This window comes from Amphiura filiformis, chromosome 19 (assembly GCF_039555335.1).
Source record: "Amphiura filiformis chromosome 19, Afil_fr2py, whole genome shotgun sequence".
Classification (NCBI taxonomy): Eukaryota; Metazoa; Echinodermata; class Ophiuroidea; order Amphilepidida; family Amphiuridae; genus Amphiura; species Amphiura filiformis.
Window position 1 is genome coordinate 185,555 of NC_092646.1, and position 107,063 is coordinate 292,617.

The 107,063-nt window shown below is 37.2% G+C and overlaps 3 protein-coding genes and 1 long non-coding RNA gene across 6 annotated transcripts; 3 read left to right on the forward strand and 1 right to left on the reverse strand.

Annotated features, from left to right (window-relative positions):
• The first annotated feature begins 2,667 nt into the window (after window positions 1–2,667).
• On the forward strand, window positions 2,668–8,271 carry LOC140140755 (uncharacterized). Its single transcript, XR_011857280.1, has 2 exons — window positions 2,668–3,519; window positions 7,631–8,271. It is a non-coding gene; the product is annotated as an uncharacterized lncRNA (long non-coding RNA).
• Window positions 8,272–21,577: 13,306 nt separating this feature from the next.
• Window positions 21,578–38,908, forward strand: LOC140140757 (uncharacterized). Its single transcript, XM_072162498.1, has 8 exons — window positions 21,578–21,745; window positions 24,088–24,179; window positions 27,184–27,225; window positions 28,609–28,710; window positions 32,475–32,525; window positions 33,316–33,418; window positions 34,511–34,617; window positions 37,575–38,908. Exons 1-8 carry the CDS (start codon window positions 21,721–21,723, stop codon window positions 37,686–37,688), a joined length of 636 nt encoding a protein of 211 aa, XP_072018599.1. The 5' UTR covers window positions 21,578–21,720; the 3' UTR covers window positions 37,689–38,908.
• A 10,226-nt stretch (window positions 38,909–49,134) lies between these two features.
• Window positions 49,135–79,579, forward strand: LOC140141658 (uncharacterized). The gene is made up of 10 exons (XM_072163570.1): window positions 49,135–49,238; window positions 51,170–51,262; window positions 57,613–57,723; window positions 60,511–60,804; window positions 61,102–61,211; window positions 63,682–63,740; window positions 73,283–73,458; window positions 76,064–76,095; window positions 77,144–77,263; window positions 78,154–79,579. Exons 1-10 carry the CDS (start codon window positions 49,187–49,189, stop codon window positions 78,415–78,417), a joined length of 1,311 nt encoding a protein of 436 aa, XP_072019671.1. The 5' UTR covers window positions 49,135–49,186; the 3' UTR covers window positions 78,418–79,579.
• A 7,617-nt stretch (window positions 79,580–87,196) lies between these two features.
• On the reverse strand, window positions 87,197–104,574 carry LOC140140761 (kelch-like protein 25). Of its 3 annotated transcripts, XR_011857281.1 has the most exons (6): window positions 104,359–104,574; window positions 103,070–103,461; window positions 102,172–102,408; window positions 93,934–94,919; window positions 91,129–92,109; window positions 89,065–89,161 (listed from the first exon to the last, which is right to left on the reverse strand). XR_011857281.1 is itself a non-coding variant. In XM_072162502.1 (5 exons), exons 1-4 carry the CDS (start codon window positions 104,546–104,548, stop codon window positions 93,936–93,938), a joined length of 1,803 nt encoding a protein of 600 aa, XP_072018603.1. In that variant the 5' UTR covers window positions 104,549–104,574; the 3' UTR covers window positions 89,027–89,161; window positions 93,934–93,935. The 3 variants fall into 3 exon arrangements, 2 of the variants coding, with proteins under 2 accessions (XP_072018602.1, XP_072018603.1); XM_072162502.1 differs by lacking the exon at window positions 91,129–92,109 and having other exon boundaries at window positions 89,027–89,161; XM_072162501.1 differs by lacking the exons at window positions 91,129–92,109; window positions 93,934–94,919 and having other exon boundaries at window positions 87,197–89,161.
• Between the last annotated feature and the right edge of the window lie 2,489 nt (window positions 104,575–107,063).

The following is a 107,063-nucleotide window of genomic DNA, read 5'->3' on the forward strand; positions in this document are numbered from 1 at the left end:
AGCGTTTATGCCCGGTGTCCCGGATGTGCGATCGACAGGTAGGAAAAATGAAGGAAAATCATGATTTTTGATATACGGTAATGTTGCTTGTACGTTTTGTTATTATTTTATGAAATTTGTATGAAATAAGAATCACAAAATGTACTGGTAGGCCTATGTAGTACGCATGAATTAGGGGTTCATTCATATATTTTCATGACTTAAAACCATTTAGTCATGAAAATATATGAATGAACCCCTAATTCATGCACGGCTACTTCAGTGTGATGATTTCGGTATAGAAAAGAATGCAAGAAAATCGTGTTAAGAATCTTACATCTTATTTTTGTTATTATTTGATGAAAAACAATCACTGAATGTTTGGGAATGTATGAAAGGGCTTATTCATATGCCTCAGGCATAAACAATCAATCATGCGGGGCATTGCGGGCCCTCAATTTCATGAATGAACCCTAATTCTTCTCTGACAAAAACTTTACGAGACCATTGCATTTGAAATCTAAGCATGAATGCCATGCACATGTACATTGTACTAAGCGACAGTTCAAAATAGCCAATTCTCTCGGTCAGGGTTGTTCCATTCATTGCACTTATTGCGATTCTGTCGGTCAACATGATGTCACTTTTGCCATGATTGGGCTATTCCATCTCGCCCCTAGTGTGACACAAAGGAAACACTTACCGTTGTACTCAATGGGGGAAATCACAAAACATGCAACAAATAAATACTCTTGATGAAATAATTTTATGCTCGATTTCTTATCAGGGAAATCAATTTTTAAATAAATTACCATACTAAATTAATTGGTATTTTCTGTGCTGAGAAAATTTTCTTGAACTGAAAGGCCCTGTACAAACCAATAGGGATTTCATGAGGGTGTCCGCTTTGACAGACGTGGGAAGAAGTACATACTTTTACTAAATTCCAAAAGTACGGTATGTGTTTTTGTATACAATTTACAAAATTTATGTACATACAAAAGTACATACTTTTGCAACATACTTCCATGTGTGTACGTAGTCGTTCTCCTGCATGCAATTTTTACATACCGTAACCACCGGGTATAAGCCCACCCCATTTTTGAAGTGAAATCTGCCATCTAGGGGGTGGGCTTATACCTGAGTGGTTACGGTGATATATCTAAAAATGCATACTTTGCATAATTCAAGTATACATTTGTATATTATGTCATTATTGACTGAAAACTACCTCATGTGCTGTGTGCAAAACTACAATGTACATAGTATTTAATACATACCCGGAACTTTGGCAAAAGTATGTGGTTTTGCATATGTATGCAAAAGTATACAGTACTTTTGCAAAATACGCAATATACATAGGCCTATACGCCATATAATGCAATTTCTACATACATGTACCGTATAAGCACCCAGGGCACTTAACAAAGTCATTTTGGGTGGACAGTTATTTTTAACCTGGTTTACCTAATCTTTCGCAAGGGGCGTTTATTAGAGACGAATTACGTATGTTATAGGTCCTGAGACGTTCTAGTAGCTTTTATGGTGCAGAAAATGCATTGCAAGTTTACACTAGACTTGTAGTCCTCCAACTATTTCACTGTATTGACGACTTGACGTCTAACTGTCACTTCAACATTACATGTAATGTTACCCTTAATTGAAAATACCCTAGGTGGGTGCTTATTGGGCATGGGAGCTTATTGGAACAAATTTATACGGTTTATGCAAAAATACATGCTAGTGTTTTTTGTTTAGCCAGGCTGAGTATCCACATTTTGAAGGACATTTTTTTTTGCACCAATTTTCGCTCAAATTTTGGGACTTCAGGCAGAAATATGCCTGTACAGTGTTATGGGGAAAATTTTCAAGTTGATAAAAAATGTTTATGTCAGATTCAGTTTCTACACAAAATTTCACCCTAGAAAATGTTCCTTTTAATTAGGATATCTTTCACTTTAAGTTTCCACCATTCTGGCTGCCAAACGTATAGTCAAAGCTTGAATGCTGTTTTATGAATATTAATTACGGTACAAATCAATGCATCAACCAAAAAACATGATGGCAATGGACTCTAGCATCGAATGCGTAACTATGTGCCAATTTGAAGATTCCACAGTTCACAAGTAACTCAGTTCAGGTCACGAAGGCGAAGCCCCGGGGGCGAAGGTAGTCGTTCTTCTATATAGCCACACCACATGCAATCTATTCAAAAATGCATACTGTGCAAAGTATTCAAAACTGCCTTATATCTGCATACAAAACCATGTACAGTTTGATGTACAATGTACTCACTACTAGCCTGTATTTATTTCATATTTTTTGCTCAGGTACACCTGAGCGAATATATACATTCAGTTTAGACCTTGACCTTTGAACCTAAGTAGCTCCAAGTCAGGCTTCTTCTGCAAATGCTTTTGCTTTGTCTTCACTAGAAATATTTTATAGTATAATATTTGATAGGATAATGCCTGGTAATGGAAATGCAGACTATAAATGCTAGCTACTAAATTAACCTCACTCCCTATGACATAGTTCATAATATATATGCAGCAGTGAGATATCTAACTTGAGGTGGACATAGAATATTAGCCTCATTTCCCATGAAATTATTTATAAAACTGTGTTGTAGCCCATAGTGGAGGGTTTTTTTAATTTGGGGATGATATTAATCATAGGTGTTGACAGATTGATAGTGGTCTGGAAGTTCAAGTTAGTAAATTACATACTGCTCATGATAGCCAAAAACCATATTTAGCATTAGGGTTTATATTCATAAATATGCCAATAGTATATGATGCAAAACTATACAGCACATCGGGCCACCATGCATGTATACTATCGCAATATACCAAGAATGAAGTTGATTGGTTGTTGCGATGTTGTGTTAAATCTGCAGAGTGGATTATTAATGAAAATGTGGGTAAAATATGCAATAAAAGCTGCTGAGTAGATTTATGAAAATGTAGGCAAAATATGCAAATTAGCTTATTAATATTCATAAATATGCAAATAAAACATGACATAGAACTATAATACAGCACATTAGACCACTATGTCCTATCACCATACCAAGTTTGAAGTTTAAGCTGCAGAGTAGATTAATGGTTTTGCTTCCGCCCGGACAAGCAAAAACAAACATCCATTTGGATGATAACACAAGCTCCACATATGTGTGGAGGCCAAAAATTCTAATATGGAGTCAACAGGTTTACAGAGAGAAACTCCTATCTTATAGCTAGGCAAATCAAACAGTCCGCTGCTGCTCAGAGATAAAATCAAACATGTATGAATATAGTTAAAGGCAAAAAAAAAAAATGAATGGAAGACTACAAACTGTGGATGGTAACATAAATATATGAGAAGTTCTTCTTCAACCTATTTTTTTTTTTTTTTTCAGATTTTGCTTGCTAAATATGTGAAAGGAGATTACAACAAGAGTGCTGTAACAGTTGCAAAAATACTTTTCTGTTCTCTCTGCCGAACCCCACAAGAGCTGCAATCAGACAATGTTGTACATTTTACAGGTGTTTGGCTCAGGTAAGGTGTTCATCTAGCTCTATGAGCAGGGCTGCAAGCGGTCCTATATTTCCTATATTTTTAAGATTTTCCTATATTTCCGTAGAAAGTTTCAAAAAGCCCTATAATCCCTATATTTTCATATTTGGAATATTTTTTGCTGAAGGTCTTTGTATTAAATATAAATGCCTCCTGGACCCCACCAATCAGGTTTATTTGTATCCATTTCTATAATTCCAGGTTGCATTTTTGCCCTGCAATTTCAGTTAATTCTCTAACTTCTTGGGGCTTTGCCATATGAACCTACACTAGACCTTTTCATAGTTCATGTTGAGATTTTGCATATAAAATAGAGATAATCAGTGTGGTGTTGAATGCTGACATCTTGTGGGTACACGCTGCGATAGCCGTTCGTCGTTCGATCTCCATGAGTGAACAGCAAAATCACCGTGTTGATGTGTGGTCGTGCGTCTTGAACTCGCCACTCAAAAAGGTGGCAATGTTACATTTTCCCAAATTCGACTCAAATTAAATGATGATATCTCTGCCAAGCAAGAAGTTATTGTCACGCTTGTGGTCTCATTTTATTGCTAAATAAAATGCACTTTCAACCCAGTAAAAAGAATTCCGTTAGCCTTTTTAATACTGACACTGCTTCATAGAATTCAGAGTGGCGGAGGTGGGGGATGTGGAGGTGGGGGATGTGGCACACACAAACTCTATGGGATTGATATTTTTAGTGCATAATCTGCTTCTGTAAAGACTGTAAATTGGATTTTTACTCTATTTAGCATCTAAAAGACTCATGAACTTACAGCTAAACAATTCTACTTATTGGTTTAGTCTAGAAAATACAAACTTTTCCATACAAAACTACCCGTTTTCATATCAAACACTGTAGGGTGTCTTCAAAATCTAAAAGTTACTGTAAAATTTTAATTACCCGTACTGACTTGAGTATAGTCCCACCCCGTTTTTGGGTGAACATTTTTCAAAATTGGGGGGTGGGACTATACTCGAATTTCAAAAAAAAAATTTTTTTTTTAGGTCAACCATGAATGATCCTACCATGTAGGTCTAGGTCCTGGGACACTCCAAAGCCGAAAAAATAAATAACTTAAAAAAAAAAAAAAAAAAATTCTGAAATTTTTCGAAAATTTGGGGATGGGACTTTACTCGAAGGTGGGACTATACTCGCGTCAGTACGGTACTTATCCTACCACAGTCAAAGTATAGATTTTCTGAAAGGGAATTTGATGAGGAATCTAAATATGGACTTACTTTTTCTGTATGGGGTAAGGGCAAAATGTTTCAGTTTAAAATATGTTGAATTGTAAAAAAAATCTAACATACTTTGGGACACCCTGTATTCTGAGATTGCCAAACAGCTGTGATTTTGGTTTCTTCTAAAAGTCAATGGGCTCCCCATTTTGCATTTGTTTTAAATTTCTCGTGAGCTTTGAGACAAACCTTTTTTTTTGGCCTAATAAGCAATGCATTAAGTAACCCATTTTTATCTGAATCTTTTTTATTCCACCCTGTATAACTTGAAGGTCACCCTGTATAGTGAATTGAAGTGTGTGTATTTGAATTGCTTATGCCTTCAGCTTTCCAAAAAAAATGTATACTTTTGCTAGTTTAGGGTTGATAATTATGGAGATAATTAGAAACACGATTGGTGTAAAAAGTCATAATATTTGTGATGTAACGTTAAGGGTGGCGAGTCCAGGACACATGGCCGTGTGGCAAGCTGTGACCTGCGCGTAGTGTCTGATGCATGAACACGCAGATCAGTTGTACCCACAAGATGGCGAAATTGGCTGACAGCCTCTATTAATCCCTAGATAGTTAAAACTATTTCTTGCAACAAGACAAAATAATTTGAGACTATAGTTTCATCAAAATCAGAGCAAGTTCCATTTTAGCCCATATAGCGGGGAAAAATTGGACCTATGACGTCCCAATTTTACTCTTTTGCCCATAACTCCATAACAGTACATCATAGATTGGTCAAAGTATACCTTTTTTTAATCAGAATTACCAGTGAGTCACGATAGTGTGAGTTTTGAACTGAGTAATTTTGAACTTGACCCTTTGTGCAAAGTTCAATGACCCTTTTCTACTACATGTACATGTAGAATGAGAGTAGGCCCTCCCTATTGTTAAATTGCCTCCATAGCCAGATTAATTAGCCCTATAAGGCCATGTGTTTTGAACTCACCACCCTTGGCGTTACATCACAAATATTATGAATTTTTAAACCAATCAAGTTTCAAATTAGAATATCTATCAACCCTAAACTAGCAAAAGTATACATTTTTGGAAAGCTGGAGGCAAAAGCAATTTAAATATACACATTTCAACTCATTGTACAGGGTGACCTTGAAGTTATACAGGGTGGAATTAAAAAAAATCCAAATAAAAAATGGGTCACTTAATGCATTGCTTATTACTAACTTGCAGTTATAAACTGAAAGTAAACAACATTGATTTGGTTAGAGGTTAGGGGGAGCCTACTGACTTTGGAAGAAAAAAAAATCACAGCTGTTTGGTAATCTTGGAATACAGGGTGTCCCAAAATATGTTCAAATGTTTTTACAATTCAACATATTTTGAACTGAAACATTTTACCCCTAACCCATACAAAAAAAGTAAGTCCATAATTAGATTCCTCATCAAATTTCCTCTCAGAAAATGTAAACTATGACTATGATAGGATAAGTAATTAAAAATTTAGGGCAACTTTTAGATTTTGAAGACATACGCATTGCTTACTACAGTGTTTAGTATGAAAACAGGTAGTTTTGCACATAAAAGTTTGCATTTCATAGACTAAACCAATCATAAAGAGTTCAAAATGATTAAAACAATTAGCAGAATAAATAATTTTTCAAAAGAGCTCTTAACCATGTCTGTAGCCCATATGGATGCAAAGATATGATCAGTTGATTCTACACGCACACACAAAATCTTTATTTCCCATAGACTTTGCACATACCGCCACCGCCTCATCCGCCACCGCCTCATCCCCCACCTCGGTCATTCTGAACTCAAACAACTCTAACTCCACTATCTTAGCTGATAAACAATTCTCCTTTGGAGGTCTGTTAGGGCACACATTTAGCTACAACATGACACCAAACACACTTCAATACCTGTTTAAGCAGAGATATAACAATTTGAAGGAGTCTCAAAAACCACCATTTTTGGGTTGGTGAGTTCAAAACGCGTGGCCATAAATACTATTCATCTGCCAAATATGACAACTGTAACATGATTTGCACGATTGTAGTGCATGTAAACTGAAATCTCATTGCACTATTTCATGTCCTAAACCATAATCCCCGAAGCTGTAAATAAAGTTTTAGCTCATTTTGGACTTAGCGTACATTATTCTCTTCCAATTTATTTAATATGGATTCCCGGAAGTAAATGACTGCCCAATTTACCCTTTACTAAACGTTTGTTTTATAGTTATTGTTATATGCAGTATTTTTAACTTTTATGGCCCCACTGAGCCCACCATATGCATATGGGTGACCCTGCCCCTTCACAAATTTGTTTGTCTCCTTTACTATTGTAAGGCTTGCAGTCCTGAGATTAGGTTTGTATGTAGCCAAGACACATGGCTTTCATATGGCTCAGTCAGGTCCCTTCTAACCTTAAAATTGACATCCCTAGACTAATCAAAAAAAAGGGCAAACACTGCTCGGTCACCCCTATTGCACTATTTGAAGTTGCTTTGTCCAATAAAGCCTTGAAATTATTGTATTATTCTTATTCCAGTTATATTAGCAATTCTGTAAACAATATTATCCAGATACGCAACACAAATATTCTTATGCATGTCATTTTAAGTGTCCATGTGCCATTTTCGAAAAACTAGGTGAATGTAATACAAAAGCAACCCGGTTCCAAATGCTTTTGAACTATGTTTATTCAAACAAAAGAAAGGAATTCCACTATTGCTGGAGTGTGGCTAACATGCAGTACAAGCAGATCAGGAAATAAAGTTACATTAATTATAACTGTTCCAAAATGCTAATAACACATTCATGAGTATCCACAGTCAATTGTACAAATGTATGTATTTCTTACTATCTTCTCTTTCTGTGACTCTTTTTATCCATAGAATCATTTGATGCCCTCGTTGATGCTACAAGGTGAACAAGTGACAACATCCGCAGCGACACAGTCAGTCATGTTAGCAGAGGTGAAACTTTCTCAATCGTCAACATCCACAGATGCGTATAAAAATGAATGATACAAGCTGCATAAATATGATGAACAAATACATTCACTTTATCTATTTAGAAATGAAAGGCTTTTAAGACCAGCACATTTACATGGATTTGTTTCAGTGAGTGGTCATTTCATATTACCAGTGTTAGCAGAACTCATTGTAAAGCTGACAATGTGGCTATAAATTCAAGTCAAATCCCTACCTTATTAGAATGAGAAGCATGTTCTTAAAACATATGGAAACTATATTTGGCAAATAATGTGAACTATAATATAACCTTTCTTAAGATTTTGTGAATGATTAGCAGTGTTCGAAATATGCCTCAAAAAGTTACAGGCCAGCCGGGCTTGACCTTAAAAAGTTACCGGCCAGCCGGGCCGGCAACTAGATGCCAGTCAGAAAAGTTACCGGCCAGGCCAAAAAGTTACAGGCCAATGGCCTGCTGACTGGCCCTATTTCGAATGCTGATGATTAGCCAAGTCAAGTCCAGACAAGTCAAGTAATACTTTATTATACTATTCAGCAAATTACTTCAGCGGTGTCGATGTCCTTCTGCTTTGTCTGATTATCACATAAAAAAACTACAATCTTAGAAATAATTATTCGAACACTTTTAAGGGCTTATTGGAAATGGTTGACCTCTCTACCCCTGTATAATGTTTGCATGCCCAATATGCTCATCTTCACCATATCTTCTCCCAACATTGTTTGGTGGGGAAAGGGGAAGGGTACGTATGTTGAAGATGAACATTGAGATAACACTACTATAATCCTTAGTTTCCAGTGACTCATATAGCGTGTGCACTGTACTAAGAAGAACAGGGGAATTGGGTGTTCGAACACATTTGTGACCGTACACCACGAATGAGCCGTAAATGTCCTCAAGTGTGTTCTGAGTTACAGTGTAAAATGGGCATGAAGGTCGTATTCATAGGTACCTCAATTTGGTGCTACGTGTACCTCATTTAATGAGATACACGTAGCACCAAATAGAAATACCTATGAATATGACCTTCATGCCCATTTTACACTGTAACTCAGAATACAATTGAGGACATTTACGGCTCATTCGTGGTGTACGGTCACATTTGTCCGGGATTGTAGGTCACACATTGCTACGCAGTTTGACTAGCGAATGAGGTGCCAATGTGATTCTAGAGTTCAGTCTTTGATCAAGTAATCTCAGGGGCGTAGCAAGAGCATCAGGGGCCTATGGACAAGGAGCAGTACGGGCCCTTTTAACCAGGGCGGGATTTAGCCTAGCTTATTGGGGCCCTGGACCAGGCCAAAATTTGGAGGCCCCGAACTCACATGCCGAGGAAGGTATATGCACTGAAGTCAGTGGCCAAGTTTTGGTTTAACTAATGGGGACTCAAGAAGGACTAACATATTTTGTTGAATTCAATTTCAGACTATCTTGGCCCCAGATCAACATAAATTTTTGAATTTGAATGAGCGCGAAGCGCGGAAAATTTTTACAATTTTGCCCTATTTTGACCAAAAAAGATGCTGTTATTGGGGTTACAAGAAAGATGCATAGGGCAATTTTGGGGCCCCAATTCTTTTTTTTTTGGGGGGCAAAATTGCCCTGGACCGGGCCCATCTGACCCAATGCTATAAAAATCCGGCCCTGCTCTCCATTATCAGCCCTTATTTAATTTTCGCTTTTGTGCTCAGGGCCCCTGAACCCTCGGGGCCCATGGACTTCGTCCATCCTGTCCCGCCACTTGCTACACGCCTGAGTAATCTTCATGTGTATGCCAATTGAGTTTGTCATCAAAATAAATAAATAAATTTCAGAATTTATATAGCGCTTTTTCCAGAGGATGCAAAGCGCTGTAATTTCGCTGCGTGGTGAATCATCACAATCAGATCGCATCAACTAGGCTAGTTGCAGCCGAACCTGGCGCAAACCTATCCGCACCTAGATTGTAACATCCACCCATTTTCTGCAGCTCCCAAATTCCATTGGGTGAAGGAAGTTTTTTGATAACGAAACAACTAATCACCGATTTTGAAAGCAGGAGGAAACCGGAGATCCCGGAGAAAACCTGCGAGAGCAAACATGGATCGGGATAAACCAAGTGCACATGAGTCCTTGGGCCGCGCGGGGATTGAACCAGGGACCTCAGTGGTGCAAAGCGAGGGAACTACCGCTGCGCTAACTCGCCCTCCCTCAATCATACAAGCTGTATCAAAATGATTGGTACCCGACTGTTTCAATGGTTATTGAAAAGCCTGCTTCTTCCAAATGCAACATTAGATCCTCTTGAAATAACCATAATTAATTGTTACATAACTGTTCTTGAAAAACAAAGACATTAATCAACAAATTATGTGAAAATCGGATCCTATATTGCATTTTGATGCATATGCCTTATAAAAGTCTTGAAAATGTCCATATTCACTGGAAATTGATGGGTACCAATCATTTTGATACACCCTGTAGTGCCAATTAAGAAAGATATTTATATGAGGACACATGCAATTTTGCCACATTACTACCCTTCACCACTAGGGTTTGGAGTTGTACTTGACGTCCTAAAATCAATTATCATTTCCTTAGTTTTGGAAACGTCTCAAGCTATGCAATGTTATTTTGCGTATGTATACAACATGTCACATTATCCAATTCATTCCAAGGCATATGTTTTTAAACCTTTAGACACATCTGCTTCTGCTTGAGAACATATTACTGTAGCACTGAGTAATTCAATTTGATCATTTATCTTACAATTTAAAGCTACTTCATGAAAGTTAGAATTCCCTTTACCGTGTAATCACAGTAAACAAAGTCAGGACTATTTATGTACTCGGAATCCCCTAGAATGTAAAGTGGATATTACATCATTTTGGAAATTCCCCAGGAAGTGGTGTAATATGAAAGGTTAATGTTTAAAATTAGTCTTGGAAATTTCCAGATTACATCTTATTTTGTAAAAGAGTGCTATAGAACAGGACATTTATTTATGTTTATGTATCAGAAGATTATCATGTTTTACTTTCATTTATTCAGATACTGTTAACTTTTCAAACAGTGTGTTTTCTTGTGCACTCTGAAGTGAATTTGGGTGAAAGGTGTGTTTGGCCTTGACGACTCGGTAACAATATTTGACTCACGTTGCTGTTGAATCGCACCTGCTGTCCCAAATCTACAGAGTGTATACACATTATACACACATACAGATAATACAACTTCTTTTGTATAAATTAATGTAGTTTTAGCCGACAGAAAAAGCATAATATAAAAAACATGTTGTGCATCTTCAGTGTTTTAAGGAAATCCATTCAAGCTATTTTAAGTTAAGAGCAGTCCTGATTTCATGCCATTGCAACTCAAGTTTTCAAATTTTTGTTAACTGCTCTGAAACATGGGAAGCATCATTACATAAAGGGTTCACAAAAATAACTCCCCCCCTTAAAATTACAAAACATTTCTTTGCTTAACTTGACATACATTTCGTTGATTTGAAAAATTTAAAACATGTGAATAAAGGAATTATTTTCCTACCCTCCCAAAGTTCTTTTTAATAAAAATCTGTTTGTTTTGGCCAAAAATAATCACATTTTCCAAAATGATGCTTTCAGAAAAAGTTGCACTTTTCCACATCCTATACATGTAACTTACAAAAACATTCTCGATATCAATGTTTTGATTGATTTAATGGTGTTTTTGTGTTCTTTCATTTTATGTATACGATAACCCAGTCACCCATACAATCATCTTGCAATTTAAAACAATGATTTATTGACATGTACGAAGCTTTTTTCTAGAAGCTTTTGAGCCGGTGTGTCAAAAATGGTAAAATCAATTACAAAACATTTCTTTGCATAACTTGACATTCATTTTGTTGATTTGAAAAATGTATAAATCTGTGAATAAAGCAATCTTTTTGCTACCCTACTAAAGTTATCCTTCTCAAATTCCTTTTTTTTTTGGTAAAAATAATCACATTTTTCAAAAATAATGCTTTAAAAAAAATTGCACTTTTCTACATCCCATACATGTAATGTACAAAACTTTCTCGATTTCAATGTTTAATTGTTTTGATTTCCTTTACCTTTCTGTCTCTGATCCCTTAATCACCCATGTAACCATCGTTTAGTGCAAAGTAATGATTCGTTGAAGCTAATTTTGACATAAATGAGGATGTTGAAAAGTGCAACTTTTTCTAAAAGCATCATTTTTGGAAAATGTGATTATTTTTGGCCAAAACAAAAATATTTTTAAAAGAAAAAACATCGGGAGGGTAGAAAAACGATTCCTTTATTCACAGGTTTTTACATTTTCCAAATCTACGAAATACATGCCAAGTTATGCAAAGAAGTGTTTTGTAATTTTAGGGGAGTTATTTTTGTGAACCCTTTATTTAACACTGAAGATGCCCAACATGCCACAATTACCATGATTACATAATAGGTTGAAAAAACATTTATCAGGGGAAACTGTTAAAAGTTGTGTTACCTGTATGTACAAGGGCACTTCGTGAATACACATAATCTTGGGCCATGTAAAATCACGGACGTCACTTCATTACCAAATACAAGGGGAAACAAAGTATTACCTGCAATTTTTTGTCACATTGTGTCGATCAACAGTGATTTGAGAAATAAAAGTTATTAAAACATAATGTTATTTGTGAAGTGTTTACTTGTGTGATTCAATGAGTAACATTAGTAGTTCCTGGTTATTTGAATACTGTTCTACTTGTCAGTGCTTTGAAAGAAATTAATAATATAGCTGGCTTAAATCTTTCAAGTGGAAAAATGCACAAGGAACATAATTTGTGAGAAGTGCAACTATGGATTAGCTCACAGATTTATTTGGTGTTTGTTTAGGCTAAAAAACGGCAAATTCATTTTTTAAACTTTTGCTTACACAAACGAATATATAAGACCCCATTTTTGCCAAAACCATGCAAAATTACATACTTTTCCAAAAGTGTGTGCTTTTGCTTATACAACTTAGTATATACTATATTAATAAACGTATATAAGACCCAATGTCTTACAGTACATTATGCTTTCGGTGGTGGTTTATGCACCGCTTTTTACCCCCATTTTTGCCAAAACCACATACTTTTGCAGAATATGTCATTTTGCATGATTATGCAAAATTACATACTTTTCCAAAATTGTGTGCTTTTGCTTATGCAACTAAGTATATACTATATTAATAAACGTACAAGACCTAATGTCTTAGTACATTGTATTTCTGGCGGTTGTTTATGCCACCTCCCCCCCCCCCCAAAAAAAAACCCTACATACTTTTTCAAAATATGTCATTTTGCAGGGTCATAATGGTTATACAAAATTACATACTTTTCCAAAAGTGTGTGCATTTGCTTATGCAAAGTATATTCTATATTATTGAATGTATATAAGACCTAATGTCAAATAGAACATTATACTTCTGGTGGTGGTTTATGCCCCCCCCCGTTTTTGCCAAAACCACATACCTTTGCAAAATATGTCATTTTGCGTGGTTATACTAAAATTACATACTTTTCCAAAAGTGAAAATAAGTGTGTGCTTTTGCTTATGCAACTTCATATATACCCCCCCCGTTTTTGCCAAAAACACATGGGCTACTTTTGCAAAATATGTCATTTTGCATGGTTATACTAAAATTACATACTTTTCCAAAAGTGTGTGCTTTTGCTAATGCAACTTAGGGGTGGTGCAATAATTATGTGTACCCCGGTGGGTGAATTCTCAAAATGGTTTGCCAAAAATCGCTTGCCCCCCTTTGGCCGTGCCAAAAACCTTTGCCCCCCCCCTTTCGACGTGCCAAAACCTTTGCCCCCCCTTTTGACGTGCCAAAAAATCTTTTCCCCCCCCCTTACACATGCAAGATTTTGGGGAACCCGAATTTAAAACCTTAAATTGTCTTAACATATAATGCGAGCGCAGCGAACAGGAAATTTTGCATATTTGAACGTGTTCGTAACGTTTTCCTACGCCTTTTTAGGGCGTAATATAGAAACGGTGCCCAAAATATCTGGGCCAAAAATTGCTTGCCCCCCCCTTTCGACCTGCCAAAAATCGCTTGAGCCCCCCCCTTTCGACCTGCCAAAAATGCTTGCCCCCCCTTTTGGCCTGCCAAAAATCTTTGCCCCCCTATAATTCACCCCGAAAGTACACATAATTATTGCACCACCCCTTAGTATATACTATATTATTAATAATAATAAACGTATTATAAGACCTTTCTTACACATTATATTTCTGTTGGGGTTTATACACCGCTTTTACCCCCCGTTTTTGCCCAAACCATGTACTTTTGTAAAAATATGTCATTTTGCATGAATATGCAAAATTACATACTTTAAAGTGTGCTATCTGCATATATTATATATATGCAACTTAGAATATAATATATTAATAAATGTATAATAAGACCTTATGTCTTATAGTACATTACATTTCCGGTGGCTGTTTATGCAGCACTTTTACCCCTAATTATGCCAAAACTTAATATACCGTACTAAATTGCAAGATATGTCATTTTGCATGATTAGGTCTATGTAAATTTAACATATTTTTCCAAAAGTGTGCTTTGCATATGCAACTTGGTATAAAGGCCTACTTTATTAATAAACGTATCTTTGGCCTATAATAGTACATCATCGTGGTTTATGCACCCCCACCGTTTTTGCCCCGATAGTTTTTACCCGTAGTCTTTCACACAGCGTGCCAAATCTAATTAGTAAAATTGGAATGAGAAAAGTATTACATGTGTAGCCAAATGTCAGTTTGGAAGGGATATAAGCGAGAGATGAGACTGTTTTGAATCGTTTCAAACACCAAATTGCCTGGAATACCTCCAGCTACCTGCAAAAAGCTCCGTGAAATGAATGGTAACGGCGCATTATTAAGTGGTGTGCTGAACAGATATGTAATGTTGAGCTCCTATTCCCCTTTGGTAGTATGCGCCCTGATTCCCTATAGCCAGCCCGTGTGCTTTCTATACAAAACATCTATTTTTTGTATACGTACTGTAAAGTACGGTAAAGTATGATGTTTTGCATATGCAAAACTACATGTTTTTCGTAAGTATGTGTTTTTTGCATATGCAAAAGTACATAGGCATACTTTTATAAAGTATGTAGTTTTGCATATGCAAAACATCATATTTTGCGTAAGTATCTGCTTTTGCACGCAGCACCGGCACAACAATGACGTAGAAAAATCCCTGGAGAGGAGAGGTTACCAGCACATCACTCTCAACAAGTGCAACAACAACTTGCTCCGTAAGATGACAAATCGGCAGGGTAAGCAAATTAAATAAACATACCAAGTGGTGGCCGCATTGTGCAACAGCAACTTGCTCCGTAAGATGACAAATCGGCAGGGTAAGCAAATTAACAACATATCAAGTGGTGGCCGCATTGCATTCTTAAATTTCATCGTCAACCGTGTAATTGAATGGGATTATTTTGAAATTTTAAAACGCTTGAAATATCACAAACAAATGGGCCTATGTTAATAAATAATATAAATACAAGCTAAAACCGTTGGGGTTCGATAATGAACCCCACAAAACTAACCAAGTAGGCCTATATTGAAAATGCCATCCGGGCCGGGCGGTTTCACAAGTTGCCGGCTCGTTCTGTACCCGGGGGGTCTTCGAAAAATAATTTACGGGGATGTGCCACGCAGACTTTCGGATGCCGACTTTCTCTATACCTACTTTTTGCTGTTTTTGCCACCCATCAGTATACCAATTCCACAAAAAACACCCAAAAGCACCCAAATTTGTCCTAATTGGGTGCTTTTAGGGACACTTTTGCCCAATTGGGCGCATTGGTCTCCACTGAAAACCCACCCATCGATATACCAAAATTGCTGAAAAGGTAGGCCTACCCCAAAACCGTGGCACATCCCCGTATACCTTCAACCAGGGAGAACCCCCGCCGGGGTTGTATCCACCACCTGAAACATACATGAAAAATGGTTGTAGCCTATAACAGCTAGGTACATCAACATATAAAACCCCAAACTGTGAAATCAGATTAATCTGGCAGCGGAGAAACGGAACTAGTTACGTTTAAAGGACGTCATCGATCTTTTGGTTCAGTCCCTAAAGGGGGGACCCGATAATAGGCCTATCAAGTCAACACACGTACAATTTTATTTTGGTTACAGAACAATGCACGATCCACAGAATTAGATAATTCTGTGGAATTCTAATTTTGTGGCGATCCCATAGGTAAAGCCATGATTTCTCCGTGATACGGATCAGAAAAACGGAAAAATTCACGGAATTCGGGGTTTGCTCATGCACGGAAATTTGAAAATGCCACAAAATAGTGAAAAACTGTGTAAATGTCTAACGTTTGTGTTGATTTGCAAAAGAAAACAAAGAAAAGTGATAATTTAGCAGTAAGCAACCATTAAACAACCAATTCGAACATTTATTCTAGGCCTACGGTGCAAGATTCTGGCCGATAAAGCTTCGGAAGTTACACACAAGACAATTGATGATGCTTAAAAACGGTTCTCTAGTCCGACTATGAAAATAGGCTCTATAGTCCGAATTTAAAAAAAGGTTCTCTAGTCCGAATATAGAAATAGGTTCTCTAATCCGAATTTGAAAAAAGTTTCTCTAGTCCGAAATTGCAAAACGGTTCTATAGTCCGAAACGGATACCGTGATCTTTAGTCCGACTCCGAATTGGTAAACGGGTTCTATATAGTCCGAATTTATTTTTATCGTTTGTTTCAGTGCATCAATTGTTAAATACAAATCCGCTCAGTGCTGTTCAATATGGTTGGTTTCTCTGGATATTTTCCGTAGCGTACATTGACGTTCACCTTTATTCTGGTGATATTTTCTTCATTTTTATCCGTTTTTCATTCCAATATAATGTTATATACTAATATTATATATACTCTACGATGTATTTGGGCATTGTCGAGTTCAAATTTTCATAGCGCCATCCCGCCACGGTAAATGCTGCGGCTTTTTCACAAATTTTAATCATTTAAGGGATCTAAAATGAGCATTTATTGTGTTTCGACAGTATTTTTGTGGGACATGAGAGCACCTCAGACCTATCGAATTGCATTCTGAATACGAAGCATGTCTTTCTGATATCAAATAATTTTCATTTTTGAAAATCACAATATAATACAAATTTTATGACAAATTATAAAAATTTGATATTTTTCAAATTTTGATATAGGCCTATAACAGTCCTCGAAGTAAATTATATAAATCTAATGACATATTCTTAAAGTGTATGTAGCAGGGAGGAAAAAGCCGACAGTCAATTGAAAATTTTGACCTTTCATATTGAAGATATGGATTTTTTCCCAAAAACACCTAATTTTTGTTGGTGTTTTGGGAAAAAATCTATATCTTCAATACGAAAGGTCAAAATTTTCAATTGATCGTCGGCTTTTCATCCCACCTACATACACTTTAAGTATAAATCATCAGATATATAAAGTTTACTTCAAGTACTGTTAAATATCAAAAATGTCAATTTTTAATGATTTGCCATAAAATGTGTATTAAATTGCGAATTTCAAAAAATCAAAATTAGGCCTATTTGATATCAGAATGACATTCTTCGTATTCAGAATGCAATTCGATATGTCTGATGTGCTCTAATGTCCCACAATAAATACTGTCCAAACGTTCATACCCCAGCCCTTAAACAAATTAGTTTACAGAATAGTTAAAGTATACTTTTATCTTGCGATTTGGGGGGGGGTGTAAAATGTTTCAATGTACGGGTAGTCTTGTGATTAAATCATCATCATTTTCGACTCGTTCTCTATACCCTGAAAACCCGTTTCTGGTCATTTTTCAACTAGCGCCTACTTTATTCAAAAATTGTGTTATGCAACTTTTTGGGCGATCCAAGTTCATGTGTAGGTCTCAAATATTTATTTAAGCTATATATAACATGCCTCTCTTTTTTTTTCCACAGAAAGGCCAAAATATCTCTAAAAAGATTTTTGTTTTTTACTGGAATCTATCTACATTACATCGTGATTTGGTGGTGTACGCCCTTTTAGCAGTAGAGTCATCGCGTTTTACCATAAACTCTGCTTTAGTCTTATCTAGCTAGAGGTTATGTTAATGTTTTAAAAATTCGGACTATAGAACCTTTTTTTTTTTTTTTACTAAAGAACACGGAATCGCGGAATCCGTTTCGGACTAAAGAACCGTTTTGCAATTTCGTACTACAGAACCCTTTTTTGAATTCGGATTAGAGCCTATTTCTATATTCGGACTATAGAACCCTTTTTAAAATTCGGACTATAGGCCTATAGACACTATTTTCATATTCGGACTAGAGAACCGTTTTTATAATTCGGACTGTACAACCTTCGAAATAAAGAACCGTCGGAATAAAGAACCTCTTTTCAATTTTATTTCGGACTAGAGAACCTCTTTTAAAATTCGGACTAGCGAATGCTATGAACACGTGTTCGGACTAGCGAACCTTCGGACTAAAGGACTTTCGGATAGAACCTTCGGATTATAGAGCAGTCCCCCGCCACTGGCCTAAATCTCTTTTACGTATTTGGGCTGGTGGCATATCATATCATATAGCCCCCTGCCCCCCCCCCCATCATAAATTAGGCCCACTGTGAGCCGGATATTCATAAAAATCCAGGGAAGTGCCACGCTTAAAAAAATGATTACATTTTGCTTGTCAATAATTATTGGGTTGAACATGACTAAAAGAAGTTTATTATGGCAAGCCACATCATTCATAAATGCGAGTTTTGCCCGCTATACTGGTCGAGGAGCCCGCTATACTGGTCGAGGAGCACGCTATACTGGTCGAGGAGCACGCTATACTGGTCGAGCAGCACGCTATACTGGTCGAGCAGCACGCTATACTGGTCGAGCAGCACGCTATACTGGTCGAGCAGCACGCTATACTGGTCGAGCAGCACGCTATACTGGTCGAGTTTCACCACGCCGAACGGCGAGTTTCACAACGCCGAACGGCGAGTTTTCACCACGCCGAACGGCGAGTTTTTTTGACGTCGATCTAAAATATTATAGTATAATAATAATAGGCCTACACGTATGATAATAATGTTTAAAAACAATTTTGCAATATGAAGGCGATATCGTGTTTTACAACCCACTGTTTTTGGCTCCAAAGTTGGACTCACTAGCTTACTGAAAATTGGTCGCTCTATGAAAAATGACAGGCCCTACATGTATATATCAGGTGTTGCCCTTTGAAAATGTGACTGAAGTTCTGTTTAATGTGTAAAAATGGAAAATAAATTTGAAATATCATAAAGGAAATTAAAGGAAAATTGTGCTGTGTTTTATTTTAAAGGTTCTGATCTCTTTTCGTTTTCGTATTAGGCCTATAAATTAACGTAAAAATGTTCCCGCTCTTTTCTAGTTTTACCGGTATTCCTCTTATCATTCTTGACCAGATAGCTCGTGATTTTTATTTATGTGGCCCTTTAAGTATTTCTTTATTTTGGTTTTAAGTGTAGGCCTATATAACATCATATAATATCATCATATACATTTCACTTTTTTATGATTTTTCATTATTTTATTTTTAATTCTTAATTGTGGGCATCCTCTCTGATTATGGTCTAAATGTTTATTACACAATAAAAAGTGCTTGTCAGGAATGTGCTTTGAATTATTGAAGGAAAACAAATTTTTGGGAAAACTGGATTTTTCTTTTTTGAAAAGAAAAATAGACTCTTTAATTTTTGGATTAAAAAAATAGGCGTAATAGGCCTACATATAGGCCTATTATTGGTCGGCCCTGTACATTAGGATCGGTCGGCGGAGTAGGCCCTACAAGTAGCCTACAACCAAACATTTTTGGTGGTCTTTGAATGCGGCTTTCCTTGTAATGATGCAGTACTATCCGGGAAAATAAAGTAGGAAAATATATGAGACTAAAACCCATTGAGACTAAAACCATGGGCGGCACATCCCCGTATACATGTGAGTACCGGGGGGGGTATTTAAAGGGCAAAAGAGTGCGCACGAAAAATGAACAAATTTCAGAGAATACCGGTTGACACTTAACCCAATCTTCAATAAATAACATTAATAAATAACCTGACTGATTGAATTTGCAACTAACATTGAATTAGGGGTTCATTCATAGGATTTCGGGCATGATCGCTTAAACACTCGTATAAATCAACGATCATGCCCGAAATCCTATGAATGAACCCGTTCATACAACATTCTGAACATTGTTCAAGTAGCAATACAAATAATACATGCGCGTGTATAGGCTACGCAAAACTAGCAAATCGTGGATCGCGTTAATTGGGTTAAAACTTGTTTAAATGCCCTGTGTAGGCTTAACGGACGAGAGCAAGAGAACCCCGCTTTTAAAACTTCCGGGCACATTGATTCGTTTTATAAGAGATATACCGAAAAAACTAGATAAAAGACCCACCCCCGAAAAAAGTTTACCAAAATTGTTTTTAAACATTATTATAATCCTAAGCCTACATGTAGTATTTTTTCGTAAACTAGGCCTATAAGTATTTTAGATCGACGTCAGAAAAACTCGCCGTTCGGCGTTGTGAAACTCGCCGTTCGGCGTGGTGAAAACTCGCCGTTCGGCGTGGTGAAAACTCGCCGTTCGGCGTGGTGAAACTCGACCAGTATAGCGTGCTGCAGCCTCGACCAGTATATAGCGTGCTGCTCGACCAGTATAGCGTGCTCCTCGACCAGTATAGCGGGCTCCTCGACCAATATAGCGGGCTCCTCGACCAGTATAGCGGGCAAAACTCGCATTTATGAATGATGTGGCTTGCCATAGTTTATGAACGTTGCTTGCCCCTGGGCCTGGGCTGCTTGCCCTGGGGTTTTACAATTTAAAAAAATTAAAAAATGAGCAACTCACCCACATGGCAAGGCTCTTATATGGTCGCGCCTATAGACATCTTGAAAGACCGGACAGACGGGTTGCTACTGCCTAAGCTGAACCACCCAGGACCAGGCCAGGAGGACGTACGCCTATCCACGCTCTCTATACACCTAGACACCTCAAACACACAGCCACATACAGCACCTGCGGGAGATCACATCAGGGACTGGAACAGCGGCTCTCGGCCGAGCGCTGAGACATCGGGAGACCCTGCTTTCTTGAACCTGGAACTACGGGGCCACCAGATACACGACACCACGAGTAGAGACTGCCTACTTCTAGCGGTTTTTCTTGCTCTGTTCACCCCCTGCGCGACCGATTACATGTAGCCCTATGACAGCCTTTTATATCGTGGATTTTTCATGTTTATGTATTCTATGGTGTTACGCACTCGGTCTCAAAAGTTAATTTTGGATGCAGTTAAATTTACAGCTTTCAAATTGAGTTCATATTTGTCTTATCGATCAATTATATCATTGGCATTCATACTAAATGTTAGTATACTTTATAAATGACAAAAATTGTAACATTTTTGCTTGTCAATGACACTTAAAGATGAATGGTCGTGTGGGTTCTCAATGGGGTCATTCATGGGTCAAATTTATGATAGGTAGAATTTTGCATACGTTTCTGAACATAACATTTGTGATTGTGGCTACATACAGCAAAAAGTTCGATCATAAATCAAATAGAAATAAAATTAAGTATATCCAGAATATAAACCTAGTGTTAATGATCATTTTAATTGATTTAAAATTATATTTTAACTATCTTTTTAGGCGAACTTATTCCATTTGACACCACGGAATTTATCTATTTAGTAGTTCGTCTCGATCACAGGCTGTCAACTAACACACTAATAAAACATTAAAATTCAAAGACGGCAATAAAGACTATCCAGATTGACCTCAATATTGAACCCGATGATGTCATTACCATGACGTCATTTATAAATAAAAATAGTCACAATCATCTGATTCAGCCTCTTATGATCAGAGGAAAGCAATAATTTGACATTATCTTTGTGCCTTCCATGTAAATTAGTCATTTTTCTGCAGTCTTTCAATTGAGACACGATTCCATCATGTTTAGGAAGCCAAACCAAAAAGGTAGGTTCGCAGAAAACGTCTAAATTGTAGGATGTTTATATATTTTAAAAAGCGGAAGGCTGTTGAATTCAACAGCTTTGTCAGTCGTACTAATACGTGAACCAGGAAAGTTGAACTTTTCTGCATGAACTGAACTCTGCCATTGTATCTGATTTTAGGTGCGAACGGCACCACATGCATTTAACCCTGTCCTTCGTTCATACATACGCGCTTTATGTCGATAGGCGGGCATAAACAACGTTTATGAAAATTATGCCTTGCTTGCGGTCGTAAACAAGCGCGATAGAACCAACAATTGAACAAGCGCTTGTGAGAATGACATACACACGAATGCTCGCGAGCTATTAACACAAAGCGCGAATGATGTACGCGATGTTCGCGCGCGCATGTCCAAAACACGGCGGACTGAACAAGTAAATGTTTTCTTACAATTATTGATGGAAAAACTTTTAAAAACGATAAGGAATCGGTAGTTTTTAGTCTAAAATGATTTTTTAGTTGTGGAGGAAAATAACAGCACACAGAATGTTACGTACCGGTACGTGTGAAGGGGGTTCATTCATGATATACTTTATATACTTTCATCATCAACCAACATTAAAAAGCGCCGTAGTTGACGCACATAATATAACGCATGCATGCGCATTTATGCATTAAATGGATACAAATTTATACTAATCAACATGATGATGATCAAGGCTTTTTGCTTGCTGTTGCGTGTTGTGATGTGTACAGTGTCCGATTTACAAATTTTTTCCTACCTGCACTGGTGCATGTAGCCCAAAATTTCTACATGCACAGCAAAAAGTGTGCATGCACCAAGTAAAGCAAACATAAAATCACATTGAATCACGATCATTGTCAGTTAAGCTTGTAATAATATTCCGGCTCCACTGTCAGTGTCATTTTTATGCCGATCACTCGCCAATTTCTTAGCCAAAACACTGGATGCTGTGGCTTCATCTGTTCTAGAACTAGTCGCCGACGAGGTGCACAATTTCCAGAATGATGCAAGTGTTTTTGAGCTATTTCCTTTTTGCTGGACATTATTATGATTATTTTCCGACGTAAACAAATATTTCCCACGGTTTAAATTCCGGTTCTTTTTTTTCCAATGAAATGAAAATGACAGCTTCTACATGTGCGAGGGTATCGGGAATTAGTGGATGACGTCACATTACGCTAGCCCCTCTAAGGGAAGTCATAGTCTTGGACCAGACTGTATGTGGCTATCGCGAATGTTCGTTAGGATCGACAAGTATCAGACCAACGCAAACTGGCTGTGTAGAAGACTAGGGAAGTCAATGAAAAAAAGTGACAGTTCTCACGTGATAGGGGTATCGGGAATTGTCAATTGCGCCAGCCCTTCTAATGAAGTCAGGATGTTGCGCTAAAAATAGATTGGGTTTTTCCAAATCGGACTGACTGCTTGTTTACTTTTGTATAGGGCTTTGTCATATCGCTAGCGCTAAAATCGTATATGCATGCGCGTGCAGGCAGGTAGTGAAAAGCTGCATGCACAGAGGGAATGTTACATGCACTGGTGCAGGTATGCAGGTGGTAAATCGAACACTGGATGTGTACATGTGACACGATACTAACAACATGCACTGTCGGGAGTCGATAAGGCCAAGGGCACACACTATTACAGGGAACTCATACCTCAGCTCTGAATAGGGCAGCATCAATAACGGAAATGTCATACCGATTTAAAAATGACACGCCTGTTTTGCCCATTTGTTTTAAGTTTGCCTTGCGAACTAGACACACACCACTAATAATGGTGGCTGGGGAGCATTTGCCCCCCATGAAGGAAAAGAGGGATGAAAAGCGGGGATCCATCAAAGATGGGCGTACATGAAAGAGTTAAGGGTACCAGTACATGGTTATGGTTTAAGTACACGATGGGATATATTATGGTAATGGATTACAAAAACAAATAAAATCACAGTGGTACAGGATGGAATCCGGGGTGGGGGGGGGGGGGGCACTCGAATATGAAAGTGACGTATCTGGGCCTACCGGAGTACAAAACTAGGGGTCTATCGGTGGTGATTTTTATCATAAAAAGGGGGTCATTCAGTGGGAATTCTGAGAAAATGGGGGTCATTCAGTGGTGAAATGCTAAAAATTGGACATCATTGACCGAGAAAAAGTAACTTTCTGGGCAAAATGTTCAAAAAATTAGCAATTTTGCAGCTAAATGGGTACACAAATGTAAAATCTGTTAAAAGTGCGCGTGAAGCATAGTAAAATGTGACCAAAATACTTGAATCGTAAAAAAGCTTCTAGATTACAATAGCAGTTGATAATCAAATAATTGAATTTTTTTATCCGTACAGAAGTTATGAAGAAAACAGAGAGAGATCTAAAGAAAACACAGAGAGGAGTGGATAGAGATAGAGCAAAACTTGAAAGAGAAGAAAAAAAATTGGTAAGTGTCTAGTGGTGGGAACTATTGCATGACTTGTGTTACAGTCCCATATCTTAACCCTAACGCTACAAAATACTACTTGATATATGCGCTGTTCGTGCATGCATCCCACGTGGTGTGATGACGCAATCGCCCTAAGTGATATGTAGGCACGGTTTCGCTGGCCAGCGAAGCCCAAGACCCGTGGCAAAGTGTCGCCAACCGAGTGCTTGGCATGCGAGGGGTCTCGGGTTGAATCCCACCCAGAGCAAACAACTTCTTTCCTTCTTTTCTCTCTTTATTCTTTCCTTCTTTCCCTTCCCGTCGTAAAAAAGCCCTTAGGCGGTTAGGGTTAGAGTTACCACTATCGAAACTCAGTATAGGCTTCCTTAACCCTAACGCTCCTGAATGCTACAAAATACTACTTGATGCGCTGTTCGTGCATGCATCCCACGTGGTGTGATGACGCAATCGCCCTAATTGATATGTAGGCACGGTTTCGCTGGCCAGCGAAGCCCAAGACCCGTGGCAAAGTGTCGCCGACCGAGTGCTTGGCATGCGAGGGGTCTCGGGTTCGAATCCCACCCAGAGCAAACAACTTCTTTCCTTCTTTTCTCTCTTTATTCTTTCCTTCTTTCCTTCCGTCGCAAAAAAGCCCTTAGGCGGTTAGGGTTAGGTTACCACTATCGAAACTCAGTATAGGCTTCCTTAACCCTAACGCTCCTGAATGCTACAAAATACTACTTGATGCGCTGTTCGTGCATGCATCCCACGTGGTGTGATGACGCAATCGCCCTAATGATATGTAGGCACGGTTTCGCTGGCCAGCGAAGCCCAAGACCCGTGGCAAAGTGCCGCCGACCGAGTGCTTGGCATGCGAGGGGTCTCGGGTTCGAATCCCACCCAGAGCAAACAACTTCTTTCCTTTTTTCTCTCTTTATTCTTTCCTTCTTTCCCTTCCCGTCGCCAAAAAGCCCTTAGGCGCTTCGGGTTGGGTTACCACTATCGAAACTCAGTATAGGCTTCCTTAACCCTAACGCTCCTGAATGCTACAAAATACTACTTGATGCGCTGTTAGTGCATGCATCCCACGTGGTGTGATGACTTAATCGCCCTAATTGATATGTAGGCACGGTTTGGCTGGCCAGCGAAGCCCAAGACCCGTGGCAAAGTGTCGCCGACCGAGTGCTTGGCATGCGAGGGGTCTCGGTTCGAATCCCACCCAGAGCAAACAACTTCTTTCCTTCTTTTCTCTCTTTATTCTTTCCTTCTTTCCCTTCCCATCGTAAAAAGCCCTTAGGCGGTTAGGGTTAGGTTACCACTATCGAAACTCAGTATAGGCTTCCTTAACCCTAACGCTCCTGAATGCTACAAAATACTACTTGATGCGCTGTTCGTGCATGCATCCCACGTGGTGTGATGACGCAATCGCCCTAAGTGATATGTAGGCACGGTTTCGCTGGCCATGAAGCCCAAGACCGTGGGCAAAGTGTCGCCGACCGAGTGCTTGGCATGCGAGGGTCTCGGGTTCGCATACCACCAAGAGCAAACAACTTCTTTCCTTCTTTTCTCTCTTTATTCTTTCCTTCTTTCCCTTCCCGTCGCCAAAAGGCCCTTAGGCGGTTAGGGTTAGGTTACCACTATCGAAACTCAGTATAGGCTTCCTTAACCCTAACGCTCCTGAATGCTACAAAATACTACTTGATATATGCGCTGTTCGTGCATGCATCCCACGTGGTGTGATGACGCAATCGCCCTAATTGATATGTAGGCACGGTTTCAGCTGCCAGTGAAGCCCAAGACCCGTGGCAAAGTGTCGCCGACCGAGTGCTTGGCATGCGAGGGGTCTCGGTTCGAATCCCACCCAGAGCAAACAACTTCTTTCCTTCTTTTCTCTCTTTATTCTTTCCTTCTTTCCCTTCCGTCGCCAAAAAGCCCTTAGGCGGTTAGGGTTAGGTTACCACTATCGAAACTCAGTATAGGCTTCCTTAACCCTAACGCTCCTGAATGCTACAAAATACTACTTGATATATGCGCTGTTCGTGCATGCATCCCACGTGGTGTGATGACGCAATCGCCCTAATTGATATGTAGGCATGGTTTCGCTGGCCAGCGAAGCCCAAGACCCGTGGCAAAGAAGTCGCCGACCGAGTGCTTGGCATGCGAGGGTCTCTGGTTGAATCCCACCCAGAGCAAACAACTTCTTTCCTTCTTTTCTCTCTTTATTCTTTCCTTCTTTCCCTTCCCGTCGCCAAAAAGCCCTTAGGCGGTTAGGGTTAGGTTTATCTAGATGAGCTGCCAACATACATTGTATCCCCTTAAGTGTGTTAAGGAAAGCTGTTCAAACCGCTACCATACCCTGAAATTTTTGAGGAGAGTGGTCGAGCTGTTAAGGAGAAATCGCAAAATTAAAATATCTAGCAATGTAGTTCAAAATCAGTAAACATTTTCGATAATTACCAATTTTTACAGTGGCATTAATGCCTGATAGGACACGCTAGATTCTCATGGGGTTTTCCCAGTTATATTAGAGGCAATTTCCATATGTACGCATCGTAAGCCCGTACATCTATTCAAAATCACTCTCATGTGATCAGATTTTAAATACCGTATATTTACTGGCATACAATGTATGTTTGGAAATCTCAGCCTTTCTTCTGAAAACTTTAACTTTCTACGGCAATTTTGAGCAAAATTTGTTGATTTTTCTTCCCCCTGAAATTCACTTTGGCACCAATGCCCCCTTCCCAAATTCCTGGTGCTGCCACTGCAGAACAATGATAACAATTGGTGGCTATGCTACCAGTTAGTATTAGAAGGATTAGTTCGACAAAGATCAATTGAGAGTTTGGGCCATCTTGAAATAATTTTTTTTCTTTATTACATAATGATCATGACAGTAACAAAGAATGACAATAACAAAAAATGTTTATCAGGGGTGTAGTACCACCTTAAGGTCTGATGGGGAATAAATATGATAATAGTTATTTCTGTTAACATTCTCTTTTTGTCTTTTTATTAACAGGAAATGGAAATCAAGAAAGCAGCAAAACAAAATAATAAACAGGTTGGTAAAATTGGATATCCAGTTGAAATCCATTCCACACATCCCCTATGGAAGACATGACCTTAATCATACAGAGAGTGTGAATTTCAAATTGGCCCCCAACTCAACCAAAAAAGTTGGTAACCATTTGTGTTACCAAATATTGCAGGAAAGGGGTAATTTTTTTGCCAGTAGCGAGGGCAAATTGGCAAAATAGGGGGTATTTAATTTGCACCATCTGCAACATTTGACAGTGAAATCAGCAAAATTGGGGGTATTTAATTTGCACTGTCCACAAAATTTGGATAAAAGGGGTCCTTGGGAATCGATTTTGCATGAAAAAGGAGGGTAAATTTGATGAAAAATCATTGCAAAGGGGTCTTTGAAAGATTTGGTAACACACATGGTTACCAACCAGGGCTGTCAACTCTCACGCATTGGCCGTGAGTCTCACGCATTGGGTCACTTTCTCACGGTCTCACGCCAAGGTAGTAAAGCTCACGCAAAAAGCTGAAAAATGAGTAAAATATCACGCATCGTCATGAATAATTTGTTGCTTTTCACATTCTCGAGCGTCGTGGCTCAAATAATCATGGTACAAAATGAACGTTGGAGCAGGCAAATCCCGGTACATCTCTGTCTCACGCCAAGCAATTCCAAAAAGTTGACAGCCCTGTTACCAACTTTTGTGTTGAGTTAGGGGGCCGCGGTTAACTGAATGACTACATTTGAAATCTGCACCCCCTGTGAGAGATCAAGGTCATGTCTTTGATAAGGGGTGTATGGATTTAAACTGGAAGAGCCCAATTGACTTCATTGATTGGCAGAAATGCATCAAGTTATCACTCTATATTTAGGTAAAGAAAGTGAAAGCCAAGCTTACCGTTGTAAATAAGGCGTTGTTGGCCTGTATAATTTCAAAGTATATAGTTTAAGGAGTACTACACCCCTGGCCAATTTTGTGCCTATTTTTGCATTTTTCTCAAAAATTATAGCGCATTGGTGACAAGTACGATATGTATATTATAGGGGCAAGGACTACAACTACTGCACTGGAAATTTTATTTCAGCACAGACAACAGTTAATTGTGGAGTTACAGTCAAAAATGAGGGAAAACCAGTATTTGATCAATAAATCAATAACTACTTGCCTTGAGTTGCTGAATTTTCAGTGCAGTAGTTGCAGTGCTTGCCCCTATAATATACATATCTTACTTGTCACCATTGTGCTACAATTTTTGAGAAAAATGCAAAAATAGGCACAAAATTGGCCAGGGGTGTAGTACCCCCTTAAGAGATGTCATATTGCATATTGCATACACTCTATTGGTTCTTTTACATCATGAATATGTTATTGTTAATGATTTAATGAATATTCAATTATCCATTATCTTTTTTCCATAGGCTTGCACAGTATTAGCTAAACAACTCGTAAACCTTAGGAAACAGAAGACAAGAATGTATGGAGCTAGCGCACAGATTTCAAGCATTAATGCACAAGCCAAGGTAAGCATAGCCTATAAAAAAAAAGATTTTGTTTTTCTTTCTAGAAAATTCCCTGTGGAAGGCACCACCAGCATGTCATTTTTGCCAGTGCCCATAGGTGCTCTGTTCACTAGCATATAGCAGGACACTTTCATGTTCTCTTGGTCAATGTTTCTGGTTGAGAAACTTGTGTGTAAATTTTGTGTTTGACTTAACCCACAGACTCTGTCTAACTGTGCAGCATGTCTTCCAATGCACCCTTAGTCCACTGTTGTGTTATAATCACAGGCAGAATGTTCCAATTTTAATACATTTCAATTTCAAACACATTCCAACAGATTCTAGCCTTTTTTTAGGGTACCGTACTAATTTTGACACAAAATTATTTATTTATTTATTTCTTATTTAACCTAGGTGACCAATCAATGCACTGGCACTGTTCTCCCTTGGTTCCCAATTAAAATATAATGCAGTCATCTGTGAGAAGTTTAAACTGAGGGCGTCAGTTTAGGCATTTTTAATCGCCTTCTTGCATACAGGGTATCCCAAAGGTCTCATTGCCATTTTGAACCGTCATATCTTTCAATAGGATTTGTAGATGGGAAATCAAAATATTTTTACAGTAGATAAATGAGCTTCTGTGGAAGATTCAGCAGTATTAGTTTCGAATATAATAGGCAGTTGAGTAGCTTTCATTTGAAATACTCACTCCAGTTGTGGAAGATATAGGTAAAGCCATAATACAGAGGGAGTATGGGTTTCAGAATGATTAACCTTGACCAATTACATTTGAAAAACATACTCCCCTGGAGAGGATATTTCAAAAATCTTCCACAGGGGTAGTGTGGATTTTAAATGGAATAGCCCATTTTGGTATACGAAGAAAGCTCATTATTTCTATGTGAGAACCAAGTTGAACTTTCCCAATGTTGAAAGTTTGTATATAAATGCTACACTCAATATTCACCTTTCGTGAAAAAATGAAGTGAATCGCAACAACTACTGTTTAATTTTTACGAGTCTTTTTACTGCGATACCCAATTTATCTCCCGGTATTTGTCCACAAGGCACAATGTATTATGAATAAGAACACATAATGAAAACAGAACATGAAAAGATTTGACCACACTGCTTTAAGTTTTGTTTACACAAAGTGTACACCATATATCAAAAGTCTTAAATGCCAAATTCATTTGTTAATTGTTTGGACCACTCTGTATACATGTACTCAGATAGGCACAACCATAATGGTAAATGATAATGATTCTATTTTGCTATTCTATGTAATAACCATACACCCCCTGTTGAAGATTTCACTGCCATTTACACCTTACATTCAAGCCAGTTAAAAAATTATGTTCAAAATATGAAATTTGAGCTCAAAATCCAGTTGAATTTTTACAAGTTGCCCTAAAATTATACAATTTGGTTTGGAATTCCAAAATCTGCTACACCTTTTTCACTTGTAATAATTCAAACTGTTGAATTTGGTTGGAATTCCAAATTCTTCCAGTGGGGGTGTGGTTTTCAAATGGAAGAGTCCATTTGGCATAAGGGTGAATAATAACCATACACCCCCTGTTGAAGATTTCACTGCCATTTACACCTTACATTCAAGCCAGTTAAAAAATTATGTTCAAAATATGAAATTTGAGCTCAAAATCCAGTTGAATTTTTACAAGTTGCCCTAAAATTATACAATTTGGTTTGGAATTCCAAAATCTTCCACACCTTTTTCATTTTAAAAATGGTTGGATCTGGATTAATTTAAACTGTTGAATTTGGTGGGGATTGCAAATCTTCCACAGTGGGGGTGTGGTTTTCAATTGGAAGATTCCAGGCATAAGGGTGAAGGCCAGCCTTTTAATTCTTTCCACCTGATCAACTGCCTAATGAAGACTTGCCTTATTACCCAGACTTTTTTTATCAGATGAATGTACTTTGTTAGCAAAATGCAAGCTAGTCTCCGTCCCTAGACGGCTTGTGCTCATTCATCACTAAGCAAACCGTCTGGCGACATGCTCAGGTATAAGATCTATTTGTAACCACCCACTTTCCCTATATTAGCGTCAGTGCATAGGCAAGACTTATGCAGGCACCCAGGCTTTTTTTAAACCCTGGTTGCCCAGTTTTGGCTCCTAGTTTGTCCAATATATTACACAATAAACAATAGGACCGGGAACCATCTTTGGGACCGGGGGCTCATTTTAGCTCCCAGTCCAGGTATACTTTTAAATATAAAAAAATAAGGCCTATGCATAGGAAAGGGGCAGCCCCCACCCCCCAAGTGGAACACCTTTCCCCCTCTTGTCCACCATATTTAGGCCTTTTTTTGACAACTTTTGATCTTTATCATCAAATTTTGCTGTATTATTTTTTTGACAAGCAGCTCAGTCTACATAATTTATTAATTGCTTCACACTCGTAAGGTCTAAAGGTGTATTGTCAATTCCCATTTTAGCCATATTTCCGTTTAAGGCAACAAACATTTTTTTGGTTTTTTATGCTGTTTTTTGGTTGAATTGATTGTATACATTTACAAATATCATTGGTAATTTTTTTAATTAATTTTTAGTTAATTATTATTGTTATTTGTTTTTGTTGGTTACTGTGGAGAATGCATTTATCTTGATATGCTTCACAAAGTCTCACTAATTACACAGTAGCTTTTATAAAAACCTTGGTAACCATGGCAACTAATGATATTAAATGACAAATAGTTGAGCGTGAGTATGAGTACTCACTGATCAATCAGGCAGCAGCAGTTCCATTCATATCAAGTTATTGGTTGAACGTGAATATCACAAATGACTGATCAGGCATCAGCAGTTACATCAAACAATTGATGCATCGAAGCAAAATGGGTAGCAAAGATAAATTTGAAGCAAAAACTGTTTAAGTGTTTTTGGTTTATTGACTTACATCCTTATTTTTAAATTTTGTAGTATAAAAACTGTCCAGATGGGTTAATGGCTTCTTGAATGTATTTAAGCATAACAATTTCTCGGTGTGTTTGTCTGTGGGGGTGTGTTGGGGTATTTATGAAGGTGTGTGTTTGGGGTGTGTGTTTAAATTTGGCACTTGCCTGTTGACAGATGGGGTATTCAATCTGAAAAATGCGCAAACTTGGACTAGATTTTAGAATTCTGACCAAACTCAAAGGCATTAGCCATTCCAACAATTTCTTATCAAAAACTATGGAAAAAATTTCCCCGGGCCATATGGATTTCAATGTGTACCTTTCACATTTGTCAGTTTGTATTTTAACATTGAAAATTTATTGGATTGATAGCCATGTACTTCAGCAGAAATTGAAAAAGAAATGTGATCTTCATTGGGGGATTTCTAATGGAATAATAACACAATGATATTGATTATAAGTATGTTTGGCAAGTATAGGATCACAGCTGTTGTGATTGACTGTATATGTTATGAGTTTACTTTTTTCCCTTTTTCTGTATATAAGTTAATCATGCAGTTAACAAAAATATCTAAATTTAGTGCCCTCGAAAATGTGAATCAAGGCCTGTGTAGGACAGCAATGATGTAACGTGAGTCATACTATGGGGTGGGCACCGAGCATGATTAGGGGGCGGGCACTGGACATGATGATGGGGGAGGGGCATGCACAAGCTATTTTTGGCATGTTTCTCATATGGGATTCTAAATATCTAAATCAACCCATGCTCCTATGTCGCTACGTCACTGTAGGACAGGGTTTCTTTGTAACCTTTTATGACGATGACTGAGCTGAAGTTTTTTTTCTTTCTTTATTTTCTTTGCAGTCAATGCAGTCAACAGCAGCTATGGCTACAGCAATGGGCAGTACAGCTAAGGTAATATGCAATGTAATGTAGTATAAAGCTTATTTCATATGCACTGGCTTTTTTTATTTATTGTTATTTGTCCCAGATAATTAATTATCTGAAGATGGCACTACCAACATACCACTTTTGTAGTGGCCAGATTTTTTTATTTTTCACCCCTGTGCAACTTGAAAATTGACCTATGACCCTTTTTTGGCACACAATTTTTGTAGCCTAACGTGTAACATGGCTGCTACTTGATCAGATGTGTAGTTTTTTTAATGAGTTATAGAGAATACAAGTTTACCAAAAATCATTTAGGGGTGGCACAATAATTATGTGTACCCCTGGGGTGGTGAATTATAGGGGGGCAAAGATTATTTGGCAGGCCAAAAGGGGGGAGGGAAGCATTTTTGGTAGGTTGAAAAGGGAGGGGGGTCAAGCAATTTTTGGCCGGTTGAAGGGGTGGGGGAGCGGTTTTTAGGGCACAGATATTTGGGCAACCTTTCTATATTACGCTCTAAAAAGGAAAACATAAGGAACATGTTCAAATATGCAAAATGATAAGACAATTTAAGGTTTTAAATTCTGCTTCCTCAAACTCTTAGTGTGTAAGGGGGAGCAAAGATTTATTGGCAAATCAAAAAGGGAGCAAAGGTTTTTGGCACATCAAAACGGGTGGAGAAAGATTTTTTGGCACAGCGAAAGGAGGGGGGTCAAGCAATTTTTGGCAGTCCACTTTGATAATTCATCACCCTGGGGGTACACATAATTATTGCACATCCCTTTACATGTCTTTTTCTTTCTTCTTTATATATAGGCAATGGGTTCTATGAATAAAGCAATGAAACCAGAACAAGTCATGCAGAATATGAGGCAGTTTGAAATGGAATCAGAAAAAATGGCCATGAAGGAAGAATTAAGTAAGTTTTTGGAGCGATTACCGAATAGGGTGCAACTGCACTACCCTTATTACAACCCTAAACCCTAAACCCTAGGGTTTAGGGTTGTAACCCTAAACCCTAACCCTAAACTCTGTGAATTAGGACTGTACTCAAGTCTAGCAAGTTGCACCCTATTCGGTAATTTTACCAAGTTTTCAGTCATTTATATGATTGTGTTTAATATCTTCCACACAGGGAGTGCGAATTTCAAATGGATTTAAAGGACTGGTGACTCCCATGTAAAATGTACACCCCCGCGTGGGAGATTAATTAAGTCATGTCTTCCATTGGGGGTGTATGGATTTTATAAACTGGAATGGCCCAATGCACTGTTTTACATAGGGGGAAATTCTAAATGAATCTACTGAATCTATGGAATTTATATGATTTTTGACCTTTGTTTAACAGTTACCATAATTATATGAAGGTGTGTGACTCAATTGACAACCTCCCCTCCAGTGGCGTAGCCAAGGGGGCCAGCTGTGAGAAGTAGTGCCCCCACCAGCCATCCTGATATTTAAGATTTTTAGGCCTTTTTGTATTCTCTTTAAATCACACTATTTTGTGGTAATAGAATAGAATGCACCTCACCCATTATTTACCTTTTTACTGCCGAGGACACATTATTTTGGTACAAAGGATAATGCATTACCCGTTATTTCTTAATTACATTAAGAAACTATTGATGATAGACTGATTATTATTTCATAAAGTTCATTAATAAAGAACCAAAAACTGAGCACAAGCAGAATAGCGAGTAATCAGGATATTAGAGAAGAATCCCAATTTGATCAATTGATTGATTGATTGGTTAATTTATTGATTACTTGCTTGATTATTAGATTGCATGACAGATGACTGGTCAATTAGTTGATTAATTGATTGATTGACCAATAAGCGGATTGATTGGTCAATTGATTGATTTATGATTGATCAATGATTTGATAAGTTGATTGATTATTTGATGATTCATGATTGCTAAATTTGTCATAATTGATAGTTATTTGATTGATGTGTTAATGATTGATCGATCAATTAATTGATACCACCTGTTTTTCATTGCCTATTCAGTTGATGACACATTAGACAGTATATTTGATGAATCAGGAGATGAGGAGGAGCAGGATGCCATTGTCAACCAGGTCTTAGATGAAATTGGTATTGAAATATCAGGAAAGGTAAGATACTCAAAGGGCATGGCTAGTGGTCAGGCCTCCTAAGCCATCAGGCTTAAGACCAATTGTGACATGATCTGGTCCATGGGGGCCAAAGGCGGCAAATATGAAACTGAGATATGGAGTAAATAATCAATAAAATACATAAGAAAATAGACATAAAAAACTTCATAACTTTAGAACGAAGTATGCTAGACCTTTGGTGTTCTCAGTAAATGATAACCTATTGTATGTTTATAGAATGTAATAGTTACAGTAACTGAATTTTCAAAAATGCCTCCTTTGGCCCCCATGGACCAGATTGTGTCACAATTAGTCCTATATACCAGTGCTTACAATTTCACATCGTACATCACCTAGAAAGGTAATCAATCAAATGGATCCAATTGGTAAGGCTAGCCTGATGACTTAGGAAGCCTGATACTAGCCAAGCTTTGAGAAATTGGACCAAAGAGATTAGACCCAAAGAGACCTGACTTTTTAAAGTTAAATGCTCTGCATGCTAGCCATAGGCTTCAACATGAAAAAGTCTCAAGTTTTAAGATATTTTCTCAAAATATCAAGAGCTATCTCAAGAACTACTGAAGCAATACTAGGCTTGTTTGTACTCATTTTAATGCATTTTTCATGCTGATTCCAATTACGATAATGACAATTTATATTTCTGAAATTTTTGAATTAAAAAAAAAAATTGAAACTTGTCGTCTGCAGTTGACACCCACGTGGAGAGAGTTAGTATGATTTGGCAAACCACTCCATACATTTGGACCTGTTTTCAAAATTGATTTCCCCTCTGCAAGGGTATTTGAAGATCATCCTTATTTCTGGTGTTATTTTATGATTTTTCTGATGAATTGTATAAATATTTAAAGATAAAGAGAGTGGTAACATACCATGTTTATATTTGTATATAAAAATAGCAACTATTGAGTATGTTGAAACTATTGAACAAAGGTTTAGATGGACACAAGTACAAACTGTTTGAAATAGTTCTTAAATCACAATTTTGAAGATTATTTTGGCAATTCCCCATAACAGCAACCCATAATTTTAATATGGCTGAACCACTTAGTAATATAATTAAAACATTGTATCCATAGGTAAAAACAATTTTAAATTCTTTTAAACGGCAATATTTTATGGGATTAAAAATTTTATGCAGAATATAGATTCAATGAGATTTAAAAAAGTGATCTTTTGCTTCAAAATAACATCTCACTCACTTGATGTTGGATGCAGATACTGATTTTATTTGATAAAAATTTAATATGATTAAAAATTTGATGTAAAGTACTGATTTTATTTCATAAAAAGTTCCTATTCCTTATTATTTTCTTTTTATGAGTTTGTATTTCAATGCAATTGGTCACATTTGCACTTTAATTTGGCATGTGTTGAACATATTTCTTAATTTAATCTTGCACAGCTGGTACTTTAATTTTGAAAATTAAACATACATTTGTTTGTTCGCTTGTATTAAAAATTAATTACCAACAACATTGTCATAACAGAAGAGCACCATAACAACATCAAAAACATTTTCTTTTTCAACAGGAAAAAAAAGCAAACTATGATGCTATTTTACCAGTTTCACCATCAAGCAATTATTTCAGGCAATTTTAAGAAGAGCCTTTTTTACTGGAACTCAGTTTTGGGAAAAAAGGGTCGATCCTTCATGTAATTATTTTGTGTTAGCTAATCCTAACCCGAACCCTAATCCGAACCCGAACCCTAAGCTTAATCATAACCCTAATTCTAACCCTACTCCTAAGTCAGGGCCGTAGCAAGCAGGGCGGCGGGGTATGCCATGGCCGCACCACTTTTTGAGAAATTTGTTATGTTTTTCTCTATTTCAATTTGGGCATATATTTGTAATTTGGTTGCCCCACATTTGTGATGGCTGCCCCACATTTTTCAACCTTACTACGACCCTGTCCTAAGTAACCCTAAAGTAACCGTAACCCTAACCCTAATTTTGTGTACAATTATATGAAGGAATAACCGAAAAAAATAAGTTCTGGTTCACTTTAATTTTGTCATGAGCAGAACTCACTTTAGTCTATAGAACTCACTTTATTTAATCAGGACAAGATCATGTGAGGTGTCACATGTTTTATGAGTTCAAATACTGACTTGTATTTCAAATCATATGCATGTCATGCATTTTCTTCGTATTGTTGTCAGTAAATCCTAATTTCGACATTACTTCAGCAAAAAGATATTCCTATATCAAAAGACTTTCTTGGAAAAAACAAATCACTGTGGCCTGATGGGATCATAGTAGTTGACCCACTTCTGCCCAGTCTGACCTTGCTTGAGGGCGCTTTTCACTATCTTCAACAGGTTCGATTCACTAAATTTACGACATCTTTATGTGGTGACCTCAATCACATGGGCCAAGTAAGAGTCGATGGAAATTATTCAATACCGATCGTTCCTTGCCTCACTTTGTTGAGAGCAAGCTAACAAAATTTGTTATAGGTTTGCGTTGCTAATACCAGAAACCGTGAATTTAGTGTCAGCCCCCTGTCTTGAGACCTACAACTTTTCTTTGCTTTCGTCACACTCCTCTCTCACTAATTGTGATTCAGAGGAGTCCCCAAATATTGTTGCAAAATTTTAGAGAATTTCTTTATAAATTCTGTATTGTGCTTGTTTTTTTCTAGAATGAAATTCAGCATATATATTCTATGGTGTTTTCAGCATGCATTTACTACACAATATAAAAGCCAAGCATAAATTTCAATCTAGTATTTGCCAGACTAGGATCGGACCATGCCTACTGAATATGACAAGACAGGGCAGCAGGAAAACCAATTACCAGTGGCGGCACCATGGGGGAGCAAATTCCCCAGTCTGAACTCAGGTGTCATAACAACATCTTTATTCAACACATGCTTCTTCATAACTTATCATTCCTGCTGATACCTTGTATCTTTTTGTGTATACTTTTTGCATAGGTTTCAGAAGCACCCTCAGCCTATGGAGGATCCTTACCATCACAGGGAGCGAAGGCAAAAGATCCCAAGGATGCCGAATTAGAAGCACAATTAGCAAGACTAATGAAGGAATGATGAACATTTTTAGCTTGTATATATTTATATATCATATTTTGTAATTATTTACTATAGAAACTAATTTGGAGACATTGTATAAACTCTGGAATTTTTTACTTGGAAGAGCTGAGATCCCAGGAAAGACTATCACCCAAGATGGTGTCATTTCTGCTGGCATATTTTTCTTCTCACTTCTCAGCGAGTCAGTTATGTCAAGGCATATTTCATTAGGAACAGCTTCAAATCATGAGTGTTCATTTTATGCGCCTTTGGATCGGGGGCGGGTTCTTAGTGGAAATAAGGGTACAGGGTGTGGCAGATTCGGGGGTGCTTTTTTGGCCGATTTAGTTTAAAATTCGGTGTGCATTTCAACGGGGCATTTCAGCCATTTTGGTTTGTTGATGGCTCTCAATTTCATGAAAATTTGGTTTTAAAAAGGGTGGTTTTTAAAATTTTTCCAAAACTCTGTATAATTTTGGGTCTGTTTTCTGTCAAGTTTTAAGTCCGGTCTTTTTACGGAGTCTCAGCTGCACATCCCCACGCAAACCAAAGTTGAGAACCCCCCAGGGTGTTGGCATACATTTACAGATGCCACATAGATGCATGTGAGATACAGCTGCCTCAATGCGTTGATATCACTGACTCGGCAATAATAAGAAGAATAGTTTAGAGGTAATATTTGCCTAGATCAGTGGTGAGGCGATGGAAAATTACCCTGTTCAACAGGCCCGTCCGACCCAGAATTGGTGTTTGGAGAAAAATTTTTTAAATTTTGCAAATATCATGTAAAACTGGCTGATTTTTGCCCTAAATTTATTCATTTTGGCTGAATACTTTTAGAAAATATGTTTGCAAAACTTTTCAGATTTTTCTGATATTTTAGGGTAATTTCAGCCTCCAGAAAAAAAAACCCAAAACGCCCGACTGACCGACCATACTGAAAAGGTCTGTCCGCCCGTAAAACAGGTTTTTTTTTGTCGCCTGATGTGTGATGGAGAAATGTGACTTTAATTGTTATTTTTGTTGGAAAAATTCAAGACACATATTGTGCATCTATAGGCAGGCTTCCATATAATATGCATATTATTTATTTAGTATAATGTAGGCAGCACACCACCATAAGATTTGGCTGCCAAAAAGTGAGGTAAATATCGCATTTAAGACAAAACCATTATGATATGCTAATTAGGGCAGTGGCGTAGCATGGGTCATCATATTGGGCGGGGCACCGACCATGATTGAGGGCATTTGGTCTGATTGGGGTACCCAAGCCATTTTTGGCAATTTTCCTATGGGGTTTTCTAAATTTTACAATCAATTGGGCGGGGGGCTATGACGCTATGCCACTGAATTAGGGTTAGGGGTTATTAACCCTAACTCTAACCCTACCCCCCCATAACCCCTGACCCTAATTAGCATATTATGATGGTTTGTCTTAAATGAGACATCTACCAAATATGAAAGCGGGAGTGAAATCCCAAAAATAATCCTTGTAAAACTTAAAGATATTGAGCATATTTGTTTAATTTTTCGGCAAATATACGTTTGTTTGATGCCTGGTGATGGCATAGGCCCTACTAAAACGAATGGTTTTGATGAAGAAAAAATAAAGTTGTGGTATCAGGAATATTTGCTTCATTACAGTGGCTGTGCCCACCAAATTTCATGAACCTGCAATAATTGGGTGATTTTACCCCAAATGACCTAAAAGTAGGTATATCACCTCAAAAATAAGGGCAGCAGAAACATGTTATTTAATGTTTCTACATGAATGACCTTTATTAAAGCATCAAAAATAAAAAAACCGAATTGAAATCGGTCAATGCATTGTGACGTAGTGTCAATTTTAAGATACTCATAAATGGAATGCAAATCTGCCACAAATTGCTATAATGACAAAATTGGCACATTTCGAGATTTTGAAGGTTTATTTGGACACTTGATTGAAAAAGCAACGTTGATTTAAGTATCACAGGTTAATTGCCTATCTTTTTTAACTTCGTCAAAGAAAACAAAATAAAAAAATCTATCATTCAAATTCAATGCATTTTGAAATCATTAATAGAGTATGACATGAATACAAATTATCAATTATCATATTAAAATACAAAATATCTTGAATTTTTTTTTTTTTTTTTTTTTTTTTAGGTCAACCATGAATGATCCTAGCATCTAGGTCTAGGTCCAGGGACACTCCAAAACCGAAAAAAATAAACTAAAAAAAAAAAAAACTTTTTTTTTTTTTTTTTACAATTTCTGAAATTTTTCGAAAAATGGGGGGTGGGATTATACTCGAGCATGGGACTATACTCGGACGAATACGGTAATTATAATAAAATATACTATTTTAGCAATTTCGGCCAATCTGCAGACAAATAAAAGTTGAAAAAATGACTAAGTTCAGCTAATTAATATGCAAAATTGATGCCCAAAGAAAACCGTACATGATATCAGGGTGCGGTTGTTTTCACAAACATATGTATACAAAGTTCTTTCAATTGATAACAAAAAATACACAAAAAGTAATCAATTATGCAAATTAGCTTATTACAGCTAATTATGTATTCATCATATTATTATGTAAATTTGGCATGAATAATTTTGGTTTTTTTCAATATTTAATGAAAGTCTTTTCATTCATCATGAATTTGTCAAATATGAACCTGTTATGATGTTGAGTAAAGAATCTGCAGTATATTACTTTAATATAATATAAAAAATACAAACTTTGACATTTTGACGGTGTCTGGTATAGAATTTTCATTTTTTCTGTAAATATGGTATGTGTCATCATTGCTCAAAGCCAAATCCGAAAAGTAAAAATAAAAATTATTTTGCAATGAGACTTTAAATTAACATTTTGTTATCTGGATTAACATGGGAATAGAAACGGTAAAAGCAACAGCCCCTCTACTATACCGCGTATGCAAAAATGGTGTGGCCTTAGACACACACAATGGCTTAGAGCTATTGTGGTTTGGAATATTACTCCCTTTAAACTCACTTAAAAAATGGTTTGTTTCAAATCGTTTTCCTCAAGTGTGCCATTCGTTGTCGACGGAAATAATTTACATGCTTAGAAAGATTAGTATTTCAGCTAAATGGTGGTAGATCTTGATTTTTCAAAAGGCCTATATTTATTGATTTATGAGGGATCTTCAACAATCCATAAAACAGGTAGTAGCTCTTAAACGAAGCAATATTTATTTTAAAAAAACCCGATGGTAGTCACAGAAAGGTTTCACACACCATATATCAAAAATTCAAACAATTGTGATAAATAGCACATATGAGGAAATTAATTTTTCGGCATGGATGTTTGCCAAAATTGAACAACTTTCATGCGCGCACTTTTCAATTTACTGTTATGCTTGCATGCACAGTGTGACAGAAGTATTGTGCAGCCACTGTGACATGCCTACTAAAAGTGAATGAAAATATTTTATGGATGTGTGTTTCACTATTTAATATAGTCAGGTGCAGTGGCGTAGCGTGGGTCATCACATTGGGGCACCGACCATGATTGGGGGGTACCGGATCTGATTGGGGGGCACAATTTTCGGCAATTTTCGTATGCAATGCAATCGTGCAAATCATGTTAAAGTTGCCATATTTGGCAGAGTAATAGTACATTATATATAGCTGATTGGCCAAGGCTATGGAGCCATTTCAATAGTAGGAAAAGGTCATTGAACTTTGCATAGGCGGTCAAGTTTAAAGTTAGTCAAACTTGCTCAAACCTCACTCACATCATCATCTGGCTATAGGATTCAGAAAATCCCCAGTATTTTTAGGACCCCCCTTCCGAAGAAATGCCAGCCCCCTTACAAGATGGTTAGGGGCTGTGCAATAATTATGGGGAAACAAGAAATTTTGGCCAGCCAAAAGGGAGGGGGCAAGCAATTTTTGGCAAGCCGAGAGGTGGGTTCAAGTTATTTTGGGCACATTCATGGGGCACCTTTTAAGTAAAACGCTCTAAAAAGGCTTAAGAAAACAATACCGAAACACTTTCAATTGCAAATTTTCTTACTCGCTGCGCATGCATGTGCAAGGGGGGGGCAATTTTTTTGTTAGGCTGGGGGGGGGCAAGCGATTTGGCTGGCCGAGCTAGGACAAGCAATTTTTGGCAGGCCATTTGGAAATTTTACCGGAGGGCTCATAATTATTGCACAGCCCCAAATCTATTCAACTAAAACACATCTTAATTTACCGCTTTCGAACAACTGTTCCAACCCACAGGGACCCGCTACCATTTGCAACAATCCCAAACCAACAAAATGACCATACGGGTATGCCCGGAATAAGGGTCTTTGGGTGACAGATCAAATGGGGTCTTCGGGTGACAGAGCATTTGTATGTAAAATGAAATATGGGGTCTTTGGGTGCGACGCAGAAAATGGGGGGATAACAGCCCTGCATACGCGTCACCTCCAAAGTGTGAGTGTAGAGTTTTATTACCCCGGGGGGGGGCACTCAACACAAATGACCATACGGGTATGCTCCCCCGGAAAGACCCCCCTTTTTGGGTTTCGCAGCTCCGAAAGACCCCCTATATTTGACCAAAATAAAGCTCCTGAAGACCCTTGATTTTGATAATATCTGTTCTAAAAGACCCAAAAATTGCTCATTCCTCATATTTCTTGTTTTTTCAGGCGATTTTCAACCAAAAAGCCAAGAAAGACCCTTGATTTTGACTTCGCAGCTCCAAAAGACCCCATTTTACTTGTTCACAGCCCGGTTCGCAGCTCCGAAAGACCCCCTTTTACCGGTACGCCGTCAGCTCCCAAAGACCCACCACCTCAAAATTCCGGGGGAGCATACCCACCAAAATTTTTTGATGTGCCCCCCCCCCCCGGGTTTATTACTAGGTGGCTAAAACTGGAAAAATATAACCACTGCCATCTCAATCCCCTTCAAGTGACCTTTCATGTTCTGAATTAGATGATCGATCATTTAGAACTGAAAATAATGAAATAACGGTGATCACAGAAGCGAAAACGATTTGTCATGGCAACTAGTATAAACAATGTATATACGATCACGAAAATACCACTTATTAAAGGTAAATATGTGTACGTTGCCTACCAACGGTAGCTCCAAATAATTAAAGAATAATTGTAAAAAGACTGGGTTTTTTTTTTCTTCATAAAACCCAAGATCAGTCTTAGGGCCCTGGATATGTTGGCGTTGACGTATAATATTTATATTCACTTTGAATTTCAACTGCGTTTGACGCGACACGAATTCGAGGAGGAATTTGCTTGGAATACTTTATAAAATTTCTATCTTTTATGTTTGAGCCACAAATCGCTTTAACTTTTGAACAAATCGGTAAGTATTATATTCTTTATTTAAATATTATATTATATCTTGTAAATATGTGATGAGAACTGTCATGAATTAGTGACATAAAAATATGATGTGATACCAACAATTTACGCCTATTCTTCAGTGATTTATCAAAATTATCAAAATTCGGATTTTGGCACCTTATAAATAATCCCCGGAAATAATCTTCCTGAAAGCTGGAAGCCGTGTATTAAAGACAAAAAAGACATTTTACATGAATTTGTAATTTCTCTATTTAATATAGAAATTATACGTATTCGAAGGGCTTCAACTCTGTCGATACTGCCATTTCCCTCGTTTTTTGCCAAATTTGTCAATTCATAAAATACAATTTGAATGACTTAGGCCTACCCTTCACTTTTATCAATTTACAAACGATTTAAGTTAACAAATTCGCGAAGATCACCGAATGGGCATTTAAGGGTTTCCACTATTAGGAATACTCATAAAATAAAAATATTTATGTGCATCGCTATAATTACGTGTATTATAAGGTCCATCAATTTGACTAAATTTACTAACACGATTTTCTTTTGACATTTAGGTCAACCATCGGGAATCGTATCAAATTTGACACTTTCCCAGTGAAATGTACACGATTTCTGCATGGTTAAATTTGACTAGAGATTGGTACGAGGCGCGAGGTCTTATTTTATTAGGTATCTATATCATGTATATAGTCAAATTGACAACCGTTTGACTAAAATCGGCACATTTTTGGCGATTTTTGACCACCCAAAACACAATTTCCTCATCTTTTGATATCTAAATTTTTGTGATAAATACATCAAAAGAGTTCTACTTTTGTATTGAATGGATGACACCGCACTTGTGTAAAACGGAATGATTGCGAAATTAATGATGGTGCGATTTTTAAAATTACAAATTCAAATAGCGCCTATATGCACTGGAGAATTTACAAACATTTTTCTAAACACATTCTAGTTGCCTTCACTTTATAAACGTGTTTAAATAATTATACTGAACATGTATTTTAGAGTGTCGGTGGATGACCATTGAACACTGATCCCAACAAACACAAAACGTTTTACAGTAAAAGTTTATAATTATGTCGGATTATATAAAGCGTATAAAACGTTTTAATAACATTCAGAAAACATTTTTGAACAATTATAATGTTAGTAAGTGTTGACAAAACATTTTGCGATAACAGTTGCCAAGGAATATTTTCAGTTATAACATTTTGACAACATTTTTACAATTTTCTTGTAGTGTTTTTTTTTCATATATACGTTTTAAAATCGTTTTCATGACATTTATATAACCCGTTATTTAAAATAATGTTATTAAACGTTTTGACCATTACCATTACCAAAAGGCGTTTTTAACTCGTTCACGGCGTTTTAAAAACATTTTTGTATTTGCTGGGATGTTTAGGTATTTTGATACTATGCATGGTTGATAAGTTGATACCTATAAGCGTATGACGCTGTACTATACGGTGTCAAAAAAAAAAAAAAAAAAATCAAAAATCAATATTATTTTTTTTTTTGAATTTTTTTTTTTTTGAATTTTTTTTTTTGAATTTTTTTTTTTATTGAATTTTTTATTTTCCATTTTATTTTCCATTTTTTTTGGCATCGATGGGACACCGTACTGTACCTTTTCGAATCGCACAAAATTATTTCATTCAATCCTTAATTTCTAGTTCATTCCAATTTTTTAGTGCGGTATTATACTACAGCTAACTACATTTTGCAGTAACGTTTAGTTATAATTGTTTTTTACGCCATTTTTCGGAGCTGGTGAGGTGTATTGGGATGTAACTTGGTAGGGTGGTGGTAAGTGGCTTCCCCCAGACTTGATGCAATTTTGAGCGCAAAATATGCAAATTAGGTAGCTAATTTAGATATACAAATTAGTCACCAAATTTGACTATTTTTTATTTGTCGAAATGCTTTTGACCATTTTTCGGAACTGGTGAGGATGGTGGTAAGGGCAGTTTTACGATCCAATGTGATTTTTGTCGCAAAATATGCAAATTAGCTACCTCATTTGCATTTTTTTAAAACGTTTTTTGCCATTTCACAAAATATGCGAATTAACTACCTCATTTGCATATTGTTTGATTTTTCAAAACGCTCTTTGTCATTTTTCGTAACTGGTGAGGTTTATAGAGATGTAACTTGGTGGGATGGTGGTAAGGAGCAGTCTTAAGATCCCATGTGATTTGTGTCGCAAAATATGCAAATTAGCTACCTCATTTACATATGTTTTATTTTTTAGCTATAATCATGATAATAGAAGCAAAACAAAACGCGTATGTAAGTGTATAATTATTTAATGATAAATGAACTCCCACTAAATGTTCTTGTCAGTGCTGCAGTGCAAAACTTCTCGTGCAATTCCATCTGTAACATTACAATCAAATAATAATTACATTGTAAATTGGAACTGACACCAATTTTTTTCAGGAATATCTTGTTTAATCAACTGTGCTGAAGGTTATGACCAGGCTCAAACTTATTTTGAGGCGTTTAAGTAAACTATAGTTGTCATATTGGGCTACTCCAAAAAATAAGTACACTTTCAATAAAAGAAATTTCTGGATTTCCATGTGTTTGTTTTCTGCAAATGACCGGAATTCCAGTTGCCAAAATTACAGGAAAGGCCACCTGGGAAAGGCCTGGAAATGCAATTAAGGGCTAGGGTATGAACGTTTGGACAGTATTTATTGTGGGATAATAGAGCACATCAGGCATATCGAATTGCATTCTCAATGCGAAGAATGGCCTTCTGATATCAAATAATTTTGATTTTTTGAAATTCGCCATGTAGGCCTAATACACATTTTATGGCAAATCATTAAAAATTGATATTTTTTGATATTTAACAGTACTCGAAGTAAACTTTATAAATCTGATGATTTCTACCTAAAGTGTATGTAGGTGGAATGAAAAGCCGACGATCAATTGAAAATTTTGACCTTTATTATTGAAGATATGGATTTTTCCCCCCAAAACACCAAAAAAATTAGGTCTTTTTGGTAAAAAATCCATATCTTCAATATGAAAGGTCAAAATTTTCAATTGATCGTCGGCTTTTCCTCCCAGCTACATACACTTTAAGACTATATCATTAAATTTATAAAAATTTACTTCGAGGACTGTTATATCTCTAAAATGTGAAAAATATCAAATTCTAATAATTTGTCATAAAATTTGTATTATATCGTGAATTTCATAAAATGAAAATTATTTGATATCAGAAAGACATTCTTCGTATTCAGAATGCAATTCGATTGGTCTGATGTGCTCTCATGTCCCACAAAAAAATGCTGTCGAAACGCTCAAAACGCTCATTCCAGTTCCCTTAATTTAATGAAAAATCGTGGAAATGTCCACAATGAGCTTCTCAACTTGGGGATTTCTAATTTTGAAGTATATTCTGCTGGATTTTTTTCACCTTTGAACACTCTAAAAGTCCGGATTTCCAACAACTACGACTGCCCATTGGTTCACATATCTGGTCTCGGGTTCGAGCTGCATGGCTTTTTGGTCATTTCTTTGTGCATCTAAAACAAACTACTTTCCTGTTCGACCAGTCATTCGTATAATTTTGTACATTTTAAATTTTGATGAAATATAGGCCTGCTGCTTATTTTGATTAGGTATATTATCACTTTGAGCCGACAATCTTATCAGATTGAATAGTTTCCGTTTTATTTGAACAAGTACCAATTCAAATCGGCAAAATATGACAGGTTTAACCATTTCATTTTGACAAGATTCTGTTAAGTTCCCATCTGACAAGACAAACTCTTCAAATTTATTATTATTTTTTTATCAATTTTGACAAGACAAACTACTCAAATTTGATAAGTTGGGTCATTTTTGACAAGAATCTATTCATTTAAAAAAAATGACAAGGTAACCATATCAAATTGATGAGTTTCTTGTCATTTTAATGAGAATATCCGGTTCATTTTGAAGAGAAATATGTTATGTTCCCATCTGAATGGTAAATTTCTCTTGTCAAATTTGAGTATATTGTTTTAAGAGTGTATGCCACCATAACGGTTTTGTAAACTTCATATTAATTTTAGGTTCTATCAACATCACGACTTTGTGTACTATTTTTTTTTTTTTGTTGTATATTTTCGTTTGAGAATTGTCTTGTGACAACTCGTCAGAAGTATCACGAATTATTAAATAAAGGCCTATACAGGATGTCCCAGAAAAAATTACCAGACGAATGAATTTGGATGTAAGTCGAGTAATAGACATCATAATCCAAAACTCTAAACATCAACGTGTAGCCCATCCTATTCTGCATATAGACGAATCCAACTAAGTCATGGTCAAAGTCATCAAAGAAAAGTGTTAGCACAGCCCTAGACCTAACGTGATTTATACTTTTCAAATTCCAAAGTTCAATTTAAAACCCCCATTTCTTTTCAATTTTGCCTCATTCATGATGCAGTCATGTCTACAGTAGAATTCATCTCGACCTTTGCAGGACTTAAACCCCATTAAAAGCTATTAAACCAAGATAACACTCATTGAAACAGCTCAACTGATTAAATCGGATCTTCTCTGGTTGTGCACAAGTGTCTGTTTTACATGTGCGATATCGCAATAAAGCTGGTATTATAGCTTCAGTTGGGTAACCGATTATAAAGGAAACGAAAGGAAACAATGGTATGTGTACCTTTGTTCACGAAATGAGACAATGGCGTGCTTTTTGTAAAACAGCATTCTTGAAAATGAGCAACATAATGATTGTTGACTTAACACGGTTTGGAAATAATTTCTTCATATTTTTGGTGTTATCTGTCGTTTACATATCCTTCCTAAAACACAAAAGTGGGACCCTCTCCAAACACCTAAATTAGCTAAAAATTTAGGACATGTTACAAAACTATATTTTCTAGAATTTCATAGAATAATTTAAATGTAGCTTGTACCGTTTTTTTGTGGCATCCTTCAGAAGTGAGCGGTCCGATACCAATATTTTCGGTCAAATCTCCATTCAATTAACACGGGGAGTTGGCTAGCTATGCCTTGCCCTCACTCATATTTTACAAAAGTGCGACCATTTCTGAACATCTAACCTAGCTGTAATTTTAGGTCATGTTAGAGAAATATATTTGCTAGAAGTTTGGAGAATAAATTAAATATTGGCTGGTTATTTTTCATACAGTGATGTTAACTAGGCAAGTGTCCATTCTTCCAACATACATCATTTGTAGAGGTCACGCGTCAATGGTGAGAGCACTGTGTATTGTGTATAGGAAAACGGACAGTAACTGCAGTATGTTTAGACAGTTACTTGGATCCACCAAAAGGGTTCACGACTTTTCACAAATCGAGTGGGACGGTCCATTCTCAACTTAGGACATGGACCCTATCGAATTTAGCAAAAAATCTGTCCACCAATCTGACCTGCCATTTCAATTGTGATACCGTTCCGGTTATTGGATAGGGTCCATTACATTCCTTGACACAACTATCGCGATATTTACTTTTTGTAGCTACTACTGGAAAACGTTTTTAAAGCCATAGGTCTGCTTATATTTTACCCGGGGGGGGCACTCAACTTTGGAGGTGACGCGTATGTAGGGCTGTTAAGACCCCTTTTCAGGATCGCTGTCACCCAAAGACCCCATATTTTTTTAAGAACACATGCTCTGTCACCCGCAGACCCCTTATTTTTCTATTATTTTGATCTGTCACCCAAAGACCATTACAAGTTCAATTTGAACAGCAACTTTCATTTTATTACTGATTTTGTTACTTAATTTGAAAAAACAAAGAAAATTTAAGCCATTTAGAATTAACTAGAAATTCGATTTTCGCGGTTTCTGTGGCGCTGTTTCGGTTCTCACCCAAAGATTCCATTTAAAAAAGGTCATGTTCTCACCCAATGACCCCATATTTTTTTACATTTTACTCTCATCGAATGCCAAAAATCATGCTCTCACCCAATGACCCCATATTTTTTACATTTTGCTCTCACCGAATGCCCCTAAGTGCGAAAGTGCCAGCCCTACACCTATATCTATTTCAAATTGAAGTGCCCCCCCCCCGTCTGCTTATATTTTACTCCGACTAAATTTATATTTTTCATCACTTTGCTGCAGTTTCAAGTTGAGCTTCAACCATTTCAATCCATTACTGCATGGTTATCTTACGTTTTCTATCAAGATGATGAGCCGAAAAATGAACCTCGTGATTCTGTTGCTTTCATTTCTAGCGGGTAAGTCAGGCTATGTTTATTGTTCGTTTACAATATTAAATAATTATTAATTTATTTCTCTGTAACATGGGGTGGCTTTCTACTACTCCCCATTCCATTTTTGGATTAAAAAAATATCATCCTGTTTTGCCAAATGAAACATAGCTATAATATTTTTTAATCAAAAAAAAAAAAAAGAAATAGTGCTGTGATCGACTATCTCGATCTTGGTGTGCGATTAACGTCTTTGTTATCACACCCTTGCCCCTATGGATCTTATAGGCCTAATGCCCAATTTGGACAAAAATGAATTCCAAACCAAAGCTACAAAGTCAACTAGATGGCACAGTTGTGTTTTACCAAACACGAATATCTGTGCCCGTGACCACACCTAACCCCCTTCCCCCTATTCACAAACGAAAATGGAAAACGAGAGGGATAATGCCTTCCAGTCCGCATCGGGGGAAATCGGTAGTCGCCTTCAGATCCGGGCCTACATGATGCCAGTCAAAGCATGGCCCATTTTTGACGACCACTTTTTCATTTCTTTCTGAAATTCATTCTACCCCTTTTAATTATAATTGATCTGAATTTCCTACCCAAACTTTTTCTGACTGTCTTGATATAAAGAGTCATAAACACGAATCACCCCTAGAGCCCAGAGTAATGGTTGTTTGCTCTGAAAATGTCAGTGGAGACCAAAGCACCCAATTGGGCACAAAAGTGTCCTTAAATGAGCCCGATTACGGCAAATTTGTGTGATTTTTGGGTCCTGTTTGTTGAAAATTGGTATAGGGGGGAGACCGGGGATGGACGTTACAAAATTGACATTTTGCCCCATATAATTTCAATGAAAGAACTCGAACACTCCATCTTCGGTCTGTGGTTAGCACATTATGTTAACTAAAACTTGGGGCATACAAAACATGAAAACATCAAACAACTAATTAACTACTAATTAACTAATGAAGGTAATTTATTGTAACAACTTACCCCGCATACCGGGTAAGTTGTTACACTATGCGGGGTAAGTTGTTACAATGTTACAAACAAAATTTTATGGACCTTTTACAGGGCTTTAGAAGCATTTAGATCATTTTTATTCTATAATAAGTTCGTTTATATTAAACTATGATGCTCTTATATTATGGTCAGCCGCTGCAACTCGTAAAGAATCGCCATATTCCAACACACGCTGGGCAGCAGCTTCCAAGTTACATTAAGAGGTGTTTTCCCCTCTCTGTCTTCCTTTTCCAGGTTCTTGGCATCATTAACAGTAGAACAATTACAGCTCTGGGTAAAGCAAAATACACAGTAAAACATATGAAATATTTAAACCTGAAAATTGAAACAAAATTTAGTTCAACACATGTAAAATATAATTGGGGTAGGTTGTTACATGGGGTATGTTGTTACAGTGTAACAACTATCCCCATAGGAAGTTTTACACACATAAGCCATTATAACACAACCCTGAGGCAGAATTAAAGGTCATGAATCGGGGATATATTAGTGACCTACACATACTATATTTACGATAACAAGCTAGCATAATGCACCTCCAGTTGTTAGAGCTATTACAATATTATAGTTTTGTCAGAAAGTTTCTAGGTAAGGACAAAAAAAGTTTTTTTGACTTAACATTTTAGTAGAACAATGGAGAAAGCTCGATTGGTAGTATACCCCAGTGATGTGTAGGCAACATATGGATGTCAGTTAGCCTGCCTTCTCTTATTCCAGCTTGGCACACTGAAAGGTGTAACAACTTCCCCGTGTAACTTTCATCCCCGGTCTCCCCTAGGCTTAATACTGATGGGTAGCAAAAAGTACCGGTAGGTATAGAGAAAGTCTGCATCTGGCACATAGCCGTGCACATTTTTTCGAAGCCCCCCCCCCCGATAAGGGGGGAGTAGACAATCAACTAATAATATATATAAATTAATTGTATACAGTTTCATCAGTACTCGCTGAGGAGGCTAGACTTGGTGCGGGCAATGATATGACGTCAACTGTTGAAAGTACAACGGAGGAGGCTGATATGAAAGGTAGGCCTAGATATCATGCAGGGACGTCAGGGACCGTTCACAAACACTTGCTGGGGGCTGATGCAAAATGAGTTTATATGCTTTTCTATGGGGTTGACCCATAATTTTCATGTCAAAAAAGGGGGGGGGCCCTGACATTTTTGAGATCTGAAAAGGAGGCCCGACAAATTTTTGCGTTGAAATTTTTTTGCATCAGGCCCCCGTAACAAGTGTTTGTGAACGGTCCCTCAGTCCGTTCTGAATGTGTTTGGGGTGTATAGGGGCACATTATTTTGTAAAAAATGAGAGCCGCGACGGAGGCCCAAAGGGAGTTGGAACATCAGGGAGTTGGAACGTCAGGGGTACCCCAAGGTTCAATATTGGGGCCTATGCTTTTTCTTTTATACATTAATGACATGCCCAGTGTTGCGCAGAATTCTTCTTTAGCTTTGTTTGCAGATGACTCTAAATGTTAGAAAAACATCTCTGATGTCTCTGATTGTCACATGCTCCAAAGTGATATTGATGCACTATTTAATTGGAGCAAAACTTGGGATCTCCATTTTCATCCCTCTAAATGCCAGATCATATCAATCACCAGACGTAGGAATGCAATTCGTCATGATTATAAAATGAATGGTGCCGTTCTTGGTCTTGATATTTCCTCATCTTTCACTTGGGATGATCACATTAACAGTGTTGTTAAAAGTGTAACAAAAAACTTGGTATGATTAAACGGACCATTGGCTTCAATGCCCCTCGTAATGTATCCAGGACTTACTCAGCCTTGGTTCGTAGTGATTTGGAATATTACAGTCCCCTCTGGAGTGGTACCTCAAAGCGCAACATCCAGGGAGTTGAGGGTGTCCAGAGAAGGAAAACTAAATTCATTTTAGATTATCCCGAGGCTGAATACAAAGAAAGGTTAACCGAGCTAACTCTTCTTCCATTAAGTTTTAGAAGAGAATATGTTGATCTCAATATATTTTTCAAGTGCAATCTGGGATTATATATATATGACATCAATCTAGATGATTATGCAGTTTTTAATGGTATTAACAAAGACCGTCCCACCACCAGATTTTCATCTGATCCTTTGTTGCTGGTAAATCAGCTTTCTAAAACTGCGTGACACAAGATGGGCTTTTTTCAGCGTATGGTGCCCATTTGGAACCAGCTCCCTAGTATTATCAGATCTACAAATTCTGTTGCTTCATTTAAGCAACAAGTTTTGGAGTTTTACCAGTCCAAATTTGCTCGCACCTTTGATGCAACTTCTGTTTGCACTTGGACCTCTTTTTGTCCAAATTGCAGGCAAATATAACTTAACTTACATTCCCCCTCTAATTTATATTTCCCTTCCCTTCTTTTTTGGTTTTGGTGGGGCGGTCTTAGAGGTGCCTGGCACCTGCATGTTCGCTCCAGCCATTCACTGGACTTTTTAAAACAAATATTGTTCCTTTCATAATATTGTGTAATTTTTGATGTAACTTAATGTGCAATATAATATATTTTTGTGTGTAATTCGGTGCCAGTGACAAAGTGTAATAAATAAATAAATAAATAAATAAATTTAAATTGAAGCTCCAATTAAAGCTATAGGCTATTTGGTGCGCATTTTGCACCCCATTAACATTTGACTTTTATGATTGTGTCCGGGGATTAATATTGTACGTGCCAAAGTGTATGAGTTTAATGTTGTGTTTCTCATCTGAAAACATGGGGACATGTAGGCCTACCCCTGTTCCCCCGGTATTGACGCCCATCATGTAGTGGCGGCGCCAGGGCATAATGCAGTGGCGGCGCCGGGAGGAGTTTATGGAGGAAAATGTCCAGTTTCCCCCAGTAAAATCCAAAATTTAGGAACATTTCCATTGCGGCAATTCTGCGCAAAATTTGTTGATTTTGCGCCCACTCCCCGAATTTCACTTTTCCCCCTTCCCCCATGCCCCCTCCCAAATAAATCCTGGTGCCGCTGCCATCATGCCAATGAAATCATGTATGATGCATTCAATCGCAAAACAAAACGTATAGTTACCCAGCCGACACAAATCGTTTTATACAAAACATTTTTAAATAACATTCAGAAAACATTTTTGAAAACTTGATGCAAAACATTCTAAGATATGTGTTGTGTATTAAGTGTTATTTTGCAAATATATTTGCCAAAAATATTTTCCAATAACATTTTGACAACATTTTTAAAATGTTGATGTACGGTTCACGAGTGAACATTTCCCCCACTTGAACCCATATCTCACATGCACAGTTTATCCCTTACATACACTGTGTCTTGAATAGCTATTGTAGCCCATCAACCCTGTGATTAAGAGGCTAGGAAATAATTGCTAATGTCTCATACCCAGGCCTTTATCTAATCCTGCCCCACATGACAAGGAATTTATAGCACATCTTGTATAGATAGCTTATCTTGTATTGAAACAATGACAGCCATTTTTTTGCCTTTTTCGCCAGCCCATTCGGGGCTGGTACCTGTTTCAGGTTTGGGGTCAGTTTACTCAAGAGATTATATTTTAGTGGTATTGGAATGATTTTTTTTTTTTACTTTTTGTGGTTAAATTTTTTTTAAAATATTTTAATTCGATTTGTTAGGAAAAGTAAGTATGTTTTGCCGTTTCAACGAACGAAAACGAGTGAGTATTACCAAAGTTATGTTTGAACTAATTAATTATGACTTTAAAAGTTTAAAGGCCTAAATGTAACAATAATAGTTAATATATATAGCATCATATGGTCAGCAGAAGAAAATCTGACATCACCTATGATGTCATATCAGTGTCCTTGACCGGGGTCCTTACTCCTTGACCACTGAACAGCGTGATATCATGTTGATAACAGATCTATAGAATCAAAATCTTCATCATATCCCCGGATCATATCACAGATTCTCAACAATCTGTGATCATATGGACCATATTGATGTGAAAGTAGTTATCTATCATATCCTGTGTCGTTTTATGGATAAAAATGACTCAAAATGTTATTGATGAAATGGTTGCTATCATAAACATCAGTTTTGTCTTTTCAACGGGAAAAATCCGATGCAAAATAAAGTTTTTAGGGCCTAGCTATAATATGGGCATAATTTATGCATATAGTATTGAACAATGTACCCCATTTGACATGCACTTATAGATAAATAAATTGTCTTACTTTATTAATTTAATAACTTCTTTATTATAAATAAAATGACACATAACTATTTGATTCATAAAATTACATTCAACAAAATGATTGAAGAGAAAACACACAAGGCACTAGGCAGAGTGTTATAGAATGGAGTATGTAAGATGCCATGTCCATAGCTTCGCAGGAGTTTCCGACTAGCAATCAACATGATCAGCACATTCAGAAAAACACAGTTTAAGAGTGAAGATTGTAGTGAGTAACCAGTCCTTTATAAATGTGCTGGCCACTATCTATTATAATATAGTAGGCTTAAACTATACATTGCGAATTAATTAAGTTATTTTAAAATAAAATGTACATGTAAGTTAACTCAAACCGGCAGTGTATATATCGAAAGCAGTGAAATCGGACATTCCTAAGCGAAGATATTGAGTTCGTAAGTTCTGGTATTACAAAATTGGAAATTGAGATATCGTGGGTAAAAAGCTGAAAAGACAAAAAAAACCAACGTCAACAACAACAACAACAACAACAAAACAAACAGACCAGAACAATTTGGAGTACATGTAATGAATTAAAAGAGTTGACATGAGATTAGGAATTAATGTTTTCTGCTGTTTCAGTGTGCATGTTCTCATCGTTGATGGTTTGGTGGACTGTCATCATGTAGATGTAAGCGTGATCCTAAAATGCCTTTCACATTGACCAAAACTAATTACAAGACCTCTTCTACATTGAGGCTGGCTTTCCCTTTTAAAGGGAATTTTATTCTAAGCATGTTTACTATTGGATTGAGCCATCACATGATTATAATAGGCTTTACTGATTGGTGGGTAAGATCAATGCTATTGTTTATTTTGTGATAAGGCTGAGCATATTACTGCATTTATGAAAAATAAACTGCATATTTTGATACAGGCGATTTACTCAATTACTTCCAACCACAAAATTTAGTTCCTGTAGTTTGTATCTGCTGGAGAGTTATATAAGCCAGGGTCAGGATGTAGGTATCATTATGCCTCAAATCGCTAGTTTATTGTAAGATCAGCGCAGAGTAGGTTCGATATGAATATGGAAAGTTAGAACAAATTACTATACACCTGATCCGTGAACTGCGTCTTTTTGAAAGACTCTTCTTGTTTCATATAAACGTTTATATCAAAACCAAGACGCGTTTATAACACGTTTAAAACGTTAAAAACGCTTCTTCTTCAGTCTTCAGTCATTGCTTCAGTCATTTTCCTGTTAACACCCACCACGCCTACGTAACAAAGTCAAGCTCAGGTCTGTGTCTTTACCATAACAAGGTGTCGTCAGAAGCAGGAAAAAGAACTTTTCATTATCGAGGTGTTACAGCGTGGAATGAAATGCCACAACATTTAAGGTTAATAAATTACAACTCAAACTTGTTCAAACGGACACTTCACAAAAATTTCTGAACTTTTAATATTTTGTAAAATGTATAATGAAAAATATAAATAATGCGCCAAAGTTTTACTTTATGACTTTTAAAGATTGATGTATTTTGATGTATGCTTCTATATTTTGAGTGTTATTAATTATTTTACATATATTATGTTTTATGACCCAGTGAATATGTAAATAACTAGCCAAGGTCTTTACTATGATTTTAATGGCTTTAGATATTATTTGATGTATAAGTTGATGTATGTTTGGATGTTTAAGTTATTAATTATTTTATGTATACTAGTACTATTACATGTATATTTTAAGACACAGAGAAATGTAAATAACTAGCCAAAGATTTTTACTTTATGAATTTAATGACTTTTGATATTTGATGTATTTGATATATGGTTCTATTTGGATGTTTATATTTTTAATCATTCTAATATGTATAATTCTACCAATTTCTATGTATTTTATACTTTATGACATGACACAGGGCCCCTGTAATAGCAGATTTATCTGAAGGGTAACCCTGTATAAATATGGTTTTAATAAATAAATAAATAAATTGCTGCAACTGCATCTGCAATGCGAATTCTCCGCATTTTCTTTGCATTTTAGTCATGTACTTCAATATATCGCATAGGCGTAGGATAAATCCCCCCAATATTTTGCCAGGGGGGATGGTCCATACAATCATCCCCCTCAATGTTGACGCCTGTATGTGGGTTTCAAATTAACCTTTATTGGGCCATTTTAGCCCCAAAAGTACCAATTTTTAGCTTCAGTTTAGCTTCATTTTTTTCGCCTGCTTCGCGCATTTGTACCAAAATAAATTTCTGTCAGTCGCCAAAAGGTGCTGGATTCATTATGCTTCAAGAATTTTTTCCACCCCACCCCCACCATGTCAAAAAGAAATCTACGCCACTGGTATAATCGTACTTTCTACTCGACGTTGATTGTCATAAAATTCCTTATTTTACAATATTTTAATTGTATAGACGAATCCAATTTCACGCATTCCTACTCCTCAATGGCAGCCATTAGCCGCGACGGGGACCCAACTCACCTAAAATGTGAGATGATGCGGCCTTGAAGGGTATTATAAACTGCACCCGTGTTACACGTAGTCGTAGACAAAAGAATGATGACAGTTTACAACACAAAAGAATCTAACATCGAATTTTAAGCGGGTTTAATCCACCCAATTGGGCAGTCACAACACCTGTTTGGTGCATGCGGGATGATGCGGGGTCCCAAAGATGGCCGACCAAATCCTGACCATGACTTGGCTCGTTGGATTCGTCTATAGGGCCTAGGTCGGGACTATACGTTTATTTTCTTCAAGAGATCGCCTCTTAAATATGTTAAACATGGAAAGGCAATAGTGTAACAGTTGCCAACTTTGAATTAAAAAAACACCTTGAATTTTAATTTTAGGCTTAAAGGAGTATTTCGTGATCCTAGCATCCTCTATTTATGTCATTTTTCATTAGATATCCACGAAAAAAACCTATTCCCAAAATTTCAGTTGATTCTGATTTTGCGTTCGCGAGTTATGCATGATTATGTGTATTACACTGCTCCATAGACAAATCGTTGTAATTTCGTTCTGGTGCACCAGAACGAAATTCAAATTTCACGGTATCTTTGCTAAACGAATTAATCTGCAAGAAATATTTTGTACATAAACATTATGTAGCCACAGGTTTCCAGTGATATAAAAATCTCAACTTTTTTTGAGAAAAGTGGGGGGATGAGGCTGTGGATCACGAAATACCCTTTTAATTTTTAATTTTCTATTTGCACAGCCGGTAACAAGGAAGAAGAAGAAAGCATGGATGGAAAAGTGACGACGACACAATCTGGAGAAATGGATAATGAAAGAAAAGAAGACGGCACTACAGCCGAAAGTGGAGGAGGTAATTAATGGAGGCGTTGGTGGGGCGCAGGAGGTAATGGTGGGGGCGCAGGAGTCTGCTACATATCGCGACACAAGATAATGCACTACAAACATAAATTGCTGCAATCTCCGCATATTTTTATGTCTCCACCGCGAGGCATACTGTTTTTACAATGTCCGTGTTTCCGAGCTTCCGTACCTCCGAATGCTGTATCTTGTGAATGGATGGGCATATTGACTTCAGATTTTCAGGATAGGTGGGCCATGGTCAGAAACTCTGGCTACTTTTTTGGGGGTGGTGTTCAAGGTCATATACTGAGGTTAAAGGTATCATCTATTGGTGGTGTTCAGGGTCATTTGATGTCCAACAAGATCAAAGGTCATTTGGGGTCAATTTGTATAATACTATATATATTTAAGACTTTTGGATAAAATTTGGTCTCATATGAACATTTTTTAATCCTAATGCAAACTCGGGTTGTACCTGCAATATGGGCACCTTCATGTATCGTGGTATCCAAGGTCACATAGGTGGTCAAAGGTCATGTTAGGTTATGTTTGTTTGTGTACCACTCAAAAGTTTGACATCAGCTGTTTACATCCGTCAAAGGGAATCTTGACCCTACCCTCCTCAAGACTTCACCAAGTCGTTGGTGAAAATGCGTCTAATCTTAAACTTACAAGACAAAACCATAGGGTGAATCTTGACCCAATGAGTTTACAGATGCTGTGAATCTTCAACCAAACAACTAATTGCAAAAGTGAATCTTTGACTTAATCTTTACCCTCGTGTGGAGTGTTATATATGCTTTACATAGAACCAGCACTCACAGATCAGGTGAATCTTGAACTAATAATTTTTTTCTTGTGGTGATTCTTGAACTAATATTTTTAGACAGAAGGTGAATCTTTGCCTAAAAATAATTTTTGAAGGGTGAATCAAGGTGAAGAGGAGGGTAGGTTCAAGACTCCCTTTGACGGCTGCATAAAGCTTTCCAAATTTAAATAGTCTCCTACGCAGCCAGTTTGGTTATACGCTCCCTGTTTGTATGGAGGGCGCGGAACCAAACTGGCTGATGTGCAGACAAAAATTTAAACTGCTCCATGGTGGAGGCATCCAATCGACGTCGAAAACCGCGACGTTTATTATTGCATGCAGGGGATTTGAAGTCATAATGTACGATCTTTTAAAATGAGTTTGGTATTTTTTTTTTTTTATATGGCTATGTAATGTTTAAACATGTCCCAATTTTGAATTAAAAAAAAAAGAAATAAAAAAACCTAAAACAAAAACAAACAAAAAACAAAACAAACACAAAAACAACAACAACAAAAAACAACACTTGAATTTTAATGTTTAAAGGTGAATATTGGAATCTGATCTTTCCCCGGGAAAGATCTGACAGCAGGCCAGACCAGTAACATGAGTAGGTTTATTTCACCTTGAAGGTATGGATAGTCTTGCAAATATAGGCTAACTTTCCCCTAGGCCATCAAATATGCCATGAATTAGTAGGACTACACCTGGGCCGATATTCATAAAGCCTTGCTAAATTAGCAACCAACTAGTGCTTAGCAAGATGCTATAAATCCACTAGTTGATAGCTACGTAGCAATCAACTAATTTCTTATTCATAAAACCTTGCTAAACACTTTGCTAACTAGCTATCAACTAGAAATATTTAGCTGATAACTTATTTGGGTGTTTTGGGTGCTATGGCCTTCAACAGTTGTGTAACATCTAATACAATAGGCTTATATAATACATGTCTATTATAGGCCTACTTGAGCTCTGAACCACAGTCAAAATGATCAAAATGTAATGACTCATTGCTGATGGTCTTCATTGAGATTTCGTTAATAAAATTACATGTGTATTTTGTAAGCTATAGCCTATAGGCCTACAAGGTTGTTACGGCAAATTAAATTAAAAAAGATACTCTGAACAAGTAAAGTTCATATACATGTTAAGTCCTTGGTTTGTTGTAAAAACATACTATACATACTATATTGCTTCATCAAATAGAAAACAACAAGCATCCACTTAACGCTGCTCATTTAGCTTCATGAGCAACACTGTGTAAATAATATTAGATAATTTAATAGCATATGATATATCTTGCTTGTTGTCCTGACAAAAGCCAAGCATGATTTATCTTTATCAAATTGACATATAATTTGTTATTGAAAATAAGTCATGCATCTTTACCAAAGAGAACATTGGTAACATGTCTCCAAAATATATATTTTACGTATCAAACAATTGAACAGAATTGCTTCGATTGAACATATCTGCTTAACTAAAGATTACTTGCTATATCATAATCATTTTTCTTGTGCAAATTTGGTTAAACAATACTGGCTTAGTTCAATGTTTATTCATTCACCCTAAATTTGTTGTGTGTTTTTAAGACAGTTTCTTATGTGTAAAACACACTGAAGACCTCAGAAACAGAATATTCTGAGAACATTATTTTTCATAATTGACAACAGTTAATATGAAATTAAAACAATAAATCATGTCAAACTTAGTTCAAAATCATTAAGACTAGTTGTCAACTAGTGACTTAGCGCTGCCCCAGATCAACTCTAAGTTTTGGCAAAATTTTAGAATGTTGCTAACTCTAACTGGGTTTTATGAATAAGAATTAGCAATCAGCTAGGCTTAGCAGCTTGCTAAAGTCAATTTTAGCTGTCAACTAGCCCTAGCGTGGTTTTATGAATATCAGCCCTGGTATCTACTGGTCAGTTTATACTCATATTTCCACATCTGTTATATTTATGTGCGCCTTTAATGATTACACAGATGGTGCTGACGGTGAAGAAGAAGGTGAAGGCATGGATGGAAAAACAACGACACAATCTGGCGAAATGGACAATGAAGAAGGAGAAGACGTCACAACAGCCGAAAGTGGAGGAGGGGGTGGAGGCAAAGGTGGGGGTCAAGGAGGCAATGGTGGGGGTGCAGGAGGCAGTGGTGGGGGCGACACAGGAGGTGGCGTAACAGAAGGTGGCGTAACAGAAGGTGGCGTAACAGAAGGGGGCGACACAGGAGGCGGCGGCAATGGAGGTGGGGGTGGAGACACAGGAGGAGGAGGAGGTAGGCCTAATTATAATAAAATGAAAGCATGGAAGGTTTAAAGTAGTTCTGTCCGGCATAGGCGATTGGCCAATTAGTATTGGCCTATAGTATGCTCGGCAACAGCTATACGAATATTTAAACTATAGAACCGTTTTAATATTTGAAGATTTCTCGAAAGTTGTTAACTGCGTCTGTGCATGTTTTTTTTTATATCTAATTAAAAATATTAAAAGTAAATATAATAATCTAGGCCTATGCATCAGACTAATTTTGTTTCAAATTTGTTGTTTCCCATTTCCAATTTTGTTTTCATAGGAAAGCCTGAGGTGTCCGGGGAATTGAAATTGTCAGGAAGCTTCACACCGGCTTTATCGGATACCGAATCGGACGAATTCAAAAATTTGAAACAGACGACGCAGAAAAATGTAGGTATAAATAAATAAATATATATATATATAGGCTATACAAAGTAATGAACTAAAGTTTCTTCAGAGAGTGCTCAACTTTAAGTGTAAAAGAGCGATAAATAAATAAATAAATAAATAAATAAATAAATAAATAAATAAATAAATAAATAAATATAGTGTTAAAATGGGCATTTTTGGTAAAAAATGATTAAAATCATGAAAGAAGCATGTCTTAACCCAAATTTCACCTCAATATATATGATGGAATATTTTTGTTCACAGATATAAAATAATCATAATGCCCTCTATTACTCAAGAGCAAAAATTATGGTTGCAGTAAACTTTCGTTTGAAGTTATTGCTACTTTTAGATTTGACATTTTTGGGTAAAAATTGGAAGAAAGTCACAAAAAAAACATTTATTAAACAAAATATCTCAGCTCACGTCACTTTTCAGTAATCAGCCGGGTTAATCAGAAAGATGAGACTCTTGTGTTTAATTTTAATACGGCTGTCACCTTTGTCCAAAAATGATGCACGGGATCCTATGTATCCAGAAAGTAGCCTCTCTACTAACATGACTTTATTCTGGGATGCTGTAAAAATCTTCTTTGGCTGAGAACAGAAAGCCGCTCCGGAGAACTGAAACGTCGCGACATCGGGTGAATGTTGCAACGGAAAAACGTTACCCTGCCCATGCGCGGATTTAGAGGGGGGCACAGCCGGCCCGTGCCCCCCCTTTTGGCGGATCCCAAAAAATTAAAAAAATAGAAGAAAAGAAAGAGAAGAGAAGGAGGGAAAGAAAAGAAGAAAAGAAAAGAAAGGGAAAAAAGAAAAGAAAAGAAAGAAAAAAGAAAACGGCACAACGTAAAAAGAAAGAAAAAAAAATCTTCGGGCCTATAGCTAATAAATCTGTAGTGAGTATCATACACCGGGGTGGCACTCTCCAGGCGCGGATTCAGGGGGCGGCGCCCCTTCCTCCCCCCTCTCCCAACAAAAAAAAAAGAGGAAAAGAGAGAAGAGAAGAGAAAGAGGAAAAAAGGAGAAAAAGAGAAGAGAAAAGGAGAAGGGGAAAAGTTAAATTGCACGTATAATTAGTAGGCCCATGCCAAATAAACCGCACAGTAGCTCACAGTCTGGTATATCAAAAGTAGGCCCTTTATAGGCCTAATATAGGCCGGATTCTTTTAGGCAGTACTTGTTGATTTCTGATGGCCCGTCGATGATGCAGGGCCCGTCACATTTTGTCACCAAAGTCAGTATTAATACGGACTGCATGTTGACTTCGATCCATGCCGAATCTCCAAGTCTTATAGGCCTATTAAAGTGTCAGTGTAACATTTTACAAATTGAGTTCGGGCCCTGTTTTGTTTTAAAAAGCAATGATATACTCTCGTATAGTGTAAAACAGATGCACCAAATGGCTTCAATTGGACCTTCATTTCACAAAATTTCCAAATTTCGGAGGGGGAACATCAGACACCCCCTGCTTGTATAAACAACTGCCCGTTTTCGCTTCTGTATTTCACACCCAGCACTCTGAATTTATACAATAACAGTGAAAAAAGGTGGCTTCAATTGGCCTGTCATTTCGCAAATTTTATATTTTCGGCTTTTTCAAACTCAAATTTTACACCATAATAGTGCCAAAATAGTCCACCAAATGGCTTCAATTAGGTTTTTATTTTGCAAATGTTTTCTCATTTCTGAGGGGGCATCCCCCTCAGACCCCCCCCCCCCATGTCGCGAAACGTTATGGGTACATATAAAGCAAATTTTACAAAAGAGGTCAAAACTTGTCCACAAATGGCTTCAATTGGGCCGTCTTTTTGCAAATTTTAGGCTTTTTCAAACTAAAATTTTACACCATAATGTTGACAAAATGGTCCACCAAATGGCTTCACTTGGGTCTTCATTTTCCAAAAGTTTCTCACTTCTGAGGGGGGCACATCCCCCCTCAGACACCCCCCTGCGTCGCGCAAGCGCTCCGGGATGACCGCTTCGCGGCCATTTATTAAATTTTTTTATTTTCAAGAGTGTGCCCCCCCTTTCTCGAAATCCTTTATCCGCCCCTGACCCTGCCTACTCATAAATTCTATATTTTATGTTAAATTCCGGGGTTAGTTTTGATAATTGATTATAAAAGATATTAGAAAATGTGTTTTCCAACAATTAGAATGAATATACCTGAAATATTAAACTTAGAAAAAGTCTTTGGGTTTCACTCAGCATACGAAACACCCTTAAAACGCATGGCAACTATTTTCACAATTTGGCTAAATATTAAAATTTGATTTTATTGCCTTTAGAACTAACAAAAGTAGGATATAGCTATGTATCATTTGAAACAAAAACCTGGGATAATATTTTCAGAATCTCAAACAAATTTTTTTTTCTGGAATAGAGAGTGTGATGAATTGCTAATATAACCATGTTAACATTGTACCATTTTAATGTTGATAGCATAACTTATTCATGTTTTTGTTCAGATAAAGAACGCTTTCGAGGCCTCGGCCAACGTTACATCTGTGAGCGTCACGGGATTCAGGTAAGTATTCATATCCCGGGATTCATATATTCATATTTCATGTTTTATTTCATCAATCATCAACATTACAAGTGACACTAGTAGCTCAACAGAGTAATAATATTAAATGTAAACAAAAGTCAATGGTATAAATAAATAGCAATACATTTTAAGCAGTAACAATTAAAGGGGCATTTCGTGATCCACAGCCTCATCCCCCCCACTTTTCTCAAAAAAAGTTGAGATTTTTATATCACTGGGAACCTCTGGCTACATAATGTTTATGTACAAAATATTTCTTGCAGAGGAATTCGTTTTGCAAAGATATCGTGAAATTTGAATTTCGTTCTGGTGCACCAGAACGAAATTACAACGCATTGTCTATGGAGCAGTGTAATACACATAATCATGCATAACTCGCAAACGCAAAATCGGAATCAACTGAAATTTTGGGAATAGGCTTTTTGTGTGGATATGTACTGAAAAATTTCATAAAAAGAGGATGCTAGGATCACGAAATACTCCTTTAAATCAATATAAACCGAGAACAACAATATTAATAAGTATGATTGAAATGTATAATGCTATTATGTACCACTCAGTACCACAAAGTACCACTCTGTAGAAGTGATATGTAATTGGGCTGGGAAAAAAATTCTTTAAGTATAGTGAATCCAGCACCTTTTGGCGACAGAATAAGTTTATTGACAAATGTGCGCACGGGCGTAGCCAGCTTTCTTGGTCGGGGGGGGGGGCAAATAAAATTGAATTTTACACTATTATGGCCCATAATCGGGGTGAATTTTGATGGAAAAGGGGCTCCTTGCCCTTTTTCCTTTTGTGGCGGGACGGCCGATTGCCAAAGGAACACGAATGTCTCAATGTGGTTTTTAAATAGATACCTGGTTTGACTGTAATTTGATTATGAAAGTCAGGTGGCCGGGTTGACACCAGTCCCTTAATAGGAACACGAAAAGTTTTGTATTGAGAGGGGCAAGTCGTGGGGGCAGAACCCCACTGTCAGAGTATCTTTTACAAACAGAAGTACATCTAAATAATTATCACGTAGTAGCTCTCCTTTTAACTTCAACAGTAATTTATTTAGTCCAGACTATAACATACAATACTCAGCCACACCCCTATCCTACACTTTAGCTTCCTACTCCTACAACTACCTCTGCAGTACTATACAGCTAACACCCCCTAACAGCAAGGACGAGAATGACATGAGGTCGCCCAGCCAGCCAGCATGTCGGACGCGCTGATTGGCTGACGGAGATAATTGATTGAATACGTACGGCGTGCTAATTGGCTGACGGAGATAATTAATTGAACCGCACATGGGCAGAAGAGCGGGTGATAACTAATTGAACCGAACATGCGCAGAACGACCATGCATACGGGTTCATTTCTCCGTACAAGAAATCCAATTTAAAGGGATACACGCGATTTGGGGGTAGGAAAATGAAATGGGAATTACCTAAAAATAATATTATCATGTGTTGACTTGGTTTACCAATACCGTTTCACTTTCCTTTGCCCTTTGTTCAGATCAGAGGGGCACTTTTTTCTTTCATTTTTTGTCAGGGGACAGTCTGCCCCGTGTCTCTCGCTGGCTACGCTACTGAATGTGCGCGAAGCGAGTGAAACATTTTGCCATTGGTGCCGAAGTGGAAAGGATTCGTGTGAGGCGCAAAAAAAATGGCGGGGGGGGGGGGCTAAAATGGCCAAATATGCGGTTAACCTTGTCAGAAACCCACATAAAGGCGTCAACATGGGGGATGATTGTATGGACCATCCCTAGCAAAATATTGGGGGGGGGTTTGGTGATGTATTGATTTTATTCCTGTAATGAAAATAGACTACTTGTTGTGCTATGATGATGGTGTGTAGATTCTTTTGATGTGATTATATTCTCAAACCCGTTAAAGGGCATATCTATTGCAACTCCATTCGAAGAGAATAATTATTTCAAGTTGACACTCGTCGCAATTTTTTCGGTATTTCTCCTGAAAAAAAAAGACAAAACGTGTTGGTCAAATGCTGGCTCGTACGGCCCTTTTCAGCGTTCGAAGTGAAATTGATTTCCAATGCAGCAAACTGATGACGTACATAATACATGAAGAGTACTAGTAGTCTTCTCCAAGCCACCTTCATTATACGCGTAACCAAACTGGCTGTGTAACACACTATAATGTTCACGAGCAGTACATAACACATGAGCCCTCAGAGAGCTCTTTTGATGTTCATTCATGTATATAATGCGCGACCTTCACGAGAAATTGGGAATGGACAACAAAAGGTTAGTTCCCGGGCCATTGGAATTGTTTATTTGCATAATAAATACAATATTGATATGTCACGCTCAAATTCTAAGCTTGTACGGTAAAAATTGATCTAAAATATTTTTTTATTTTTTAGTCCAAATATTTCTCATCAGGTTGATGTACATATGAATTGTAATATCACAATTTACTTATATATAATAAAGAAGCTGCCTGATTTTTTCCATATGTGTAAAAACCATTAAATTTGTAATACTTGATTCAGAGTTTTTTTTTCTGATAACAAAACCAGTATACGGTTTACGGAAAACCAGTATACGTTCTGTGCATTGAGAGTGTTGACAGTCTATTCTCTCAAAGCTGGCAATATTCATTTCACGACATCACTGTAGTTTCTAGGTCAAATCTGTCTCCTTTAAAGGAATTCACCGCTTAAAGCAATTTTAAACGACTTATTTTCTCAAAAAAGGAGTCATTTTCATTGTCCTCATAATGTTAGCTTGCCAATCATGCCAATGATGTGTTGTCCGAGCAATATATATGCCCTTTAATAAATAAATCCAAGTAAGGTAAATCATCCACAGTAAAGTGCTCACCCAAGAAGGGAGCTGGAATACATTTAAAATAGACTTGGTGATTTATTAAAGCATTATTTACAATATTGTTTCATGCAAGCCAGCCGAAGCCGACCTACACTCGTCAGAATAATATGCCCTTTAATATAATTTATATACCGATATTTTTGCTTTTGATCAAAACATTTGATATACGACTTACAGTTGAATATAATAGAGACATTGCGATTTCCAAACGTAGACATCGGACGTACGTTGATCTATTCAAAACCACTCTCCTGTATCGAAGCAAGGTCACGTATTTAGCTATTTTTGAAGATATTCCACGTGCGAAATCGACGTAGATACATCGTTGAAAATTCACAAAATTTGTCCATTTCCCAATATATTAAAGACAGTCAAAGATAATGAACATATGAAGGAAAGTCTAAGTATTATTATGATCCTTTTTGTTTGTAACAAATCATTATAATAAAGGTACAGCGATGTGTTAAAAATTGACTAAATTCAAACGCAATATTCACACCAGGTGGTGGCTGACATGATCGAGCCGGCAACTTGTGAAAGCGCCCGGCCGTATGGCATTTTCAATTTACTTGGGTTAGTTTTGTGGGGTTCATTATCGAACCCCAACGGTTTTAGCTTGTATTTATATTATTTATTAACATATGCCTATTTGTTTGTGATATTTCAAGCGTTTTTAAATTTCAAAATAATCACATTCAATAACACGGTTGACGATGAAAATTTACTGAATTTAGAGAATGCAATACGGCCACCACCTGATTCACACGCAGAGATTGCCCATTGAAATGTGTGTGATATTTTGCGTTAAAAAAAATTACATTGCGATTTCCATTTTGGATTCCAACGTAGAATAAAAACGCAGATGCTACGTTGAAATATGCTGATTTTACCTCATGTCTAAGTCCATGCAACACGCCCAATTTTCAGGACAAAAAAGTCTCATTTTGAAAGTAAAGTCATGATGTATGTATGTAGTGATCTTTAATCTACCAAAATATATGTTTTGGGGCAACTATAATATTTGGGGAGCACAAACAACAATTAGGTTTAATCAGCATGTAGGTCAAAATTTTAATCAAAATCGAAAGCGGTCTGTTTGAATTTAGGCAGAGTGAGACTCTGCCTAAATTTACTGTTATTTTTTCAATTACTATGCCCTCTATCGACCTTGGTTAGAAGCTGTTAGATATTGAGCAAATATTATAGTCTTTATTCTGACTTTCTTGTTCTCCATCGTGACGAATGAGCACAATCCAGTCTGGAACAGAGACTATAGCCATATTCAACACCGTATTAACGTACGCGAAAACGTACGTGCCACGTGTTGCGTTTGAAAAATCGTAATGTCTCTAATATGTTGAAAGAATATGATAAGCGTTGCTGTGTGTATTGAAATTCCACTCTGCGTTTTGAAAACAAAAACTGACGAAAAATCGAATTTCCTTGAGTTAGCAACAATAAAGAGGATGATGAGCATGCGCAGATCGTAAAAATTAGTCATTTCAGCTGATAAATGGCAACGCGCATTCGTAATGGGGAAGAAGCGTGTATTATGGTAACTGGTGGTGTGCTTAAATTAAGTCGATCAGCTATCAAGAACAAACTCGTCATGCTTGGCTGTTGAAAAACGATGGGATTCGCCTACTATCATCGCAATTTCTGACACGAAGCGAGATACTAGTATAGGGATGATGACGCTGTGCAGGGGTCAAAAACTACAAGTAAATGTGCTTCGATTTCAACGAAAATGGCCTCAAATTGTTCAGTTGTCGAGGGACGAGGGGACGAGCTGAAGGCGCTGAAGGATCCAATGAGCTAGTTCAATCTCACCCCATACATACAGTAGCGCCGTGCCGTCGGTGCACAACGTCACTGCACTAAAAGTGAACCACTTTTTTTTCTGAAATTTATCCTTATATAGGAATATTAGTCCTTTTAATCCTTCAATGTCCAAAAATTTGGTTAATTTCTGGGATTAGTCAAATTTTCCCAAAAAAATATTTAAAAAACATATAAGTGTAGGCACTATGTCGGGCCCTATGTATTAGAGAACAAGGATCACTGAGTTTCATTTCTTTTGTGGAACCTTAGGCCTATGGGTTAACGCGGGGGTGGGGTGGACTCAACATAAATGACGGACCGCTGTTTTTTGAACCGCATAAGCTCCCAAAGACCCCTCATGATGCAGTCATGTCTACAGTAGAATTCACTTCGACCTTTGCAGGACTTAAACCCCATTAAAAGCTATTAAACCAAGATAACACTCATTGAAACAGCTCAACTGATTTAATCGGATCTTCTCTGGTTGTGCACATGTGTCTGTTTTCAATGTGCGATATCGCAATAAAGCTGGTATTATAGCTTCAGTTGGGTAACCGATTATAAAGGAAACGGAAGGAAACAATGGTATGTGCACCTTTGTTCACGAAATGAGACAATGCCCTGCTTTTTGTTAACCAGCATTCTTGAAAATGAGCAACATAATGATTGTTGACTTAACACGGTTTGGAAATAATTTCTTCATATTTTTGGTGTTATCTGTCGTTTACATATCCTTCCTAAAACACAAAAGTGCGACCTCTCCAAACACCTAAATTAGCTAAAATTTAGGACATGTTACAAAACTATATTTTCTAGAATTTCATACAATAGTTTAAATGTAGCTTGCACCGTTTTTTTGTGGCATCCTTCAGAACGGAGCGGTCCGTTACCAATATAGCTCAATATTTTCGGTCAAATCTCCATTCAATTAACGCGGGGAGTTGGCTAGCTATGAGCTAGCTATGCTTTGCCCTCACTCATATTCTACGAAAGTGCGACCCCTTCTGAACATCTAACCTAGCTGTAATTTTAGGTCATGTTAGAGAAATATATTTGCTAGAAGTTTGGAGAATAGTTAAAATATTAGCCGGTTATTTTTCACACAGTGATGTTAACTAGGCAAATGCAATATACTTCTTCATACACTATTTGTAAAGGTCGCGCGTCAACGGTGAGAGCACTGTGTATTGTGTATAGGACTAACGGACAGTAACTTACGGTGTCTGATCTCCGCCAAACTCCCCCTTTTATAATTCATATCCCCAAATTTTTAGTTTTCCCCCTTTTTGCGAAATGCTTTCCCCCTTTTTCAAATATTTCCCCCTTTTAACTTTCCCCCTTTTCAAATAGTTCCCCCTTTTCGACTTTCTCCCTTTTCAAATAGTCCCCCTTTTCGACTTTCCCCCTTTTCAAATAGTTCCCCCTTTTCGAATTTCCCCCTTTTCATATAGTTTCCCCCTTCGAATTTCCCCCTTTTCATATAGTTTCCCCCTTTTCGACTTACCCCCTTTTCAAATAGTTTCCCCCTTTTCGACTTTCCCCCCATTCAAATAGTTCCCCCCTTTTCATATAGTTTCCCCTTTTCGAATCACCCTTTTCAAATAATTACCCCCTTTTTTAATTTTCCCCTTTTCAAATAGTTTCCCCGTTTTCGAATTACCCCTTTACAAATAATACCCTTTTTATTTTCACCCATTTTGTAAATAGTTCCCCCTTTTTACAAATAATCCCCTTTTATCTTTCCTCCCGCTTTTCACAAATAGGTTCCCATTTTAAATAGTTTCTCCCTTTTTAAAATAATACTCCCTTTTTGTTTTTAATACTCCTTTTTGTTTGGGTACTCCCCGTTTTCCGTGCGTAGGCTTTACCAGTAAGCCTGGACCCTGGAGAGTACCGTGCACTCACTAGAGCTCATTCCGCTACATCCATTATTGGAAAGGCGTTCTACATGAATTTGGATACCAACGTAGGTAGATTTATAGCCTGTTGTGCAAGCGCCCGCTAAATTCAATGGGTTAGGGATCCGTCAACTTTTATGTACGTTTATAGGGGGGCTGTACAAAGAGCAAATCCGATATGATTGATAAACCAAATGATGTTCAGAATGTTAAACGGGTGAAATGGCATGCATAAATATTTATGCTGGTCAAATTCATAGCAATGATGTTTGAAAGTATGTGAAGAACTTGTCTATAAACAGGGATATGTCAGAGACAACAAACAACTGGCTGCCATTGTTACAGAAGCCTAGATAGGCCTAATAAGAATTGTTTGTGCTATATATTCAAAAGGTTTTTTTTAAGTTAGCACCAACGTTTAAAACAAGCGGTCTTAACAGTGAAATGACAATAAAAGCATACATTTATAAAACGGGCCTGGACAAAATGGGCATTGCATATTTATGACAAGTGTGGCTGTGTGATTTTATGCAACTTTATCTTTAAGCCAGTTCCGAGTAATTTTCGCTATTCTTTGTTTGTCAACAATCCCGTTAACAATAAAAATGTGCTTTCTAATCAAAGGCTCTATGGCATATATTCAATTGACCAGACAAATGAACCAGGGACTTCGGTCAGTGGTGCACGCCTCAAAAATCCAAAAAGAATTAGTATAGGCCCTATATGTTAGATGAAGAATTAAGTATAGCAATTAAGCCTAGTCTTTTTTTTAAAGTCGAGACAAGTCCAAAATAATAACGATTAATAAGGCAATCTAATTGATTCGAATTCCAATCTCCTGGCCTTTTCCTGGGTCTATATTTAGTTGCATGATATAATTCAGATTATGATTTTTCTTAAATGTAGATCTATATCCTATAGAATTAGAATTCATAAATTACATAATAAGTATCATTTTATTTAGCTCAAGAATTTGTATCAGACAATCACGTGCTTTCAACGTGTAGGCTGGACCTATTTCAATATCGAAGTACATGTATGCACGATCGAAGCATGAAGGCTGGCACTATAGATGGTCGGTGCCTACTGGTAAAGCCTACGCATCGTCAAACGGGGAATAAAAAAAGGGAGTAAAAATTTAATAAGGGAGAAACTATTTGAATGGGGGATATCTGTTTTTAAAATGGTATTATGTAAAAGGTGAAAAGAAAATTCGAAAAGGGGGAAACTATATGAAAAGGGGGAAATTCGAAAAGGGGGAAACTATATGAAAAGGGGAAATTCGAAAAGGGGAAACTATATGAAAAGGGGAAATTCGAAAAAGGGGGAAACATGAAAAGGGGAAATTCGAAAAGGGGGAAACTATATGAAAAGGGGAAATTCGAAAAGGGGGAAACTATATGAAAAGGGGAAATTCGAAAGGGGAAACATGAAAAGGGGGAATTCGAAAAGGGGAAACTATGAAAAGGAAATTCGAAAAGGGGAAATTCGAAAAGGGGGAAACTATATGAAAAGGGGAAATTCGAAAAGGGGAAATTCGAAAGGGGGAAACTATATGAAAAGGGGAAATTCGAAAGGGGAAACATGAAAAGGGAAATTCGAAAAGGGGGAAACTATATGAAAAGGGGAAATTCGAAAGGGGAAACTATATGAAAGGGGGAAATTCGAAAGGGGAAACTATATGAAAAGGGGAAATTCGAAAAGGGGAAACTATATGAAAAGGGAAATTCGAAAAGGGGAACTATTTGAAAGGGGAAAGTCGAAAAGGGGAACTATTTGAAAAGGAGAAAGTCGAAAAGGGGAACTATTTGAAAAGGGGAAAGTTAAAGGGAAAATATTTGAAAAGGGGAAGCATTTCGCAAAAAGGGGGAAAACTGAAAATTTGGGGAGATGAATTATAAAAGGGGGAGTTTGGCGGAGATCAGACACCGTAGTAACTGCAGTATGTCAATAGTTCTGACCAAAATAAAGCACTGAAAGACCGTTGATTTTGATTTCAGCTCTAAAAAGACTAAATTGCTCATTCCTTACATTTCTGGGGTTTTTTTTTCAGGCGATTGTCAACTAGAAAACCAAGAGAAGAACCTTGATTCTGACTGTTCGCAGCTTCAAAAGACCCCCTTACCCTTGATGATGTGCCGCTCCTCCGGGGAGTTATCCCTCAGAGTCTGAATCTCACATGGGAGGGGGGGGGGTGAAGACCACTCCCTCATTCATAAAATCCTCCGGACGATAACCAAAATTGGGAGGCCCTATGCTCTGCGTTGGTGCCATAAGCGTGATTACTAAATGCCTCGAGTCTACCAATTTATAAATTGAATATATGAATACAAAAGCCACCCAAGTCCATACTTAAGCCAACTTGAGTTAAGCATGGGAAAGTGTTGCTATACATAGGCCTGTCATATGTATGAAAGAACAACTCAAATTCATCCGCTGTGTCTATTGAGCATGTGAAAAATAGCATGTATGAAAGAATCACCCAATCCCATGATTTGAGTCTTGTAACACATTGATTAAAATCCAGTATGTATAAAAGTCCACTTGTAACACATTCATTGCTAGAGAGTGACTTTTGAAAAACAATGGGTTTAATAAAGGAAAGTGTGTGGTTTATATTACATGGCAGAATGCTTGTCAACATTATACATACATGTGCGCTTTATTTTGTATTATCTTACTAGTGGTAATCTCATTCTAACATTGTTGTCTTTGTATATGATTCAAAAAACCACCCAAGTCCAAAATTTAAAATGAACCCCACGAAGTCCCTGAAATGATAATCGTTATACCTAATACAGGTTAATCCACTCATTTGCACGTAAAACTTACCATATTGACCAGGTAAATCTAACTGAAGGAATTAAAATGATACACAGGTTGGACTTGGGTGGCTTTTGTATTCATGTATTCAATTATTACCGTTGCACTGAACCAACCTTTTTATTCTCATACAGGAGTGGTAGCATCTTGGCCGACTTCACGGTTGTATTCAGTGATATTAGCGACACCTCTGTTACCAATGCAGGGTTTGATTCAACACTGGACTACTTGTATGACGTTGTAACAACTACATTTGAGAAGGCGGCTGCCAACGGCACCTTGGAAATAGAGTCTTTCGAGTTAATTCCAGGTAATTATTATGTCATTATGAATTCAAGTGACTAATGTACGCGAAATCGCTGTTCTGAACTTCACTTCAAAATGGCGTTTGAAGATGTGGTACCAGCATCGGCCCTGGGGGCACAGTATCATATTTTTGGTTATTACTACCCCGGAATTCGGATGGTGGAACTTTGGGAGCTGAAGGCGTACCGGTAAAAGGGAGTCTTAAGTCTTTCATAGTTGAAAGGTCCGCTTTCTTGGCTTCTCGTTGAAAATCGCTTGGGGAAAGACTCGGACATGTCGGAATGGACAATTTATGGGTCTTAGAACCGAAATTGTCAAAATTAGGGGTTTTCAGAGCTCTATTTTGAATTCAGGGGTCTTTCGGAACTGCGTGGTCCAAAAAACAGGGGCCTCCGGGGGACCATATTTTTTCTTGCCTGAAGGATGTTGAACACATCTGGTTTGGGATGCCCTCTTCAACATGTTCAAAGTTCTGACAATTTTTGGTAGCAGTCTCAATTAAGGTTAAACAGAGGTCAAAATTGAAAAATATCCAATTCCTGTTGAAAAGTATAGGCCTAGGCCTATGTTAAATTATTCGTCTGGGCATAAAGGAATCCCAAAATGTATATACACTGCCTCATTTCAAATATTTAGTTTTAGTTTTGGTTTTGGTCACGTGGTTTCCTATTGTCCTGCCTAACCACTTGAATCACAAGATATCGAACTCATTGTTTCTACCTTTTGTTTAAAACTAAACATTTGTGACAGGTAGTTTCGGTTTTGGTTTCAGTTTCTTATAAGTGGTGTGACGAATAAAATTACAGGATTTTCGAGTTACCTGATCTAAGTATACAAAAGAAATGTTTAAATTTCGCAGTGCAATATTCACGAGCAGAGAAGTCGAACAAAGCAGTCTACATTTGAAAGCATTGATTTAGTTTGAAAGCATTGACTTGAGACTACGAAATAGCCTACGCTGATTTCACTGTGAAAATATATAGACCATCGAAATATTTCCAGACATTACAATAGACACTTGACAGATTATGACTTCAGTGATATAAACACTATTATACACAACTCTATTTATGTGCATGTCGCATGACGGAAGATCAATATCATAGAAAGCTGGTTTAAACTGACTTTTATTCAATTTATTTATTGGAGAAGGAGAGAGAGAGAAGAGATCGCCAGGGAAAGAGGGTCTGGGGGGGTAAGGGTAAGGGAGAAAGAGAAACAGAGGGGGAGAGCATTGGAAGTGGGAAGGGAAGGAGGGGGAGAGGGGAGCTCAAGAGTGGAGTGGAATAATAGGGAAGAGTCGATATCGAGTGTGGGGAGGGGGAGGGAGGAGGTTATATATAGGTGGCGGAGGGAACGTAGGTAAGAGGTACGTATGGGTTGTGCTTTCCGGGGAATAATCTGATTCATAATCAAATCATCTACATCATCATGCATCGTTTATATTTCAGACAAATAAACAAAACACCCCCCCCCCACCCCCTCAATATATGCACATGATTTCTACATGTAGGCCTCGTATATAGAACTCGGGTGTAATTATAAAGTGGCATGGAAGTGTGCCACCTACGGCAGAGAGCATCAACTGTCGCCCGCGTTGATAGACATCGATAATGAAAATGTTAGCACAATAGGCTATTATATACGTATGGTTATAGGCCATTATACTTTTGATTATATATACCCTCTTGTGTCCTCCTAGCACAATACTGTTATGAATGCAGACCAGTTCATCTCCACTTTTTAATCCCTTGATTTTTGGTTTCTGAACAAAAGAGAAACCAAAACTAATGATTTGAAATGAGGGAGTGGTTCGCCCTATAGAGGAGTTCGGATATCCGGACTTTTTGTCCAGTCGTGACTGTTGGAAATCCAGACTTTTAAAGTGGCCAAAAAATCCGGCAGAAAAATAGTTCAAAATCAGAAATCCTCAATTTGAATGTACACTCTCATGAATATTGATTGGCAACATTTTCCAATATGTCGGCGCTCAAATCAGACACAATAGAACAATAGACCATTCAGTGCGTTGTTTCTACCCATGGCGACGTAACTATTACAGCATGACTATACATTTTAAATTTTCTAATTCTTTTGGATGAGAAAATAATGTTTGTTTATAGCTCAGTGGGGATTACCCATTACCCATTCTCACCAGTTTTAATAAGACAATAATGATTGACACACGCACCACGAAGATTCTCATCCAAAAGAATGAGAAAATTTAAATTCTTTCCATTTTGGCCGTTTCTCACCAAAATGTCCGTTTTCTCATCCAAAATTTCGTCTAGTGTTAGTCAATGCTATTGCCGACACACATGTCCAAAATTACACCAGAACGTAGGCCTAATCATAATTTGATGATATTTTTGCTAAACGAATTAATCTGCAAGAAAATTTAGAGGCATATCACGGGCGTGTCCAGGATCTCATCCTGCGGGGGCTCATCTGCTCTTTCAGATTTATGCGTGGGGCTTAATGGCTAAAATCGCCAAAAATCGCTGGTTTTACATGATTTTTAACAAAGTGCGGGGGGCTTGAGCACAAAGCACCCCCCTGGACACGCCATTGCATATTCTTCTTTTAATAAAATGATTTTGTTCTTGCAGTTACAACGATGGCACCTTTGACGAATACAAAGGTAGGTAGGCCTACATGTAAAGACTTAGATATACTAGTCTGATTGAGCATCTGATGCGACGTTTGTTTGGTGGCCGCCCGGGGGTGACCGATTTCTGTTACGACCAAAGATACCAAGCAGCCTTCAAGCCTACAGATTACTCAGTCAGATTGCCGACTCAAATTGTACCATCCCGGGGGGGCACTTCAATTTGAAATGGATATAGGTGTAGGGCTGGCGCTTTCGCACTAAGGGGCATTCGGTGAGAGCAACATGTAAAAAATATGGGGTCATTGGGTGAGAGCATGATTTTTGGCATTCGGTGAGAGCAAAATGTAAAAAATATGGGGTCATTGGGTGAGAACATGACCTTTTTTTTAAATGGAATCTTTGGGTGAGAACCAAAACAGTGCCACAAAAACCTCGAAAATCGAATTTCTAGTTCTAAATGGCTTCAAATTTCTTTATTTTTTCAAAATAAGTAACAAAATCAGTGATAAATGAAAGTTGCTATTCAAATTGAACTTATAAGGGTCTTTGGGTGACAGATTAAATGGAAAAATAGGGGGTCTTCGGGTGACAGAGCGCGGAGCGAGCATGTGTTCGTAAAAAAATATGGGGTCTTTGGGTGACAGCGTTGCTGAAAAGGGGGGTCTTAACAGCCCTACATACGCGTCACCTCAAAGTTAGAGTGCCCCCAGGTGTACCATACGCAACACCCAGAGCAACATAGTAACTTTGACTAAATCCGCCATCTTGAGGCCCTTTTAAAATGAGCATTTCCTATATATAATATCAGTCAACTGGAACTGGCCTGGCTGTTGTCGAGTAGAATTTTCATTGTCGACAATCGTCATCAATCAAATCTCAAGATCCGACGTCGGCAAGTTGTCGACAAAGCAATACATCAATAAAGTCAAAATATTAAGTTCAAAGACACGTTATGAGTTGTTGTCTTTATGGTCATTCATTAAAGGGGGGTTATTACTTTTTGATAGATGTTTATTTTCATTTATGAGACCTTTTTGATACAATTATAGTGTTAATCGGATTTCGTTATTTATCACAGGGCCGCATGTGCTTCGTCTGCACAGCGGACGCAAATGATGGAGAGGACCATGTGTGCAATGGTGTTCAGGAGAAAGGGGTTAGCAATGCTGTGGAATGCACCGCCAATCAAGTATGCTTGGTAAGTTAAATTAAACTCATATGAGCACTTCCGGGGGCGTAATTTCTTTCTGCAACCATAATGGGCCGCAATATATCACTAACCGCATAGTCCGAGGCAAGGTTCATTATTGTCAGGGTCTTAGGGTTAGGGTCTTATGGTTAGGGTTAGGGGGTTAGGGTTAGGGTTTAGGGTTAGGGGTTAGGGTTAGGGTAAGGGTTAGGGTTAGGATTAGGATTATATTCGTATTTATTATACTAGTAATAGTATATTGTGTGTATGCAGTTTATTCCGTAATCAATAGGCCCCCTAAGTATCATAAACAAACACCTTTCTGGCACAACGAATCATAGCACAGTCGTGTAGGCATTAGACTATGGATACAAAGGTTGTGGGTTCGAACCCCAGGTAAACCGTTATAGAATTTTAATTCTATCGATTTCTTTTTATTTTATTAAGTAAGAGGAAATAATAATGGTAATAAACTCGTGTTATATCTAGCCTCATAGGCCTATTAATTACATGTATGTACTATGTGTTATCGCATTGCGGCCCATTATGGTTGCAGAAAGAAATAACGCTTCCGGGGGGGACAACTTGAATGACTTATCCTTCACTTTTAAGCAATTTATGCACAACTTTAATTTTTTCAAAACTTTTTCAAACTGAATGGGTCTTTATGATCTGTCACCCCTTTCGACCTGCCACAATATGCTAGCCCCCTTTTGGGTTGCCAAAAACTCTTTCCCCTTTATTATTCACCATGGGGTACACATAATAATTGCACCACCCCTTATGGTGAGTTCGTCAGACGGCCAAATCTGAATTCCTCGTTTGGTCAATTCCATGGCCTTGAAATCGCAATGCAAGAATTTCATTTTTTTTAAACTTTGTATTATTTTATTTTTCAGGAGGAATTGCTTACAACTAATGGTTTGTTTGTCAGGGGTACACGGAAGTGTATGATGAATGAAGAATGCATAGGGCCATCACAGAATGATGAACCAACATGCGACGAAGATAGCCAGACAAAAATCAAAACTTGCCACCGATGCTGTGATACGGACCACTGCAACATGAAGGAGAACTGGGAGAAAAACGTATCTTCGGCAGTTTTTCCATTTTCACTGGTAATTCTGTCTACAATTGGTATCCTGAGTTGGTTACTGGGGTAGTCGTAAAGCGAAAAAATGGTTGTGTTGCACTTAAATCCTGAGCACATCAGACATATCGAATTGCATTTTGAATACTAGCCTTACGAGGAATGTCCTGCTGATATCAAATAATTTTGATTTTTTGAAATTCATGGTACACATTTTATGGCAAAATGATTAATTTTGTGAAATTTATCAGTCCTGAAAGTATTATTGTATAAATCTAATGATATGCAGCTGGGATGAAAAGCTGTCCATCATATGAAAAATTTGACTATTCGTATTGAAGATGAAGATTTTGTAGGCCTTTCTGGGGAACTATGTATATCTTTAATATAAAAAGTCAGAAAGTTTCAGTCGATGATTGGCTTTTCATCCCAGTTACATACACTTTATGTACATATCATTAGATTTACTTTATTATTAGATTACTTTGAGGACTGTTAAATATCAAAAATATCACATATTTCAAAATTTCCAATATACATTATAGCAAATTAAAACAAAATCAAAAATCATCAGGACATGATTCCTTGTAGAATGCAATTTGATATGTCTGATATGCTCTCAGGTCCCACAAATAATAATGTGCAAACATTGTTATCCAATTCCTTAAAAAAATCCCCAAAAATATTAGATACTGCTTCTTTTATGAGTGGCATTTGTCAATTTTGACTACTGGATAATTTTTAGATAATAAATTTAAGACTAGCCGTAAGTGGAAAACATTTGAGGCTTTGTAAAAATCATCATTCAAAAAATAAATAAATGAAAAACTGGGCCCTTATTTGTCAGGATTTAGGGTTGGTCACTTAGGATGATAACACAACAATGTTTTTGCCTGTGGGTTACAGCCTACAGGAAAATAGTCCATCCAAAAACCCAAGTCTATAATATTCACCCAACCCCTATGTTTCATCCTAACCCTAACATAAGGCCTAATCCTAAATATAACACCAAGGGAGTGTTCATAAAGGGGGGGGGGTGGAAAATTTGGAACCTCAGATATCTTTTTTTGTTGACCCCCTTAAAAGGTGGATATTTTGATCCCCTTTTTATGGTCTAAAAGTTGTTTGATCCCACCTTCATGTCCTAAAAAAGAAACCAAAAATATATGTTATTAACTCAGCTAAAAATTAACATTTAGAGTTATTACTCATTGGAGTCATAGTGTTACACCCAAATTGTTGCATGCCTTGTCGTACATGTTACCCCGCGCTTTAACCCTCATTTTTTTATCCCCCCCTAGTAAGGACTGAATTTTTCTTGATCCCCTTTTTAGGACCCAAATTTTTTTTGATCCCCTCCATATTTTCTGATCCCCCACCAAAGTATTAATGACTACCATTTAATATACCTTTGCTCCACTGACCCCTGATATGCCACTAAATAAATAACTAAATAAATGTTCAAATATGCTCCATTAGAAAACCAAAGTACCAATGGTGCTGAAGCTTAATGGGCTATTCCAGTTGAAATCCATACACCCCCTGGAGGAAAGGACCTTAATCTCCTATACAGGGAATGTAGATTACAAAATAATGGGAATCACCCTGTCAGGTAACCCCATTCGAAATCCACACTCCCTGTGTGGCAAGTTAAAGGAGCTGGCATTTTCTTGGAAGGGGATCCTAAATTTTCAAAAAATTGGCATCAATAAAATTACGACCCCCCTATTTCAGCAAAAATTTTCTTATGACCCCCACCTTACCCCCTAAACAGGTTAAAATTGTATTGAAATCAGTCTTTTTGAATAAAATACACATACTACCTGTGGTCATCTTGTGATGCCCTACATTTGGTCATCTAAAATGTTACTGACCCCCCTATTTTTCTTTCCAAACATTTATAACCCCCAGTATATTTGGGACCCCCTTCTGAAGAAAATGCCAGCCCCCTAAGGTCACATCTTCCATAGGGGGTGTATGGATTTCGACTGGAATAGCCCAATTGGTATTTGAAATCGAGCAATTCTATTAGAGCTTTGATCTGGTGATACCCTATGTGTGATCACAAGCTCTTTTTTGTAATTTTTATACAATTATATTCAATTGGTTTATTTTATTATTTTCAAACCAATAACATTTTATTTATTGAAAAAGATGATGCATTTACAATGACTAGCGGGACACCCGCGCTACGCGCGGGTCCGTCCCCGCTAGATGAGTAAATGGGAGCGTTCACTAAAACAGGAGGAATTACTGAACAGGTAGAATCATTGAAAAGGTAAATTTTATTTATCTGAACGTGACCCTCTTTAAGCCTACGTTTCCATTTTAACTTCTTTCTTTCTTTTTAGTTTTTTCTACATGGGCCAATTTTGTTCCATTTAAAAAAAAATCTGCTGCTAAGCGTCCGATTTTCCGTTACCATGTTTTTTTATTTATTTAACCCCGTTCCCGTTATTTTCTAAATCTGTCCTTTCTTATACATTTCCATTTTAGCTTCTATTTTATTTGCTGCATAGCTTGTGATTTCCCGTTTTCATGTCCTTAATTCTGTCCTCAGTTTAATAGCTTTTTTATTTAAACTTCCTGATTTTATTATAGCTTTTTTTTCCCTTACATTTCCTGAAGAGTTTCTTTCTTTCCTTCTTTAGCCTATTTTATTCCCGGTTTCATTTTGTGACTAAGTATAACCCACATACTCGTACAGCCTGTTTGTCCTCATTTTGTTTTCTTTTTTTATTTAGTAGGCCTATCTCTTCATGTTGTTTGTACTTTTTAACACACATCTGTTTCCCGTATTTATTACGCTACGGTCGTTCACCCGTAATATCATTCATTACGTGACTCTGCGTCGTTTACGCGAGCCATGGCGTAGTGCTGCGTTACCAGCAGCTGCTGTATCGTTCTTGCTACGTGAGCGGCTTGGCATTAGATACGCCGATGCGCCGCAGGCCTATAGCTTAGTAACGGACTGCTTTTTTTGTTTACCTTGGATAGCAACGGACCACATTTTCACTGATTTTGAGGCCAATTCTTGACCGTTTTCAACCAAATAAAGTTTAAACACGTTGCCGTATATTCATCGATCTCCCGTATGAATTTGGCGACATTTGGATCGAAACTGACGGAGCCTTTATAGGCATACATAGATAGATAGATAGATACATAGATAGATACATACAACATTTCCCTATTTATAGTAAGATGAGCATTTTAAGATTAATTTCTTGCCTTTGAATAGTAATTGTTCAGTGCAGGATGTAACGAACCATCCCTGGCAATAACCAATTGCACTCCAGTAAACTCGTCCCAACAAGCTTACTGGCCGTTTTGCAGCCATGTGGGCAGAGCCAGGAACTGAGCCTGTTCTAACCTAATGTTGTAGCATAATTGAAAGATTTTTGCCAGACAAATCTTTTAAATTAGTTCTCACGGCTTGAATTAAAAAAAAACTAGCAATATCATCCGATGTCATTTTTTGCACTCAAACATGGAATCGTCACATACGCTCATCATCAAATTAAGAACTTGAAAAATATGAAGAAAAAAAATGCAACAATAATCATGTAATTAGTTCCTGTAAATGTTCAAAATGTAGCATCTTTTTGTAAAATAACTGCACAAAAATATTTTTGAATTAATCTTATGTGTTTACAAAAAATATTTTATTATAAGAACTTGTAAGTGCAATATGTATCATAGAATATCTAACAAATATCTGAGTAGTCTCCTCCACCTCCACTCGTTCCATTTAATGAAACAGTCTGACAATGACAACAACATAAAGCCCATTTTACATCAATTGGTTTACATGAGTCATGAATCTCACTGTCCTGTGGAGTGATATATTCATGCTATTTTTGTTCCTGGGTGTACCTTTATGGCAAATCTGTATAGCCAATCAGAAATGGTGTTATATGTTACCTTTCTTATGGCAAATCTGTATAGCCAATCAGAAATGGTGTTATATATTAAAATTGGCAGACAGTTTGTGTGAAGTGAGGGGAATCAAATAGGCTGTGGAGGAGACTAATATCCAGACACCTTGATTATAAGAAAAAGTACAAACTTGTAAAAATAGTACTAAGATATAAATTTTTATGTACATATTCTTAGATAACTTAATGTGTTAAATTCTGTAATGATATTGAATGTTACTTGATCCAAGTAACCCAAAGATATTAGAGTCAAATCTGTATGCATAAAACAAGTTAGACCAGGTCTAATGCAGGTTAGTTCTACAGGGAAGGCACTTTTTGCACTTGCATATACCTTATTCTATAACATTTTAGATCCTGTTAAGGGGAAATACATGCAGATTAATAGTAGATAGCTGCAGTTTAATTTTTGTGGACTTTTTATTTACTACTATTATTATAAAGAACAGATAAAGGGATCCATCTCTGGTCTATCTTGATTTGTGCATATGGACAAAAGAATACCAACTCTGCCATGTTTGTGTGTCACTCATGGATGGCAAAATAGTGTACAAGTGTAGAAGAGGAATCACATTAGTTTTGTTGAATACCGCAATCTATCATTTGTGCATATACATGTACATACTGTAAAACGCCCAGACACACATTTATTTGTCTGTGGTAAAACTTCTTTATGATGGCACATAACTAGATCAAGTTATTATTGTAGTATAGCATATACTGCAGACCATAACAAGTGGTGGTATACAGCGCAGGGCACAAAATTAAAATAACTTAGGTTTTGGCCTCCCTTCCTTGTCCAAAAACAAAAACAAAAAAATTTAATTTTTTTTCAACAAAATAGGCTTTGCCTTTCCTCCCCAGTAAATTAATTGTAGAAATTTTTTGGTACATTTTCAGAGTTTTTCTCTTTCCCAAAAATTCACTCTACCTAAATACCCCCTAACAAACCCCAACCTTGTGCCACCACTGTATGCAACTGCAAAATGTACTTTAGATGATCAGGTTTCAACAGATTGTTTTGTTGTATAGCCTAGTAGTAAGTGCAATGTATACCATTTACTTCCAGTGTTGAGCTGTTTTCATTTGTTTTCTAAACAGCAAACCTAACTTCACAAAAGTGTAATAATATATATGAATGTAACACAAAAGTTCACATTTTACAATAATAATAGTGAAGTTATTACCCCTTTTTCTTATGCAAAAAAATTGTGGCTTGAATCTGCAACTCCATATTATTTTCCCCTCTCTTTTTAGGTGGTGGTCCCCCTGTATAGGTCTATCACAAGCAAGCAACTTTGAAACCTGACTATCTTTAGTATGCTGTTACTGTTATGTTGTTAGTAATTTAAGTAGCAATACATTTGATTAAGTAATATTATGTAGAAAACAATGTATATTATGAATACTTATGCACCATAAATAGAAAGCACAATTGTATATTAAATATCCTAAAGAATGGTTACATGTTGACGGTGATTCCAAGATTTGCACTGTCTCTCACTTTTCTCAAAATTACTGAAATGTGGGGACTTACCAAATTGCCATATTTAGTTTATCCTCACATACTCAATTAAGCCAAACTGCGTTATTCTCATTGGGATACGCCATTTGCCACCCCAACCATAATCAAACATTAACTATAATACTTGTAATCCTGTCCCTAAAAAAGGTGCAGTGATTTATAGTGAGCTACGCACAGGCACAACGCCTAGAAGTCAGCCTCGGCACACTTTACAGGTTGTCGCTGACCACTACAGCCTAATATCATTCCATGAACCATTTCAACAACACAGATACTTTTTTTTTGCAACTTCAAGAGCACACACCTTAAACCAGACCCTAATCTCAATATTTTGGGGTAGGAAGCATACTGCCAAATTTTCTACATGTATCTCTCTGTGCATTAAGCGACACAAATATTTAATCACTTTTCAACATGTAACCTTGTTCTTTACAACTTGAAGTCATCATCAGTGATTGGCTACATTTATCAGAAAATATAGAAATAATGTATACATTTAAATTGAAAATAAAACTTTTAACAAATATTTATTCTTGCCATTTATGCTTTAAGCTGTTCACTGATGGTGCATTTAAACACATGTATTATAGTTGAAGTTTTCGATAATAAAACCTAGACTTACTTCAAAAATGTTAATCTTAAAATACAAATTCTGTTCAATTTATAACTAGGCACCTGCTGGTTTAATATTGTTAAAAAATACTAGAATATCTCATACCATTTTAACAAGTTTTGTTTAATTAAAAGAGACAGGTGAACAATATCTGAAAAATGAATTGCCAACATGATGGCAGCCCTATTATGAGATACCGGACGGAATAAACATAAAGAATATTAATACAAAGAAAACAGTTTTGAATCTAAGTTAGTAACAGGGTCTGGTCTTTTTTTAATCACAACTTGCATATTCTATTAAAATATTGATATGGTCTTACATTTGGGTGTTGATATTAAATGACTGTACAGCTGTATCACTTTGAAAAGTGCCTTCTGAAATTTTTTTAAACAGATATAAAATTTACAACCATCTATTTTCCTTACCCACTGTGCCTTATACAAGAACCAATAATTATTTCATCACCCTCATAAAATAACTGCCAAGTCATATTTTGACCAATTTGTGATTTTTGCCTGAATTAACTCTTTGCCAAGATAGACATCTGCGGTAAATATGTCTAATTCAATTCCTTCTGTCTAAGGCGTACCGTTTGATTTGGGGGGAGGGAAGGGGGTGGCATGATAGTTTCGGTCAGGCAGAATTTTATTTTTGCTTTTTATTTTTTAATATACATCCAGAGTTGGGTGGGGAATTTTTTCTTACCTGAACCCATCAGTGGTTTTTTTTTTTCATCTCAATGGTGGGCAAAGGTTTTTTTTTTTCAAAAAGAAAAAAAACCCACTCCCAACCCCTTGGAAATCAAATGGTGCCTCATAGTATTGTACAGTGGTAAATTTAGCTAGGGTTTTTATTTTTGCTTTTTTCGCTAATGAAGTTTCATCCGTGAAATTAACACCTTGCGAAAATATGTAATGTGTTGCAAGCATAAGACTGGGCAATCATGATAATAACAATCGCAAAAATGTCTCCCTCAGCCGAAAATAACTTTATAAAAATTTGCCTCTATACAGTAACACATCTGACAGTGGCAATTATTTTATGAGCATGATTTTGTAACAAAAGCATACAATGAACTACAGTCTATTTTTCTAATAGTATTTTCTAGCACCTTTCTGTAACATTGTAACACCCTTCAAAATGGGACATGCACACAAATTTGTGTGAAAAATATTTTACTTAGCTGCACATTAAATTAGGGCCTGAATATAGTCCAACATTATAATCATAAGCACACTTTGCTGTCTGCCACAAATGCAACACAAATTTTGATGCAGCAGAAACAATACTGTGTCAACTGGCTATTATTTTCTTCGGAAGGGGTGGGCAGAGGTCCCAAATATACTAGGGGGTGGGTCATAATTGAAGAAAAATTAGGGGGGGGGGGGGCATAAAATTGTTGATGACCAAAATGTAGTGAGTCACAAGATGACCACAGATAGTGTGTTTATTTTATTCAAAGACTGATTTCAATAGAATTTTAGCCTGTTTGGGGGTAAGGTTATCAGTGGTGGTGGTGGTGGGGGGGGTATAAATTTTGTTGAGAAATAGGAGGTCACAAAAACACCAACTTTTAGTAAATTTGGATAGCCCCCTTCCGAATAAAATGATAGCCCCCTAATACAACCTGTATTCATACACTCATTTAGATAGTGAGAACCTATTACAGCAAATGTCGGAAAAATATGTTTTAATTTAGTATAATTGCATGGGTGCACACGATGCGTACTACATGCCATGTTTTTGGATGCCTTCGTTTTTCTTTCAGGTTGATGCTTTGATGTTTTCTTGCATTTTTCCAACATTTTTAGTGACAATTTTTTGTTATCAAAATAGCAATTTTTTAAAAGTTTTTCAGAGGGAGTATGTTTTTCAAACGGAATTTGCTATGGTTAATTATTTTGAAACCCACACTCCCCCTGTACATGGGTTCCACAAATTGGAGCATTTTAAATGGAAGTTACACAATTATCTACATTAAGTTATGCAATTGTCAATTCAATTTGAAACCCATTCTCCCTCTGTTGAAGACTACAGAGGCAGTGTGGATTTTAAATGGAATAGCCCATGGGGGAAAACACTCTGTTGGACTGCATTCTAGCCTTTAGAAAAAAAAAACCCTGTTCTACGGGTGTATGAACCTTAATGGTCGGTCGATTGGGCCTTGGTTTTTATTCTGGAGGCTAAAGTTACCCCGAATATCAGCAAAATCTGAAAAATCTAAGAAAGAAAAGATGAAGATTACTTGCAAACATATTTCTACAAATTTTCAGCCAATAAATTTTGGCCCCCAAACCAATGATTTTAGCAAGATTTAAAAAAAAATTCTCCAAAACGTAAAATTCTGGATAGGTTGGGCCCGTAGAACAGGTTTTTTTCTGACGCCTTGTTACTTACTTGCCTTTAATAAATCATGCAATATTATATTAAAATGTACAATGGTTTGTTCATTTTGAGTCAAAGTAGCACCATCATGTTAAGAAATACAAATACTATAGCATTTTTTTCTTGGTGATGCAGTGACGTCAGTGCACATTCCATTGAGTGCAGCTTCAAATCAAAGTGCTGGCATACACATCCGTATGTTTAATGATCAGGATTGATGTGCACCGACATATCTGCCTCAACTCAAGAAAAAATAGTATAACTACCTCCCACCCCCATAAGGAAAATGTTGAAATAAGGCCATCTTAATTACCGGTATATCCCGAGCAGTGGCGGCGCTAAGGGGAGGGGAGGGGGCAAGGGGGCATTTTCCCCCAAATATTTTTTTTTTTCTTGCCCCCTCCCACTTTTGAGGAAAAAACCCCAAAATTACCTCATTAAGTTTTCAGTTTCTCACAAGCTCTGAGACTCAGCATTTTATTAAGGTGGCCTAAACATTTTTAATGTGACGCCATCTGATCCACCTAGTAGCAACTGAAGACCTCTGAACTAATAACCCCAAGAACTACCTGCCAATTGGCCAAAAAGAAGTTTTCATTATCAATTGGACCAATCAGCAACATTGTTAGAATAATTTCACCATGTAAAAAAAAAATTGGGGTGCAATATTTGCAAACTCCATTCTGATTGGTGATTAAAGTGAAGATATCATGTAATTGACCAATCAGAGGCAACGTTAGATCGGCAGGTAGTGCTCAGGGGGTTAAGTCACATTAGATACATTTCAAGATAAATGGCAAAGGTTGGTATACATGTCCATGTAGTTTCAATGCAAGGAGATGGTATATGTCCATCAGTTTCTACAACATGATTTCACTATGAAATTTGCAGAGGGTGTAGCCTCCTTGTAGCAGAAACTGATGATTTAGTGACTGATGTAAGTCACAAAATACCCTTTTACTTCATCAATTGTGAAAGTAGGAAGCAACCTGCAGTACAAAAATACCTATGAAAATTGACATAAAGCTCGTAAGTTTGTGTATTTACTGTGCAAGCTAAAATGTAGGTGATTATGGTCGACTCCACATGATCCACATGCCTGTCACCTTTTCAAGTTTGTGTGGGGGCTTAATAATTTGCCCCCCCCATATTTTTCTTGCCTCCCCCACTTTCAAGGCAAAAACACCAAAATTACACAAATTTCCCCTTTTTGCTGCGATTTTGCACCCTCCGAAGAAAAAATTCCTGTTATCGCCACTGGATACGTACAATAGGATCAAAAGCCCAATCTAAAACATCAGATTCATAAAGAGACAGAGTTCTGAGTTAATTTCTTATCAAAGTTATACACGACTATGTTGCTTTCTACTGCACGAGGACCAAGATTAAATAATTCCTGCAACTCATCAAGTACTGCACGAGGACCATGATTATATATTTCATGCCATTCATCAAGTTCCACCACACCATACTCCCAAATATCTTCCCATGCCTTCAAGTTGGTCTTCACAATGGAATGAACGGATACTCTTTTACGACAGCTTACCCAGATGAATATGTCATCTCTGATTTGAAACGCTGGACCCATGATATCATGAGGTTTAGGATCAGGGATATACTGCTGACTCTCTTTGGCTCCAAGCTGCACGGAGGTTTCACCATCTCTAAACTGAAATTCAAGTTTATGAACGAAGGGGCGCATTTTATAATGATACCATGTATCTTTTGTAAACACGACTCGATAGCATGACCCGTTGTGCTCAAATATGATACATTGATTCACCATATAATAATTTGGAGCTTCCTCTTCTGGCGTATGTAGCTCTCTATTAGGCTCCATCCACCTGTCTCCTTCTGGGTCGTACACAAACAACTCGTACAAGCTCTCCTTTTCAGGTTGGCCGTACACTAATACCTTTCCTTCATGTGTTGCCATGGAGATATTGTAGGATAAAGGTCTAGGTAGTTTTCTCACACATACCCCTTTGTCTTCATTCACAACCAACATACCTGTACTATAACCGGATTCATTGACATCAAGGTAATAAAAGGATGAATCTGCGTACACTATGTGCATAAACATCGTTGCCGTGAAACCGTAGGTATTTTCTTTCCATACGCTGCACCATTGATTGCTGGATGCACAGTAACGATACAATACATTGCCATAGGATGGATACCGTGCATTGGCATATAGAGTCCCTTTTACCACTAGCATATGTACACTCTCAAGTGTATGATGCCTACAACCATACAACGGGGCAAACCCAGGTAGCGTATACCAGCTTCCACTCAAGTCTGCCTTGGGATCAAAGTATTGCAACGATCCGGTAGACCCAACCATTATTGGTGCCTGCAATGGATGAAATCAAAAGAAGTACTGATTTGTAATTGAATACCTGAGTGGAAGAAGGGCCCAACTCCAATTTTTTACAAAAATGAGTTAGACCCAGCATTTTATTGCCAGCAGATTGTTCTTCCTTGTGTGTGAAAGATGAGCCAAAATCCACTCTCTAAATAGTCTTTCACGTACACTTAATCATGGTTTTCACGGAAGAAAGGCCCAACTCCATGGAGTTGGGCCCTTCTACCACAAATATTGGGTTAAAGTGGAATTTTCCTCATCCCATGCAATCTGCTTTTCACTACAATAAACTTTCTTGTTAACATATTACATGCTTCCTATTTGTATAATTAATGGATAATTACAAAATTTCTGTAGCTATTTATGACACATCTGCTTACGGAACTGGTACTTGCAGTATATTAGTGGAAGAAGGGCCCAAATCCAGCTCGTATTAAGACCTGTACCGTTGCCATGGAAACATCTTTTATAATTTTGAATGTATGTAATATTGTATGTTCATGTATTAAAGGTCCCCTGAAGATGAAAACATTCTGTCTATAAAACTTTTCCAAATTTTAAGTTTTTTCTTAATATCTCGAAAACAGTTTTGATGGAGTTGGGCCCTTCTTCCACTCAGGTATTCAATTGTAAGGCAACAGAACCAAATTTGTTTGATCTTTGGATTGACCGTTGATGTTGCTTTGATACATGTCATTAATCAACTAATGCTAAATTTATATTGACCAATCTCAATACAGGCAAAATTTATGTTTTCACAATTAACAATTGCCAATTAATTGATATTGGTTTTAATAATACATATCGTTCAAGCATCGATGGTCGATCGAAAGATCAAATTTGTTTCTGTTGCCTAAGCATGCTCCATTCATACAGAAAAGATCTGGCTGAATGGATTTAAGGGGGTAATACACCCATGTGGTAAATTTGTGACTATTTTTGCATTTTTCTCAAAAAATAATTACACACTGGTAACAAAAGTTATGTATATCATTGGGGCAAGGAATCCAATTACTACACTGAAATTTCAGTGACTCAAGACAAGCGGTTCAGTATATATATGATAGGAAACAAGGTACATCCTAGCGGTACCTTATTTCTGATCATAAATAACAAACCGCTCGTCTTGGGTCACTGAAATTCCAGTGTAGTAATTGGATTCCTTACCCCTATAATATACATAACTTTTGTTACCACTGTGTTATTAGTTTTTGAGGAAAATGCAAAAATAGACACAAATTTATCGAGGGGTGTAGTACCCCCTCTTTACAACATAACTCAAGAATTAAATGACCTACAAAAGCATATCTATGTTGCTCGCTATGAAATAATCAAGATGCTGTGAACTACCAAATCGCAATAATTTAAAATAGTGTCTTAGAACCTTAAGCACATATGACATACAATTACACAAAGCAAAAGAACTATAAGTGCTCAGATATAGTAAACACAAAATGTTTGTAAAATGTTATAAACATGTAATAAATGAGTTTTGGTTAGAATGTTTAAATAACATTTAAATGTTGGGTTATAAAAACATTTTTAAAATGTTTTATATGCAAAATAATTTTTAATATGTTGTCAAAATGTTATTGTTATAAAGTATTTTTGCACAATATTTTGTCCACTCTTAATATAACATTAGGTTAAAATGTTTTGCATCAAAGTTTCAAAAATATGTTCTAAATATTAAAACGTTTTATATCCTTTATATAACCCAACAATTAAAAGTTTTCTGAAAAACATTTTGTGTTTGATGGGATGATAAACAATTATTGAAATTAAAATACTACATGTATAAGCACATGATAAACAATTATGCAAGGCAGATGAACTATAGGCATATGTGATAAACAATTATGTTGCTTGACATTGTTTGAAGGGCATTCACACACATTAAATATCATTATATAGCCTATATAAATCAAGAAAACAAAGTCGGTATCTCAAATCACCTTTACTCCTGGGCTGGTTTTCTATCAAATCTGTACATGACCACATTGCTACCCAGGAGCTCCAAATCCACTACCCCTTTCCATGAGTAGAGATTCACTCTACCATCTCTCAACTTATCTTCCGCTGTTTTCAGTTTGGTTTTCACAACATACTTCATGAAGTAGCTCACAAAGATATCATCATCAATTTGAAATGCACCAAAATTGTTGGCAGGTATGCAACTCTGATCTTCCTCTTCTCCGAGTTGGACTGTCGTTTTTCCATTGTCGATTCGTAACTTGAGTTCGTGAACAATGGGGGTGTACAAGGCTTGAGCGATCGGGTTGAACAAGACTCGTCTTCTATGGCAGTCACACAATTTAAAGATAATTCTGTAGCATGCACCATGGTGCTCAAATAGCATGGAAGACAGGGTAGTATTGCTCTTGGCGCTTTGGAAAACGACTTCAGCCCATCTGCGTGATACTACAGGGTTATACACAAACAACTTGTACAGGGAGTTCCTCTCCGGCTGCCCATACATAAACATCTGCCCGTGATGGGATGTCATCCTGACATTTTCAGTGAGTGTTTCAGGTAAATCTCTAACAAATTCTTCTCTATCGTTATTACAGTTGTATCGAATAATTTCATTCTGCCGTGCATCCATATAATAGAAGCTTGGATCCAAATAAACTACCTGGGCAAAGCGGTGTTGCATTAAAACCAAAAAATGATGTGCTTTCTTCCCATAACTTCTGCCACTGGACACTCTCAGAGCAGTAACGAAACAAGACATTTGCATATCCAGGATAGCGTACATTGGCGTACAGTGTTCCCTTGGCAACAAGCAAGATGGCACTTTTCAGTGTATGTCCACAATAAAAATCCGGTAATGCAGCAAAATGAGGCAGCTCCTTCCATCCCGATGGATTGATTGCGCTGGCATTATCTGGGTCATAGAACATCAGTACTCCAGTGCTGCCCACAGTTATCGGAGCCTGTGTGTGACAAAAACCAGAGATGTGATAACAAATGTGTATGACCTGACTGACACAGGATTTAGGTTAAAAACTATAGTGAATTTAATGAGTTTGTGCACTATAGCATGCACAATTGGGCAAAATACACCCATTTCTACCATGTATGTTTTATCTTCAAAAATAGACCCATGTCTAAGGATTTTCTTGACACACCATGAGATAGCATAGAGCTGTTGTTTTGATCCCTGACACTCCCCACTTTTCATAGGCTTGCACTTACATGTAACACCTTCTAATCGAAGGGCATCACCCAACACAAGCTGAGCAAACTATTTTTTGTGCTTCATGAATGTGCTTAGGCCGAAGGTTAAAGCCATATTATAACATTTTCAAACAAAATAGACTAGCATTTCTTTGCCATAAAATGTTAGCTTTTACTGTCAGATATATCCCCTTTTATTTTTGAGCCGAACAACTACGGCAAAGCAAAGAAAATTGGAATTTAGTTACTACCAGCGCACATGTCGCCAATACGTACCACTCCTTCGGTCATGTTGTGGTATGACCCTTTGTTGTGTATATCACCGTCCCGCACGCCGTGTACGTACTGTGTGTTATGAACATCGTGTATGCGTTCGACTAATAATTCCATCGTAATAATAAAGCGCCGGATTTTGACAAAACTACAGCACCTAGAGTCTTGATTTTTGCAGGGTATATTGGTTTAATAAAGTACAATTTAATCGTGTAAAAAAAGAATTTTAAAAATTCAGTGAGGGCGTCTTCCTCAGCAAATGTTATAATATGGCTTTAACAACTTTTTTTAAATGTTGCGATTTGGTAGTTCACAGCATCTAGCGAATGGTAGTGAGCTTTGGCAAAAATTGCATTGATCATTTCATAGCGAGTGTGTAGAAGAATTCAAATATCACAGATATACTTTTGTAGGACCCATGGCTCTTGAGTTAGAGGGCTGAAACTACAACACTTTTGTAAAACGTATATAACTCATCCACAACAATAAATCAAGCACGTTTTCAAAGTACATGTATATGATTTGTAGAATGAACTTTTGCAAAACATCAAAGTGTTATTTTTTAATAATATATTGATTTAAATAATGAAAATCATTGTGTACCTTTAAGCACATGATATATGTAAAGTGAAAGAACTATAAACACACAATATATACAATATATATACCCAAAGAAATGCAAGCACCTGATAAACAATAATGCAACACAAAAGAACCACAGCACACCAATGATAAACAATTATGGAAACCCAAGAACCATATAAAGTACATGATAAAAAACACAACCCAAGTGTATGGAAACAAAAAGAACTGCAAGCATGGGATAAACAATTATAATATAAAGCAGAAGAACCACAAGCACATCAATGAAGAACAATTATGCAAACGTAAGTACTATAAACACATAAAATATTGCATGAAAACCCAAAGAAATGCAAGCATGGGATAAACAATTATAATGTAAAGCAGAAGAAAGCAGAAGAACCACAAGCACATCAATGATGAACAATTATGCAAACCAAAGTACTATAAACACATAAAATATTGAAAACCCAAAGAAATGCAAAAAAATATATAAAAAAAAAAAATGTGACCACATCAGTGATAAAATGCAACCCAAAAGAACTACAAGCACATCAATGAATGATAAACAATCATGAAAACCAAGAATGCACATAATATATCCAGGGTTGACAACCAGTTCAGAAAGCCTTAACTCACAATTAAAAACAATGTGAGTATTAATAACTTTCTGGTTCTCAACCCTCAATACATAATCAATAAAAAAATTCCATATCTCAAATCACCTTCACTCCTGTGCACACTTTCTGTCAAAGCTGTACATGATCATATTGCTATACGGGTGTTCCAAATCCACTACTCCTTCCCATGAATTGAGATCCACTCTCCCATCTGTCAACTTATCTTCCCAAGTTTTCAGTCCTGTTTTCACAACACTCTTCATGTCATAGCTCACAAATAAATCACCATTAATTTGAAATGCACCGATATTGTTAGCAGGGATACAATCCTGATATTCCTCTTCTTCAAGTTGCACCAATGTAGTTCCATTATCGATTTGAAAATTGAGTTTGTGAACAATCGGGGTGTATAAGTCTAGTCTGCTATGGTCGTTGTATGCTTTAAACATAATTCTGTAGCACGCACCATGGAGCTCAAAGAGCATGGAAGGAAGCACGGATTGAAAATGATTTATTTCTCCTGGTGCTTTGGAATATATGACTTCAGCCCAACTATTTGCTTCAGGATCGTACACAAACAACTTGTATAAAGAGTTCTTCTCTGGTTGCCCGTATATAAAAATTTGTCCACGATGAGATATCATTCTGACATTGTCCGATAGTATTTCGCGTAAGGCTCCAACCAATTCCCATTTATCATTATTAGGGCTGAATCGATTAATGTCATACTGAGCATCCATATAATAGAAGCTTGGATCCAAATAAACTACTTGAGTAAACTGTATCGCAATAAAACCACTTGTGATTTCTTCCCATACCCGTTGCCAATGGTTACTGTCAGAGCGGTAACGAAATAAGACGTTTGCGTATCCAGGATAGCGCACATTGGCGTACAGTGTTCCCTTGGCAACAAGCAAGAAGACACTTTGCAGTGTGTAGAGTCCACAAACATAAATTTCTGGTAATGCTGCAAATTGCGGCAGCTCCTTCCATCCTGTGGATGTACGATTTGTAGCACTGACATTATCTGGGTCAAAGGTTATGGGGTCATAGAACTTCAGTACTCCAGTGCTGCCCACAGTTATTGGAGCCTGTGTGTGACAAAATCAGAGATTTGGTAAGTGTAAACATTTGAATGTATAAGGTCATTTTCACGGTAAAGGGTGTAACTTTCGATTTTTAACATTTTAATCCGTAGTGTTCTAATAAAGCCACAGAATTCTATGATTTTTGGCCACATAAGTCATCTAGTTAGCAGCTACCTTGGGTAGCATAATCAGCTGTGGGAGTTACTGCGTTCAGTTTTAGCAGGCTTAAATGTACAAATATTGCCATTTTGAAAAACTATAAAAAACAGTAACATTTTTGTAATTCCCTGTGTTTTCTTCAATTAGTTCATGGATAATTTTTCTTATCCTGAAAGTACAGTCATATGTTCAGTAAACACTGCCACATTAGATTTAATTGTGAACAGCCCTGTATTTTTGAGAACCGGACTTCGATATTTGTCGTTTCGGAGGCTTCATTTTCCGTTAACAAACTTTGTGGGTGTAGCTTTGGTTCATAATTCTTGGTTATTTCTTCACTTCTTCTTGATTCATAACAGTTGTTATCTTAACTTGAAATGGGTAACAAAAATTAGTCGATTTGCAAGCTTTTAAAATTTTTATAAAATCTTGACTTCAAAGAGCCGTTTTTTTTTTTAACTTTTTTGAAGCCTCCGAAACAAACTGTTCAGCAAGCTTGTGCAAATATAAATAAAAGAGCTCATCCAATCTATTTATTAAAATGTAGCAAAGTAGAGCCTCAAGTCACATGTTTTTAAATCGTGGAGATATATATCACCGTTTGAAAATGGGACCCAATACAAACTTTCCGTTAACAATTGAAGCCTCCGAAACAAATGAAGCCTCCGAAACAACAATAAGATTAATTATCATCTATGCATATCTAAATTGGTGTGTTTCATACTGATATCTGCATTGTAATTATTACTTGATATGTGCAGAATGTCATAAATTTAAAAAAAATTGACATTATGGTTAATGTTTGAAAAATATACTGATACCCAAAAAAGCCTGTTTCGGAGGCTTCACATGCAAAAAACACCATACTTAACAAATGGGTGAAAAAATTAACATGTGATAAATCTACAATATCTGCCGCATAGAATCATTGATTCAATACACACAAGAAAATAACAGCTTAGATGATCCCAACACTGTTGTTTTCAAAAAAACTACTTCTGCAATGTTTGACAATTGTTAACATGAAGCCTCCGAAACAAAAAAAAATGACTTGCTGTGATAATTTAATTTTTGTCACAACTGAAATTCAATACTTAGAAGCAAAGCATGAAAATTAGTAATTGTGATATTTTTTACCTATTTTTTATGTCAACTTGTAGTAGTTAGCCAAATATTTTACTTTTATGATCACCTGTGTTGTTAACTGAAGCCTCCGAAACACAAATCGCTTGAATTGCCAATTCTAAAAAATAACTCCAATTTCTGTGAAACTTGGCTGGGAGGTTCCTTTCATCAAGTAGTATTTGTACATGAAGTTAGACATTCAAATTATTTTAGGAACCCAATTAAAACTTTAAAAATATGTTTCAGGTTTGGAAATTGCCATTGTAAATGACACTTGATGTTAAACATTTTCAAAACTGCAATTACAAACATAGCAAAACATGGTATAAAATTTAACTTATATCTGTTGACTTACTTTGGAATGGGATTTCACATGTATTCCAGCTTTCATGTCATAATTTTCTGAGGTTATGTAAAATACATTTTTTCTTAGATTTTAACCAAAATGTTATGGAAATGTCAAATTTTGTATTAAAAATCAAAAGGTTTAAGCCTTGAAACATTATTTTACTGGAATTTAAGTTGCTTCTATGCATGATTTCAGTAAACAGAAACATATTTAAGTGGTTTGAAATTTTGACCCTAAAAATCAAAAGTTACACCCTTTACTGTGAAAATGACCATAACTGAAACAGCTGGGTCATGCAGCAGGGATGTGTGAGGAAAAAGTTTCCTTCAAACCCCCTTGCATTTCAAATTTATGGGGTTTGAGAATTTTAAATGGGGTTACCTGATCGGGCAATTCAAAGATTTACATCCCCTGTTTGGGAGATTCTATTAAGTCTTACCATTCCCAGAAGCCTTTGCAGCATGACGCATCACCTCATTTACATCAAATGACACTCCTATTACTTTCCATTTGTTTTCAAGACTAAAATATTTACACCCCCTTATATGGGAGATTATAGGTCAAGATTTTCATAGGGGGTGTATGGATTTCAACTGGAATAGCACTGCCATTCACAACCTGTGCAAAGTTTTACTTGTGCAATTGTGTTTCATGACTTGTAAAAATTATGCCTGTCATGCAATAGTTTATAGTATGTACAACTAAAATAGGTGAACATTTTTTTCATAGTACAGTTTGTTTTTGATTGTGAGAACTTATGCTAGGGTAAATTCAAGCATGGCAATCCTCTACAATCTTGGAAAAAAGTACTTGGAACGCTTGGCGCACACTGCCGTAATTCCGTGCAGAAGTTCTTATGATGATCATGGAAATGATGTATAGTGTCTAATGACTGCTTCTTTTGTCAGTTTAAGCTTGCCTTTCAATCATGAATAAATGATTTTGATAGCTACATGTACACATATGTGACGAACTTCAATGATTCTTTACAACAATTTAAAAAAAATCACCTTTTTAACTTTGAGCCAATTGTTTGTTGAATGTATAAAGCACCACATTGCTGCCAGCATATTTGTCAAGTCTCTCCCAAGTCCTATGATTGCCGCCTTTATCCCACACTTGTTCCCACGCTTTCAATCCAGTTTTAGCTACAAATCCACTACCACAGCTTACATAAACATCACCTTCAATTTGGAATGCTCCAAACCTATTATCAGGCACATCCCCTTGTGGTTCTTCATCGCCGAGTTCAACTGATATGATTCCGTCCCTGGCATGGTTAAACACTATTTCGTGCACTAGAGGAAGCTCAGTTAGAACAGCTCCACGGTCTTGGATGGCACTGTAATGTTCTTTAAACATGACCCGATAACATGTCCCATTATGTTGCATGATGACTGGATGAGAGACATTGCCTGGCTTTCCAATACCAGATTCGTAAGGGAATGCATCATTCATGGGGAGTGTCCACCGGTCATATTTCGGATCATACACCTGTAAACTGTACACAGACGCCCCTCTGTCTCTAGGTTTATATAAAGCCATGCCTGCCACTTGGCCATACACAAGAAGTTTTCCCCTAAAACACGTCATGATGACATGGTTACAGAATGGTTTTGGTATATGCTGTATGCTCTCCCACATCAACTTTTCTATACTGAACCTGAGCACCTCACCACTGTTAGTTTCAATGAAGTAAAAATATGAATCCATATGCACTACACGAAGTTGGATGCCCCTTTTCTCGCACACGAAATCCCATCGGTTATTTAAGGTACAGTAATGATACAACACATTTTGGCAGTTGTGATAGCGAGCCTTCAGCGTAGAGAGTCCCGTCAACCACCATCAGAAATACACTTGCAAGTTCAAATGATGCGTAGAATTTAGGCAGTTGAGTTATATGTGATATGTCTTCCCAATGACCAGGACTAGTTGTGATGTCACCTCCTGATGTTTTGAAATATCGTAGTTGTGCCGAGGAGAAGCGTCCCGTACTTACTGGTGCCTGTGATAAATCCAAATAAGGTAATATCATCAAATAGGTTTCATATGTAAACTTCACTTTTTGTCTTTTTGTAAATTCATGTTATGTATAAATTATTTTTGAATTGGCAAACATTAGCAAATTATTAATGTGATTAATCAGTGTGATAAGTAAGCAAACGAGAGCGGCATACAGGGTTAGCTAACGGTACAGCGCAGTACGGTCAACGACGATCACCGTTAAAAAATTGACAAATTTAACAAAATAAACTTGCTAGATGGACAACTTATAGTTCTTATTTTGACATCTCATTCGGTGCGAACGAGGTATCAATAAACTGAGCACATCAAGACCTTGCAAAATGTGTTTATTTCTTGACTATCAACCAATGTTTATTAGCCAATCTATTTTCAACTGATTGTGAACATGAAAAGAAAGAGAACCTGTACAAGGTAATAGGAGTGTCATTTAATGTAATGAGGTGATATGTCATGTTGCAAAGAATTCTGGGAAGGGTTAAGATATCTTGACTGATTATATGCATGCTCTGTAATGAATGGTTTACTCAACAACAGCTCAATTGACAAATATATGTTACCGGTACTAGTTGGTCAATCATTCAGGGAGCCTATATCTACATGTATCACTCAGGTATTTAATTTCATTAGTGCGGTGGAACTTTGAGTCATTAATACTGACAAAACTGGTGCTTGCTCTTCAACTCAGGGACTGTCTTTTTAAAAATTGGAATTTGCAGGAGAGTATTAAATAGCTCTTCTGGAGCTTTCAAGGAGAGCTGTTTAGAGCATTTACAATGGAATGTAAGGAGAGAATGGTCAACTAAGGAGAGTAAAAATCATTCTCCTATATCAGAAGAGAGCGATTGCTCTCACTCTCCTCGAAAGACAGTCTCTGTGTATCCAGAAACCAGAAATATCTTTCAAGAGGAAAATATCATATTCTTTTTTCTTAATATTATTTACCACAAATATTTATATCTAGAGCTTCAAATGATACAAATCTTAAAACACTGCTACAGGTTTACTTTCTCCATGAGTGTCGCCTTGACAAATATGATACTAAACCACAAAACTTATATTTCAAATTCTCTGAAAACACATGCATGCTTCATAGCTGTATCATAACTCGTATCAGCAATATTTATAAACTTACTTAGTTAATATATCAGAAGTTCCTTATCAAATGTGAACATGACTACATTACTTCCCGAAGGCTCCCTCAACTCATTCCACATATGAAGATCCACATCACCATCCCACCTGTCTTCCCATGCTTTCAAACCAGTCTTATAAACGAATCCACTCCCGCAACTTACAAACACATCATCCGCAATTCGAAACGCACCGCACATATTAGGCGGTATTAGATCTTGGCATTCCTCATCGCCAAGTTCGACAGTTACGACACCATCGTTATCAGTTTTGAATTTGAATTCGTGCACGATGGGCAGGCCGGCTCCATCCATATTGGTCGTAATTCGGATTAAAGCTTCGCTTGAACACGACTCTGTAGCACGACCGTTGTATTGTAAAATAACAGGAAAGACCTTCACATGGCTGTTAAACCCCGGTGGGAATTTATCGCACAAAGTCTCTGTCCATTTATCAAGTTCTGGGTCATAAACTTGCAGCTTGTATGTACTGCTCCCACTTTCTTCAAGATTAAAAATTTCCCCATAGACTAGAATTTTGCCCATAAATGTTGAAATGATGACATCGTAGAAATACGGAGTTGGTATAGGTTGGAGATTTTCCCACCTGTTTTTATGGATGCTATATCGCTGTATGTCCCCTCTTCCATCGATGGAATAGATAAACGGTTCTAAGTGGACCAGATGAACATTCTCGAACGAATTTATATGGCAAAGTTGATCCCAGTGATTTTCTGCCGGGTCATAACGATATAGTACGTTTTCACTGCTTTGATCACGAGTTTTTGCATACAGTGATCCATTGACGACAATGAAGAATGTACTACGGACGTAAGCATTACAACCGGGGAATGGCATCAACAGCGGTATTCGGTGCCATCCTCCGCCATGCTCGGAGGTGTCATCGTTGATTTTAAAATAAGTAAACCGAAATGTATCCCCAGTCTTGATGGGTGCCTGCGACAAAAGCAGACAATTTCAGTAAATTAGGTAATGAAGAAATAAAGCTGAATTTATACTCGATCACTTTTGCAAAAAAGCGATTCTCACGCATCTGTTTTCAGAGCGTCAAGCCGATCAATCGATACAAATCACTGAGGCAAAAATGATGTTGCTTTTGCCAGTTGAAGAAATTTCAACTTAATTTTAAGCGATATGGCTTGACATTGAATGCATCAACCAATCATTTCCAACACACTGGATCTATTATTTTGCTAATTAATTTACCTTTCTCGGTGATTAAATTTCGGTGATGGATTAATTAAAGTAATAGTTATATTATTGCTAGAGATAGTCTAAAATGTATTTTGTGGCATTTAGAATAATTGTTGTCTGCAATCGCCGAGATAAGTATAAATGCAAAAGTGATGAGCGATGCATCACAAAATTTGGAGATTGCCTATTGCTTTCTAAAAGCGGTGCATGGCAATTCTGCTTTACTGAATTTCAGCCTAAAACTCTTTATCACCTTAATTGACAACCAAAGTCAAACCATTAATATTAACCATGTACAATACATTGTACATGACATGTCACTGATATTGTCTTGACTTTTCACACCAATTTCCACAAATGCCTCTCAAGTCATCCTGATAGGTGCCAATGACAAAAGCATACAACTTAAGTATTACAAGTAGGTACCGTATGCAGAAGCAATGTTTGGTTTTGAGCCATGAAACATCCTTTCAGTGATTGAAGAATTAAGATCCACTTTGTGATTTGCTGGACTTGTAAGTCAAAAGATCAAATATTATCCTGTTTGGCCTTATATGCCTTGGGAAAAAAGCATGAGACGAGGAATGGAGCAAAACGTATGGAATGCAAATGTATGTTTGAATGGAATAAAAATGCATGATGTGTGACGTAAGCAGTGCAATGGATCATTTATTATGTATAACAATAATGAAGTTTTTTCCCACTAAAACATTACAAATTATAGATTAGTCTTACAATAATACATGTTTGTACAGCTGCCTGCATCAGTAACATAGTGTGCTCAAACTCCAAATAATGTTTTTGTGGAGGGTGCATGTCTGCCTTTTGGAATGTACATGGATATTGGAATGTTAATTTGATGCCCCTAGAAAACAAGAACTATGTACTGGTATGTAACTGCTTATTACCTTAGTTTATCTGTACAAAAAACAGGGAGCTGAACCTGGTTGCGATGGTTATGTAGGTGGATAGGGTTCTACACATATCATCCCCATAGCGAATCCACACTCACATCTTAATCCCATGGGCACTACTGTCATTCTTACAAAGCCTCTGATTGGTTAATTGCATGATCATCTGAGTAATCATACAATTGCTAACAAATCAGAATAGATCTTTTAGATCTGACCATATCTCTGATTGGCTCAATACATGATCTTTCTAACCAATCAAGATAGTTTTTAGAGGCTGATAATCTGACCTGTAGTGCCCACGGGGTTAACTTAACTAAATCCTGCAATCATCTTACCGTGATAGTAGTGTCCACATTCATGTCCGACATCGCAGACGCAGAGTCTTGCATCCGGTCAACTACCGCATTCAAAACCTCCTTATTCTGGAGCTGTGCAAGAATATCGCTGGTGACGACTTCTTGTAACACATCCCTAGACACCTTCTTCAGCTGTATTTTCTCTATCAATGCAGTGACATGTTTCTGTCGGTTTTCCCAGTCATATCGAAGCCAACAAACCAAGGTCTGCAGTACCTACGCAAATAAAAATCAATATTGCACTGGGTTAGAATTGTTGTGCAGTGGCATAGCAAGAAGGAGCCGGGAGAGGGCTGGCAAATTGCACAGCGCCATATGCAACCCCTGCATGCTGCCCTCTTTCACTTACATCGATATGCTGCAATCTAGAGCTAAAGCATTGATCCCTTGATCTCTACATTGTAATTCAAAATAAGTAATGCGTAACATATGAACGTATCAAAAAGACAAATCCAGATTCAGCTGTCTGCAAAAGTCATAATGATATAACAGGCCTGGAAAAAATAGGCAAATTGGCAATCTCCTTGCAGGGAAATTTGGTCATTTGCAGGGTCAGAATTTCACCATGAATCAGAGAATCGATTCTCGCAAAGATTCTTGTAAACAAATTTGCATGAATCAGAGTGGATTCTCGGACACGTTTGTAGGTTGATTTGCGAGAATCAAATGATTCCTGCAAATTTATTTTGCAAGAATCAAGATTGATTCTCGCACTGTGAAACAAAATTCTGACCCTGATTTGGAGGGAAACTTTGCTTTTCTGGATAAAGAAATACATACAAAATGGTGGGAAATCTTACTAAGTTGGAGGGAAATTGGTCTCTCTTGCCAGGAAATAAACATTTTTTCCAGGCCTGATGATATAATACACACATACCTCAGTTTCATTAACTTCTGTCAGCTCTTTTCTTTCCATCAACTCCATCATATACTCGATAGTGGCTTCTTGCAGGAAGATCTGTGACGTATCCAACGCCTTCACCTCACTGATCAAATAAAACTGCAACCGGTTTATCATCTTCTCATCCACAAAATCAAGCAGTGTGATCTTGAAGGCATCTTCCGGCGAAATGCGGACGGATCGTCTCACGTATGTCAGCGCGCTGTCGCGTGCAACTGTGAACTGCATGTAATTTGCCATTGCTATGATATCGTAAGCTGTTACGTCCGTGATGTCCAGCTCTCCGGTGTAGGCAAATTGTAGGAGACTCTCGAAAATGGCTGCGTTACCTTCTATTGTGATCTCATCTTGATGACTTTCAGCAAATCCTGGGGAAAGAGAAAATAGTGGAATTTAAGCAACTAAAATCAATTTTTAAAATAATTTAATCCCATGACAAACAGTGATACGCCCCTAATTTTCTAAATGTAGATTAAGGTCATGTCTTCCATGGTGTATGAATTCCAACTGGAGTTTAGACCATTACAAGCTATGCAAAATATTTCTGGTAATATCAAAACTGCCTAAGCGCACACGACAAATAATATCATTTGTGGCATTCTCAGCATAAAATACAGCTCTCTTCTGCAATTTGACCTTAGATAAAGTGTGTAGTGTGTACCGTATTCAAAAAGCATTATTTTGTATCCTAAATATATTTTTAGACAAATCTTGGATGGGAGGAAATTTAGCACTGATCCAAATTTATGGGGTGGAGGATTGGCAAAAATGGAAATGCTGTAAAGTGTGCAGAGGCTTGTGGATCAACGTCTAGGCGTTGTGCTTGTGAGTAGCGCACTTAAATCACAGCACTATCTTTTTTTGAAATTTTATGCACACATATCAAATACATCGTTGGGCACAGCTTCAAATTATGAGCATTCGCTGTTAAGTGCTAGTGTACCTATACGCATTAAAAATACCCCACCAGATTGATACATGTACGTTGTGCACCAGATTGATACATGTACGTTGTGCAAAATTACCGTAATTTTGGGTTTCTACTGGGGGCGGGCAACAGTTCTGACTGGGGGGGGGGCATTTCCCCCCATGGCGCCGCCACTGGAAACACTGCCTCAACAAATTGACATGATTTACTTGCCGCAAAGAAAAATAGCGTCGTTGGGCAGGAAAACCTCCTATGTATCATTGGCCCCTGAACATGTTAAAAGCAAAACCTCCTATGTAACCTTTTGTTTTAAACATGTTCAGGGGCCACATCTTACCTCTTGTAAACATTCCCATGAAATAGCTACTACTGGCAGCAAGAACAGCTCGGTGTGCACGAAATGTGCGTTTTCCAATTTTTATGGTGACATCACAGAGTGTATCTTGCTTGCGGAGGTCGTCTAGGCTAGCAGTCAGTACGTTTGAATAACATGCACAGAGTCCTTTAGGATGAACTGCAGATGCCATGGTAACAGTGAGGTGAAACTTCTGCCCTGGGAACTGCAAACTTGTAGAATGCTTCTGAGTGATAGAGGAACTGACTTCCTTCTGTGTTTACAAAGATACCAAGAGCACTGAGCAGTGTTAGAAAATATGCAGTTAGTTTATATTGTCACTTCTAAGTCTGTAACTAATAATTTAGGGAAATAGACCAAAACTTCCATTTATTTCAAATTTGATGGTAAATAGATGGACCGCGGTTCTCGGATGTCGCGATTTCGACGCACAGCGTCGACCGTGATGCCTCCACCAAAGGGAGTAATGTGGCACTCAAAAGTTGATACAAAGTTTCAAGCCTCAAGGGCAGACTGAATTTGACATCAGATGACACCTGGATGACTCGGCTGTCATGATTACCTGGCTGATGGTGAATGTAGTTATGATAACCCAAATTACCTTCCAAAAATGTGGTTCTAAATGTTGACTGTCAGTTTCATGCCCATATGAGTTTTTGTTAATTTGACCTCAGATGACCCCTGGATGACCTCATGTGACCTTGACCCACTAACCAATACAAACTTGTTCTGCCTGGGGTCAAGATGCACCCACCCACCAAGTTTGAGGAACATGCAACACCTAGTCTCTGAGAAAAGAGGTAAATAAGGAAAAAATGGGCCCCTGTAGGACTACATGCAACAAAGTATAAAAAAGGTCCCCGATAAATAAATGAGGGTTTCCATAGTGTAGCTATATGACCCAAGATTGGTTGCATTAGGATTTAAACTGTTCATATGAGACCAAATTTTAACCAAAAGTCTCAAAATAATGGTATTTTACAAGTTGACCTCAAATGACCTTTGACCTCAGTATATGACCTTATATCACCACCAATATACGAGGGTTTGGAAAGTGCAGCTATGACTCAAGTTTGGTTGCAATAGGATTTGAACTGTTCATATGAGACCCAATTTACAAGTTTACCTTGTTTGAACTCAAATGACCTTTGACCTCAGTATATGACCTTAAACCTCACCCAAAAAAAAAGTATCCAGAGTTTTTGACCATGGCCCACCTATCCTGAAAATCTGAAGTCAATCCGACCATCCATGCCCGAGATACAGCATCCGGACGGACGGACGGACGGAAGGACGGACAGTGCAAAAACAGTATGCCTCGAGGTGGAGGCATAAAAATAGACCCCAACCCATTCTAGGTATGCCAGGCAAACCTTAGTTAACACATTTGCTAGTCAGCGAAATTTGCCTAGACCGGGGACCAAACACAATACATATTTACATAGAAATTTCAATTTTTTTTCAATAACAGGTCGGTCAAGGAAACCTACAAAATGTACATAAATATGTTTTCCTTACTTCACTTGACCCAAATATATGATTTTTTATGGTGATGACTGAGACACTCACACATGGAATTTTAGAGGGATTTTGATAGCAGTTCCATTAAAAAAAGCTGCTATCATCATGAGACTAAGAGGTCTAGAAACACCCCCGTAATGCTGTTTTGGGGAATTTTGCTAGCAGAATCTTTTTGATGAAAGTCGATCTTTGAAAAGATGTAACTTTGCCACGGAAAGTGCTATATGACAAAAAGGTTTTCAGTTTTGGCTTCCTTTACTCAAGGGCTTTAATTTGATATAAAATGATGCAGTTTGATGGCAAATTTAAATTCACCTGGCATACCTACACATTCAAATATATGCAAAATATATGCAAAAAATACTGCTCGTATTGTAAGATTAGACAATTTAAGGTTTTAAATTCAGGTTCCGAAAAATCTTGCATGTGGCTGTAACTTAGTGTAAGGGGAGTGGGGCAAAGACAAATTTGGCACATCAAATTTAAAAGGGGAGGGGGGGGGGGGCTACCCCGAGGTACTCACACCTCCGTCACTACGATTTACACTGTTCTTCTCCGTACAAAGGTCTGAGGCTCGTAGGCATATCTGGTCCAGGGTACACAGTATTCAATTTTTTTTTCACTTTTTTACCATTCCTCACGTGAAGATAAAGACTTAAACACAAACAACATATTTGGCGCATGTGTGAAAAATTTGGGTACATTTGAAGGTGTAAAAATGACCAATTTGTGACCGTATCGATCTTCAAAATAACAAAAATTTAATCTCATATATACGATAGAGACAACACGGGTCACAGTCATGACGGTGGCGAGGAAATTGCATTTTTTTGCTGTGAAATGCCGATTTGATGAAGAAAAGAGATGCAGGAAGTCTGCATAGTGTTATTTTTAAGGATAATATCACAAAACTGAACATGTGTCATGTGAGTAGTACTTTAAATGAATGCAGCAGAGGCTGGCAGGGTGAACCTTTGAAACTGCGACATGTCATGAGTCACTCATGTGCGAGTTCAGTGCGGCTGCCTCCATGGGTGCCCCGCTCTGAAAGGGAGAAAGAGAAGGAGAAAGAAAGAGGAAGGAACCAATAGGGCTATGATGTGCTGGGCTAGGCCTAGGGGCAAAGGTTTATTGGCATGTCAAAACAGGGGGGGGCAAAGATTTTG

Coding starts and splice junctions, on each gene's coding strand:
- LOC140140757 (XM_072162498.1), top strand. CDS start 21,721: ATGTTTAGGAAGCCAAACCAAAAAG. Junction 27,226..28,608: donor CAAAACAAAATAATAAACAG/GTTGGTAAAATT, acceptor TTTTTTCCATAG/GCTTGCACAGTATTAGCTAA. Junction 34,618..37,574: donor GTATTGAAATATCAGGAAAG/GTAAGATACTCA, acceptor CTTTTTGCATAG/GTTTCAGAAGCACCCTCAGC.
- LOC140141658 (XM_072163570.1), top strand. CDS start 49,187: ATGATGAGCCGAAAAATGAACCTCGTGATTCTGTTGCTTTCATTTCTA. Junction 49,239..51,169: donor GTTGCTTTCATTTCTAGCGG/GTAAGTCAGGCT, acceptor AATTGTATACAG/TTTCATCAGTACTCGCTGAG. Junction 63,741..73,282: donor GTGAGCGTCACGGGATTCAG/GTAAGTATTCAT, acceptor ATTCTCATACAG/GAGTGGTAGCATCTTGGCCG.
- LOC140140761 (XM_072162501.1), bottom strand. CDS start 104,548: ATGGCATCTGCAGTTCATCCTAAAGGACTCTGTGCATGTTATTCAAAC. Junction 103,462..104,358: donor CATGGGAATGTTTACAAGAG/GTAAGATGTGGC, acceptor CTCTTTCCCCAG/GATTTGCTGAAAGTCATCAA. Junction 89,162..102,171: donor ATGTGGACACTACTATCACG/GTAAGATGATTG, acceptor CATCCATTGCAG/GCACCAATAATGGTTGGGTC.